Here is a 140,900-nt window from a genome sequence, read left to right on the forward strand (position 1 = left end):
TTGCAAGGCTTTTTAGAATATCTTCCAGTTCAGGGATGGTCTACGAGAGGAATGGCCACCTCCTGGGTTGAATTCCAGTGAGTAACAATCTAGGAAATTCCTAGGGTGGCTACTTGGTCCTCAGAGCATACATTTGTCAAGCATTATTGCTTAATAATGTTTCTGTTTTGCATTTGAGTACCAATGTTTTGAACTCTGCATTACCCTTAGTCCATCTTGTCTTTGTCACAAACATTACATCCTGCCCACCTTCCCATCAGTCCTTTGGCAAGGGCTTGGCACCCAGGTTGGGGGCATGGGGCTAGCATTTAAGGATCCTCCTGTTCTTTATTCCTGTTGGAAGGTGACATCACCTTACTTTGTAATGACTGTCACAAGGACGCAATGGACTAAGGCTAATGAAGATTACCAATAAGTAACCAACGCATCACCACTCTTTCTGAATGTGCGTGGCTCATTCCGCAGGACTTGTTCTTTGTATAATTCCTGGATTTTCAGAAGCCCTTTGATGGCAGCACCCCCACACTGAAAATTGTTTCAGCGCCACTGTATAAGGGTCAGTTGTCATGCTCATCTGCGGCGTAAATTTGCATTGAAGTAGTCTAACTCCCCAGGCCTTGTCTTTTGCTCAATTTGCCTTTGTGAGTTTTCTCTCAATCACTGTCGACTTCCTTTGATCTTTCTTTCTTCTTTCACTTCACCTTCGCCTTCAGTGTATCTTTCGGCCCTCTTAAGAGACACACCCCCTTGTAGCCACTTCTATACTTCTGTCACCTAATTATTTTCCTATCCTTTCCCCTGTAACGTTGCTGATCCTAGCTATAGCATCCCTATCCAGAATCTGTTCACCTGAGTTATGTTCCTCTTATCCCCACGCATCTAATAATCAGCTCTTGGTCTCCCTCCACCTCTCACGAGACATAGTCTGAGGCAGTGTCTCCATCTTGGAGAGACAATCCCTTGCACTTGTGTTGTTCTACTGGCGCTGCCGGCTTGAGTTTTGGTCAGCAGTGGCAAAAGAAGGACTAATGGAAAGTGAACGTATACTGGAGCAACAGAGTGTATGGATTTATAAGAGCTTGATTAAATGAGGAAAAAAGAGTTTAGTTGAGATAAAAAATGCAACCTGGCCCGTACGGGGATCAAACCCGTGACCTTGGCGTTATTAGCACCACGCGCTAACCAACTAAGCTAACCGGCCATGAGTACTACAGATATCCTTTTTCCATGAAATGCAGATAGATAGAAGAGTTGGTCTCACTATCGCAATTCCTTCATACTTTTCTCCTTCCGCCCCCTGTCTGGATTTCAATAACAAGAGCTGTGGAGTGCTGCACGCCAGCCTCAGTGCCTCGTCTTTCACTCAATCTCACTGTGTGCTGTGATATCTTTGTAACATCGCTTGTTGCCGGAAAAAAAGGAAAGGATGGATAGTATTTTTATTCTTTTACAACAAAACCCAAAATGCATCGGCTTGCTTGGTCATTAAGTTTACAAGGCCAGCTGCTTTTGAGATATTATAATTATAGTGGTTATTCGGCGTTGGAGGTAAGAGAGTTTTTTTTAGGTCTGGCCGTTCCTTCTGCTTCAAATTACTTGAGCTCATGTCAACAAAGTAACAACAAAACATAGCCAACGGTTCGTTGCTCAAGCCTTCCCTACTGCGCCTTCCCATGTCTCTCCTGCCGACCACAGTGCAGGAAATCTGAGTTTGCATTTGCGCGAAGAGACGTACAACACAAGAAGGCGCGCTTTTGTGCGCTGGGCACCACCCGGCCTGTGCATTCCTCACTGTCGTGAGATCAGTTTACTCAGCAGAGCATGACGCTGCAATTGGTTAGTAGGGCAGGCCTGACCAGAATAGTATTTTTGGGGTCATGTATTTGATTGCTTTTTTAAAACAGTAACAGAACTTAACTGCAATGTTTAAATAGGTCTAGACATATTTAAACAGTGTCAATTTAATAGAAGAATTGTGGACAATTCAGAGGGGAGGCACCACTGTTTTTTTTTCCCATTGGGTGGATGCGGCATTAATGAGTTTGAAGACCACTGGTCTAAGTGGACACTAATATACCTGGATGCTCCTGAATCCTCGCAACAGATGCCAGCAAACCTGGCTGGAGAGCTACTGTGTTGGACTGATCCTGTCGATTCAAGTGGTCTTTCCTAGATAGTTGGAGGTCATGGAAATAGATGGAGTTGATGGTAATCTTCAGGGCTTTGAAGTTTTCCCATCATCATCTGTCTCAAAAAAATGTGCTAGTAAAGACAGAGAATAAGGTAGATGTCTTTTACATTAACCAACAGTGAAGCATGCATTCAAAATCCCTCAATGCAATAGCAGAACAATTGGGTTATTGGGCAGAGATCAACCTGTTGCACACGTCGGCAGTACACATCAAGGGCACCGACAATGTGATGGCAGACAGCTGGAGGTTTCCAAATTTGCTGGAGTTGACGTTATCCAGGTCGTTGTTTTGAGAGATATGCCGAGAGTTTGTGAAACCCTTTCTGGATCTCTTTTCAAACAAGGACAATGCTCATCTTTGTCAATTCTGATCCAGGCTTCCGGAACAAGGAGCCTAGGTAGTGGACGTATTGGTGATAAAGTGGCTGAGAAGTCTCCTTTATACATTCCCCCACTTTTTATTGATCCAGATGGTTCTCTTCAAGTCTCAGCAGGGGGGAGGGAACTTTATTCTTGTGGGCCCTTATTGGCCAAAGATGTCATGGTTTCCTCTTCTGAACCCCTGGCTCTTCTACCTCCTTGAGTACTGCTCAAGTGTGTCTCTCTCAGAACGTCGTCCCTGACCTTCTTGCTCCAACTCACTCTATCGCTTTGGAGGTTGAGAAGTCTGGACTGCTAGCAAAGGGTCTTTCCTCTTCCGTAGTGGAGTTAATTCAGCACTCCAGCAGGCCTTCTACTTCGAAGTCTTACTCAAGGAACTGGAAGTCTTTTGAGAAGTGATGTTCTGCTCATGATCTTTTGGCACCTACCTGTAGTTTGTCTGCTATTTTGCATTTTCTTCTGAATGGGTTTCACTTGAATCTCTTTCCACTCTGAAAGCTCATTGCTTTGCAATAAAGGTTTTTAGGGACTTTTCTGTACCTTCTTCGATGTTACAATCTTTGGTGTCTAGACTGTTCTGATCTTTTGTCAATTGTAAGACCAGTTGAAAAATCCCTTTTCCCCAACTCAGAATCTTCCTACTCTTTTATAGGCTTTGCAATTTTATCTCTTTGAGGATCTGGATACTGTAGACATAAAGATTGTTTCCTATAAAGTTACTTTCCTATTTCCTATCACCTTGCTGAGAACAATTGGGGAGCTGGGAGCCTTAAAATGCTGTCCTCTCTTCATTTGATACTTTGGAAGATGGGGTAACTTTAAGGCCTAGCCTTACCTTTGCTGCAAAGGTTAAGTCTATTTTTGATAGATCTTAGGAAATAATTCTTCCTTCTTTCATTCCCTCTCCTTCTTCTCCGGAGGAACATTTTCTGAATACACTTGATGTTTAAAGATCTCTTTTAATTTATGTCACCAGGCCTCTGCAGTTCAGGAAAACCGACTCCTTGTTTGTGACTTTTGGACAGCCTGGAAAAGACAAGAAGGTGACTTTTATGACTCTGAGTAGGTGGATTAAGTTGTCAATTTTTCTGGCTTTGCAAGGCTTTTTAGAATATCTTCCAGTTCAGGGATGGTCTACGAGAGGAATGGCCACCTCCTGGGTTGAATTCCAGTGAGTAACAATCTAGGAAATTCCTAGGGTGGCTACTTGGTCCTCAAAGCATACATTTGTCAAGCATTATGGCTTAATAATTTTTCTGTTTTGCATTTGAGTACCAATGTTTTGAACTCTGCATTACCCTTAGTCCATCTTGTCTTTGTCACAAACATTACATCCTGCCCACCTTCCCATCAGTCCTTTGGCAAGGGCTTGGCACCCAGGTTGGGTGCATGGGGCTAGCATTTAAGGATCCTCCTGTTCTTTCTTCCTGTTGGAAGGTGACATCACCTTACTTTGTAATGACTGTCACAAGGACGCAATGGACTAAGGCTAATGAAGATTACCAATAAGTAACCAACGCATCACCATTCTTTCTGAATGTGCGTGGCTCATTCCGCAGGACTTATTCTTTGTATGATTCCTGGATTTTCAGAAGCCCTTTGATGGCAGCACCCCCACACTGAAAATTGTTTCAGCACCACTGTACAAGGGTCAGTTGTCATGCTCATCTGCGGCGTAAATTTGCATTGAATTAGTCTAACTCCCCAGGCCTTGTCTTTTGCTCAATTTGCCTTTGTGAGTTTTCTCTCAATCACTGTCGACTTCCTTTGATCTTTCTTTCTTCTTTTACTTCACCTTCGCCTTCAGTGTATCTTTCGGCCCTCTTAAGAGACACACCCCCTTGTAGCCACTTCTATACTTCTGTCACCTAATTATTTTCCTATCCTTTCCCCTGTAACGTTGCTGATCCTAGCTATAGCATCACTATCGAGAATCTGTTCACCTGAGTTATGTTCCTCTTATCCCCACGCATCTAATAATCAGCTCTTGGTCTCCCTCCACCTCTCACGAGACATAGTCTGAGGCAGTGTCTCCATCTTGGAGAGACAATCCCTTGCACTTGTGTTGTTCTACTGGCACTGCCGGCTTGAGCTTTGGTCAGCAGTGGCAAAAGAAGGACTAATGGAAAGTGAACGTATACTGGAGCAACAGAGTGTATGGATTTATAAGAGCTTGATTAAATGAGAAAAAAGAGTTTAGTTGAGAGAATAAATGCAACCTGGCCCGTACGGGGATTGAACCCGCGACAGTGGCGTTATTAGCACCACGCTCTAACCAACTGAGCTAACCGGCCATGAGTACTAAATCTATCCTTTTTCCATGTAATGCAGATAGATAGAAGAGTTGGTCTCACTATCGCAATTCCTTCATACTTTTCTCCTTCCGCCCCCTGTCTGGATTTCAATAACAAGAGCTGTGGAGTGCTGCACGCCAGCCTCAGTGCCTCTTCTTTCACTCAATCTCACTGTGTGCTGTGATATCTTTGTAACATCGCTTGTTGCCGGAAAAAAAGGAAAGGATGGATAGTATTTTTATTCTTTTACAACAAAACCCAAAATGCATCGGCTTGCTTGCTCATTAAGTTTACAAGGCCAGCTGCTTTTGAGATATTATAATTATAGTGGTTATTCGGCGTTGGAGGTAAGAGAGTTTTTTTTAGGTCTGGCCGTTCCTTCTGCTTCAAATTACTTGAGCTCATGTCAACAAAGTAACAACAAAACATAGCCAACGGTTCGTTGCTCAAGCCTTCCCTACTTCGCCTTCCCATGTCTCTCCTGCCGACCGCAGTGCAGGAAATCTGAGTTTGCATTTGCGCGAAGAGACGTACAACACAAGAAGGCGTGCTTTTGTGCGCCGGGCACCACCCGGCCTGTGCATTCCTCACTGTCGTGAGATAAGTTTACTCAGCAGAGCATGACGCTGCAATTGGTTAGTAGGGCAGGCCTGACCAGAATAGTATATTTGGGGTCATGTATTTGATTGCATTTTTAAAACAGTAACAGAACTTAACTGCAATGTTTAAATAGGTCTAGACATATTTAAACAGTGTCAATTTAATAGAAGAATTGTGGACAATTCAGAGGGGAGGCACCAATGTTTTTTTTCCCCATTGGGTGGATGCGGCGTTAAAGAGTTTGAAGACCACTGGTCTAAGTGGACACTAATATACCTGGATGCTCCTGAATCCTCGCAACAGATGGCAGCAAACCTGGCTGGAGAGCTACTGTGTTGGACTGATCCTGTCGATTCAAGTGGTCTTTCCTAGAGAGTCGGAGGTCATGGAAATAGATGGAGTTGATGGTAATCTTCAGGGCTTTGAAGTTTTCCCATCATCATCTGTCTCAAAAAAATGTGCTAGTAAAGACAGAGAATAAGGTAGCTGTCTTTTACATTAACCAACAGTGAAGCATGCATTCAAAATCCCTCAATGCAATAGCAGAACAATTGGGTTATTGGGCAGAGATCAACCTGTTGCACACGTCGGCAGTACACATCAAGGGCACCGACAATGTGATGGCAGACAGCTGGAGGTTTTCCAATTTTGCTGGAGTTGACGTTATCTAGGTCGTTGTTTTGAGAGATATGCCGAGAGTTTGTGAAACCCTTTCTGGATCTCTTTTCAAACAAGGACAATGCTCATCTTTGTCGATTCTGATCCAGGCTTCCGGAACCAGGAGCCTAGGTAGTGGACGTATTGGTGATAAAGTGGCTGAGAAGTCTCCTTTATACATTCCCCCACTTTTTATTGATCCAGATGGTTCTCTTCAAGTCTCAGCAGGGGGGAGGGAACTTTATTCTTGTGGGCCATTATTGGCCAAAGATGTCATGGTTTCCTCTTCTGAACCCCTGGCTCTTCTACCTCCTTGAGTACTGCTCAAGTGTGTCTCTCTCAGAACGTCGTCCCTGACCTTCTTGCTCCAACTCACTCTATCGCTTTGGAGGTTGAGAAGTCTGGACTGCTAGCAAAGGGTCTTTCCTCTTCCTTAGTGGAGTTAATTCAGCACTCCAGCAGGCCTTCTACTTCGAAGTCTTACTCAAGGAACTGGAAGTCTTTTGAGACGTGATGTTCTGCTCATGATCTTTTGGCACCTACCTGTAGTTTGTCTGCTATTTTGCATTTTCTTCTGAATGGGTTTCACTTGAATCTCTTTCCACTCTGAAAGCTCATTGCTTTGCAATAAAGGTTTTTAGGGACTTTTCTGTACCTTCGTCGATGTTACAATCTTTGGTGTCTAGACTGTTCTGATCTTTTGTCAATTGTAAGACCAGTTGAAAAATCCCTTTTCCCCAACTCAGAATCTTCCTACTCTTTTATAGGCTTTGCAATTTTATCTCTTTGAGGATCTGGATACTGTAGACATAAAGATTGTTTCCTATAAAGTTATTTTCCTATTTCCTATCACCTTGCTGAGAACAATTGGGGAGCTGGCAGCCTTAAAATGCTGTCCTCTCTTCATTTGATACTTTGGAAGATGGGGTAACTATAAGGCCTAGCCTTACCTTTGCTGCAAAGGTTAAGTCTATTTTTGATAGATCTTAGGAAATAATTCTTCCTTCTTTCATTCCCTCTCCTTTTTCTCCGGAGGAACATTTGCTGAATACACTTGATGTTTAAAGAGCTCTTTTCATTCATGTCACCTGGCCTCTGCAGTTCAGGAAAACCGACTCCTTGTTTGTGACTTTTGGACAGCCTGGAAAAGACAAGAAGGTGACTTTTATGTCTCTGAGTAGGTGGATTAAGTTGTCAATTTTTCTGGCTTTGCAAGGCTTTTTAGAATATCTTCCAGTTCAGGGATGGTCTACGAGAGGAATGGCCACCTCCTGGGTTGAATTCCAGTGAGTAACAATCTAGGAAATTCCTAGGGTGGCTACTTGGTCCTCAGAGCATACATTTGTCAAGCATTATGGCTTAATAATTTTTCTGTTTTGCATTTGAGTACCAATGTTTTGAACTCTGCATTACCCTTAGTCCATCTTGTCTTTGTCACAAACATTACATCCTGCCCACCTTCCCATCAGTCCTTTGGCAAGGGCTTGGCACCCAGGTTGGGTGCATGGGGCTAGCATTTAAGGATCCTCCTGTTCTTTCTTCCTGTTGGAAGGTGACATCACCTTACTTTGTAATGACTGTCACAAGGACGCAATGGACTAAGGCTAATGAAGATTACCAATAAGTAACCAACGCATCACCATTCTTTCTGAATGTGCGTGGCTCATTCCGCAGGACTTGTTCTTTGTATGATTCCTGGATTTTCAGAAGCCCTTTGATGGCAGCACCCCCACACTGAAAATTGTTTCAGCACCACTGTACAAGGGTCAGTTGTCATGCTCATCTGCGGCGTAAATTTGCATTGAATTAGTCTAACTCCCCAGGCCTTGTCTTTTGCTCAATTTGCCTTTGTGAGTTTTCTCCCAATCACTGTCGACTTCCTTTAATCTTTCTTTCTTCTTTTACTTCACCTTCGCCTTCAGTGTATCTTTCGGCCCTCTTAAGAGACACACCCCCTTGTAGCCACTTCTATACTTCTGTCACCTAATTATTTTCCTATCCTTTCCCCTGTAACGTTGCTGATCCTAGCTATAGCATCACTATCCAGAATCTGTTCACCTGAGTTATGTTCCTCTTATCCCCACGCATCTAATAATCAGCTCTTGGTCTCCCTCCACCTCTCACGAGACATAGTCTGAGGCAGTGTCTCCATCTTGGAGAGACAATCCCTTGCACTTGTGTTGTTCTACTGGCACTGCCGGCTTGAGCTTTGGTCAGCAGTGGCAAAAGAAGGACTAATGGAAAGTGAACGTATACTGGAGCAACAGAGTGTATGGATTTATAAGAGCTTGATTAAATGAGAAAAAAAGAGTTTAGTTGAGAGAAAAAATGCAACCTGGCCCGTACAGGGATTGAACCCGCGACCTTGGCGTTATTAGCACCACGCTCTAACCAACTGAGCTAACCGGCCATGAGTACTAAAGATATCCTTTTTCCATGTAATGCAGATAGATAGAAGAGTTGGTCTCCCTATTGCAATTCCTTCATACTTTTCTCCTTCCGCCCCCTGTCTGGATTTCAATAACAAGAGCTGTGGAGTGCTGCACGCCAGCCTCAGTGCCTCTTCTTTCACTCAATCTCACTGTGTGCTGTGATATCTTTGTAACATCGATTGTTGCCGGAAAAAAAGGAAAGGATGGATAGTATTTTTATTCTTTTACAACAAAACCCAAAATGCATCGGCTTGCTTGCTCATTAAGTTTACAAGGCCAGCTGCTTTTGAGATATTATAATTATAGTGGTTATTCGGCGTTGGAGGTAAGAGAGTTTTTTTTAGGTCTGGCCGTTCCTTCTGCTTCAAATTACTTGAGCTCATGTCAACAAAGTAACAACAAAACATAGCCAACGGTTCGTTGCTCAAGCCTTCCCTACTGCGCCTTCCCATGTCTCTCCTCCCGACCACAGTGCAGGAAATCTGAGTTTGCATTTGCGCGAAGAGACGTACAACACAAGAAGGCGCGCTTTTGTGCGCCGGGCACCACCCGGCCTGTGCATTCCTCACTGTTGTGAGATCAGTTTACTCAGCAGAGCATGACGCTGCAATTGGTTAGTAGGGCAGGCCTGACCAGAATAGTATATTTGGGGTCATGTATTTGATTGCATTTTTAAAACAGTAACAGAACTTAACTGCAATGTTTAAATAGGTCTATACATATTTAAACAGTGTCAATTTAATAGAAGAATTGTGGACAATTCAGAGGGGAGGCACCAATTTTTTTTTTTCCCATTGGGTGGATGCGGCATTAAAGAGTTTGAAGACCACTGGTCTAAGTGGACACTAATATACCTGGATGCTCCTGAATCCTCGCAACAGATGGCAGCAAACCTGGCTGGAGAGCTACTGTGTTGGACTGATCCTGTCGATTCAAGTGGTCTTTCCTAGAGAGTCGGAGGTCATGGAAATAGATGGAGTTGATGGTAATCTTCAGGGCTTTGAAGTTTTCCCATCATCATCTGTCTCAAAAACATGTGCTAGTAAAGACAGAGAATAAGGTAGCTGTCTTTTACATTAACCAACAGTGAAGCATGCATTCAAAATCCCTCAATGCAATAGCAGAACAATTGGGTTATTGGGCAGAGATCAACCTGTTGCACACGTCGGCAGTACACATCAAGGGCACCGACAATGTGATGGCAGACAGCTGGAGGTTTCCAAATTTGCTGGAGTTGACGTTATCCAGGTCGTTGTTTTGAGAGATATGCCGAGAGTTTGTGAAACCCTTTCTGGATCTCTTTTCAAACAAGGACAATGCTCATCTTTGTCGATTCTGATCCAGGCTTCCGGAACAAGGAGCCTAGGTAGTGGACGTATTGGTGATAAAGTGGCTGAGAAGTCTCCTTTATACATTCCCCCACTTTTTATTGATCCAGATGGTTCTCTTCAAGTCTCAGCAGGGGGAGGGAACTTTATTCTTGTGGGCCCTTATTGGCCAGAGATGTCATGGTTTCCTCTTCTGAACCCCTGGCTCTTCTACCTCCTTGAGTACTGCTCAAGTGTGTCTCTCTCAGAACGTCGTCCCTGACCTTCTTGCTCCAACTCACTCTATCGCTTTGGAGGTTGAGAAGTCTGGACTGCTAGCAAAGGGTCTTTCCTCTTCCTTAGTGGAGTTAATTCAGCACTCCAGCAGGCCTTCTACTTCGAAGTCTTACTCAAAGAACTGGAAGTCTTTTGAGACGTGATGTTCTGCTCATGATCTTTTGGCACCTACCTGTAGTTTGTCTGCTATTTTGCATTTTCTTCTGAATGGGTTTCAGTTGAATCTCTTTCCACTCTGAAAGCTCATTGCTTTGCGATAAAGGTTTTTTGGGACTTTTTTGTACCTTCGTCGATGTTACAATCTTTGGTGTCTAGACTGTTCTGATCTTTTGTCAATTGTAAGACCAGTTGAAAAATCCCTTTTCTCCAACTCAGAATCTTCCTACTCTTTTATAGGCTTTGCAATTTTATCTCTTTGAGGATCTGGACACTGTAGACATAAAGATTGTTTCCTATAAAGTTATTTTCCTATTTCCTATCACCTTCCTGAAAACAATTAGGGAGCTGGGAGCCTTAAAATGCTGTCCTCTCTTCAGTTGATACTTTGGAAGATGGGGTAACTTTAAGGCCTAGCCTTACCTTTGCTGCAAAGGTTAAGTCTATTTTTGATAGAACTTAGGAAATAATTCTTCCTTCTTTCATTCCCTCTCCTTCCTCTCCGGAGGAACATTTGCTGAATACACTTGATGTTTAAAGATCTCTTTTCATTTATGTCACCAGGCCTCTGCAGTTCAGGAAAACCGACTCCTTGTTTGTGACTTTTGGACAGCCTGGAAAAGACAAGAAGGTGACTTTTATGACTCTGAGTAGGTGGATTAAGTTGTCAATTTGTCTGACTTTGCAAGGCTTTTTAGAATATCTTCCAGTTCAGGGATGGTCTACGAGAGGAATGGCCATCTCCTGGGTTGAATTCCAGTGAGTAACAATCTAGAAAATTCCTAGGGTGGCTACTTGGTCCTCAGAGCATACATTTGTCAAGCATTATGGCTTAATAATTTTTCTGTTTTGCATTTGAGTACCAATGTTTTGAACTCTGCATTACCCTTAGTCCATCTTGTCTTTGTCACAAACATTACATCCTGCCCACCTTCCCATCAGTCCTTTGGCAAGGGCTTGGCACCCAGGTTGGGTGCATGGGGCTAGCATTTAAGGAGCCTCCTGTTCTTTCTTCCTGTTGGAAGGTGACATCACCTTACTTTGTAATGACTGTCACAAGGACGCAATGGACTAAGGCTAATGAAGATTACCAATAAGTAACCAACGCATCACCATTCTTTCTGAATGTGCGTGGCTCATTCCGCAGGACTTGTTCTTTGTATGATTCCTGGATTTTCAGAAGCCCTTTGATGGCAGCACCCCCACACTGAAAATTGTTTCAGCACCACTGTACAAGGGTCAGTTGTCATGCTAATCTGCGGCGTAAATTTGCATTGAAGTAGTCTAACTCCCCAGGCCTTGTCTTTTGCTCAATTTGCCTTTGTGAGTTTTCTCTCAATCGCTGTCGACTTCCTTTGATCTTTCTTTCTTCTTTTACTTCACCTTCGCCTTCAGTGTATCTTTCGGCCCTCTTAAGAGACACACCCCCTTGTAGCCACTTCTATACTTCTGTCACCTAATTATTTTCCTATCCTTTCCCCTGTAACGTTGCTGATCCTAGCTATAGCATCACTATCCAGAATCTGTTCACCTGAGTTATGTTCCTCTTATCCCCACGCATCTAATAATCAGCTCTTGGTCTCCCTCCACCTCTCACGAGACATAGTCTGAGGCAGTGTCTCCATCTTGGAGAGACAATCCCTTGCACTTGTGTTGTTCTACTGGCACTGCCGGCTTGAGCTTTGGTCAGCAGTGGCAAAAGAAGGACTAATGGAAAGTGAACGTATACTGGAGCAACAGAGTGTATGGATTTATAAGAGCTTGATTAAATGAGAAAAAAGAGTTTAGTTGAGAGAAAAAATGCAACCTGGCCCGTCCGGGGATTGAACCCGCGACCGTGGCGTTATTAGCACCACGCTCTATCCAACTGAGCTAACCGGCCATGAATGCTAAATCTATCCTTTTTCCATGTAATGCAGATAGATAGAAGAGTTGGTCTCACTATCGCAATTCCTTCATACTTTTCTCCTTCCGCCCCCTGTCTGGATTTCAATAACAAGAGCTGTGGAGTGCTGCACGCCAGCCTCAGTGCCTCTTCTTTCACTCAATCTCACTGTGTGCTGTGATATCTTTGTAACATCGCTTGTTGCCGGAAAAAAAGGAAAGGATGGATAGTATTTTTATTCTTTTACAACAAAACCCAAAATGCATCGGCTTGCTTGCTCATTAAGTTTACAAGGCCAGCTGCTTTTGAGATATTATAATTATAGTGGTTATTCGGCGTTGGAGGTTAGAGAGTTTTTTTTAGGTCTGGCCGTTCCTTCTGCTTCAAATTACTTGAGCTCATGTCAACAAAGTAACAACAAAACATAGCCAACGGTTCGTTGCTCAAGCCTTCCCTACTTCGCCTTCCCATGTCTCTCCTGCCGACCACAGTGCAGGAAATCTGAGTTTGCATTTGCGCGAAGAGACGTACAACACAAGAAGGCGCGCTTTTGTGCGCCGGGCACCACCCGGCCTGTGCATTCCTCACTGTCGTGAGATAAGTTTACTCAGCAGAGCATGACGCTGCAATTGGTTAGTAGGGCAGGCCTGACCAGAATAGTATATTTGGGGTCATGTATTTGATTGCATTTTTAAAACAGTAACAGAACTTAACTGCAATGTTTAAATAGGTCTGGACATATTTAAACAGTGTCAATTTAATAGAAGAATTGTGGACAATTCAGAAGGGAGGCACCAATGTTTTTTTTCCCCATTGGGTGGATGCGGCATTAAAGAGTTTGAAGACCACTGGTCTAAGTGGACACTAATATACCTGGATGCTCCTGAATCCTCGCAACAGATGGCAGCAAACCTGGCTGGAGAGCTACTGTGTTGGACTGATCCTGTCGATTCAAGTGGTCTTTCCTAGAGAGTCGGAGGTCATGGAAATAGATGGAGTTGATGGTAATCTTCAGGGCTTTGAAGTTTTCCCATCATCATCTGTCTCAAAAAAATGTGCTAGTAAAGACAGAGAATAAGGTAGCTGTCTTTTACATTAACCAACAGTGAAGCACGCATTCAAAATCCCTCAATGCAATAGCAGCAATTGGGTTATTGGGCAGAGATCAACCTGTTGCACACGTCGGCAGTACACATCAAGGGCACCGACAATGTGATGGCAGACAGCTGGAGGTTTTCCAATTTTGCTGGAGTTGACGTTATCTAGGTCGTTGTTTTGAGAGATATGCCGAGAGTTTGTGAAACCCTTTCTGGATCTCTTTTCAAACAAGGACAATGCTCATCTTTGTCGATTCTGATCCAGGCTTCCGGAACCAGGAGCCTAGGTAGTGGACGTATTGGTGATAAAGTGGCTGAGAAGTCTCCTTTATACATTCCCCCACTTTTTATTGATCCAGATGGATCTCTTCAAGTCTCAGCAGGGGGGAGGGAACTTTATTCTTGTGGGCCCTTATTGGCCAGAGATGTCATGGTTTCCTCTTCTGAACCCCTGGCTCTTCTACCTCCTTGAGTACTGCTCACGTGTGTCTCTCTCAGAACGTCGTCCCTGACCTTCTTGCTCCAACTCACTCTATCGCTTTGGAGGTTGAGAAGTCTGGACTGCTAGCAAAGGGTCTTTCCTCTTCCTTAGTGGAGTTAATTCAGCACTCCAGCAGGCCTTCTACTTTGAAGTCTTACTCAAAGAACTGGAAGTCTTTTGAGACGTGATGTTCTGCTCATGATTTTTTGGCACCTACCTGTAGTTTGTCTGCTATTTTGCATTTTCTTCTGAATGGGTTTCAGTTGAATCTCTTTCCACTCTGAAAGCTCATTGCTTTGCGATAAAGGTTTTTAGGGACTTTTCTGTACCTTCGTCGATATTACAATCTTTGGTGTCTAGACTGTTCTGATCTTTTGTCAATTGTAAGACCAGTTGAAAAATCCCTTTTCTCCAACTCAGAATCTTCCTACTCTTTTATAGGCTTTGCAATTTTATCTCTTTGAGGATCTGGACACTGTAGACATAAAGATTGTTTCCTATAAAGTTATTTTCCTATATCCTATCACCTTCCTGAGAACAATTGGGGAGCTGGGAGCCTTAAAATGCTGTCCTCTCTTCAGTTGATACTTTGGAAGATGGGGTAACTTTAAGGCCTAGCCTTACCTTTCCTGCAACGGTTAAGTCTATTTTTGATAGATCTTAGGAAATAATTCTTCCTTCTTTCATTTCCTCTCCTTCCTCTCCGGAGGAACATTTGCTGAATACACTTGATGTTTAAAGAGCTCTTTTCATTTATGTCACCAGGCCTCTGCAGTTCAGGAAAACCGACTCCTTGTTTGTGACTTTTGGACAGCCTGGAAAAGACAAGAAGGTGACTTTTATGACTCTGAGTAGGTGGATTAAGTTGTCAATTTTTCTGGCTTTGCAAGGCTTTTTAGAATATCTTCCAGTTCAGGGATGGTCTACGAGAGGAATGGCCACCTCCTGGGTTGAATTCCAGTGAGTAACAATCTAGGGAATTCCTAGGGTGGCTACTTGGTCCTCAGAGCATACATTTGTCAAGCATTATGGCTTAATAATTTTTCTGTTTTGCATTTGAGTACCAATGTTTTGAACTCTGCATTACCCTTATTCCATCTTGTCTTTGTCACAAACATTACATCCTGCCCACCTTCCCATCAGTCCTTTGGCAAGGGCTTGGCACCCAGGTTGGGTGCATGGGGCTAGCATTTAAGGATCCTCCTGTTCTTTCTTCCTGTTGGAAGGTGACATCACCTTACTTTGTAATGACTGTCACAAGGACGCAATGGACTAAGGCTAATGAAGATTACCAATAAGTAACCAACGCATCACCATTCTTTCTGAATGTGCGTGGCTCATTCCGCAGGACTTGTTCTTTGTATGATTCCTGGATTTTCAGAAGCCCTTTGATGGCAGCACCCCCACACTGAAAATTGTTTCAGCACCACTGTACAAGGGTCAGTTGTCATTCTCATCTGCGGCGTAAATTTGCATTGAAGTAGTCTAACTCCCCAGGCTTTGTCTTTTGCTCAATTTGCCTTTGTGAGTTTTCTCTCAAACACTGTCGACTTCCTTTGATCTTTCTTTCTTCTTTTACTTCACCTTCACCTTCAGTGTATCTTTCTGCCCTCTTAAGAGACACACCCCCTTGTAGCCACTTCTATACTTCTGTCACCTAATTATTTTCCTATCCTTTCCCCTGTAACGTTGCTGATCCTAGCTATAGCATCACTATCCAGAATCTGTTCACCTGAGTTATGTTCCACTTATCCCCACGCATCTAATAATCAGCTCTTGGTCTCCCTCCACCTCTCACGAGACATAGTCTGAGGCAGTGTCTCCATCTTGGAGAGACAATCCCTTGCACTTGTGTTGTTCTACTGGCACTGCCGGCTTGAGCTTTGGTCATCAGTGGCAAAAGAAGGACTAATGGAAAGTGAACGTATACTGGAGCAACAGAGTGTATGGATTTATAAGAGCTTGATTAAATGAGAAAAAAAGAGTTTAGTTGAGAGAAAAAATGCAACCTGGCCCGTACAGGGATTGAACCCACGACCTTGGCGTTATTAGCACCATGCTCTAACCAACTGAGCTAACCGGCCATGCGTACTAAATATATCCTTTTTCCATGTAATGCAGATAGATAGAAGAGTTGGTCTCACTATCGCAATTCCTTCATACTTTTCTCCTTCCGCCGCCTGTCTGGATTTCAATAACAAGAGCTGTGGAGTGCTGCACGCCAGCCTCAGTGCCTCGTCTTTCACTCAATCTCACTGTGTGCTGTGATATCTTTGTAACATCGCTTGTTGCCGGAAAAAAAGGAAAGGATGGATAGTATTTTTATTCTTTTACAACAAAACCCAAAATGCATCGGCTTGCTTGCTCATTAAGTTTACAAGGCCAGCTGCTTTTGAGATATTATAATTATAGTGGTTATTTGGCGTTGGAGGTAAGAGAGTTTTTTTTAGGTCTGGTCATTCCTTCTGCTTCAAATTACTTGAGCTCCTGTCAACAAAGTAACAACAAAACATAGCCAACGGTTCGTTGCTCAAGCCTTCCCTACTGCGCCTTCCCATGTCTCTCCTGCCGACCACAGTGCAGGAAATCTGAGTTTGCATTTGCGCGAAGAGACGTACAACACAAGAAGGCGCGCTTTTGTGCGCCGGGCACCACCCGGCCTGTGCATTCCTCACTGTCGTGAGATCAGTTTACTCAGCAGAGCATGACGCTGCAATTGGTTAGTAGGGCAGGCCTGACCAGAATAGTATATTTGGGGTCATGTATTTGATTGCATTTTTAAAACAGTAACAGAACTTAACTGCAATGTTTAAATAGGTCTAGACATATTTAAACAGTGTCAATTTAATAGAAGAATTGTGGACAATTCAGAGGGGAGGCACCAATGTTTTTTTTTCCCATTGGGTGGATGCGGCATTAAAGTGTTTGAAGACCACTGGTCTAAGTGGACACTAATATACCTGGATGCTCCTGAATCCTCGCAACAGATGCCAGCAAACCTGGCTGGAGAGCTACTGTGTTGGACTGATCCTGTCGATTCAAGTGGTCTTTCCTAGAGAGTCGGAGGTCATGGAAATAGATGGAGTTGATGGTAATCTTCAGGGCTTTGAAGTTTTCCCATCATCATCTGTCTCAAAAAAATGTGCTAGTAAAGACAGAGAATAAGGTAGCTGTCTTTTACATTAACCAACAGTGAAGCATGCATTCAAAATCCCTCAATGCAATAGCAGAACAATTGGGTTATTGGGCAGAGATCAACCTGTTGCACACGTCGGCAGTACACATCAAGGACACCGACAATGTGATGGCAGACAGCTGGAGGTTTCCAAATTTGCTGGAGTTGACGTTATCCAGGTCGTTGTTTTGAGAGATATGCCGAGAGTTTGTGAAACCCTTTCTGGATCTCTTTTCAAACAAGGACAATGCTCATCTTTGTCTATTCTGATCCAGGATTCCGGAACATGGAGCCTAGGTAGTGGACGTATTGGTGATAAAGTGGCTGAGAAGTCTCCTTTATACATTCCCCCACTTTTTATTGATCCAGATGGTTCTCTTCAAGTCTCAGCAGGGGGGAGGGAACTTTATTCTTGTGGGCCCTTATTGGCCAAAGATGTCATGGTTTCCTCTTCTGAACCCCTGGCTCTTCTACCTCCTTGAGTACTGCTCAAGTGTGTCTCTCTCAGAACGTCGTCCCTGACCTTCTTGCTCCAACTCACTCTATCGCTTTGGAGGTTGAGAAGTCTGGACTGCTAGCAAAGGGTCTTTCCTCTTCCTTAGTGGAGTTAATTCAGCACTCCAGCAGGCCTTCTACTTCGAAGTCTTACTCAAGGAACTGGAAGTCTTTTGAGACGTGATGTTCTGCTCATGATCTTTTGGCACCTACCTGTAGTTTGTCTGCTATTTTGCATTTTCTTCTGAATGGGTTTCACTTGAATCTCTTTCCACTCTGAAAGCTCATTGCTTTGCAATAAAGGTTTTTAGGGACTTTTCTGTACCTTCGTCGATGTTACAATCTTTGGTGTCTAGACTGTTCTGATCTTTTGTCAATTGTAAGACCAGTTGAAAAATCCCTTTTCCCCAACTCAGAATCTTCCTACTCTTTTATAGGCTTTGCAATTTTATCTCTTTGAGGATCTGGATACTGTAGACATAAAGATTGTTTCCTATAAAGTTATTTTCCTATTTCCTATCACCTTGCTGAGAACAATTGGGGAGCTGGGAGCCTTAAAATGCTGTCCTCTCTTCATTTGATACTTTGGAAGATGGGGTAACTATAAGGCCTAGCCTTACCTTTGCTGCAAAGGTTAAGTCTATTTTTGATAGATCTTAGGAAATAATTCTTCCTTCTTTCATTCCCTCTCCTTCTTCTCCGGAGGAACATTTGCTGAATACACTTGATGTTTAAAGAGCTCTTTTCATTTATGTCACCAGGCCTCTGCAGTTCAGGAAAACCGACTCCTTGTTTGTGACTTTTGGACAGCCTGGAAAAGACAAGAAGGTGACTTTTATGACTCTGAGTAGGTGGATTAAGTTGTCAATTTTTCTGGCTTTGCAAGGCTTTTTAGAATATCTTCCAGTTCAGGGATGGTCTACGAGAGGAATGGCCACCTCCTGGGTTGAATTCCAGTGAGTAACAATCTAGGAAATTCCTAGGGTGGCTACTTGGTCCTCAGAGCATACATTTGTCAAGCATTATGGCTTAATAATTTTTCTGTTTTGCATTTGAGTACCAATGTTTTGAACTCTGCATTACCCTTAGTCCATCTTGTCTTTGTCACAAACATTACATCCTGGCCACCTTCCCATCAGTCCTTTGGCAAGGGCTTGGCACCCAGGTTGGGTGCATGGGGCTAGCATTTAAGGATCCTCCTGTTCTTTCTTCCTGTTGGAAGGTGACATCACCTTACTTTGTAATGACTGTCACAAGGACGCAATGGACTAAGGCTAATGAAGATTACCAATAAGTAACCAACGCATCACCATTCTTTCTGAATGTGCGTGGCTCATTCCGCAGGACTTGTTCTTTGAATGATTCCTGGATTTTCAGAAGCCCTTTGATGGCAGCACCCCCACACTGAAAATTGTTTCAGCACCACTGTACAAGGGTCAGTTGTCATGCTCATCTGCGGCGTAAATTTGCATTGAATTAGTCTAACTCCCCAGGCCTTGTCTTTTGCTCAATTTGCCTTTGTGAGTTTTCTCTCAATCACTGTCGACTTCCTTTAATCTTTCTTTCTTCTTTTACTTCACCTTCGCCTTCAGTGTATCTTTCGGCCCTCTTAAGAGACACACCCCCTTGTAGCCACTTCTATACTTCTGTCACCTAATTATTTTCCTATCCTTTCCCCTGTAACGTTGCTGATCCTAGCTATAGCATCACTATCCAGAATCTGTTCACCTGAGTTATGTTCCTCTTATCCCCACACATCTAATAATCAGCTCTTGGTCTCCCTCCACCTCTCACGAGACATAGTCTGAGGCAGTGTCTCCATCTTGGAGAGACAATCCCTTGCACTTGTGTTGTTCTACTGGCACTGCCGGCTTGAGCTTTGGTCAGCAGTGGCAAAAGAAGGACTAATGGAAAGTGAACGTATACTGGAGCAACAGAGTGTATGGATTTATAAGAGCTTGATTAAATGAGAAAAAAAGAGTTTAGTTGAGAGAAAAAATGCAACCTGGCCCGTACGGGGATTGAACCCGCGACCTTGGCGTTATTAGCACCACGCTCTAACCAACTGAGCTAACCGGCCATGAGTACTAAAGATATCCTTTTTCCATGTTATGCAGATAGATAGAAGAGTTGGTCTCCCTATTGCAATTCCTTCATACTTTTCTCCTTCCGCCCCCTGTCTGGATTTCAATAACAAGAGCTGTGGAGTGCTGCACGCCAGCCTCAGTGCCTCTTCTTTCACTCAATCTCACTGTGTGCTGTGATATCTTTGTAACATCGCTTGTTGCCGGAAAAAAAGGAAAGGATGGATAGTATTTTTATTCTTTTACAACAAAACCCAAAATGCATCGGCTTGCTTGCTCATTAAGTTTACAAGGCCAGCTGCTTTTGAGATATTATAATTATAGTGGTTATTCGGCGTTGGAGGTAAGAGAGTTTTTTTTAGGTCTGGCCGTTCCTTCTGCTTCAAATTACTTGAGCTCATGTCAACAAAGTAACAACAAAACATAGCCAACGGTTCGTTGCTCAAGCCTTCCCTACTGCGCCTTCCCATGTCTCTCCTGCCGACCACAGTGCAGGAAATCTGAGTTTGCATTTGCGCGAAGAGACGTACAACACAAGAAGGCGCGCTTTTGTGCGCCGGGCACCACCCGGCCTGTGCATTCCTCACTGTCGTGAGATCAGTTTACTCAGCAGAGCATGACGCTGCAATTGGTTAGTAGGGCAGGCCTGACCAGAATAGTATATTTGGGGTCATGTATTTGATTGCATTTTTAAAACAGTAACAGAACTTAACTGCAATGTTTAAATAGGTCTAGACATATTTAAACAGTGTCAATTTAATAGAAGAATTGTGGACAATTCAGAGGGGAGGCACCAATGTTTTTTTTTTCCCATTGGGTGGATGCGGCATTAAAGAGTTTGAAGACCACTGGTCTAAGTGGACACTAATATACCTGGATGCTCCTGAATCCTCGCAACAGATGGCAGCAAACCTGGCTCTAGAGCTACTGTGTTGGACTGATCCTGTCGATTCAAGTGGTCTTTCCTAGAGAGTCGGAGGTCATGGAAATAGATGGAGTTGATGGTAATCTTCAGGGCTTTGAAGTTTTCCCATCATCATCTGTCTCAAAAAAATGTGCTAGTAAAGACAGAGAATAAGGGAGCTGTCTTTTACATTAACCAACAGTGAAGCATGCATTCAAAATCCCTCAATGCAATAGCAGAACAATTGGGTTATTGGGCAGAGATCAACCTGTTGCACACGTCGGCAGTACACATCAAGGGCACCGACAATGTGATGGCAGACAGCTGGAGGTTTTCGAATTTTGCTGGATGTACGTTATCTAGGTCGTTGTTTTGAGAGATATGCCGAGAGTTTGTGAAACCCTTTCTGGATCTCTTTTCAAACAAGGACAATGCTCATCTTTGTCGATTCTGATCCAGGCTTCCGGAACAAGGAGCCTAGGTAGTGGACGTATTGGTGATAAAGTGGCTGAGAAGTCTCCTTTATACATTCCCCCACTTTTTATTGATCCAGATGGTTCTCTTCAAGTCTCAGCAGGGGGGAGGGAACTTTATTCTTGTGGGCCCTTATTGGCCAAAGATGTCATGGTTTCCTCTTCTGAACCCCTGGCTCTTCTACCTCCTTGAGTACTGCTCAAGTGTGTCTCTCTCAGAGCGTCGTCCCTGACCTTCTTGCTCCAACTCACTCTATCGCTTTGGAGGTTGAGAAGTCTGGACTGCTAGCAAAGGGTCTTTCCTCTTCCTTAGTGGAGTTAATTCAGCACTCCAGCAGGCCTTCTACTTCGAAGTCTTACTCAAGGAACTGGAAGTCTTTTGAGACGTGATGTTCTGCTCATGATCTTTTGGCACCTACCTGTAGTTTGTCTGCTATTTTGCATTTTCTTCTGAATGGGTTTCACTTGAATCTCTTTCCACTCTGAAAGCTCATTGCTTTGCGATAAAGGTTTTTAGGGACTTTTCTGTACCTTCGTCGATGTTACAATCTTTGGTGTCTAGACTGTTCTGATCTTTTGTCAATTGTAAGACCAGTTGAAAAATCAATTTTCTCCAACTCAGAATCTTCCTACTCTTTTATAGGCTTTGCAATTTTATCTCTTTGAGGATCTGGATACTGTAGACATAAAGATTGTTTTCTATAAAGTTATTTTCCTATTTCCTATCACCTTGCTGAGAACAATTGGGGAGCTGGGAGCCTTAAAATGCTGTCCTCTCTTCATTTGATACTTTGGAAGATGGGGTAACTTTAAGGCCTAGCCTTACCTTTGCTGCAAAGGTTAAGTCTATTTTTGATAGATCTTAGGAAATAATTCTTCCTTCTTTCATTCCCTCTCCTTCTTCTCCGGAGGAACATTTGCTGAATACACTTGATGTTTAAAGAGCTCTTTTCATTTATGTCACCAGGCCTCTGCAGTTCAGGAAAACCGACTCCTTGTTTGTGACTTTTGGACAGCCTGGAAAAGACAAGAAGGTGACTTTTATGACTCTGAGTAGGTGGATTAAGTTGTCAATTTTTCTGGCTTTGCAAGGCTTTTTAGAATATCTTCCAGTTCAGGGATGGTCTACGAGAGGAATGGCCACCTCCTGGGTTTAATTCCAGTGAGTAACAATCTAGGAAATTCCTAGGGTGGCTACTTGGTCCTCAGAGCATACATTTGTCAAGCATTATGGCTTAATAATTTTTCTGTTTTGCATTTGAGTACCAATGTTTTGAACTCTGCATTACCCTTAGTCCATCTTGTCTTTGTCACAAACATTACATCCTGCCCACCTTCCCATCAGTCCTTTGGCAAGGGCTTGGCACCCAGGTTGGGTGCATGGGGCTAGCATTTAAGGATCCTCCTTTTCTTTCTTCCTGTTGGAAGGTGACATCACCTTACTTTGTAATGACTGTCACAAGGACGCAATGGACTAAGGCTAATGAAGATTACCAATAAGTAACCAACGTATCACCATTCTTTCTGAATGTGCGTGGCTCATTCCGCAGGACTTGTTCTTTGTATGATTCCTGGATTTTCAGAAGCCCTTTGATGGCAGCACCCCCACACTGAAAATTGTTTCAGCACCACTGTACAAGGGTCAGTTGTCATGCTCATCTGCGGCGTAAATTTGCATTGAAGTAGTCTAACTCCCCAGGCCTTGTCTTTTGCTCAATTTGCCTTTGTGAGTTTTCTGTCAATCACTGTCGACTTCCTTTGATCTTTCTTTCTTCTTTTACTTCACCTTCGACTTCAGTGTATCTTTCGGCCCTCTTAAGAGACACACCCCCTTGTAGCCACTTCTATACTTCTGTCACCTAATTATTTTCCTATCCTTTCCCCTGTAACGTTGCTGATCCTAGCTATAGCATCACTATCCAGAATCTGTTCACCTGAGTTATGTTCCTCTTATCCCCACGCATCTAATAATCAGCTCTTGGTCTCCCTCCACCTCTCACGAGACATAGTCTGAGGCAGTGTCTCCATCTTGGAGAGACAATCCCTTGCACTTGTGTTGTTCTACTGGCGCTGCCGGCTTGAGCTTTGGTCAGCAGTGGCAAAAGAAGGACTAATGGAAAGTGAACGTATACTGGAGCAACAGAGTGTATGGATTTGTAAGAGCTTGATTAAATGAGAAAAAAAGAGTTTAGTTGAGAGAAAAAATGGAACCTGGCCCGTACGGGGATTGAACCCGCGACCTTGGCGTTATTAGCAACACGCTCTAACCAACTGAGCTAACCAGCCATGAGTACTAAAGATATCCTTTTTCCATGTAATGCAGATAGATAGAAGAGTTGGTCTCCCTATTGCAATTCCTTCATACTTTTCTCCTTCCGCCCCCTGTCTGGATTACAATAACAAGAGCTGTGGAGTGCTGCACGCCAGCCTCAGTGCCTCTTCTTTCACTCAATCTCACTGTGTGCTGTGATATCTTTGTAACATCGCTTGTTGCCGGAAAAAAAGGAAAGGATGGATAGTATTTTTATTCTTTTACAACAAAACCCAAAATGCATCTGCTTGCTTGCTCATTAAGTTTACAAGGCCAGCTGCTTTTGAGATATTATAATTATAGTGGTTATTCGGCGTTGGAGGTAAGAGAGTTTTTTTTAGGTCTGGCCGTTCCTTCTGCTTCAAATTACTTGAGCTCATGTCAACAAAGTAACAACAAAACATAGCCAACGGTTCGTTGCTCAAGCCTTCCCTACTGCGCCTTCCCATGTCTCTCCTGCCGACCACAGTGCAGGAAATCTGAGTTTGCATTTGCGCGAAGAGACGTACAACACAAGAAGGCACGCTTTCGTGCACCGGGCACCACCCGGCTTGTGCATTCCTCACTGTCGTGAGATCAGTTTACTCAGCAGAGCATGACGCTGCAATTGGTTAGTAGGGCAGGCCTGACCAGAATAGTATATTTGAGGTCATGTATTTGATTGCATTTTTAAAACAGTAACAGAACTTAACTGCAATGTTTAAATAGGTCTAGACATATTTAAACAGTGTCAATTTAATAGAAGAATTGTGGACAATTCAGGGGGGAGGCACCAATGTTTTTTTTCCCCTTTGCGTGGATGCAGCATTAAAGAGTTTGAAGACCACTGGTCTAAGTGGAAACTAATACACCTGGATGCTCCTGAATTCCTCGCAACAGATGCCAGCAAACCTGGCTGGAGAGCTACTGTATTGTACTGATCCTGTCGATTCAAGTGTTTTTTCCTAGAGAGTCGGAGGTCATGGAAATAGATGGAGTTGATGGTAATCTTCAGGGCTTTGAAGTTTTCCCATCATCATCTGTCTCAAAAAAATGTGCTAGTAAAGACAGAGAATAAGGTAGCTGTCTTTTACATTAACCAACAGTGAAGCTTGCATTCAAAATCCTTCAATGCAATAGCAGAACAATTGGGTTATTGGTCAGATATCAACCTGTTGCACACGTCGGCAGAACACATCAAGGGCACCGACAATGTGATGGCAGACAGCTGGAGGTTTCCAAATTTGCTGGAGTTGACGTTATCCAGGTCGTTGTTTTGAGAGATATGCCGAGAGTTTGTGAAACCCTTTCTGGATCTCTTTTCAAACAAGGACAATGCTCATCTTTGTCGATTCTGATCCAGGCTTCCGGAACAAGGAGCCTAGGTAGTGGACGTATTGGTGATAAAGTGGCTGAGAAGTCTCCTTTATACATTCCCCCACTTTTTATTGATCCAGATGGTTCTCTTCAAGTCTCAGCAGGGGCGAGGGAACTTTATTCTTGTGGGCCCTTATTGGCCAGAGATGTCATGGTTTCCTCTTCTGAACCCTGGCTCTTCTACCTCATTGGGTACTGCTCAAGTGTGTCTCTCTCAGAACGTCGTCCCTGACCTTCTTGCTCCAACTCACTCTTTCGCTTTGGAGGTTGAGAAGTCTGGACTGCTAGCAAAGGGTCTTTCCTCTTCCTTAGTGTAGTTAATTCAGCACTCCAGCAGGCCTTCTACTTCGAAGTCTTACTCAAAGAACTGGAAGTCTTTTGAGACGTGATGTTCTGCTCATGATCTTTTGGCACCTACCTGTAGTTTGTCTGCTATTTAGCATTTTCTTCTGAATGGGTTTCACTTGAATCTCTTTCCACTCTGAAAGCTCATTGCTTTGCGATAAAGGTTTTTAGGGACTTTTCTGTACCTTCGTCGATGTTACAATCTTTGGTGTCTAGACTGTTCTGATCTTTTGTCAATTGTAAGACCAGTTGAAAAATCCCTTTTCTCCAACTCAGAATCTTCCTACTCTTTTATAGGCTTTGCAATTTTATCTCTTTGATGATCTGGATACTGTAGACATAAAGATTGTTTCCTATAAAGTTATTTTCCTATTTCCTATCACCTTGCTGAGAACAATTGGGGAGCTGGGAGCCTTAAAATGCTGTCCTCTCTTCATTTGATACTTTGGAAGATGGGGTAACTTTAAGGCCTAGCCTTACCTTTGCTGCAAAGGTTAAGTCTATTTTTGATAGATCTTAGGAAATAATTCTTCCTTCTTTCATTCCCTCTCCTTCCTCTCCGGAGGAACATTTGCTGAATACACTTGATGTTTAAAGAGCTCTTTTCATTCATGTCACCAGGCCTCTGCAGTTCAGGAAAACCAACTCCTTGTTTGTGACTTTTGGACAGCCTGGAAAAGACAAGAAGGTGACTTTTATGACTCTGAGTAGGTGGATTAAGTTGTCAATTTTTCTGGCTTTGCAAGGCTTTTTAGAATATCTTCCAGTTCAGGGATGGTCTACGAGGGGAATGGCCACCTCCTGGGTTGAATTCCAGTGAGTAACAATCTAGGAAATTCCTAGGGTGGCTACTTGGTCCTCAGAGCATACATTTGTCAAGCATTATGGCTTAATAATTTTTCTGTTTTACATTTGAATACCAATGTTTTGAACTCTGCATTACCCTTAGTCCATCTTGTCTTTGTCACAAACATTACATCCTGCCCACCTTCCCATCAGTCCTTTGGCAAGGGCTTGGCACCCAGGTTGGGTGCATGGGGCTAGCATTTTAGGATCCTCCTGTTCTTTCTTCCTGTTGGAAGGTGACATCACCTTACTTTGTAATGACTGTCACAAGGACGCAATGGACTAAGGCTAATGAAGATTACCAATAAGTAACCAACGCATCACCATTCTTTCTGAATGTGCGTGGCTCATTCCGCAGGACTTGTTCTTTGTATGATTCCTGGATTTTCAGAAGCCCTTTGATGGCAGCACCCCCACACTGAAAATTGTTTCAGCACCACTGTACAAGGGTCAGTTGTCATGCTCATCTGCGGCGTAAATTTGCATTGAAGTAGTCTAACTCCCCAGGCCTTGTCTTTTGCTGAATTTGCCTTTGTGAGTTTTCTGTCAATCACTGTCGACTTCCTTTGATCTTTCTTTCTTCTTTTACTTCACCTTCGACTTCAGTGTATCTTTCGGCCCTCTTAAGAGACACACCCCCTTGTAGCCACTTCTATACTTCTGTCACCTAATTATTTTCCTATCCTTTCCCCTGTAACGTTGCTGATCCTAGCTATAGCATCACTATCCAGAATCTGTTCACCTGAGTTATGTTCCTCTTATCCCCACGCATCTAATAATCAGCTCTTGGTCTCCCTCCACCTCTCACGAGACATAGTCTGAGGCAGTGTCTCCATCTTGGAGAGACAATCCCTTGCACTTGTGTTGTTCTACTGGCGCTGCCGGCTTGAGTTTTGGTCAGCAGTGGCAAAAGAAGGACTAATGGAAAGTGAACGTATACTGGAGCAACAGAGTGTATGGATTTATAAGAGCTTGATTAAATGAGAAAAAAAGAGTTTAGTTGAGAGAAAAAATGGAACCTGGCCCGTACGGGGATTGAACCCGCGACTTTGGCGTTATTAGCAACACGCTCTAACCAACTGAGCTAACCAGCCATGAGTACTGAAGATATCCTTTTTCCATGTAATGCAGATAGATAGAAGAGTTGGTCTCCCTATTGCAATTCCTTCATACTTTTCTCCTTCCGCCCCCTGTCTGGATTACAATAACAAGAGCTGTGGAGTGCTGCACGCCAGCCTCAGTGCCTCTTCTTTCACTCAATCTCACTGTGTGCTGTGATATCTTTGTAACATCGCTTGTTGCCGGAAAAAAAGGAAAGGATGGATAGTATTTTTATTCTTTTACAACAAAACCCAAAATGCATCTGCTTGCTTGCTCATTAAGTTTACAAGGCCAGCTGCTTTTGAGATATTATAATTATAGTGGTTATTCAGCGTTGGAGGTAAGAGAGGTTTTTTTAGGTCTGGCCGTTCCTTCTGCTTCAAATTACTTGAGCTCATGTCAACAAAGTAACAACAAAACATAGCCAACGGTTCGTTGCTCAAGCCTTCCCTACTGCGCCTTCCCATGTCTCTCCTGCCGACCACAGTGCAGGAAATCTGAGTTTGCATTTGCGCGAAGAGACGTACAACACAAGAAGGCGCGCTTTCGTGCACCGGGCACCACCCGGCTTGTGCATTCCTCACTGTCGTGAGATCAGTTTACTCAGCAGAGCATGATGCTGCAATTGGTTAGTAGGGCAGGCCTGACCAGAATAGTATATTTGAGGTCATGTATTTGATTGCATTTTTAAAACAGTAACAGAACTTAACTGCAATGTTTAAATAGGTCTAGACATATTTAAACAGTGTCAATTTAATAGAAGAATTGTGGACAATTCAGAGGGGAGGCACCAATGTTTTTTTTCCCCATTGGGTGGATGCAGCATTAAAGAGTTTGAAGACCACTGGTCTAAGTGGAAACTAATACACCTGGATGCTCCTGAATTCCTCGCAACAGATGCCAGCAAACCTGGCTGGAGAGCTACTGTGTTGGACTGATCCTGTCGATTCAAGTGGTTTTTCCTAGAGAGTCGGAGGTCATGGAAATAGATGGAGTTGATGGTAATCTTCAGGGCTTTGAAGTTTTCCCATCATCATCTGTCTCAAAAAAATGTGCTAGTAAAGACAGAGAATAAGGTAGCTGTCTTTTACATTAACCAACAGTGAAGCTTGCATTCAAAATCCTTCAATGCAATAGCAGAACAATTGGGTTATTGGTCAGATATCAACCTGTTGCACACGTCGGCAGTACACATCAAGGGCACCGACAATGTGATGGCAGACAGCTGGAGGTTTCCAAATTTGCTGGAGTTGACGTTATCCAGGTCGTTGTTTTGAGAGATATGCCGAGAGTTTGTGAAACCCTTTCTGGATCTCTTTTCAAACAAGGACAATGCTCATCTTTGTCGATTCTGATCCAGGCTTCCGGAACAAGGAGCCTAGGTAGTGGACGTATTGGTGATAAAGTGGCTGAGAAGTCTCCTTTATACATTCCCCCACTTTTTATTGATCCAGATGGTTCTCTTCAAGTCTCAGCAGGGGCGAGGGAACTTTATTCTTGTGGGCCCTTATTGGCCAGAGATGTCATGGTTTCCTCTTCTGAACCCTGGCTCTTCTACCTCATTGGGTACTGCTCAAGTGTGTCTCTCTCAGAACGTCGTCCCTGACCTTCTTGCTCCAACTCACTCTTTCGCTTTGGAGGTTGAGAAGTCTGGACTGCTAGCAAAGGGTCTTTCCTCTTCCTTAGTGTAGTTAATTCAGCACTCCAGCAGGCCTTCTACTTCGAAGTCTTACTCAAAGAACTGGAAGTCTTTTGAGACGTGATGTTCTGCTCATGATCTTTTGGCACCTACCTGTAGTTTGTCTGCTATTTTGCATTTTCTTCTGAATGGGTTTCACTTGAATCTCTTTCCACTCTGAAAGCTCATTGCTTTGCGATAAAGGTTTTTAGGGACTTTTCTGTACCTTCGTCGATGTTACAATCTTTGGTGTCTAGACTGTTCTGATCTTTTGTCAATTGTAAGACCAGTTGAAAAATCCCTTTTCTCCAACTCAGAATCTTCCTACTCTTTTATAGGCTTTGCAATTTTATCTCTTTGAGGATCTGGATACTGTAGACATAAAGATTGTTTCCTATAAAGTTATTTTCCTATTTCCTATCACCTTGCTGAGAACAATTGGGGAGCTGGGAGCCTTAAAATGCTGTCCTCTCTTCATTTGATACTTTGGAAGATGGGGTAACTTTAAGGCCTAGCCTTACCTTTGCTGCAAAGGTTAAGTCTATTTTTGATAGATCTTAGGAAATAATTCTTCCTTCTTTCATTCCCTCTCCTTCCTCTCCGGAGGAACATTTGCTGAATACACTTGATGTTTAAAGAGCTCTTTTCATTCATGTCACCAGGCCTCTGCAGTTCAGGAAAACCGACTCCTTGTTTGTGACTTTTGGACAGCCTGGAAAAGACAAGAAGGTGACTTTTATGACTCTGAGTAGGTGGATTAAGTTGTCAATTTTTCTGGCTTTGCAAGGCTTTTTAGAATATCTTCCAGTTCAGGGATGGTCTACGAGAGGAATGGCCACCTCCTGGGTTGAATTCCAGTGAGTAACAATCTAGGAAATTCCTAGGGTGGCTACTTGGTCCTCAGAGCATACATTTGTCAAGCATTATGGCTTAATAATTTTTCTGTTTTGCATTTGAGTATCAATGTTTTGAACTCTGCATTACCCTTAGTCCATCTTGTCTTTGTCACAAACATTACATCCTGCCCACCTTCCCATCAGTCCTTTGGCAAGGGCTTGGCACCCAGGTTGGGTGCATGGGGCTAGCATTTAAGGATCCTCCTGTTCTTTCTTCCTGTTGGAAGGTGACATCACCTTACTTTGTAATGACTGTCACAAGGACGCAATGGACTAAGGCTAATGAAGATTACCAATAAGTAACCAACGCATCACCATTCTTTCTGAATGTGCGTGGCTCATTCCGCAGGACTTGTTCTTTGTATGATTCCTGGATTTTCAGAAGCCCTTTGATGGCAGCACCCCCACACTGAAAATTGTTTCAGCACCACTGTACAAGGGTCAGTTGTCATGCTCATCTGCGGCGTAAATTTGCATTGAATTAGTCTAACTCCCCAGGCCTTGTCTTTTGCTCAATTTGCCTTTGTGAGTTTTCTCTCAATCACTGTCGACTTCCTTTAATCTTTCTTTCTTCTTTTACTTCACCTTCGCCTTCAGTGTATCTTTCGGCCCTCTTAAGAGACACACCCCCTTGTAGCCACTTCTATACTTCTGTCACCTAATTATTTTCCTATCCTTTCCCCTGTAACGTTGCTGATCCTAGCTATAGCATCACTATCCAGAATCTGTTCACCTGAGTTATGTTCCTCTTATCCCCACGCATCTAATAATCAGCTCTTGGTCTCCCTCCACCTCTCACAAGACATAGTCTGAGGCAGTGTCTCCATCTTGGAGAGACAATCCCTTGCACTTGTGTTGTTCTACTGGCACTGCCGGCTTGAGCTTTGGTCAGCAGTGGCAAAAGAAGGACTAATGGAAAGTGAACGTATACTGGAGCAACAGAGTGTATGGATTTATAAGAGCTTGATTAAATGAGAAAAAAAGAGTTTAGTTGAGAGAAAAAATGCAACCTGGCCCGTACGGGGATTGAACCCACGACCTTGGCGTTATTAGCACCACGCTCTAACCAACTGAGCTAACCAGCCATGAGTACTAAAGATTTCCTTTTTCCATGTAATGCAGATAGATAGAAGAGTTGGTCTCCCTATTGCAATTCCTTCATACTTTTCTCCTTCCGCCCCCTGTCTGGATTTCAATAACAAGAGCTGTGGAGTGCTGCACGCCAGCCTCAGTGCCTCTTCTTTCACTCAATCTCACTGTGTGCTGTGATATCTTTGTAACATCGATTGTTGCCGGAAAAAAAGGAAAGGATGGATAGTATTTTTATACTTTTACAACAAAACCCAAAATGCATCGGCTTGCTTGCTCATTAAGTTTACAATGCCAGCTGCTTTTGAGATATTATAATTATAGTGGTTATTCGGCGTTGGAGGTAAGAGAGTTTTTTTTAGGTCTGGCCGTTCCTTCTGCTTCAAATTACTTGAGCTCATGTCAACAAAGTAACAACAAAACGTAGCCAACGGTTCGTTGCTCAAGCCTTCCCTACTGTGCCTTCCCATGTCTCTCCTGCCGACCACGGTGCAGGAAATCTGAGTTTGCATTTGCGCGAAGAGACGTACAACACAAGAAGGCGCGCTTTTGTGCGCTGGGCACCACCCGGCCTGTGCATTCCTCACTGTCGTGAGATCAGTTTACTCAGCAGAGCATGACGCTGCAATTGGTTAGTAGGGCAGGCCTGACCAGAATAGTATATTTGGGGTCATGTATTTGATTGCATTTTTAAAACAGTAACAGAACTTAACTGCAATGTTTAAATAGGTCTAGACATATTTAAACAGTGTCAATTTAATAGAAGAATTGTGGACAATTCAGAGGGGAGGCACCAATGTTTTTTTTTTCCCATTGGGTGGATGCGGCATTAAAGAGTTTGAAGACCACTGGTCTAAGTGGACACTAATATACCTGGATGCTCCTGAATCCTCGCAACAGATGGCAGCAAACCTGGCTGGAGAGCTACTGTGTTGGACTGATCCTGTCGATTCAAGTGGTCTTTCCTAGAGAGTCGGAGGTCATGGAAATAGATGGAGTTGATGGTAATCTTCAGGGCTTTGAAGTTTTCCCATCATCATCTGTCTCAAAAACATGTGCTAGTAAAGACAGAGAATAAGGTAGCTGTCTTTTACATTAACCAACAGTGAAGCATGCATTCAAAATCCCTCAATGCAATAGCAGAACAATTGGGTTATTGGGCAGAGATCAACCTGTTGCACACGTCGGCAGTACACATCAAGGGCACCGACAATGTGATGGCAGACAGCTGGATGTTTCCAAATTTGCTGGAGTTGACGTTATCCAGGTCGTTGTTTTGAGAGATATGCCGAGAGTTTGTGAAACCCTTTCTGGATCTCTTTTCAAACAAGGACAATGCTCATCTTTGTCGATTCTGATCCAGGCTTCCGGAACAAGGAGCCTAGGTAGTGGACGTATTGGTGATAAAGTGGCTGAGAAGTCTCCTTTATACATTCCCCCACTTTTTATTGATCCAGATGGTTCTCTTCAAGTCTCAGCAGGGGCGAGGGAACTTTATTCTTGTGGGCCCTTATTGGCCAGAGATGTCATGGTTTCCTCTTCTGAACCCTGGCTCTTCTACCTCATTGGGTACTGCTCAAGTGTGTCTCTCTCAGAACGTCGTCCCTGACCTTCTTGCTCCAACTCACTCTTTCGCTTTGGAGGTTGAGAAGTCTGGACTGCTAGCAAAGGGTCTTTCCTCTTCCTTAGTGTAGTTAATTCAGCACTCCAGCAGGCCTTCTACTTCGAAGTCTTACTCAAAGAACTGGAAGTCTTTTGAGACGTGATGTTCTGCTCATGATCTTTTGGCACCTACCTGTAGTTTGTCTGCTATTTTGCATTTTCTTCTGAATGGGTTTCACTTGAATCTCTTTCCACTCTGAAAGCTCATTGCTTTGCGATAAAGGTTTTTAGGGACTTTTCTGTACCTTCGTCGATGTTACAATCTTTGGTGTCTAGACTGTTCTGATCTTTTGTCAATTGTAAGACCAGTTGAAAAATCCCTTTTCTCCAACTCAGAATCTTCCTACTCTTTTATAGGCTTTGCAATTTTATCTCTTTGAGGATCTGGATACTGTAGACATAAAGAATGTTTCCTATAAAGTTATTTTCCTATTTCCTATCACCTTGCTGAGAACAATTGGGGAGCTGGGAGCCTTAAAATGCTGTCCTCTCTTCATTTGATACTTTGGAAGATGGGGTAACTTTAAGGCCTAGCCTTACCTTTGCTGCAAAGGTTAAGTCTATTTTTGATAGATCTTAGGAAATAATTCTTCCTTCTTTCATTCCCTCTCCTTCCTCTCCGGAGGAACATTTGCTGAATACACTTGATGTTTAAAGAGCTCTTTTCATTCATGTCACCAGGCCTCTGCAGTTCAGGAAAACCGACTCCTTGTTTGTGACTTTTGGACAGCCTGGAAAAGACAAGAAGGTGACTTTTATGACTCTGAGTAGGTGGATTAAGTTGTCAATTTTTCTGGCTTTGCAAGGCTTTTTAGAATATCTTCCAGTTCAGGGATGGTCTACGAGAGGAATGGCCACCTCCTGGGTTGAATTCCAGTGAGTAACAATCTAGGAAATTCCTAGGGTGGCTACTTGGTCCTCAGAGCATACATTTGTCAAGCATTATGGCTTAATAATTTTTCTGTTTTGCATTTGAGTATCAATGTTTTGAACTCTGCATTACCCTTAGTCCATCTTGTCTTTGTCACAAACATTACATCCTGCCCACCTTCCCATCAGTCCTTTGGCAAGGGCTTGGCACCCAGGTTGGGTGCATGGGGCTAGCATTTAAGGATCCTCCTGTTCTTTCTTCCTGTTGGAAGGTGACATCACCTTACTTTGTAATGACTGTCACAAGGACGCAATGGACTAAGGCTAATGAAGATTACCAATAAGTAACCAACGCATCACCATTCTTTCTGAATGTGCGTGGCTCATTCCGCAGGACTTGTTCTTTGTATGATTCCTGGATTTTCAGAAACCCTTTGATGGCAGCACCCCCACACTGAAAATTGTTTCAGCACCACTGTACAAGGGTCAGTTGTCATGCTCATCTGCGGCGTAAATTTGCATTGAATTAGTCTAACTCCCCAGGCCTTGTCTTTTGCTCAATTTGCCTTTGTGAGTTTTCTCTCAATCACTGTCGACTTCCTTTAATCTTTCTTTCTTCTTTTACTTCACCTTCGCCTTCAGTGTATCTTTCGGCCCTCTTAAGAGACACACCCCCTTGTAGCCACTTCTATACTTCTGTCACCTAATTATTTTCCTATCCTTTCCCCTGTAACGTTGCTGATCCTAGCTATAGCATCACTATCCAGAATCTGTTCACCTGAGTTATGTTCCTCTTATCCCCACGCATCTAATAATCAGCTCTTGGTCTCCCTCCACCTCTCACAAGACATAGTCTGAGGCAGTGTCTCCATCTTGGAGAGACAATCCCTTGCACTTGTGTTGTTCTACTGGCACTGCCGGCTTGAGCTTTGGTCAGCAGTGGCAAAAGAAGGACTAATGGAAAGTGAACGTATACTGGAGCAACAGAGTGTATGGATTTATAAGAGCTTGATTAAATGAGAAAAAAAGAGTTTAGTTGAGAGAAAAAATGCAACCTGGCCCGTACGGGGATTGAACCCGCGACCTTGGCGTTATTAGCACCACGCTCTAACCAACTGAGCTAACCAGCCATGAGTACTAAAGATTTCCTTTTTCCATGTAATGCAGATAGATAGAAGAGTTGGTCTCCCTATTGCAATTCCTTCATACTTTTCTCCTTCCGCCCCCTGTCTGGATTTCAATAACAAGAGCTGTGGAGTGCTGCACGCCAGCCTCAGTGCCTCTTCTTTCACTCAATCTCACTGTGTGCTGTGATATCTTTGTAACATCGATTGTTGCCGGAAAAAAAGGAAAGGATGGATAGTATTTTTATACTTTTACAACAAAACCCAAAATGCATCGGCTTGCTTGCTCATTAAGTTTACAAGGCCAGCTGCTTTTGAGATATTATAATTATAGTGGTTATTCGGCGTTGGAGGTAAGAGAGTTTTTTTTAGGTCTGGCCGTTCCTTCTGCTTCAAATTACTTGAGCTCATGTCAACAAAGTAACAACAAAACGTAGCCAACGGTTCGTTGCTCAAGCCTTCCCTACTGCGCCTTCCCATGTCTCTCCTGCCGACCACAGTGCAGGAAATCTGAGTTTGCATTTGCGCGAAGAGACGTACAACACAAGAAGGCGCGCTTTTGTGCGCTGGGCACCACCCGGCCTGTGCATTCCTCACTGTCGTGAGATCAGTTTACTCAGCAGAGCATGACGCTGCAATTGGTTAGTAGGGCAGGCCTGACCAGAATAGTATATTTGGGGTCATGTATTTGATTGCATTTTTAAAACAGTAACAGAACTTAACTGCAATGTTTAAATAGGTCTAGACATATTTAAACAGTGTCAATTTAATAGAAGAATTGTGGACAATTCAGAGGGGAGGCACCAATGTTTTTTTTTTCCCATTGGGTGGATGCGGCATTAAAGAGTTTGAAGACCACTGGTCTAAGTGGACACTAATATACCTGGATGCTCCTGAATCCTCGCAACAGATGGCAGCAAACCTGGCTGGAGAGCTACTGTGTTGGACTGATCCTGTCGATTCAAGTGGTCTTTCCTAGAGAGTCGGAGGTCATGGAAATAGATGGAGTTGATGGTAATCTTCAGGGCTTTGAAGTTTTCCCATCATCATCTGTCTCAAAAACATGTGCTAGTAAAGACAGAGAATAAGGTAGCTGTCTTTTACATTAACCAACAGTGAAGCATGCATTCAAAATCCCTCAATGCAATAGCAGAACAATTGGGTTATTGGGCAGAGATCAACCTGTTGCACACGTCGGCAGTACACATCAAGGGCACCGACAATGTGATGGCAGACAGCTGGATGTTTCCAAATTTGCTGGAGTTGACGTTATCCAGGTCGTTGTTTTGAGAGATATGCCGAGAGTTTGTGAAACCCTTTCTGGATCTCTTTTCAAACAAGGACAATGCTCATCTTTGTCGATTCTGATCCAGGCTTCCGGAACAAGGAGCCTAGGTAGTGGACGGATTGGTGATAAAGTGGCTGAGAAGTCTCCTTTATACATTCCCCCACTTTTTATTGATCCAGATGGTTCTCTTCAAGTCTCAGCAGGGGGAGGGAACTTTGTTCTTGTGGGCCCTTATTGGCCAGAGATGTCATGGTTTCCTCTTCTGAACCCCTGGCTCTTCTACCTCCTTGAGTACTGCTCAAGTGTGTCTCTCTCAGAACGTCGTCCCTGACCTTCTTGCTCCAACTCACTCTATCGCTTTGGAGGTTGAGAAGTCTGGACTGCTAGCAAAGGGTCTTTCCTCTTCCTTAGTGGAGTTAATTCAGCACTCCAGCAGGCCTTCTACTTCGAAGTCTTACTCAAAGAACTGGAAGTCTTTTGAGACGTGATGTTCTGCTCATGATCTTTTGGCACCCACCTGTAGTTTGACTGCTATTTTGCATTTTCTTCTGAATGGGTTTCAGTTGAATCTCTTTCCACTCTGAAAGCTCATTGCTTTGCGATAAAGGTTTTTAGGGACTTTTCTGTACCTTCGTCGATGTTACAATCTTTGGTGTCTAGACTGTTCTGATCTTTTGTCAATTGTAAGACCAGTTGAAAAATCCCTTTTCTCCAACTCAGAATCTTCCTACTCTTTTATAGGCTTTGCAATTTTATCTCTTTGAGGATCTGGACACTGTAGACATAAAGATTGTTTCCTATAAAGTTATTTTCCTATTTCCTATCACCTTTCTGAGAACAATTAGGGAGCTGGGAGCCTTAAAATGCTGTCCTCTCTTCAGTTGATACTTTGGAAGATGGGGTAACTTTAAGGCCTAGCCTTACCTTTGCTGCAAAGGTTAAGTCTATTTTTGATAGAACTTAGGAAATAATTCTTCCTTCTTTCATTCCCTCTCCTTCCTCTCCGGAGGAACATTTGCTGAATACACTTGATGTTTAAAGATCTCTTTTCATTTATGTCACCAGGCCTCTGCAGTTCAGGAAAACCGACTCCTTGTTTGTGACTTTTGGACAGCCTGGAAAAGACAAGAAGGTGACTTTTATGACTCTGAGTAGGTGGATTAAGTTGTCAATTTGTCTGACTTTGCAAGGCTTTTTAGAATATCTTCCAGTTCAGGGATGGTCTACGAGAGGAATGGCCATCTCCTGGGTTGAATTCCAGTGAGTAACAATCTAGAAAATTCCTGGGGTGGCTACTTGGTCCTCAGAGCATACATTTGTCAAGCATTATGGCTTAATAATTTTTCTGTTTTGCATTTGAGTACCAATGTTTTGAACTCTGCATTACCCTTAGTCCATCTTGTCTTTGTCACAAACATTACATCCTGCCCACCTTCCCATCAGTCCTTTGGCAAGGGCTTGGCACCCAGGTTGGGTGCATGGGGCTAGCATTTAAGGATCCTCCTGTTCTTTCTTCCTGTTGGAAGGTGACATCACCTTACTTTGTTATGACTGTCACAAGGACGCAATGGACTAAGGCTAATGAAGATTACCAATAAGTAACCAACGCATCACCATTCTTTCTGAATGTGCGTGGCTCATTCCGCAGGACTTGTTCTTTGTATGATTCCTGGATTTTCAGAAGCCCTTTGATGGCAGCACCCCCACACTGAAAATTGTTTCAGCACCACTGTACAAGGGTCAGTTGTCATGCTAATCTGCGGCGTAAATTTGCATTGAAGTAGTCTAACTCCACAGGCCTTGTCTTTTGCTCAATTTGCCTTTGTGAGTTTTCTCTCAATCGCTGTCGACTTCCTTTGATCTTTCTTTCTTCTTTTACTTCACCTTCGCCTTCAGTGTATCTTTCGGCCCTCTTAAGAGACACACCCCCTTGTAGCCACTTCTATACTTCTGTCACCTAATTATTTTCCTATCCTTTCCCCTGTAACGTTGCTGATCCTAGCTATAGCATCACTATCCAGAATCTGTTCACCTGAGTTATGTTCCTCTTATCCCCATGCATCTAATAATCAGCTCTTGGTCTCCCTCCACCTCTCACGAGACATAGTCTGAGCAAGTGTCTCCATCTTGGAGAGACAATCCCTTGCACTTGTGTTGTTCTACTGGCACTGCCGGCTTGAGCTTTGGTCAGCAGTGGCAAAAGAAGGACTAATGGAAAGTGAACGTATACTGGAGCAACAGAGTGTATGGATTTATAAGAGCTTGATTAAATGAGAAAAAAGAGTTTAGTTGAGAGAAAAAATGCAACCTGGCCCGTACGGGGATTGAACCCGCGACCGCGGCGTTATTAGCACCACGCTCCAACCAACTGAGCTAACCCGCCATGAGTACTAAATATATCCTTTTTCCATGTAATGCAGATAGATAGAAGAGTTGGTATCACTATCGCAATTCCTTCATACTTTTCTCCTTCCGCCCCCTGTCTGGATTTCAATAACAAGAGCTGTGGAGTGCTGCACGCCAGCCTCAGTGCCTCTTCTTTCACTCAATCTCACTGTGTGCTGTGATATCTTTGTAACATCGCTTGTTGCCGGAAAAAAAGGAAAGGATGGATAGTATTTTTATTCTTTTACAACAAAACCCAAAATGCATCGGCTTGCTTGCTCATTCAGTTTACAAGGCCAGCTGCTTTTGAGATATTATAATTATAGTGGTTATTCGGCGTTGGCGGTAAGAGAGTTTTTTTTAGGTCTGGCCGTTCCTTCTGCTTCAAATTACTTGAGCTCATGTCAACAAAGTAACAACAAAACATAGCCAATGGTTCGTTGCTCAAGCCTTCCCTACTGCGCCTTCCCATGTCTCTCCTGCCGACCACAGTGCAGGAAATCTGAGTTTGCATTTGCGCGAAGAGACTTACAACACAAGAAGGCACGCTTTTGTGCGCCGGGGACCACACGGCCTATGCATTCCTCAATGTCGTGAGATCAGTTTACTCAGCAGAGCATGAGGCTGCAATTGGTTAGTAGGGCAGGCCTGACCAGAATAGTATATTTGGGGTCTTGTATTTGATTGCATTTTTAAAACAGTAACAGAACTTAACTGCAATGTTTAAATAGGTCTAGACATATTTAAACAGTGTCAATTTAATAGAAGAATTGTGGACAATTCAGAGGGGAGGCACCAATGTTTTTTTTCCCCATTGGGTGGATGCGGCATTAAAGAGTTTGAAGACCACTGGTCTAAGTGGACACTAATATACCTGGATGCTCCTGAATCCTCGCAACAGATGGCAGCAAACCTGGCTGGAGAGCTACTGTGTTGGACTGATCCTGTCGATTCAAGTGGTCTTTCCTAGAGAGTCGGAGGTAATGGAAATAGATGGAGTTGATGGTAATCTTCAGGGCTTTGAAGTTTTCCCATCATCATCTGTCTCAAAAAAATGTGCTAGTAAAGACAGAGAATAAGGTAGCTGTCTTTCACATTAACCATCAGTGAAGCATGCATTCAAAATCCCTCAATGCAATAGCAGAACAATTGGGTTATTGGGCAGAGATCAACCTGTTGCACACGTCGGCAGTACACATCAAGGGCACCGACAATGTGATGGCAGACAGCTGGATGTTTCCAAATTTGCTGGAGTTGACGTTATCCAGGTCGTTGTTTTGAGAGATATGCCGAGAGTTTGTGAAACCCTTTCTGGATCTCTTTTCAAACAAGGACAATGCTCATCTTTGTCGATTCTGATCCAGGCTTCCGGAACAAGGAGCCTAGGTAGTGGACGTATTGGTGATAAAGTGGCTGAGAAGTCTCCTTTATACATTCCCCCACTTTTTATTGATCCAGATGGTTCTCTTCAAGTCTCAGCAGGGGGAGGGAACTTTATTCTTGTTGGCCCTTATTGGCCAGAGATGTCATGGTTTCCTCTTCTGAACCCCTGGCTCTTCTACCTCCTTGAGTACTGCTCAAGTGTGTCTCTCTCAGAACGTCGTCCCTGACCTTCTTGCTCCAACTCACTCTATCGCTTTGGAGGTTGAGAAGTCTGGACTGCTAGCAAAGGGTCTTTCCTCTTCCTTAGTGGAGTTAATTCAGCACTCCAGCAGGCCTTCTACTTCGAAGTCTTACTCAAAGAACTGGAAGTCTTTTGAGACGTGATGTTCTGCTCATGATCTTTTGGCACCTACCTGTAGTTTGACTGCTATTTTGCATTTTCTTCTGAATGGGTTTCAGTTGAATCTCTTTCCACTCTGAAAGCTCATTGCTTTGCGATAAAGGTTTTTAGGGACTTTTCTGTACCTTCGTCGATGTTACAATCTTTGGTGTCTAGACTGTTCTGATCTTTTGTCAATTGTAAGACCAGTTGAAAAATCCCTTTTCTCCAACTCAGAATCTTCCTACTCTTTTATAGGCTTTGCAATTTTATCTCTTTGAGGATCTGGACACTGTAGACATAAAGATTGTTTCCTATAAAGTTATTTTCCTATTTCCTATCACCTTCCTGAGAACAATTAGGGAGCTGGGAGCCTTAAAATGCTGTCCTCTCTTCAGTTGATACTTTGGAAGATGGGGTAACTTTAAGGCCTAGCCTTACCTTTGCTGCAAAGGTTAAGTCTATTTTTGATAGAACTTAGGAAATAATTCTTCCTTCTTTCATTCCCTCTCCTTCCTCTCCGGAGGAACATTTGCTGAATACACTTGATGTTTAAAGATCTCTTTTCATTTATGTCACCAGGCCTCTGCAGTTCAGGAAAACCGACTCCTTGTTTGTGACTTTTGGACAGCCTGGAAAAGACAAGAAGGTGACTTTTATGACTCTGAGTAGGTGGATTAAGTTGTCAATTTGTCTGACTTTGCAAGGCTTTTTAGAATATCTTCCAGTTCAGGGATGGTCTTCGAGAGGAATGGCCATCTCCTGGGTTGAATTCCAGTGAGTAACAATCTAGAAAATTCCTACGGTGGCTACTTGGTCCTCAGAGCATACATTTGTCAAGCATTATGGCTTAATAATTTTTCTGTTTTGCATTTGAGTACCAATGTTTTGAACTCTGCATTACCCTTAGTCCATCTTGTCTTTGTCACAAACATTACATCCTGCCCACCTTCCCATCAGTCCTTTGGCAAGGGCTTGGCACCCAGGTTGGGTGCATGGGGCTAGCATTTAAGGATCCTCCTGTTCTTTCTTCCTGTTGGAAGGTGACATCACCTTACTTTGTAATGACTGTCACAAGGACGCAATGGACTAAGGCTAATGAAGATTACCAATAAGTAACCAACGCATCACCATTCTTTCTGAATGTGTGTGGCTCATTCCGCAGGACTTGTTCTTTGTATGATTCCTGGATTTTCAGAAGCCCTTTGATGGCAGCACCCCCACACTGAAAATTGTTTCAGCACCACTGTACAAGGGTCAGTTGTCATGCTAATCTGCGGCGTAAATTTGCATTGAAGTAGTCTAACTCCACAGGCCTTGTCTTTTGCTCAATTTGCCTTTGTGAGTTTTCTCTCAATCGCTGTTGACTTCCTTTGATCTTTCTTTCTTCTTTTACTTCACCTTCGCCTTCAGTGTATCTTTCGGCCCTCTTAAGAGACACACCCCCTTGTAGCCACTTCTATACTTCTGTCACCTAATTATTTTCCTATCCTTTCCCCTGTAACGTTGCTGATCCTAGCTATAGCATCACTATCCAGAATCTGTTCACCTGAGTTATGTTCCTCTTATCCCCACGCATCTAATAATCAGCTCTTGGTCTCCCTCCACCTCTCACGAGACATAGTCTGAGGCAGTGTCTCCATCTTGGAGAGACAATCCCTTGCACTTGTGTTGTTCTACTGGCACTGCCGGCTTGAGCTTTGGTCAGCAGTGGCAAAAGAAGGACTAATGGAAAGTGAACGTATACTGGAGCAACAGAGTGTATGGATTTATAAGAGCTTGATTAAATGAGAAAAAAGAGTTTAGTTGAGAGAAAAAATGCAACCTGGCCCGTACGGGGATTGAACCCGCGACCGCGGCGTTATTAGCACCACGCTCTAACCAACTGAGCTAACCGGCCATGAGTACTAAATATATCCTTTTTCCATGTAATGCAGATAGATAGAAGAGTTGGTCTCACTATCGCAATTCCTTCATACTTTTCTCCTTCCGCCCCCTGTCTGGATTTCAATAACAAGAGCTGTGGAGTGCTGCACGCCAGCCTCAGTGCCTCTTCTTTCACTCAATCTCACTGTGTGCTGTGATATCTTTGTAACATGGCTTGTTGCCGGAAAAAAAGGAAAGGATGGATAGTATTTTTATTCTTTTACAACAAAACCCAAAATGCATCGGCTTGCTTGCTCATTAAGTTTACAAGGCCAGCTGCTTTTGAGATATTATAATTATAGTGGTTATTCGGCGTTGGAGGTAAGAGAGATTTTTTTAGGTCTGGCCGTTCCTTCTGCTTCAAATTACTTGAGCTCATGTCAACAAAGTAACAACAAAACATAGCCAACGGTTCGTTGCTCAAGCCTTCCCTACTGCGCCTTCCCATGTCTCTCCTGCCGACCACAGTGCAGGAAATCTGAGTTTGCATTTGCGCGAAGAGACGTACAACACAAGAAGGCGCGCTTTTGTGCGCCGGGGACCACCCGGCCTATGCATTCCTCAATGTCGTGAGATCAGTTTACTCAGCAGAGCATGAGGCTGCAATTGGTTAGTAGGGCAGGCCTGACCAGAATAGTATATTTGGGGTCTTGTATTTGATTGCATTTTTAAAACAGTAACAGAACTTAACTGCAATATTTAAATAGGTCTAGACATATTTAATCAGTGTCAATTTAATAGAAGAATTGTGGACAATTCAGAGGGGAGGCACCAATGTTTTTTTTTCCCATTGGGTGGATGCGGCATTAAAGAGTTTGAAGACCACTGGTCTAAGTGGACACTAATATACCTGGATGCTCCTGAATCCTCGCAACAGATGGCAGCAAACCTGGCTGGAGAGCTACTGTGTTGGACTGATCCTGTCGATTCAAGTGGTCTTTCCTAGAGAGTCGGAGGTCATGGAAATAGATGGAGTTGATGGTAATCTTCAGGGCTTTGAAGTTTTCCCATCATCATCTGTCTCAAAAAAATGTGCTAGTAAAGACAGAGGATAAGGTAGCTGTCTTTTACATTAACCAACAGTGAAGCATGCATTCAAAATCCCTCAATGCAAAGCAGAACAATTGGGTTATTGGGCAGAGATCAACCTGTTGCACACGTCGGCAGTACACATCAAGGGCACCGACAATGTGATGGCAGACAGCTGGAGGTTTTCCAATTTTGCTGGAGTTGACGTTATCTAGGTCGTTGTTTTGAGAGATATGCCGACAGTTTGTGAAACCCTTTCTGGATCTCTTTTCAAACAAGGACAATGCTCATCTTTGTCGATTCTGATCCAGGCTTCCGGAACAAGGAGCCTAGGTAGTGGACGTATTGGTGATAAAGTGGCTGAGAAGTCTCCTTTATACATTCCCCCACTTTTTATTGATCCAGATGGTTCTCTTCAAGTCTCAGCAGGGGGGAGGGAACTTTATTCTTGTGGGCCCTTATTGGCCAAAGATGTCATGGTTTCCTCTTCTGAACCCCTGGCTCTTCTACCTCCTTGAGTACTGCTCAAGTGTGTCTCTCTCAGAGCGTCGTCCCTGACCTTCTTGCTCCAACTCACTCTATCGCTTTGGAGGTTGAGAAGTCTGGACTGCTAGCAAAGGGTCTTTCCTCTTCCTTAGTGGAGTTAATTCAGCACTCCAGCAGGCCTTCTACTTCGAAGTCTTACTCAAGGAACTGGAAGTCTTTTGAGACGTGATGTTCTGCTCATGATCTTTTGGCACCTACCTGTAGTTTGTCTGCTATTTTGCATTTTCTTCTGAATGGGTTTCACTTGAATCTCTTTCCACTCTGAAAGCTCATTGCTTTGCGATAAAGGTTTTTAGGGACTTTTCTGTACCTTCGTCGATGTTACAATCTTTGGTGTCTAGACTGTTCTGATCTTTTGTTAATTGTAAGACCAGTTGAAAAATCCCTTTTCTCCAACTCAGAATCTTCCTACTCTTTTATAGGCTTTGCAATTTTATCTCTTTGAGGATCTGGATACTGTAGACATAAAGATTGTTTCCTATAAAGTTATTTTCCTATTTCCTATCACCTTGCTGAGAACAATTGGGGAGCTGGGAGCCTTAAAATGCTGTCCTCTCTTCATTTGATACTTTGGAAGATGGGGTAACTTTAAGGCCTAGCCTTACCTTTGCTGCAAAGGTTAAGTCTATTTTTGATAGATCTTAGGAAATAATTCTTCCTTCTTTCATTCCCTCTCCTTCTTCTCCGGAGGAACATTTGCTGAATACACTTGATGTTTAAAGAGCTCTTTTCATTTATGTCACCAGGCCTCTGCAGTTCAGGAAAACCGACTCCTTGTTTGTGACTTTTGGACAGCCTGGAAAAGACAAGAAGGTGACTTTTATGACTCTGAGTAGGTGGATTAAGTTGTCAATTTTTCTGGCTTTGCAAGGCTTTTTAGAATATCTTCCAGTTCAGGGATGGTCTACGGGAGGAATGGCCACCTCCTGGGTTGAATTCCAGTGAGTAACAATCTAGGAAATTCCTAGGGTGGCTACTTGGTCCTCAGAGCATACATTTGTCAAGCATTATGGCTTAATAATTTTTCTGTTTTGCATTTGAGTACCAATGTTTTGAACTCTGCATTACCCTTAGTCCATCTTGTCTTTGTCACAAACATTACATCCTGCCCACCTTCCCATCAGTCCTTTGGCAAGGGCTTGGCACCCAGGTTGGGTGCATGGGGCTAGCATTTAAGGATCCTCCTTTTCTTTCTTCCTGTTGGAAGGTGACATCACCTTACTTTGTAATGACTGTCACAAGGACGCAATGGACTAAGGCTAATGAAGATTACCAATAAGTAACCAACGCATCACCATTCTTTCTGAATGTGCGTGGCTCATTCCGCAGGACTTGTTCTTTGTATGATTCCTGGATTTTCAGAAGCCCTTTGATGGCAGCACCCCCACACTGAAAATTGTTTCAGCACCACTGTACAAGGGTCAGTTGTCATGCTCATCTGCGGCGTAAATTTGCATTGAAGTAGTCTAACTCCCCAGGCTTTGTCTTTTGCTCAATTTGCCTTTGTGAGTTTTCTCTCAATCACTGTCGACTTCCTTTGATCTTTCTTTCTTCTTTTACATCACCTTCGCCTTCAGTGTATCTTTCGGCCCTCTTAAGAGACACACCCCCTTGTAGCCACTTCTATACTTCTGTCACCTAATTATTTTCCTATCCTTTCCCCTGTAACGTTGCTGATCCTAGCTATAGCATCACTATCCAGAATCTGTTCACCTGAGTTATGTTCCACTTATCCCCACGCATCTAATAATCAGCTCTTGGTCTCCCTCCACCTCTCACGAGACATAGTCTGAGGCAGTGTCTCCATCTTGGAGAGACAATCCCTTGCACTTGTGTTGTTCTACTGGCACTGCCGGCTTGAGCTTTGGTCAGCAGTGGCAAAAGAAGGACTAATGGAAAGTGAACGTATACTGGAGCAACAGAGTGTATGGATTTATAAGAGCTTGATTAAATGAGAAAAAAAGAGTTTAGTTGAGGGAAAAAATGCAACCTGGCCCGTACAGGGATTGAACCCGCGACCTTGGCGTTATTAGCACCACGCTCTAACCAACTGAGCTAACCGGCCATGAGTACTAAAGATATCCTTTTTCCATGTAATGCAGATAGATAGAAGAGTTGGTCTCCCTATTGCAATTCCTTCATACTTTTCTCCTTCCGCCCCCTGTCTGGATTTCAATACCAAGAGCTGTGGAGTGCTGCACGCCAGCCTCAGTGCCTCTTCTTTCACTCAATCTCACTGTGTGCTGTGATATCTTTGTAACATCGCTTGTTGCCGGAAAAAAAGGAAAGGATGGATAGTATTTTTATTCTTTTACAACAAAACCCAAAATGCATCGGCTTGCTTGCTCATTAAGTTTACAAGGCCAGCTGCTTTTGAGATATTATAATTATAGTGGTTATTCGGCGTTGGAGGTAAGAGAGTTTTTTTTAGGTCTGGCCGTTCCTTCTGCTTCAAATTACTTGAGCTCATGTCAACAAAGTAACAACAAAACATAGCCAACGGTTCGTTGCTCAAGCCTTCCCTACTGCGCCTTCCCATGTCTCTCCTGCCGACCACAGTGCAGGAAATCTGAGTTTGCATTTGCGCGAAGAGACGTACAACACAAGAAGGCGCGCTTTTGTGCGCCGGGGACCACCCGGCCTATGCATTCCTCACTGTCGTGAGATCAGTTTACTCAGCAGAGCATGAGGCTGCAATTGGTTAGTAGGGCAGGCCTGACCAGAATAGTATATTTGGGGTCTTGTATTTGATTGCATTTTTAAAACAGTAACAGAACTTAACTGCAATGTTTAATTAGGTCTAGACATATTTAAACAGTGTCAATTTAATAGAAGAATTGTGGACAATTCAGAGGGGAGGCACCAATGTTTTTTTTCCCCATTGGGTGGATGCGGCATTAAAGAGTTTGAAGACCACTGGTCTAAGTGGACACTAATATACCTGGATGCTCCTGAATCCTCGCAACAGATGGCAGCAAACCTGGCTGGAGAGCTACTGTGTTGGACTGATCCTGTCGATTCAAGTGGTCTTTCCTAGAGAGTCGGAGGTCATGGAAATAGATGGAGTTGATGGTAATCTTCAGGGCTTAGAAGTTTTCCCATCATCATCTGTCTCAAAAAAATGTGCTAGTAAAGACAGAGAATAAGGTAGCTGTCTTTTACATTAACCAACAGTGAAGCATGCATTCAAAATCCCTCAATGCAATAGCAGAAAAATTGGGTTATTGGGCAGAGATCAACCTGTTGCACACGTCGGCAGTAGACATCAAGGGCACCGACAATGTGATGGCAGACAGCTGGAGGTTTTCCAATTTTGCTGGAGTTGACGTTATCTAGGTCGTTGTTTTGAGAGATATGCCGAGAGTTTGTGAAACCCTTTCTGGATCTCTTTTCAAACAAGGACAATGCTCATCTTTGTCGATTCTGATCCAGGCTTCCGGAACAAGGAGCCTAGGTAGTGGACGTATTGGTGATAAAGTGGCTGAGAAGTCTCCTTTATACATTCCCCCACTTTTTATTGATCCAGATGGTTCTCTTCAAGTCTCAGCAGGGGGGAGGGAACTTTATTCTTGTGGGCCCTTATTGGCCAAAGATGTCATGGTTTCCTCTTCTGAACCCCTGGCTCTTCTACCTCCTTGAGTACTGCTCAAGTGTGTCTCTCTCAGAGCGTCGTCCCTGACCTTCTTGCTCCAACTCACTCTATCGCTTTGGAGGTTGAGAAGTCTGGACTGCTAGCAAAGGGTCTTTCCTCTTCCTTAGTGGAGTTAATTCAGCACTCCAGCAGGCCTTCTACTTCGAAGTCTTACTCAAGGAACTGGAAGTCTTTTGAGACGTGATGTTCTGCTCATGATCTTTTGGCACCTACCTGTAGTTTGTCTGCTATTTTGCATTTTCTTCTGAATGGGTTTCACTTGAATCTCTTTCCACTCTGAAAGCTCATTGCTTTGCGATAAAGGTTTTTAGGGACTTTTCTGTACCTTCGTCGATGTTACAATCTTTGATGTCTAGACTGTTCTGATCTTTTGTCAATTGTAAGACCAGTTGAAAAATCCCTTTTCTCCAACTCAGAATCTTCCTACTCTTTTATAGGCTTTGCAATTTTATCTCTTTGAGGATCTGGATACTGTAGACATAAAGATTGTTTCCTATAAAGTTATTTTCCTATTTCCTATCACCTTGCTGAGAACAATTGGGGAGCTGGGAGCCTTAAAATGCTGTCCTCTCTTCATTTGATACTTTGGAAGATGGGGTAACTTTAAGGCCTAGCCTTACCTTTGCTGCAAAGGTTAAGTGTATTTTTGATAGATCTTAGGAAATAATTCTTCCTTCTTTCATTCCCTCTCCTTCTTCTCCGGAGGAACATTTGCTGAATACACTTGATGTTTAAAGAGCTCTTTTCATTTATGTCACCAGGCCTCTGCAGTTCAGGAAAACCGACTCCTTGTTTGTGACTTTTGGACAGCCTGGAAAAGACAAGAAGGTGACTTTTATGACTCTGAGTAGGTGGATTAAGTTGTCAATTTTTCTGGCTTTGCAAGGCTTTTTAGAATATCTTCCAGTTCAGGGATTGTCTACGAGAGGAATGGCCACCTCCTGGGTTGAATTCCAGTGAGTAACAATCTAGGAAATTCCTAGGGTGGATACTTGGTCCTCAGAGCATACATTTGTCAAGCATTATGGCTTAATAATTTTTCTGTTTTGCATTTGAGTACCAATGTTTTGAACTCTGCATTACCCTTAGTCCATCTTGTCTTTGTCACAAACATTACATCCTGCCCACCTTCCCATCAGTCCTTTGGCAAGGGCTTGGCACCCAGGTTGGGTGCATGGGGCTAGCATTTAAGGATCCTCCTGTTCTTTCTTCCTGTTGGAAGGTGACATCACCTTACTTTGTAATGACTGTCACAAGGACGCAATGGACTAAGGCTAATGAAGATTACCAATAAGTAACCAACGCATCACCATTCTTTCTGAATGTGCGTGGCTCATTCCGCAGGACTTGTTCTTTGTATGACTCCTGGATTTTCAGAAGCCCTTTGATGGCAGCACCCCCACACTGAAAATTGTTTCAGCACCACTGTACAAGGGTCAGTTGTCATGCTCATCTGCGGCGTAAATTTGCATTGAAGTAGTCTAACTCCCCAGGCTTTGTCTTTTGCTCAATTTGCCTTTGTGAGTTTTCTCTCAATCACTGTCGACTTCCTTTGATCTTTCTTTCTTCTTTTACATCACCTTCGCCTTCAGTGTATCTTTCGGCCCTCTTAAGAGACACACCCCCTTGTAGCCACTTCTATACTTCTGTCACCTAATTATTTTCCTATCCTTTCCCCTGTAACGTTGCTGATCCTAGCTATAGCATCACTATCCAGAATCTGTTCACCTGAGTTATGTTCCACTTATCCCCACGCATCTAATAATCAGCTCTTGGTCTCCCTCCACCTCTCACGAGACATAGTCTGAGGCAGTGTCTCCATCTTGGAGAGACAATCCCTTGCACTTGTGTTGTTCTACTGGCACTGCCGGCTTGAGCTTTGGTCATCAGTGGCAAAAGAAGGACTAATGGAAAGTGAACGTATACTGGAGCAACAGAGTGTATGGATTTATAAGAGCTTGATTAAATGAGAAAAAAAGAGTTTAGTTGAGAGAAAAAATGCAACCTGGCCCGTACGGGGATTGAACCCGCGACCTTGGCGTTATTAGCACCACGCTCTAACCAACTGAGCTAACCGGCCATGAGTACTAAAGATATCCTTTTTCCATGTAATGCAGATAGATAGAAGAGTTGGTCTCCCTATTGCAATTCCTTCATACTTTTCTCCTTCCGCCCCCTGTCTGGATTTCAATAACAAGAGCTGTGGAGTGCTGCACGCCAGCCTCAGTGCCTCTTCTTTCACTCAATCTCACTGTGTGCTTTGATATCTTTGTAACATCGATTGTTGCCGGAAAAAAAGGAAAGGATGGATAGTATTTTTATTCTTTTACAACAAAACCCAAAATGCATCGGCTTGCTTGCTCATTAAGTTTACAAGGCCAGCTGCTTTTGAGATATTATAATTATAGTGGTTATTCGGCGTTGGAGGTAAGAGAGTTTTTTTTAGGTCTGGCCGTTCCTTCTGCTTCAAATTACTTGAGCTCATGTCAACAAAGTAACAACAAAACATAGCCAACGGTTCGTTGCTCAAGCCTTCCCTACTGCGCCTTCCCATGTCTCTCCTGCCGACCACAGTGCAGGAAATCTGAGTTTGCATTTGCGCGAAGAGACGTACAACACAAGAAGGCGCGCTTTTGTGCGCCGGGCACCACCCGGCCTGTGCATTCCTCACTGTCGTGAGATCAGTTTACTCAGCAGAGCATGACGCTGCAATTGGTTAGTAGGGTTGCCTGACCAGAATAGTATATTTGGGGTCATGTATTTGATTGCATTTTTAAAACAGTAACAGAACTTAACTGCAATGTTTAAATAGGTCTAGACATATTTAAACAGTGTCAATTTAATAGAAGAATTGTGGACAATTCAGAGGGGAGGCACCAATGTTTTTTTTTTCCCATTGGGTGGATGCGGCATTAAAGAGTTTGAAGACCACTGGTCTAAGTGGACACTAATATACCTGGATGCTCCTGAATCCTCGCAACAGATGGCAGCAAACCTGGCTGGAGAGCTACTGTGTTGGACTGATCCTGTCGATTCAAGTGGTCTTTCCTAGAGAGTCGGAGGTCATGGAAATAGATGGAGTTGATGGTAATCTTCAGGGCTTTGAAGTTTTCCCATCATCATCTGTCTCAAAAACATGTGCTAGTAAAGACAGAGAATAAGGTAGCTGTCTTTTACATTAACCAACAGTGAAGCATGCATTCAAAATCCCTCAATGCAATAGCAGAACAATTGGGTTATTGGGCAGATATCAACCTGTTGCACACGTCGGCAGTACACATCAAGGGCACCGACAATGTGATGGCAGACAGCTGGATGTTTCCAAATTTGCTGGAGCTGACGTTATCCAGGTCGTTGTTTTGAGAGATATGCCGAGAGTTTGTGAAACCCTTTCTGGATCTCTTTTCAAACAAGGACAATGCTCATCTTTGTCGATTCTGATCCAGGCTTCCGGAACAAGGAGCCTAGGTAGTGGACGTATTGGTGATAAAGTGGCTGAGAAGTCTCCTTTATACATTCCCCCACTTTTTATTGATCCAGATGGTTCTCTTCAAGTCTCAGCAGGGGGAGGGAACCTTATTCTTGTGGGCCCTTATTGGCCAGAGATGTCATGGTTTCCTCTTCTGAACCCCTGGCTCTTCTACCTCCTTGAGTACTGCTCAAGTGTGTCTCTCTCAGAACGTAGTCCCTGACCTTCTTGCTCCAACTCACTCTATCGCTTTGGAGGTTGAGAAGTCTGGACTGCTAGCAAAGGGTCTTTCCTCTTCCTTAGTGGAGTTAATTCAGCACTCCAGCAGGCCTTCTACTTCGAAGTCTTACTCAAAGAACTGGAAGTCTTTTGAGACGTGATGTTCTGCTCATGATCTTTTGGCACCTACCTGTAGTTTGTCTGCTATTTTGCATTTTCTTCTGAATGGGTTTCAGTTGAATCTCTTTCCACTCTGAAAGCTCATTGCTTTGCGATAAAGGTTTTTAGGGACTTTTCTGTACCTTCGTCGATGTTACAATCTTTGGTGTCTAGACTGTTCTGATCTTTTGTCAATTGTAAGACCAGTTGAAAAATCCCTTTTCTCCAACTCAGAATCTTCCTACTCTTTTATAGGCTTTGCAATTTTATCTCTTTGAGGATCTGGACACTGTAGACATAAAGATTGTTTCCTATAAAGTTATTTTCCTATTTCCTATCACCTTCCTGAGAACAATTAGGGAGCTGGGAGCCTTAAAATGCTGTCCTCTCTTCAGTTGATACTTTGGAAGATGGGGTAACTTTAAGGCCTAGCCTTACCTTTGCTGCAAAGGTTAAGTCTATTTTTGATAGAACTTAGGAAATAATTCTTCCTTCTTTCATTCCCTCTCCTTCCTCTCCGGAGGAACATTTGCTGAATACACTTGATGTTTAAAGATCTCTTTTCATTTATGTCACCAGGCCTCTGCAGTTCAGGAAAACCGACTCCTTGTTTGTGACTTTTGGACAGCCTGGAAAAGACAAGAAGGTGACTTTTATGACTCTGAGTAGGTGGATTAAGTTGTCAATTTGTCTGACTTTGCAAGGCTTTTTAGAATATCTTCCAGTTCAGGGATGGTCTACGAGAGGAATGGCCATCTCCTGGGTTGAATTCCAGTGAGTAACAATCTAGAAAATTCCTAGGGTGGCTACTTGGTCCTCAGAGCAGACATTTGTCAAGCATTATGGCTTAATAATTTTTCTGTTTTGCATTTGAGTACCAATGTTTTGAACTCTGCATTACCCTTAGTCCAACTTGTCTTTGTCACAAACATTACATCCTGCCCACCTTCCCATCAGTCCTTTGGCAAGGGCTTGGCACCCAGGTTGGGTGCATGGGGCTAGCATTTAAGGATCCTCCTGTTCTTTCTTCCTGTTGGAAGGTGACATCACCTTACTTTGTAATGACTGTCACAAGGACGCAATGGACTAAGGCTAATGAAGATTACCAATAAGTAACCAACGCATCACCATTCTTTCTGAATGTGCGTGGCTCATTCCGCAGGACTTGTTCTTTGTATGATTCCTGGATTTTCAGAAGCCCTTTGATGGCAGCACCCCCACACTGAAAATTGTTTCAGCAACACTGTACAAGGGTCAGTTGTCATGCTAATCTGCGGCGTAAATTTGCATTGAAGTAGTCTAACTCCCCAGGCCTTGTCTTTTGCTCAATTTGCCTTTGTGAGTTTTCTCTCAATCGCTGTCGACTTCCTTTGATCTTTCTTTCTTCTTTTACTTCACCTTCGCCTTCAGTGTATCTTTCGGCCCTCTTAAGAGACACACCCCCTTGTAGCCACTTCTATACTTCTGTCACCTAATTATTTTCCTATCCTTTCCCCTGTAACGTTGCTGATCCTAGCTATAGCATCACTATCCAGAATCTGTTCACCTGAGTTATGTTCCTCTTATCCCCACGCATCTAATAATCAGCTCTTGGTCTCCCTCCACCTCTCACGAGACATAGTCTGAGGCAGTGTCTCCATCTTGGAGAGACAATCCCTTGCACTTGTGTTGTTCTACTGGCGCTGCCGGCTTGAGCTTTGGTCAGCAGTGGCAAAAGAAGGACTAATGGAAAGTGAACGTATACTGGAGCAACAGAGTGTATGGATTTATAAGAGCTTGATTAAATGAGAAAAAAAGAGTTTAGTTGAGAGAAAAAATGCAACCTGGCCCATACGGGGATTGAACCCGCGACCTTGGCGTTATTAGCACCACACGCTAACCAACTGAGCTAACCGGCCATGAGTACTAAATATATCCTTTTTCCATGTAATGCAGATAGATAGAAGAGTTGGTCTCACTATCGCAATTCCTTCATACTTTTCTCCTTCCGCCCCCTGTCTGGATTTCAATAACAAGAGCTGTGGAGTGCTGCACGCCAGCCTCAGTGCCTCGTCTTTCACTCAATCTCACTGTGTGCTGTGATATCTTTGTAACATCGCTTGTTGCCGGAAAAAAAGGAAAGGATGGATAGTATTTTTATTCTTTTACAACAAAACCCAAAATGCATCGGCTTGCTTGCTCATTAAGTTTACAAGGACACCTTCTTTTGAGATATTATAATTATAGTGGTTATTTGGCGTTGGAGGTAAGAGAGTTTTTTTTAGGTCTGGTCGTTCCTTCTGCTTCAAATTACTTGAGCTCCTGTCAACAAAGTAACAACAAAACATAGCCAACGGTTTGTTGCTCAAGCCTTCCCTACTGCGCCTTCCCATGTCTCTCCTGCCGACCACAGTGCAGGAAATCTGAGTTTGCATTTGCGCGAAGAGACGTACAACACAAGAAGGCGCGCTTTTGTGCGCCGGGCACCACCCGGCCTGTGCATTCCTCACTGTCGTGAGATCAGTTTACTCAGCAGAGCATGACGCTGCAATTGGTTAGTAGGGCAGGCCTGACCAGAATAGTATATTTGGGGTCATGTATTTGATTGCATTTTTAAAACAGTAACAGAACTTAACTGCAATGTTTAAATAGGTCTAGACATATTTAAACAGTGTCAATTTAATAGAAGAATTGTGGACAATTCAGAGGGGAGGCACCAATGTTTTTTTTTCCCATTGGGTGGATGCGGCATTAAAGAGTTTGAAGACCACTGGTCTAAGTGGACACTAATATACCTGGATGCTCCTGAATCCTCGCAACAGATGCCAGCAAACCTGGCTGGAGACCTACTGTGTTGGACTGATCCTGTCGATTCAAGTGGTCTTTCCTAGAGAGTCGGAGGTCATGGAAATAGATGGAGTTGATGGTAATCTTCAGGGCTTTGAAGTTTTCCCATCATCATCTGTCTCAAAAAAATGTGCTAGTAAAGACAGAGAATAAGGTAGCTGTCTTTTACATTAACCAACAGTGAAGCATGCATTCAAAGTCCCTCAATGCAATAGCAGAACAATTGGGTTATTGGGCAGAGATCAACCTGTTGCACACGTCGGCAGTACACATCAAGGGCACCGACAATGTGATGGCAGACAGCTGGAGGTTTCCAAATTTGCTGGAGTTGACGTTATCCAGGTCGTTGTTTTGAGAGATATGCCGAGAGTTTGTGAAACCCTTTCTGGATCTCTTTTCAAACAAGGACAATGCTCATCTTTGTCGATTCTGATCCAGGCTTCCGGAACAAGGAGCCTAGGTAGTGGACGTATTAGTGATAAAGTGGCTGAGAAGTCTCCTTTATACATTCCCCCACTTTTTATTGATCCAGATGGTTCTCTTCAAGTCTCAGCAGGGGGGAGGGAACTTTATTCTTGTGGGCCCTTATTGGCCAAAGATGTCATGGTTTCCTCTTCTGAACCCCTGGCTCTTCTACCTCCTTGAGTACTGCTCAAGTGTGTCTCTCTTAGAACGTCGTCCCTGACCTTCTTGCTCCAACTCACTCTATCGCTTTGGAGGTTGAGAAGTCTGGACTGCTAGCAAAGGGTCTTTCCTCTTCCTTAGTGGAGTTAATTCAGCACTCCAGCAGCCCTTCTACTTCGAAGTCTTACTCAAGGAACTGGAAGTCTTTTGAGACGTGATGTTCTGCTCATGATCTTTTGGCACCTACCTGTAGTTTGTCTGCTATTTTGCATTTTCTTCTGAATGGGTTTCACTTGAATCTCTTTCCACTCTGAAAGCTCATTGCTTTGCAATAAAGGTTTTTAGGGACTTTTCTGTACCTTCGTCGATGTTACAATCTTTGGTGTCTAGACTGTTCTGATCTTTTGTCAATTGTAAGACCAGTTGAAAAATCCCTTTTCCCCAACTCAGAATCTTCCTACTCTTTTATAGGCTTTGCAATTTTATCTCTTTGAGGATCTGGATACTGTAGACATAAAGATTGTTTCCTATAAAGTTATTTTCCTGTTTCCTATCACCTTGCTGAGAACAATTGGGGAGCTGGGAGCCTTAAAATGCTGTCCTCTCTTCATTTGATACTTTGGAAGATGGGGTAACTTTAAGGCCTAGCCTTACCTTTGCTGCAAAGGTTAAGTCTATTTTTGATAGATCTTAGGAAATAATTCTTCCTTCTTTCATTCCCTCTCCTTCTTCTCCGGAGGAACATTTGCTGAATACACTTGATGTTTAAAGAGCTCTTTTCATTTATGTCACCAGGCCTCTGCAGTTCAGGAAAACCAACTCCTTGTTTGTGACTTTTGGACAGCCTGGAAAAGACAAGAAGGTGACTTTTATGACTCTGAGTAGGTGGATTAAGTTGTCAATTTTTCTGGCTTTGCAAGGCTTTTTAGAATATCTTCCAGTTCAGGGATGGTCTACGAGAGGAATGGCCACCTCCTGGGTTGAATTCCAGTGAGTAACAATCTAGGAAATTCCTAGGGTGGCTACTTGGTCCTCAGAGCATACATTTGTCAAGCATTATGGCTTAATAATTTTTCTGTTTTGCATTTGAGTACCAATGTTTTGAACTCTGCATTACCCTTAGTCCATCTTGTCTTTGTCACAAACATTACATCCTGCCCACCTTCCCATCAGTCCTTTGGCAAGGGCTTGGCACCCAGGTTGGGTGCATGGGGCTAGCATTTAAGGATCCTCCTGTTCTTTCTTCCTGTTGGAAGGTGACATCACCTTACTTTGTAATGACTGTCACAAGGACGCAATGGACTAAGGCTAATGAAGATTACCAATAAGTAACCAACGCATCACCATTCTTTCTGAATGCGCGTGGCTCATTCCGCAGGACTTGTTCTTTGTATGATTCCTGGATTTTCAGAAGCCCTTTGATGGCAGCACCCCCACACTGAAAATTGTTTCAGCACCACTGTACAAGGGTCAGTTGTCATGCTCATCTGCGGCGTAAATTTGCATTGAAGTAGTCTAACTCCCCAGGCTTTGTCTTTTGCTCAATTTGCCTTTGTGAGTTTTCTCTCAATCACTGTCGACTTCCTTTGATCTTTCTTTCTTCTTTTACTTCACCTTCGCCTTCAGTGTATCTTTCGGCCCTCTTAAGGGACACACCCCCTTGTAGCCACTTCTATACTTCTGTCACCTAATTATTTTCCTATCCTTTCCCCTGTAACGTTGCTGATCCTAGCTATAGCATCACTATCCAGAATCTGTTCACCTGAGTTATGTTCCACTTATCCCCACGCATCTAATAATCAGCTCTTGGTCTCCCTCCACCTCTCACGAGACATAGTCTGAGGCAGTGTCTCCATCTTGGAGAGACAATCCCTTGCACTTGTGTTGTTCTACTGGCACTGCCGGCTTGAGCTTTGGTCATCAGTGGCAAAAGAAGGACTAATGGAAAGTGAACGTATACTGGAGCAACAGAGTGTATGGATTTATAAGAGCTTGATTAAATGAGAAAAAAAGAGTTTAGTTGAGAGAAAAAATGCAACCTGGCCCGTACGTGGATTGAACCCGCGACCTTGGCGTTATTAGCACCACGCTCTAACCAACTGAGCTAACCAGCCATGAGTACTAAATATATCCTTTTTCCATGTAATGCAGATAGATAGAAGAGTTGGTCTCACTATCGCAATTCCTTCATACTTTTCTCCTTCCGCCCCCTGTCTGGATTTCAATAACAAGAGCTGTGGAGTGCTGCACGCCAGCCTCAGTGCCTCGTCTTTCACTCAATCTCACTGTGTGCTGTGATATCTTTGTAACATCGCTTGTTGCCGGAAAAAAAGGAAAGGATGGATAGTATTTTTATTCTTTTACAACAAAACCCAAAATGCATCGGCTTGCTTGCTCATTAAGTTTACAAGGCCAGCTGCTTTTGAGATATTATAACTATAGTGGTTATTTGGCGTTGGAGGTAAGAGAGTTTTTTTTAGGTCTGGTCGTTCCTTCTGCTTCAAATTACTTGAGCTCCTGTCAACAAAGTAACAACAAAACGTAGCCAACGGTTCGTTGCTCAAGCCTTCCCTACTGCGCCTTCCCATGTCTCTCCTGCCGACCACAGTGCAGGAAATCTGAGTTTGCATTTGCGCGAAGAGACGTACAACACAAGAAGGCGCGCTTTTGTGCGCCGGGCACCACCCGGCCTGTGCATTCCTCACTGTCGTGAGATCAGTTTACTCAGCAGAGCATGACGCTGCAATTGGTTAGTAGTGCAGGCCTGACCAGAATAGTATATTTGGGGTCATGTATTTGATTGCATTTTTAAAACAGTAACAGAACTTAACTGCAATGTTTAAATAGGTCTAGACATATTTAAACAGTGTCAATTTAATAGAAGAATTGTGGACAATTCAGAGGGGAGGCACCAATGTTTTTTTTTCCCATTGGGTGGATGCGGCATTAAAGAGTTTGAAGACCACTGGTCTAAGTGGACACTAATATACCTGGATGCTCCTGAATCCTCGCAACAGATGCCAGCAAACCTGGCTGGAGACCTACTGTGTTGGACTGATCCTGTCGATTCAAGTGGCCTTTCCTAGAGAGTCGGAGGTCATGGAAATAGATGGAGTTGATGGTAATCTTCAGGGCTTTGAAGTTTTCCCATCATCATCTGTCTCAAAAAAATGTGCTAGTAAAGACAGAGAATAAGGTAGCTGTCTTTTACATTAACCAACAGTGAAGCATGCATTCAAAATCCCTCAATGCAATAGCAGAACAATTGGGTTATTGGGCAGAGATCAACCTGTTGCACACGTCGGCAGTACACATCAAGGGCACCGACAATGTGATGGCAGACAGCTGGAGGTTTCCAAATTTGCTGGAGTTGACGTTATCCAGGTCGTTGTTTTGAGAGATATGCCGAGAGTTTGTGAAACCCTTTCTGGATCTCTTTTCAAACAAGGACAATGCTCATCTTTGTCGATTCTGATCCAGGCTTCCGGAACAAGGAGCCTAGGTAGTGGACGTATTAGTGATAAAGTGGCTGAGAAGTCTCCTTTATACATTCCCCCACTTTTTATTGATCCAGATGGTTCTCTTCAAGTCTCAGCAGGGGGGAGGGAACTTTATTCTTGTGGGCCCTTATTGGCCAAAGATGTCATGGTTTCCTCTTCTGAACCCCTGGCTCTTCTACCTCCTTGAGTACTGCTCAAGTGTGTCTCTCTTAGAACGTCGTCCCTGACCTTCTTGCTCCAACTCACTCTATCGCTTTGGAGGTTGAGAAGTCTGGACTGCTAGCAAAGGGTCTTTCCTCTTCCTTAGTGGAGTTAATTCAGCACTCCAGCAGCCCTTCTACTTCGAAGTCTTACTCAAGGAACTGGAAGTCTTTTGAGACGTGATGTTCTGCTCATGATCTTTTGGCACCTACCTGTAGTTTGTCTGCTATTTTGCATTTTCTTCTGAATGGGTTTCACTTGAATCTCTTTCCACTCTGAAAGCTCATTGCTTTGCAATAAAGGTTTTTAGGGACTTTTCTGTACCTTCGTCGATGTTACAATCTTTGGTGTCTAGACTGTTCTGATCTTTTGTCAATTGTAAGACCAGTTGAAAAATCCCTTTTCCCCAACTCAGAATCTTCCTACTCTTTTATAGGCTTTGCAATTTTATCTCTTTGAGGATCTGGATACTGTAGACGTAAAGATTGTTTCCTATAAAGTTATTTTCCTATTTCCTATCACCTTGCTGAGAACAATTGGGGAGCTGGGAGCCTTAAAATGCTGTCCTCTCTTCATTTGATACTTTGGAAGATGGGGTAACTTTAAGGCCTAGCCTTACCTTTGCTGCAAAGGTTAAGTCTATTTTTGATAGATCTTAGGAAATAATTCTTCCTTCTTTCATTCCCTCTCCTTCTTCTCCGGAGGAACATTTGCTGAATACACTTGATGTTTAAAGAGCTCTTTTCATTTATGTCACCAGGCCTCTGCAGTTCAGGAAAACCGACTCCTTGTTTGTGACTTTTGGACAGCCTGGAAAAGACAAGAAGGTGACTTTTATGACTCTGAGTAGGTGGATTAAGTTGTCAATTTTTCTGGCTTTGCAAGGCTTTTTAGAATATCTTCCAGTTCAGGGATGGTCTACGAGAGGAATGGCCACCTCCTGGGTTGAATTCCAGTGAGTAACAATCTAGGAAATTCCTAGGGTGGCTACTTGGTCCTCAGAGCATACATTTGTCAAGCATTATGGCTTAATAATTTTTCTGTTTTGCATTTGAGTACCAATGTTTTGAACTCTGCATTACCCTTAGTCCATCTTGTCTTTGTCACAAACATTACATCCTGCCCACCTTCCCATCAGTCCTTTGGCAAGGGCTTGGCACCCAGGTTGGGTGCATGGGGCTAGCATTTAAGGATCCTCCTGTTCTTTCTTCCTGTTGGAAGGTGACATCACCTTACTTTGTAATGACTGTCACAAGGACGCAATGGACTAAGGCTAATGAAGATTACCAATAAGTAACCAACGCATCACCATTCTTTCTGAATGTGCGTGGCTCATTCCGCAGGACTTGTTCTTTGTATGATTCCTGGATTTTCAGAAGCCCTTTGATGGCAGCACCCCACACTGAAAATTGTTTCAGCACCACTGTACAAGGGTCAGTTGTCATGCTCATCTGCGGCGTAAATTTGCATTGAAGTAGTCTAACTCCCCAGGCTTTGTCTTTTGCTCAATTTGCCTTTGTGAGTTTTCTCTCAATCACTGTCGACTTCCTTTGATCTTTCTTTCTTCTTTTACTTCACCTTCGCCTTCAGTGTATCTTTCGGCCCTCTTAAGAGACACACCCCCTTGTAGCCACTTCTATACTTCTGTCACCTAATTATTTTCCTATCCTTTCCCCTGTAACGTTGCTGATCCTAGCTATAGCATCACTATCCAGAATCTGTTCACCTGAGTTATGTTCCACTTATCCCCACGCATCTAATAATCAGCTCTTGGTCTCCCTCCACCTCTCACGAGACATAGTCTGAGGCAGTGTCTCCATCTTGGAGAGACAATCCCTTGCACTTGTGTTGTTCTACTGGCACTGCCGGCTTGAGCTTTGGTCATCAGTGGCAAAAGAAGGACTAATGGAAAGTGAACGTATACTGGAGCAACAGAGTGTATGGATTTATAAGAGCTTGATTAAATGAGAAAAAAAGAGTTTAGTTGAGAGAAAAAATGCAACCTGGCCCGTACAGGGATTGAACCCGCGACCTTGGCGTTATTAGCACCACGCTCTAACCAACTGAGCTAACCGGCCATGAGTACTAAATATATCCTTTTTCCATGTAATGCAGATAGATAGAAGAGTTGGTCTCACTATCGCAATTCCTTCATACTTTTCTCCTTCCGCCCCCTGTCTGGATTTCAATAACAAGAGCTGTGGAGTGCTGCACGCCAGCCTCAGTGCCTCGTCTTTCACTCAATCTCACTGTGTGCTGTGATATCTTTGTAACATCGCTTGTTGCCGGAAAAAAAGGAAAGGATGGATAGTATTTTTATTCTTTTACAACAAAACCCAAAATGCATCGGCTTGCTTGCTCATTAAGTTTACAAGGCCAGCTGCTTTTGAGATATTATAATTATAGTGGTTATTTGGCGTTGGAGGTAAGAGAGTTTTTTTTAGGTCTGGTCGTTCCTTCTGCTTCAAATTACTTGAGCTCCTGTCAACAAAGTAACAACAAAACATAGCCAACGGTTCGTTGCTCAAGCCTTCCCTACTGCGCCTTCCCATGTCTCTCCTGCCGACCACAGTGCAGGAAATCTGAGTTTGCATTTGCGCGAAGAGACGTACAACACAAGAAGGCGCGCTTTTGTGCGCCGGGCACCACCCGGCCTGTGCATTCCTCACTGTCGTGAGATCAGTTTACTCAGCAGAGCATGACGCTGCAATTGGTTAGTAGGGCAGGCCTGACCAGAATAGTATATTTGGGGTCATGTATTTGATTGCATTTTTAAAACAGTAACAGAACTTAACTGCAATGTTTAAATAGGTCTAGACATATTTAAACAGTGTCAATTTAATAGAAGAATTGTGGACAATTCAGAGGGGAGGCACCAATGTTTTTTTTTCCCATTGGGTGGATGCGGCATTAAAGAGTTTGAAGACCACTGGTCTAAGTGGACACTAATATACCTGGATGCTCCTGAATCCTCGCAACAGATGCCAGCAAACCTGGCTGGAGACCTACTGTGTTGGACTGATCCTGTCGATTCAAGTGGTCTTTCCTAGAGAGTCGGAGGTCATGGAAATAGATGGAGTTGATGGTAATCTTCAGGGCTTTGAAGTTTTCCCATCATCATCTGTCTCAAAAAAATGTGCTAGTAAAGACAGAGAATAAGGTAGCTGTCTTTTACATTAACCAACAGTGAAGCATGCATTCAAAGTCCCTCAATGCAATAGCAGAACAATTGGGTTATTGGGCAGAGATCAACCTGTTGCACACGTCGGCAGTACACATCAAGGGCACCGACAATGTGATGGCAGACAGCTGGAGGTTTCCAAATTTGCTGGAGTTGACGTTATCCAGGTCGTTGTTTTGAGAGATATGCCGAGAGTTTGTGAAACCCTTTCTGGATCTCTTTTCAAACAAGGACAATGCTCATCTTTGTCGATTCTGATCCAGGCTTCCGGAACAAGGAGCCTAGGTAGTGGACGTATTAGTGATAAAGTGGCTGAGAAGTCTCCTTTATACATTCCCCCACTTTTTATTGATCCAGATGGTTCTCTTCAAGTCTCAGCAGGGGGGAGGGAACTTTATTCTTGTGGGCCCTTATTGGCCAAAGATGTCATGGTTTCCTCTTCTGAACCCCTGGCTCTTCTACCTCCTTGAGTACTGCTCAAGTGTGTCTCTCTTAGAACGTCGTCCCTGACCTTCTTGCTCCAACTCACTCTATCGCTTTGGAGGTTGAGAAGTCTGGACTGCTAGCAAAGGGTCTTTCCTCTTCCTTAGTGGAGTTAATTCAGCACTCCAGCAGCCCTTCTACTTCGAAGTCTTACTCAAGGAACTGGAAGTCTTTTGAGACGTGATGTTCTGCTCATGATCTTTTGGCACCTACCTGTAGTTTGTCTGCTATTTTGCATTTTCTTCTGAATGGGTTTCACTTGAATCTCTTTCCACTCTGAAAGCTCATTGCTTTGCAATAAAGGTTTTTAGGGACTTTTCTGTACCTTCGTCGATGTTACAATCTTTGGTGTCTAGACTGTTCTGATCTTTTGTCAATTGTAAGACCAGTTGAAAAATCCCTTTTCCCCAACTCAGAATCTTCCTACTCTTTTATAGGCTTTGCAATTTTATCTCTTTGAGGATCTGGATACTGTAGACATAAAGATTGTTTCCTATAAAGTTATTTTCCTGTTTCCTATCACCTTGCTGAGAACAATTGGGGAGCTGGGAGCCTTAAAATGCTGTCCTCTCTTCATTTGATACTTTGGAAGATGGGGTAACTTTAAGGCCTAGCCTTACCTTTGCTGCAAAGGTTAAGTCTATTTTTGATAGATCTTAGGAAATAATTCTTCCTTCTTTCATTCCCTCTCCTTCTTCTCCGGAGGAACATTTGCTGAATACACTTGATGTTTAAAGAGCTCTTTTCATTTATGTCACCAGGCCTCTGCAGTTCAGGAAAACCGACTCCTTGTTTGTGACTTTTGGACAGCCTGGAAAAGACAACAAGGTGACTTTTATGACTCTGAGTAGGTGGATTAAGTTGTCAATTTTTCTGGCTTTGCAAGGCTTTTTAGAATATCTTCCAGTTCAGGGATGGTCTACGAGAGGAATGGCCACCTCCTGGGTTGAATTCCAGTGAGTAACAATCTAGGAAATTCCTAGGGTGGCTACTTGGTCCTCAGAGCATACATTTGTCAAGCATTATGGCTTAATAATTTTTCTGTTTTGCATTTGAGTACCAATGTTTTGAACTCTGCATTACCCTTAGTCCATCTTGTCTTTGTCACAAACATTACATCCTGCCCACCTTCCCATCAGTCCTTTGGCAAGGGCTTGGCACCCAGGTTGGGTGCATGGGGCTAGCATTTAAGGATCCTCCTGTTCTTTCTTCCTGTTGGAAGGTGACATCACCTTACTTTGTAATGACTGTCACAAGGACGCAATGGACTAAGGCTAATGAAGATTACCAATAAGTAACCAACGCATCACCATTCTTTCTGAATGTGCGTGGCTCATTCCGCAGGACTTGTTCTTTGTATGATTCCTGGATTTTCAGAAGCCCTTTGATGGCAGCACCCCCACACTGAAAATTGTTTCAGCACCACTGTACAAGGGTCAGTTGTCATGCTCATCTGCGGCGTAAATTTGCATTGAAGTAGTCTAACTCCCCAGGCTTTGTCTTTTGCTCAATTTGCCTTTGTGAGTTTTCTCTCAATCACTGTCGACTTCCTTTGATCTTTCTTTCTTCTTTTACTTCACCTTCGCCTTCAGTGTATCTTTCGGCCCTCTTAAGAGACACACCCCCTTGTAGCCACTTCTATACTTCTGTCACCTAATTATTTTCCTATCCTTTCCCCTGTAACGTTGCTGATCCTAGCTATAGCATCACTATCCAGAATCTGTTCACCTGAGTTATGTTCCACTTATCCCCACGCATCTAATAATCAGCTCTTGGTCTCCCTCCACCTCTCACGAGACATAGTCTGAGGCAGTGTCTCCATCTTGGAGAGACAATCCCTTGCACTTGTGTTGTTCTACTGGCACTGCCGGCTTGAGCTTTGGTCATCAGTGGCAAAAGAAGGACTAATGGAAAGTGAACGTATACTGGAGCAACAGAGTGTATGGATTTATAAGAGCTTGATTAAATGAGAAAAAAAGAGTTTAGTTGAGAGAAAAAATGCAACCTGGCTCGTACAGGGATTGAACCCGCGACCTTGGCGTTATTAGCACCACGCTCTAACCAACTGAGCTAACCGGCCATGAGTACTAAATTTATCCTTTTTCCATGTAATGCAGATAGATAGAAGAGTTGGTCTCACTATCGCAATTCCTTCATACTTTTCTCCTTCCGCCCCCTGTCTGGATTTCAATAACAAGAGCTGTGGAGTGCTGCACGCCAGCCTCAGTGCCTCGTCTTTCACTCAATCTCACTGTGTGCTGTGATATCTTTGTAACATCGCTTGTTGCCGGAAAAAAAGGAAAGGATGGATAGTATTTTTATTCTTTTACAACAAAACCCAAAATGCATCGGCTTGCTTGCTCATTAAGTTTACAAGGCCAGCTGCTTTTGAGATATTATAACTATAGTGGTTATTTGGCGTTGGAGGTAAGAGAGTTTTTTTTAGGTCTGGTCGTTCCTTCTGCTTCAAATTACTTGAGCTCCTGTCAACAAAGTAACAACAAAACGTAGCCAACGGTTCGTTGCTCAAGCCTTCCCTACTGCGCCTTCCCATGTCTCTCCTGCCGACCACAGTGCAGGAAATCTGAGTTTGCATTTGCGCGAAGAGACGTACAACACAAGAAGGCGCGCTTTTGTGCGCCGGGCACCACCCGGCCTGTGCATTCCTCACTGTCGTGAGATCAGTTTACTCAGCAGAGCATGACGCTGCAATTGGTTAGTAGTGCAGGCCTGACCAGAATAGTATATTTGGGGTCATGTATTTGATTGCATTTTTAAAACAGTAACAGAACTTAACTGCAATGTTTAAATAGGTCTAGACATATTTAAACAGTGTCAATTTAATAGAAGAATTGTGGACAATTCAGAGGGGAGGCACCAATGTTTTTTTTTCCCATTGGGTGGATGCGGCATTAAAGAGTTTGAAGACCACTGGTCTAAGTGGACACTAATATACCTGGATGCTCCTGAATCCTCGCAACAGATGCCAGCAAACCTGGCTGGAGACCTACTGTGTTGGACTGATCCTGTCGATTCAAGTGGCCTTTCCTAGAGAGTCGGAGGTCATGGAAATAGATGGAGTTGATGGTAATCTTCAGGGCTTTGAAGTTTTCCCATCATCATCTGTCTCAAAAAAATGTGCTAGTAAAGACAGAGAATAAGGTAGCTGTCTTTTACATTAACCAACAGTGAAGCATGCATTCAAAATCCCTCAATGCAATAGCAGAACAATTGGGTTATTGGGCAGAGATCAACCTGTTGCACACGTCGGCAGTACACATCAAGGGCACCGACAATGTGATGGCAGACAGCTGGAGGTTTCCAAATTTGCTGGAGTTGACGTTATCCAGGTCGTTGTTTTGAGAGATATGCCGAGAGTTTGTGAAACCCTTTCTGGATCTCTTTTCAAACAAGGACAATGCTCATCTTTGTCGATTCTGATCCAGGCTTCCGGAACAAGGAGCCTAGGTAGTGGACGTATTAGTGATAAAGTGGCTGAGAAGTCTCCTTTATACATTCCCCCACTTTTTATTGATCCAGATGGTTCTCTTCAAGTCTCAGCAGGGGGGAGGGAACTTTATTCTTGTGGGCCCTTATTGGCCAAAGATGTCATGGTTTCCTCTTCTGAACCCCTGGCTCTTCTACCTCCTTGAGTACTGCTCAAGTGTGTCTCTCTTAGAACGTCGTCCCTGACCTTCTTGCTCCAACTCACTCTATCGCTTTGGAGGTTGAGAAGTCTGGACTGCTAGCAAAGGGTCTTTCCTCTTCCTTAGTGGAGTTAATTCAGCACTCCAGCAGCCCTTCTACTTCGAAGTCTTACTCAAGGAACTGGAAGTCTTTTGAGACGTGATGTTCTGCTCATGATCTTTTGGCACCTACCTGTAGTTTGTCTGCTATTTTGCATTTTCTTCTGAATGGGTTTCACTTGAATCTCTTTCCACTCTGAAAGCTCATTGCTTTGCAATAAAGGTTTTTAGGGACTTTTCTGTACCTTCGTCGATGTTACAATCTTTGGTGTCTAGACTGTTCTGATCTTTTGTCAATTGTAAGACCAGTTGAAAAATCCCTTTTCCCCAACTCAGAATCTTCCTACTCTTTTATAGGCTTTGCAATTTTATCTCTTTGAGGATCTGGATACTGTAGACGTAAAGATTGTTTCCTATAAAGTTATTTTCCTATTTCCTATCACCTTGCTGAGAACAATTGGGGAGCTGGGAGCCTTAAAATGCTGTCCTCTCTTCATTTGATACTTTGGAAGATGGGGTAACTTTAAGGCCTAGCCTTACCTTTGCTGCAAAGGTTAAGTCTATTTTTGATAGATCTTAGGAAATAATTCTTCCTTCTTTCATTCCCTCTCCTTCTTCTCCGGAGGAACATTTGCTGAATACACTTGATGTTTAAAGAGCTCTTTTCATTTATGTCACCAGGCCTCTGCAGTTCAGGAAAACCGACTCCTTGTTTGTGACTTTTGGACAGCCTGGAAAAGACAAGAAGGTGACTTTTATGACTCTGAGTAGGTGGATTAAGTTGTCAATTTTTCTGGCTTTGCAAGGCTTTTTAGAATATCTTCCAGTTCAGGGATGGTCTACGAGAGGAATGGCCACCTCCTGGGTTGAATTCCAGTGAGTAACAATCTAGGAAATTCCTAGGGTGGCTACTTGGTCCTCAGAGCATACATTTGTCAAGCATTATGGCTTAATAATTTTTCTGTTTTGCATTTGAGTACCAATGTTTTGAACTCTGCATTACCCTTAGTCCATCTTGTCTTTGTCACAAACATTACATCCTGCCCACCTTCCCATCAGTCCTTTGGCAAGGGCTTGGCACCCAGGTTGGGTGCATGGGGCTAGCATTTAAGGATCCTCCTGTTCTTTCTTCCTGTTGGAAGGTGACATCACCTTACTTTGTAATGACTGTCACAAGGACGCAATGGACTAAGGCTAATGAAGATTACCAATAAGTAACCAACGCATCACCATTCTTTCTGAATGTGCGTGGCTCATTCCGCAGGACTTGTTCTTTGTATGATTCCTGGATTTTCAGAAGCCCTTTGATGGCAGCACCCCACACTGAAAATTGTTTCAGCACCACTGTACAAGGGTCAGTTGTCATGCTCATCTGCGGCGTAAATTTGCATTGAAGTAGTCTAACTCCCCAGGCTTTGTCTTTTGCTCAATTTGCCTTTGTGAGTTTTCTCTCAATCACTGTCGACTTCCTTTGATCTTTCTTTCTTCTTTTACTTCACCTTCGCCTTCAGTGTATCTTTCGGCCCTCTTAAGAGACACACCCCCTTGTAGCCACTTCTATACTTCTGTCACCTAATTATTTTCCTATCCTTTCCCCTGTAACGTTGCTGATCCTAGCTATAGCATCACTATCCAGAATCTGTTCACCTGAGTTATGTTCCACTTATCCCCACGCATCTAATAATCAGCTCTTGGTCTCCCTCCACCTCTCACGAGACATAGTCTGAGGCAGTGTCTCCATCTTGGAGAGACAATCCCTTGCACTTGTGTTGTTCTACTGGCACTGCCGGCTTGAGCTTTGGTCATCAGTGGCAAAAGAAGGACTAATGGAAAGTGAACGTATACTGGAGCAACAGAGTGTATGGATTTATAAGAGCTTGATTAAATGAGAAAAAAAGAGTTTAGTTGAGAGAAAAAATGCAACCTGGCCCGTACAGGGATTGAACCCGTGACCTTGGCGTTATTAGCACCACGCTCTAACCAACTGAGCTAACCGGCCATGAGTACTAAATATATCCTTTTTCCATGTAATGCAGATAGATAGAAGAGTTGGTCTCACTATCGCAATTCCTTCATACTTTTCTCCTTCCGCCCCCTGTCTGGATTTCAATAACAAGAGCTGTGGAGTGCTGCACGCCAGCCTCAGTGCCTCGTCTTTCACTCAATCTCACTGTGTGCTGTGATATCTTTGTAACATCGCTTGTTGCCGGAAAAAAAGGAAAGGATGGATAGTATTTTTATTCTTTTACAACAAAACCCAAAATGCATCGGCTTGCTTGCTCATTAAGTTTACAAGGCCAGCTGCTTTTGAGATATTATAATTATAGTGGTTATTTGGCGTTGGAGGTAAGAGAGTTTTTTTTAGGTCTGGTCGTTCCTTCTGCTTCAAATTACTTGAGCTCCTGTCAACAAAGTAACAACAAAACATAGCCAACGGTTCGTTGCTCAAGCCTTCCCTACTGCGCCTTCCCATGTCTCTCCTGCCGACCACAGTGCAGGAAATCTGAGTTTGCATTTGCGCGAAGAGACGTACAACACAAGAAGGCGCGCTTTTGTGCGCCGGGCACCACCCGGCCTGTGCATTCCTCACTGTCGTGAGATCAGTTTACTCAGCAGAGCATGACGCTGCAATTGGTTAGTAGGGCAGGCCTGACCAGAATAGTATATTTGGGGTCATGTATTTGATTGCATTTTCAAAACAGTAACAGAACTTAACTGCAATGTTTAAATAGGTCTAGACATATTTAAACAGTGTCAATTTAATAGAAGAATTGTGGACAATTCAGAGGGGAGGCACCAATGTTTTTTTTTCCCATTGGGTGGATGCGGCATTAAAGAGTTTGAAGACCACTGGTCTAAGTGGACACTAATATACCTGGATGCTCCTGAATCCTCGCAACAGATGCCAGCAAACCTGGCTGGAGACCTACTGTGTTGGACTGATCCTGTCGATTCAAGTGGTCTTTCCTAGAGAGTCGGAGGTCATGGAAATAGATGGAGTTGATGGTAATCTTCAGGGCTTTGAAGTTTTCCCATCATCATCTGTCTCAAAAAAATGTGCTAGTAAAGACAGAGAATAAGGTAGCTGTCTTTTACATTAACCAACAGTGAAGCATGCATTCAAAGTCCCTCAATGCAATAGCAGAACAATTGGGTTATTGGGCAGAGATCAACCTGTTGCACACGTCGGCAGTACACATCAAGGGCACCGACAATGTGATGGCAGACAGCTGGAGGTTTCCAAATTTGCTGGAGTTGACGTTATCCAGGTCGTTGTTTTGAGAGATATGCCGAGAGTTTGTGAAACCCTTTCTGGATCTCTTTTCAAACAAGGACAATGCTCATCTTTGTCGATTCTGATCCAGGCTTCCGGAACAAGGAGCCTAGGTAGTGGACGTATTAGTGATAAAGTGGCTGAGAAGTCTCCTTTATACATTCCCCCACTTTTTATTGATCCAGATGGTTCTCTTCAAGTCTTAGCAGGGGGGAGGGAACTTTATTCTTGTGGGCCCTTATTGGCCAAAGATGTCATGGTTTCCTCTTCTGAACCCCTGGCTCTTCTACCTCCTTGAGTACTGCTCAAGTGTGTCTCTCTTAGAACGTCGTCCCTGACCTTCTTGCTCCAACTCACTCTATCGCTTTGGAGGTTGAGAAGTCTGGACTGCTAGCAAAGGGTCTTTCCTCTTCCTTAGTGGAGTTAATTCAGCACTCCAGCAGCCCTTCTACTTCGAAGTCTTACTCAAGGAACTGGAAGTCTTTTGAGACGTGATGTTCTGCTCATGATCTTTTGGCACCTACCTGTAGTTTGTCTGCTATTTTGCATTTTCTTCTGAATGGGTTTCACTTGAATCTCTTTCCACTCTGAAAGCTCATTGCTTTGCAATAAAGGTTTTTAGGGACTTTTCTGTACCTTCGTCGATGTTACAATCTTTGGTGTCTAGACTGTTCTGATCTTTTGTCAATTGTAAGACCAGTTGAAAAATCCCTTTTCCCCAACTCAGAATCTTCCTACTCTTTTATAGGCTTTGCAATTTTATCTCTTTGAGGATCTGGATACTGTAGACATAAAGATTGTTTCCTATAAAGTTATTTTCCTGTTTCCTATCACCTTGCTGAGAACAATTGGGGAGCTGGGAGCCTTAAAATGCTGTCCTCTCTTCATTTGATACTTTGGAAGATGGGGTAACTTTAAGGCCTAGCCTTACCTTTGCTGCAAAGGTTAAGTCTATTTTTGATAGATCTTAGGAAATAATTCTTCCTTCTTTCATTCCCTCTCCTTCTTCTCCGGAGGAACATTTGCTGAATACACTTGATGTTTAAAGAGCTCTTTATATTTATGTCACCAGGCCTCTGCAGTTCAGGAAAACCGACTCCTTGTTTGTGACTTTTGGACAGCCTGGAAAAGACAACAAGGTGACTTTTATGACTCTGAGTAGGTGGATTAAGTTGTCAATTTTTCTGGCTTTGCAAGGCTTTTTAGAATATCTTCCAGTTCAGGGATGGTCTACGAGAGGAATGGCCACCTCCTGGGTTGAATTCCAGTGAGTAACAATCTAGGAAATTCCTAGGGTGGCTACTTGGTCCTCAGAGCATACATTTGTCAAGCATTATGGCTTAATAATTTTTCTGTTTTGCATTTGAGTACCAATGTTTTGAACTCTGCATTACCCTTAGTCCATCTTGTCTTTGTCACAAACATTACATCCTGCCCACCTTCCCATCAGTCCTTTGGCAAGGGCTTGGCACCCAGGTTGGGTGCATGGGGCTAGCATTTAAGGATCCTCCTGTTCTTTCTTCCTGTTGGAAGGTGACATCACCTTACTTTGTAATGACTGTCACAAGGATGCAATGGACTAAGGCTAATGAAGATTACCAATAAGTAACCAACGCATCACCATTCTTTCTGAATGTGCGTGGCTCATTCCGCAGGACTTGTTCTTTGTATGATTCCTGGATTTTCAGAAGCCCTTTGATGGCAGCACCCCCACACTGAAAATTGTTTCAGCACCACTGTACAAGGGTCAGTTGTCATGCTCATCTGCGGCGTAAATTTGCATTGAAGTAGTCTAACTCCCCAGGCTTTGTCTTTTGCTCAATTTGCCTTTGTGAGTTTTCTCTCAATCACTGTCGACTTCCTTTGATCTTTCTTTCTTCTTTTACTTCACCTTCGCCTTCAGTGTATCTTTCGGCCCTCTTAAGAGACACACCCCCTTGTAGCCACTTCTATACTTCTGTCACCTAATTATTTTCCTATCCTTTCCCCTGTAACGTTGCTGATCCTAGCTATAGCATCACTATCCAGAATCTGTTCACCTGAGTTACGTTCCACTTATCCCCACGCATCTAATAATCAGCTCTTGCTCTCACTCCACCTCTCACGAGACATAGTCTGAGGCAGTGTCTCCATCTTGGAGAGACAATCCCTTGCACTTGTGTTGTTCTACTGGCACTGCCGGCTTGAGCTTTGGTCATCAGTGGCAAAAGAAGGACTAATGGAAAGTGAACGTATACTGGAGCAACAGAGTGTATGGATTTATAAGAGCTTGATTAAATGAGAAAAAAAGAGTTTAGTTGAGAGAAAAAATGCAACCTGGCTCGTACAGGGATTGAACCCGCGACCTTGGCGTTATTAGCACCACGCTCTAACCAACCGAGCTAACCGGCCATGAGTACTAAATTTATCCTTTTTCCATGTAATGCAGATAGATAGAAGAGTTGGTCTCACTATCGCAATTCCTTCATACTTTTCTCCTTCCGCCCCCTGTCTGGATTTCAATAACAAGAGCTGTGGAGTGCTGCACGCCAGCCTCAGTGCCTCGTCTTTCACTCAATCTCACTGTGTGCTGTGATATCTTTGTAACATCGCTTGTTGCCGGAAAAAAAGGAAAGGATGGATAGTATTTTTATTCTTTTACAACAAAACCCAAAATGCATCGGCTTGCTTGCTCATTAAGTTTACAAGGCCAGCTGCTTTTGAGATATTATAACTATAGTGGTTATTTGGCGTTGGAGGTAAGAGAGTTTTTTTTAGGTCTGGTCGTTCCTTCTGCTTCAAATTACTTGAGCTCCTGTCAACAAAGTAACAACAAAACGTAGCCAACGGTTCGTTGCTCAAGCCTTCCCTACTGCGCCTTCCCATGTCTCTCCTGCCGACCACAGTGCAGGAAATCTGAGTTTGCATTTGCGCGAAGAGACGTACAACACAAGAAGGCGCGCTTTTGTGCGCCGGGCACCACCCGGCCTGTGCATTCCTCACTGTCGTGAGATCAGTTTACTCAGCAGAGCATGACGCTGCAATTGGTTAGTAGTGCAGGCCTGACCAGAATAGTATATTTGGGGTCATGTATTTGATTGCATTTTTAAAACAGTAACAGAACTTAACTGCAATGTTTAAATAGGTCTAGACATATTTAAACAGTGTCAATTTAATAGAAGAATTGTGGACAATTCAGAGGGGAGGCACCAATGTTTTTTTTTCCCATTGGGTGGATGCGGCATTAAAGAGTTTGAAGACCACTGGTCTAAGTGGACACTAATATACCTGGATGCTCCTGAATCCTCGCAACAGATGCCAGCAAACCTGGCTGGAGACCTACTGTGTTGGACTGATCCTGTCGATTCAAGTGGCCTTTCCTAGAGAGTCGGAGGTCATGGAAATAGATGGAGTTGATGGTAATCTTCAGGGCTTTGAAGTTTTCCCATCATCATCTGTCTCAAAAAAATGTGCTAGTAAAGACAGAGAATAAGGTAGCTGTCTTTTACATTAACCAACAGTGAAGCATGCATTCAAAATCCCTCAATGCAATAGCAGAACAATTGGGTTATTGGGCAGAGATCAACCTGTTGCACACGTCGGCAGTACACATCAAGGGCACCGACAATGTGATGGCAGACAGCTGGAGGTTTCCAAATTTGCTGGAGTTGACGTTATCCAGGTCGTTGTTTTGAGAGATATGCCGAGAGTTTGTGAAACCCTTTCTGGATCTCTTTTCAAACAAAGACAATGCTCATCTTTGTCGATTCTGATCCAGGCTTCCGGAACAAGGAGCCTAGGTAGTGGACGTATTAGTGATAAAGTGGCTGAGAAGTCTCCTTTATACATTCCCCCACTTTTTATTGATCCAGATGGTTCTCTTCAAGTCTCAGCAGGGGGGAGGGAACTTTATTCTTGTGGGCCCTTATTGGCCAAAGATGTCATGGTTTCCTCTTCTGAACCCCTGGCTCTTCTACCTCCTTGAGTACTGCTCAAGTGTGTCTCTCTTAGAACGTCGTCCCTGACCTTCTTGCTCCAACTCACTCTATCGCTTTGGAGGTTGAGAAGTCTGGACTGCTAGCAAAGGGTCTTTCCTCTTCCTTAGTGGAGTTAATTCAGCACTCCAGCAGCCCTTCTACTTCGAAGTCTTACTCAAGGAACTGGAAGTCTTTTGAGACGTGATGTTCTGCTCATGATCTTTTGGCACCTACCTGTAGTTTGTCTGCTATTTTGCATTTTCTTCTGAATGGGTTTCACTTGAATCTCTTTCCACTCTGAAAGCTCATTGCTTTGCAATAAAGGTTTTTAGGGACTTTTCTGTACCTTCGTCGATGTTACAATCTTTGGTGTCTAGACTGTTCTGATCTTTTGTCAATTGTAAGACCAGTTGAAAAATCCCTTTTCCCCAACTCAGAATCTTCCTACTCTTTTATAGGCTTTGCAATTTTATCTCTTTGAGGATCTGGATACTGTAGACATAAAGATTGTTTCCTATAAAGTTATTTTCCTGTTTCCTATCACCTTGCTGAGAACAATTGGGGAGCTGGGAGCCTTAAAATGCTGTCCTCTCTTCATTTGATACTTTGGAAGATGGGGTAACTTTAAGGCCTAGCCTTACCTTTGCTGCAAAGGTTAAGTCTATTTTTGATAGATCTTAGGAAATAATTCTTCCTTCTTTCATTCCCTCTCCTTCTTCTCCGGAGGAACATTTGCTGAATACACTTGATGTTTAAAGAGCTCTTTTCATTTATGTCACCAGGCCTCTGCAGTTCAGGAAAACCGACTCCTTGTTTGTGACTTTTGGACAGCCTGGAAAAGACAAGAAGGTGACTTTTATGACTCTGAGTAGGTGGATTAAGTTGTCAATTTTTCTGGCTTTGCAAGGCTTTTTAGAATATCTTCCAGTTCAGGGATGGTCTACGAGAGGAATGGCCACCTCCTGGGTTGAATTCCAGTGAGTAACAATCTAGGAAATTCCTAGGGTGGCTACTTGGTCCTCAGAGCATACATTTGTCAAGCATTATGGCTTAATAATTTTTCTGTTTTGCATTTGAGTACCAATGTTTTGAACTCTGCATTACCCTTAGTCCATCTTGTCTTTGTCACAAACATTACATCCTGCCCACCTTCCCATCAGTCCTTTGGCAAGGGCTTGGCACCCAGGTTGGGTGCATGGGGCTAGCATTTAAGGATCCTCCTGTTCTTTCTTCCTGTTGGAAGGTGACATCACCTTACTTTGTAATGACTGTCACAAGGACGCAATGGACTAAGGCTAATGAAGATTACCAATAAGTAACCAACGCATCACCATTCTTTCTGAATGTGCGTGGCTCATTCCGCAGGACTTGTTCTTTGTATGATTCCCGGATTTTCAGAAGCCCTTTGATGGCAGCACCCCACACTGAAAATTGTTTCAGCACCACTGTACAAGGGTCAGTTGTCATGCTCATCTGCGGCGTAAATTTGCATTGAAGTAGTCTAACTCCCCAGGCTTTGTCTTTTGCTCAATTTGCCTTTGTGAGTTTTCTCTCAATCACTGTCGACTTCCTTTGATCTTTCTTTCTTCTTTTACTTCACCTTCGCCTTCAGTGTATCTTTCGGCCCTCTTAAGAGACACACCCCCTTGTAGCCACTTCTATACTTCTGTCACCTAATTATTTTCCTATCCTTTCCCCTGTAACGTTGCTGATCCTAGCTATAGCATCACTATCCAGAATCTGTTCACCTGAGTTATGTTCCACTTATCCCCACGCATCTAATAATCAGCTCTTGGTCTCCCTCCACCTCTCACGAGACATAGTCTGAGGCAGTGTCTCCATCTTGGAGAGACAATCCCTTGCACTTGTGTTGTTCTACTGGCACTGCCGGCTTGAGCTTTGGTCATCAGTGGCAAAAGAAGGACTAATGGAAAGTGAACGTATACTGGAGCAACAGAGTGTATGGATTTATAAGAGCTTGATTAAATGAGAAAAAAAGAGTTTAGTTGAGAGAAAAAATGCAACCTGGCCCGTACAGGGATTGAACCCGCGACCTTGGCGTTATTAGCACCACGCTCTAACCAACTGAGCTAACCGGCCATGTGTACTAAATATATCCTTTTTCCATGTAATGCAGATAGATAGAAGAGTTGGTCTCACTATCGCAATTCCTTCATACTTTTCTCCTTCCGCCCCCTGTCTGGATTTCAATAACAAGAGCTGTGGAGTGCTGCACGCCAGCCTCAGTGCCTCGTCTTTCACTCAATCTCACTGTGTGCTGTGATATCTTTGTAACATCGCTTGTTGCCGGAAAAAAAGGAAAGGATGGATAGTATTTTTATTCTTTTACAACAAAACCCAAAATGCATCGGCTTGCTTGCTCATTAAGTTTACAAGGCCAGCTGCTTTTGAGATATTATAATTATAGTGGTTATTTGGCGTTGGAGGTAAGAGAGTTTTTTTTAGGTCTGGTCGTTCCTTCTGCTTCAAATTACTTGAGCTCCTGTCAACAAAGTAACAACAAAACATAGCCAACGGTTCGTTGCTCAAGCCTTCCCTACTGCGCCTTCCCATGTCTCTCCTGCCGACCACAGTGCAGGAAATCTGAGTTTGCATTTGCGCGAAGAGACGTACAACACAAGAAGGCGCGCTTTTGTGCGCCGGGCACCACCCGGCCTGTGTATTCCTCACTGTCGTGAGATCAGTTTACTCAGCAGAGCATGACGCTGCAATTGGTTAGTAGGGCAGGCCTGACCAGAATAGTATATTTGGGGTCATGTATTTGATTGCATTTTTAAAACAGTAACAGAACTTAACTGCAATGTTTAAATAGGTCTAGACATATTTAAACAGTGTCAATTTAATAGAAGAATTGTGGACAATTCAGAGGGGAGGCACCAATGTTTTTTTTTCCCATTGGGTGGATGCGGCATTAAAGAGTTTGAAGACCACTGGTCTAAGTGGACACTAATATACCTGGATGCTCCTGAATCCTCGCAACAGATGCCAGCAAACCTGGCTGGAGACCTACTGTGTTGGACTGATCCTGTCGATTCAAGTGGCCTTTCCTAGAGAGTCGGAGGTCATGGAAATAGATGGAGTTGATGGTAATCTTCAGGGCTTTGAAGTTTTCCCATCATCATCTGTCTCAAAAAAATGTGCTAATAAAGACAGAGAATAAGGTAGCTGTCTTTTACATTAACCAACAGTGAAGCATGCATTCAAAATCCCTCAATGCAATAGCAGAACAATTGGGTTATTGGGCAGAGATCAACCTGTTGCACACGTCGGCAGTACACATCAAGGGCACCGACAATGTGATGGCAGACAGATGGAGGTTTCCAAATTTGCTGGAGTTGACGTTATCCAGGTCGTTGTTTTGAGAGATATGCCGAGAGTTTGTGAAACCCTTTCTGGATCTCTTTTCAAACAAGGACAATGCTCATCTTTGTCGATTCTGATCCAGGCTTCCGGAACAAGGAGCCTAGGTAGTGGACGTATTAGTGATAAAGTGGCTGAGAAGTCTCCTTTATACATTCCCCCACTTTTTATTGATCCAGATGGTTCTCTTCAAGTCTCAGCAGGGGGGAGGGAACTTTATTCTTGTGGGCCCTTATTGGCCAAAGATGTCATGGTTTCCTCTTCTGAACCCCTGGCTCTTCTACCTCCTTGAGTACTGCTCAAGTGTGTCTCTCTTAGAACGTCGTCCCTGACCTTCTTGCTCCAACTCACTCTATCGCTTTGGAGGTTGAGAAGTCTGGACTGCTAGCAAAGGGTCTTTCCTCTTCCTTAGTGGAGTTAATTCAGAACTCCAGCAGCCCTTCTACTTCGAAGTCTTACTCAAGGAACTGGAAGTCTTTTGAGACGTGATGTTCTGCTCATGATCTTTTGGCACCTACCTGTAGTTTGTCTGCTATTTTGCATTTTTTTCTGAATGGGTTTCACTTGAATCTCTTTCCACTCTGAAAGCTCATTGCTTTGCAATAAAGGTTTTTAGGGACTTTTCTGTACCTTCGTCGATGTTACAATCTTTGGTGTCTAGACTGTTCTGATCTTTTGTCAATTGTAAGACCAGTTGAAAAATCCCTTTTCCCCAACTCAGAATCTTCCTACTCTTTTATAGGCTTTGCAATTTTATCTCTTTGAGGATCTGGATACTGTAGACATAAAGATTGTTTCCTATAAAGTTATTTTCCTATTTCCTATCACCTTGCTGAGAACAATTGGGGAGCTGGGAGCCTTAAAATGCTGTCCTCTCTTCATTTGATACTTTGGAAGATGGGGTAACTTTAAGGCCTAGCCTTACCTTTGCTGCAAAGGTTAAGTCTATTTTTGATAGATCTTAGGAAATAATTCTTCCTTCTTTCATTCCCTCTCCTTCTTCTCCGGAGGAACATTTGCTGAATACACTTGATGTTTAAAGAGCTCTTTTCATTTATGTCACCAGGCCTCTGCAGTTCAGGAAAACCGACTCCTTGTTTGTGACTTTTGGACAGCCTGGAAAAGACAAGAAGGTGACTTTTATGACTCTGAGTAGGTGGATTAAGTTGTCAATTTTTCTGGCTTTCCAAGGCTTTTTAGAATATCTTCCAGTTCAGGGATGGTCTACGAGAGGGATGGCCACCTCCTGGGTTGAATTCCAGTGAGTAACAATCTAGGAAATTCCTAGGGTGGCTACTTGGTCCTCAGAGCATACATTTGTCAAGCATTATGGCTTAATAATTTTTCTGTTTTGCATTTGAGTACCAATGTTTTGAACTCTGCATTACCCTTAGTCCATCTTGTCTTTGTCACAAACATTACATCCTGCCCACCTTCCCATCAGTCCTTTGGCAAGGGCTTGGCACCCAGGTTGGGTGCATGGGGCTAGCATTTAAGGATCCTCCTGTTCTTTCTTCCTGTTGGAAGGTGACATCACCTTACTTTGTAATGACTGTCACAAGGACGCAATGGACTAAGGCTAATGAAGATTACCAATAAGTAACCAACGCATCACCATTCTTTCTGAATGTGCGTGGCTCATTCCGCAGGACTTGTTCTTTGTATGATTCCTGGATTTTCAGAAGCCCTTTGATGGCAGCACCCCCACACTGAAAATTGTTTCAGCACCACTGTACAAGGGTCAGTTGTCATGCTCATCTGCGGCGTAAATTTGCATTGAAGTAGTCTAACTCCCCAGGCTTTGTCTTTTGCTCAATTTGCCTTTGTGAGTTTTCTCTCAATCACTGTCGACTTCCTTTGATCTTTCTTTCTTCTTTTACTTCACCTTCGCCTTCAGTGTATCTTTCGGCCCTCTTAAGAGACACACCCCCTTGTAGCCACTTCTATACTTCTGTCACCTAATTATTTTCCTATCCTTTCCCCTGTAACGTTGCTGATCCTAGCTATAGCATCACTATCCAGAATCTGTTCACCTGAGTTATGTTCCACTTATCCCCACGCATCTAATAATCAGCTCTTGGTCTCCCTCCACCTCTCACGAGACATAGTCTGAGGCAGTGTCTCCATCTTGGAGAGACAATCCCTTGCACTTGTGTTGTTCTACTGGCACTGCCGGCTTGAGCTTTGGTCATCAGTGGCAAAACAAGGACTAATGGAAAGTGAACGTATACTGGAGCAACAGAGTGTATGGATTTATAAGAGCTTGATTAAATGAGAAAAAAAGAGTTTAGTTGAGAGAAAAAATGCAACCTGGCCCGTACAGGGATTGAACCCGCGACCTTGGCGTTATTAGCACCACGCTCTAAACAACTGAGCTAACCGGCCATGAGTACTAAATATATCCTTTTTCCATGTAATGCAGATAGATAGAAGAGTTGGTCTCACTATCGCAATTCCTTCATACTTTTCTCCTTCCGCCCCCTGTCTGGATTTCAATAACAAGAGCTGTGGAGTGCTGCACGCCAGCCTCAGTGCCTCGTCTTTCACTCAATCTCACTGTGTGCTGTGATATCTTTGTATCATCGCTTGTTGCCGGAAAAAAAGGAAAGGATGGATAGTATTTTTATTCTTTTACAACAAAACCCAAAATGCATCGGCTTGCTTGCTCATTAAGTTTACAAGGCCAGCTGCTTTTGAGATATTATATTTATAGTGGTTATTTGGCGTTGGAGGTAAGAGAGTTTTTTTTAGGTCTGGTCGTTCCTTCTGCTTCAAATTACTTGAGCTCCTGTCAACAAAGTAACAACAAAACATAGCCAACGGTTCGTTGCTCAAGCCTTCCCTACTGCGCCTTCCCATGTCTCTCCTGCCGACCACAGTGCAGGAAATCTGAGTTTGCATTTGCGCGAAGAGACGTACAACACAAGAAGGCGCGCTTTTGTGCGCCGGGCACCACCCGGCCTGTGCATTCCTCACTGTCGTGAGATCAGTTTACTCAGCAGAGCATGACGCTGCAATTGGTTAGTAGGGCAGGCCTGACCAGAATAGTATATTTGGGGTCATGTATTTGATTGCATTTTTAAAACAGTAACAGAACTTAACTGCAATGTTTAAATAGGTCTAGACATATTTAAACAGTGTCAATTTAATAGAAGAATTGTGGACAATTCAAAGGGGAGGCACCAATGTTTTTTTTTCCCATTGGGTGGATGCGGCATTAAAGAGTTTGAAGACCACTGGTCTAAGTGGACACTAATATACCTGGATGCTCCTGAATCCTCGCAACAGATGCCAGCAAACCTGGCTGGAGAGCTACTGTGTTGGACTGATCCTGTCGATTCAAGTGGTCTTTCCTAGAGAGTCGGAGGTCATGGAAATAGATGGAGTTGATGGTAATCTTCAGGGCTTTGAAGTTTTCCCATCATCATCTGTCTCAAAAAAATGTGCTAGTAAAGACAGAGAATAAGGTAGCTGTCTTTTACATTAACCAACAGTGAAGCATGCATTCAAAATCCCTCAATGCAATAGCAGAACAATTGGGTTATTGGGCAGAGATCAACCTGTTGCACACGTCGGCAGTACACATCAAGGGCACCGACAATGTGATGGCAGACAGCTGGAGGTTTCCAAATTTGCTGGAGTTGACGTTATCCAGGTCGTTGTTTTGAGAGATATGCCGAGAGTTTGGGAAACCCTTTCTGGATCTCTTTTCAAACAAGGACAATGCTCATCTTTGTCGATTCTGATCCAGGCTTCCGGAACAAGGAGCCTAGGTAGTGGACGTATTGGTGATAAACTGGCTGAGAAGTCTCCTTTTTACATTCCCCCACTTTTTATTGATTCAGATGGTTCTCTTCAAGTCTCAGCAGGGGGGAGGGAACTTTATTCTTGTGGGCCCTTATTGGCCAAAGATGTCATGGTTTCCTCTCCTGAACCCCTGGCTCCTCTACCTCCTTGAGTACTGCTCAAGTGTGTCTCTCTCAGAACGTCGTCCCTGACCTTCTTGCTCCAACTCACTCTATCGCTTTGGAGGTTGAGAAGTCTGGACTGCTAGCAAAGGGTCTTTCCTCTTCCTTAGTGGAGTTAATTCAGCACTCCAGCAGGCCTTCTACTTCGAAGTCTTACTCAAGGAACTGGAAGTCTTTTGAGACGTGATGTTCTGCTCATGATCTTTTGGCACCTACCTGTAGTTTGTCTGCTATTTTGCATTTTCTTCTGAATGGGTTTCAATTGAATCTCTTTCCACTCTGAAAGCTCATTGCTTTGCAATAAAGGTTTTTAGGGACTTTTCTGTACCTTCGTCGATGTTACAATCTTTGGTGTCTAGACTGTTCTGATCTTTTGTCATTTGTAAGACCAGTTGAAAAATCCCTTTTCCCCAACTCAGAATCTTCCTACTCTTTTATAGGCTTTGCAATTTTATCTCTTTGAGGATCTGGATACTGTAGACATAAAGATTGTTTCCTATAAAGTTATTTTCCTATTTCCTATCACCTTGCTGAGAACAATTGGGGAGCTGGGAGCCTTAAAATGCTGTCCTCTCTTCATTTGATACTTTGGAAGATGGGGTAACTTTAAGGCCTAGCCTTACCTTTGCTGCAAAGGTTAAGTCTATTTTTGATAGATCTTAGGAAATAATTCTTCCTTCTTTCATTCCCTCTCCTTCTTCTCCGGAGGAACATTTGCTGAATACACTTGATGTTTAAAGAGCTCTTTTCATTTATGTCACCAGGCCTCTGCAGTTCAGGAAAACCGACTCCTTGTTTGTGACTTTTGGACAGCCTGGAAAAGACAAGAAGGTGACTTTTATGACTCTGAGTAGGTGGATTAAGTTGTCAATTTTTCTGGCTTTGCAAGGCTTTTTAGAATATCTTCCAGTTCAGGGATGGTCTACGAGAGGAATGGCCACCTCCTGGGTTGAATTCCAGTGAGTAACAATCTAGGAAATTCCTAGGGTGGCTACTTGGTCCTCAGAGCATACATTTGTCAAGCATTATGGCTTAATAATTTTTCTGTTTTGCATTTGAGTACCAATGTTTTGAACTCTGCATTACCCTTAGTCCATCTTGTCTTTGTCACAAACATTACATCCTGCCCACCTTCCCATCAGTCCTTTGGCAAGGGCTTGGCACCCAGGTTGGGTGCATGGGGCTAGCATTTAAGGATCCTCCTGTTCTTTCTTCCTGTTGGAAGGTGACATCACCTTACTTTGTAATGACTGTCACAAGGACGCAATGGACTTAGGCTAATGAAGATTACCAATAAGTAACCAACGCATCACCATTCTTTCTGAATGTGCGTGGCTCATTCCGCAGGACTTGTTCTTTGTATGATTCCTGGATTTTCAGAAGCCCTTTGATGGCAGCACCCCCACACTGAAAATTGTTTCAGCACCACTGTACAAGGGTCAGTTGTCATGCTCATCTGCGGCGTAAATTTGCATTGAAGTAGTCTAACTCCCCAGGCTTTGTCTTTTGCTCAATTTGCCTTTGTGAGTTTTCTCTCAATCACTGTCGACTTCCTTTGATCTTTCTTTCTTCTTTTACTTCACCTTCGCCTTCAGTGTATCTTTCGGCCCTCTTAAGAGACACACCCCCTTGTAGCCACTTCTATACTTCTGTCACCTAATTCTTTTCCTATCCTTTCCACTGTAACGTTGCTGATCCTAGCTATAGCATCACTATCCAGAATCTGTTCACCTGAGTTATGTTCCTCTTATCCCCACGCATCTAATAATCAGCTCTTGGTCTCCCTCCACCTCTCACGAGACATAGTCTGAGGCAGTGTCTCCATCTTGGAGAGACAATCCCTTGCACTTGTGTTGTTCTACTGGCACTGCCGGCTTGAGCTGTGGTCAGCAGTGGCAAAAGAAGGACTAATGGAAAGTGAACGTATACTGGAGCAACAGAGTGTATGGATTTATAAGAGCTTGATTAAATGAGAAAAAAAGAGTTTAGTTGAGCGACAAAATGCAACCTGGCCCGTACGGGAATCGAACCCGCGACCTTGGTGTTATTAGCACCACGCTCTAACCAACTGAGCTAACCGGCCATGAGTCCTACAGATATCCTTTTTCCATGTAATGCAGATAGATAGAAGAGTTGGTCTCCCTATTGCAATTCCTTCATACTTTTCTCCTTCCGCCCCCTGTCTGGATTTCAATAACAAGAGCTGTGGAGTGCTGCACGCCAGCCTCAGTACCTCTTCTTTCACTCAATCTCACTGTGTGCTGTGATATCTTTGTAACATCGCTTGTTGCCGGAAAAAAAGGAAAGGATGGATAGTATTTTTATTCTTTTACAACAAAACCCAAAATGCATCGGCTTGCTTGCTCATTAAGTTTACAAGGCCAGCTGCTTTTGAGATATTATAATTATAGTGGTTATTCGGCGTTGGAGGTAAGAGAGTTTTTTTTAGGTCTGGCCATTCCTTCTGCTTCAAATTACTTGAGCTCATGTCAACAAAGTAACAACAAAACATAGCCAACGGTTCGTTGCTCAAGCCTTCCCTACTGCGCCTTCCCATGTCTCTCCTGCCGACCACAGTGCAGGAAATCTGAGTTTGCATTTGCGCGAAGAGACGTACAACACAAGAAGGCGCGCTTTTGTGCGCCGGGCACCACCCGGCCTGTGCATTCCTCACTGTCGTGAGATCAGTTTACTCAGCAGAGCATGACGCTGCAATTGGTTAGTAGGGCAGGCCTGACCAGAATAGTATATTTGGGGTCATGTATTTGATTGCATTTTTAAAGCAGTAACAGAACTTAACTGCAATGTTTAAATAGGTCTAGACATATTTAAACAGTGTCAATTTAATAGAAGAATTGTGGACAATTCAGAGAGGGAGGCACCAATGTTTTTTTTTTCCCATTGGGTGGATGCGGCATTAAAGAGTTTGAAGACCACTGGTCTAAGTGGACACTAATATACCTGGATGCTCCTGAATCCTCGCAACAGATGGCAGCAAACCTGGCTGGAGAGCTACTGTGTTGGACTGATCCTGTCGATTCAAGTGGTCTTTCCTAGAGAGTCGGAGGTCATGGAAATAGATGGAGTTGATGGTAATCTTCAGGGCTTTGAAGTTTTCCCATCATCATCTGTCTCAAAAAAATGTGCTAGTAAAGACAGAGAATAAGGTAGCTGTCTTTTACATTAACCAACAGTGAAGCATGCATTCAAAATCCCTCAATGCAATAGCAGAACAATTGGGTTATTGGGCAGAGATCAACCTGTTGCACACGTCGGCAGTACACATCAAGGGCACCGACAATGTGATGGCAGACAGCTGGAGGTTTCCAAATTTGCTGGAGTTGACGTTATCCAGGTCGTTGTTTTGAGAGATATGCCGAGAGTTTGTGAAACCCTTTCTGGATCTCTTTTCAAACAAGGACAATGCTCATCTTTGTCGATTCTGATCCAGGCTTCCGGAACAAGGAGCCTAGGTAGTGAACGTATTGGTGATAAAGTGGCTGAGAAGTCTCCTTTATACATTCCCCCACTTTATATTGATCTAGATGGTTCTCTTCAAGTCTCAGCAGGGGGGAGGGAACTTTATTCTTGTGGGCCCTTATTGGCCAGAGATGTCATGGTTTCCTCTTCTGAACCCCTGGCTCTTCTACCTCCTTGAGTACTGCTCAAGTGTGTCTCTCTCAGAACGTCGTCCCTGACCTTCTTGCTCCAACTCACTCTATCGCTTTGGAGGTTGAGAAGTCTGGACTGCTAGCAAAGGGTCTTTCCTCTTCCTTAGTGGAGTTAATTCAGCACTCCAGCAGGCATTCTACTTCGAAGTCTTACTCAAAGAACTGGAAGTCTTTTGAGACGTGATGTTCTGCTCATGATCTTTTGGCACCCACCTGTAGTTTGTCTGCTATTTTGCATTTTCTTCTGAATGGGTTTCAGTTGAATCTCTTTCCACTCTGAAAGCTCATTGCTTTGCGATAAAGGTTTTTAGGGACTTTTCTGTACCTTCGTCGATGTTACAATCTTTGGTGTCTAGACTGTTCTGATCTTTTGTCAATTGTAAGACCAGTTGAAAAATCCCTTTTCTCCAACTCAGAATCTTCCTACTCTTTTATAGGCTTTGCAATTTTATCTCTTTGAGGATCTGGACACTGTAGACATAAAGATTGTTTCCTATAAAGTTATTTTCCTATTTCCTATCACCTTCCTGAGAACAATTGGGGAGCTGGGAGCCTTAAAATGCTGTCCTCTCTTCAGTTGATACTTTGGAAGATGGGGTAACTTTAAGTCCTAGCCTTACCTTTGCTGCAATGATTAAGTTTATTTTTGATAGATCTTAGGAAATAATTCTTCCTTCTTTCATTCCCTCTCCTTCCGCTCCGGAGGAACATTTGCTGAATACACTTGATGTTTAAAGATCTCTTTTCATTTATGTCACCAGGCCTCTGCAGTTCAGGAAAACCGACTCCTTGTTTGTGACTTTTGGACAGCCTGGAAAAGACAAGAAGGTGACTTTTATGACTCTGAGTAGGTGGATTAAGTTGTCAATTTTTCTGACTTTGCAAGGCTTTTTAGAATATCTTCCAGTTCAGGGATGGTCTACGAGAGGAATGGCCATCTCCTGGGTTGAATTCCAGTGAGTAACAATCTAGAAAATTCCTAGGGTGGCTACTTGGTCCTCAGAGCATACATTTGTCAAGCATTATGGCTTAATAATTTTTCTGTTTTGCATTTGAGTACCAATGTTTTGAACTCTGCATTACCCTTAGTCCATCTTGTCTTTGTCACAAACATTACATCCTGCCCACCTTCCCATCAGTCCTTTGGCAAGGGCTTGGCACCCAGGTTGGGTGCATGGGGCTAGCATTTAAGGATCCACCTGTTCTTTCTTCCTGTTGGAAGGTGACATCACCTTACTTTGTAATGACTGTCACAAGGACGCAATGGACTAAGGCTAATGAAGATTACCAATAAGTAAACAACGCATCACCATTCTTTCTGAATGTGCGTGGCTCATTCCGCAGGACTTGTTCTTTGTATGATTCCTGGATTTTCAGAAGCCCTTTTATGGCAGCACCCCCACACTGAAAATTGTTTCAGCACCACTGTACAAGGGTCAGTTGTCATGCTAATCTGCGGCGTAAATTTGCATTGAAGTAGTCTAACTCCCCAGGCTTTGTCTTTTGCTCAATTTGCCTTTGTGAGTTTTCTCTCAATCACTGTCGACTTCCTTTGATCTTTCTTTCTTCTTTTACTTCACCTTCGCCTTCAGTGTATCTTTCGGCCCTCTTAAGAGACACACCCCCTTGTAGCCACTTCTATACTTCTGTCACCTAAATATTTTCCTATCCTTTCCCCTGTAACGTTGCTGATCCTAGCTATAGCATCACTATCCGGAATCTGTTCACCTGAGTTATGTTCCTCTTATCCCCACGCATCTAATAATCAGCTCTTGGTCTCCCGCCACCTCTCACGAGACATAGTCTGAGCAAGTGTCTCCATCGTGGAGAGACAATCCCTTGCACTTGTGTTGTTCTACTGGCACTGCCGGCTTGAGCTTTGGTCAGCAGTGGCAAAAGAAGGACTAATGGAAAGTGAACGTATACTGGAGCAACAGAGTGTATGGATTTATAAGAGCTTGATTAAATGAGAAAAAAAGAGTTTAGTTGAGAGAAAAAATGCAACCTGGCCCGTACGGGGATTGAACCCGCTACGTTGGCATTATTAGCACCACGCTCTAACCAACTGAGCTAACCAGCCATGAGTACTAAATATGTCCTTTTTCCATGTAATGCAGATAGATAGAAGAGTAGGTCACACTATCGCAATTCCTTCATACTTTTCTCCTTCCGCCCCCTGTCTGGATTTCAATAACAAGAGCTGTGGAGTGCTGCACGCCAGCCTCAGTGCCTCGTCTTTCACTCAATCTCACTGTGTGCTGTGATATCTTTGTATCATCGCTTGTTGCCGGAAAAAAAGGAAAGGATGGATAGTATTTTTATTCTTTTACAACAAAACCCAAAATGCATCGGCTTGCTTGCTCATTAAGTTTACAAGGCCAGCTGCTTTTGAGATATTATATTTATAGTGGTTATTTGGCGTTGGAGGTAAGAGAGTTTTTTTTAGGTCTGGTCGTTCCTTCTGCTTCAAATTACTTGAGCTCCTGTCAACAAAGTAACAACAAAACATAGCCAACGGTTCGTTGCTCAAGCCTTCCCTACTGCGCCTTCCCATGTCTCTCCTGCCGACCACAGTGCAGGAAATCTGAGTTTGCATTTGCGCGAAGAGACGTACAACACAAGAAGGCGCGCTTTTGTGCGCCGGGCACCACCCGGCCTGTGCATTCCTCACTGTCGTGAGATCAGTTTACTCAGCAGAGCATGATGCTGCAATTGGTTAGTAGGGCAGGCCTGACCAGAATAGTATATTTGGGGTCATGTATTTGATTGCATTTTTAAAACAGTAACAGAACTTAACTGCAATGTTTAAATAGGTCTAGACATATTTAAACAGTGTCAATTTAATAGAAGAATTGTGGACAATTCAAAGGGGAGGCACCAATGTTTTTTTTTCCCATTGGGTGGATGCGGCATTAAAGAGTTTGAAGACCACTGGTCTAAGTGGACACTAATATACCTGGATGCTCCTGAATCCTCGCAACAGATGCCAGCAAACCTGGCTGGAGAGCTACTGTGTTGGACTGATCCTGTCGATTCAAGTGGTCTTTCCTAGAGAGTCGGAGGTCATGGAAATAGATGGAGTTGATGGTAATCTTCAGGGCTTTGAAGTTTTCCCATCATCATCTGTCTCAAAAAAATGTGCTAGTAAAGACAGAGAATAAGGTAGCTGTCTTTTACATTAACCAACAGTGAAGCATGCATTCAAAATCCCTCAATGCAATAGCAGAACAATTGGGTTATTGGGCAGAGATCAACCTGTTGCACACGTCGGCAGTACACATCAAGGGCACCGACAATGTGATGGCAGACAGCTGGAGGTTTCCAAATTTGCTGGAGTTGACGTTATCCAGGTCGTTGTTTTGAGAGATATGCCGAGAGTTTGTGAAACCCTTTCTGGATCTCTTTTCAAACAAGGACAATGCTCATCTTTGTCGATTCTGATCCAGGCTTCCGGAACAAGGAGCCTAGGTAGTGGACGTATTGGTGATAAACTGGCTGAGAAGTCTCCTTTATACATTCCCCCACTTTTTATTGATACAGATGGTTCTCTTCAAGTCTCAGCAGGGGGGAGGGAACTTTATTCTTGTGGGCCCTTATTGGCCAAAGATGTCATGGTTTCCTCTCCTGAACCCCTGGCTCCTCTACCTCCTTGAGTACTGCTCAAGTGTGTCTCTCTCAGAACGTCGTCCCTGACCTTCTTGCTCCAACTCACTCTATCGCTTTGGAGGTTGAGAAGTCTGGACTGCTAGCAAAGGGTCTTTCCTCTTCCTTAGTGGAGTTAATTCAGCACTCCAGCAGGCCTTCTACTTCGAAGTCTTACTCAAGGAACTGGAAGTCTTTTGAGACGTGATGTTCTGCTCATGATCTTTTGGCACCTACCTGTAGTTTGTCTGCTATTTTGCATTTTCTTCTGAATGGGTTTCAATTGAATCTCTTTCCACTCTGAAAGCTCATTGCTTTGCAATAAAGGTTTTTAGGGACTTTTCTGTACCTTCGTCGATGTTACAATCTTTGGTGTCTAGACTGTTCTGATCTTTTGTCATTTGTAAGACCAGTTGAAAAATCCCTTTTCCCCAACTCAGAATCTTCCTACTCTTTTATAGGCTTTGCAATTTTATCTCTTTGAGGATCTGGATACTGTAGACATAAAGATTGTTTCCTATAAAGTTATTTTCCTATTTCCTATCACCTTGCTGAGAATAATTGGGGAGCTGGGAGCCTTAAAATGCTGTCCTCTCTTCATTTGATACTTTGGAAGATGGGGTAACTTTAAGGCCTAGCCTTACCTTTGCTGCAAAGGTTAAGTCTATTTTTGATAGATCTTAGGAAATAATTCTTCCTTCTTTCATTCCCTCTCCTTCTTCTCCGGAGGAACATTTGCTGAATACACTTGATGTTTAAAGAGCTCTTTTCATTTATGTCACCAGGCCTCTGCAGTTCAGGAAAACTGACTCCTTGTTTGTGACTTTTGGACAGCCTGGAAAAGACAAGAAGGTGACTTTTATGACTCTGAGTAGGTGGATTAAGTTGTCAATTTTTCTGGCTTTGCAAGGCTTTTTAGAATATCTTCCAGTTCAGGGATGGTCTACGAGAGGAATGGCCACCTCCTGGGTTGAATTCCAGTGAGTAACAATCTAGGAAATTCCTAGGGTGGCTACTTGGTCCTCAGAGCATACATTTGTCAAGCATTATGGCTTAATAATTTTTCTGTTCTGCATTTGAGTACCAATGTTTTGAACTCTGCATTACCCTTAGTCCATCTTGTCTTTGTCACAAACATTACATCCTGCCCACCTTCCCATCAGTCCTTTGGCAAGGGCTTGGCACCCAGGTTGGGTGCATGGGGCTAGCATTTAAGGATCCTCCTGTTCTTTCTTCCTGTTGGAAGGTGACATCACCTTACTTTGTAATGACTGTCACAAGGACGCAATGGACTTAGGCTAATGAAGATTACCAATAAGTAACCAACGCATCACCATTCTTTCTGAATGTGCGTGGCTCATTCCGCAGGACTTGTTCTTTGTATGATTCCTGGATTTTCAGAAGCCCTTTGATGGCAGCACCCCCACACTGAAAATTGTTTCAGCACCACTGTACAAGGGTCAGTTGTCATGCTCATCTGCGGCGTAAATTTGCATTGAAGTAGTCTAACTCCCCAGGCTTTGTCTTTTGCTCAATTTGCCTTTGTGAGTTTTCTCTCAATCACTGTCGACTTCCTTTGATCTTTCTTTCTTCTTTTACTTCACCTTCGCCTTCAGTGTATCTTTCGGCCCTCTTAAGAGACACACCCCCTTGTAGCCACTTCTATACTTCTGTCACCTAATTATTTTCCTATCCTTTCCACTGTAACGTTGCTGATCCTAGCTATAGCATCACTATCCAGAATCTGTTCACCTGAGTTATGTTCCTCTTATCCCCACGCATCTAATAATCAGCTCTTGGTCTCCCTCCACCTCTCACGAGACATAGTCTGAGGCAGTGTCTCCATCTTGGAGAGACAATCCCTTGCACTTGTGTTGTTCTACTGGCACTGCCGGCTTGAGCTGTGGTCAGCAGTGGCAAAAGAAGGACTAATGGAAAGTGAACGTATACTGGAGCAACAGAGTGTATGGATTTATAAGAGCTTGATTAAATGAGAAAAAAAGAGTTTAGTTGAGCGACAAAATGCAACCTGGCCCGTACGGGAATCGAACCCGCGACCTTGGTGTTATTAGCACCACGCTCTAACCAACTGAGCTAACCGGCCATGAGTCCTAAAGATATCCTTTTTCCATGTAATGCAGATAGATAGAAGAGTTGGTCTCCCTATTGCAATTCCTTCATACTTTTCTCCTTCCGCCCCCTGTCTGGATTTCAATAACAAGAGCTGTGGAGTGCTGCACGCCAGCCTCAGTGCCTCTTCTTTCACTCAATCTCACTGTGTGCTGTGATATCTTTGTAACATCGCTTGTTGCCGGAAAAAAAGGAAAGGATGGATAGTATTTTTATTCTTTTACAACAAAACCCAAAATGCATCGGCTTGCTTGCTCATTAAGTTTACAAGGCCAGCTGCTTTTGAGATATTATAATTATAGTGGTTATTCGGCGTTGGAGGTAAGAGAGTTTTTTTTAGGTCTGGCCATTCCTTCTGCTTCAAATTACTTGAGCTCATGTCAACAAAGTAACAACAAAACATAGCCAACGGTTCGTTGCTCAAGCCTTCCCTACTGCGCCTTCCCATGTCTCTCCTGCCGACCACAGTGCAGGAAATCTGAGTTTGCATTTGCGCGAAGAGACGTACAACACAAGAAGGCGCGCTTTTGTGCGCCGGGCACCACCCGGCCTGTGCATTCCTCACTGTCGTGAGATCAGTTTACTCAGCAGAGCATGACGCTGCAATTGGTTAGTAGGGCAGGCCTGACCAGAATAGTATATTTGGGGTCATGTATTTGATTGCATTTTTAAAACAGTAACAGAACTTAACTGCAATGTTTAAATAGGTCTAGACATATTTAAACAGTGTCAATTTAATAGAAGAATTGTGGACAATTCAGAGAGGGAGGCACCAATGTTTTTTTTTTCCCATTGGGTGGATGCGGCATTAAAGAGTTTGAAGACCACTGGTCTAAGTGGACACTAATATACCTGGATGCTCCTGAATCCTCGCAACAGATGGCAGCAAACCTGGCTGGAGAGCTACTGTGTTGGACTGATCCTGTCGATTCAAGTGGTCTTTCCTAGAGAGTCGGAGGTCATGGAAATAGATGGAGTTGATGGTAATCTTCAGGGCTTTGAAGTTTTCCCATCATCATCTGTCTCAAAAAAATGTGCTAGTAAAGACAGAGAATAAGGTAGCTGTCTTTTACATTAACCAACAGTGAAGCATGCATTCAAAATCCCTCAATGCAATAGCAGAACAATTGGGTTATTGGGCAGAGATCAACCTGTTGCACACGTCGGCAGTACACATCAAGGGCACCGACAATGTGATGGCAGACAGCTGGAGGTTTCCAAATTTGCTGGAGTTGACGTTATCCAGGTCGTTGTTTTGAGAGATATGCCGAGAGTTTGTGAAACCCTTTCTGGATCTCTTTTCAAACAAGGACAATGCTCATCTTTGTCGATTCTGATCCAGGCTTCCGGAACAAGGAGCCTAGGTAGTGAACGTATTGGTGATAAAGTGGCTGAGAAGTCTCCTTTATACATTCCCCCACTTTATATTGATCTAGATGGTTCTCTTCAAGTCTCAGCAGGGGGGAGGGAACTTTATTCTTGTGGGCCCTTATTGGCCAGAGATGTCATGGTTTCCTCTTCTGAACCCCTGGCTCTTCTACCTCCTTGAGTACTGCTCAAGTGTGTCTCTCTCAGAACGTCGTCCCTGACCTTCTTGCTCCAACTCACTCTATCGCTTTGGAGGTTGAGAAGTCTGGACTGCTAGCAAAGGGTCTTTCCTCTTCCTTAGTGGAGTTAATTCGGCACTCCAGCAGGCATTCTACTTCGAAGTCTTACTCAAAGAACTGGAAGTCTTTTGAGACGTGATGTTCTGCTCATGATCTTTTGGCACCTACCTGTAGTTTGTCTGCTATTTTGCATTTTCTTCTGAATGGGTTTCAGTTGAATCTCTTTCCACTCTGAAAGCTCATTGCTTTGCGATAAAGGTTTTTAGGGACTTTTCTGTACCTTCGTCGATGTTACAATCTTTGGTGTCTAGACTGTTCGGATCTTTTGTCAATTGTAAGACCAGTTGAAAAATCCCTTTTCTCCAACTCAGAATCTTCCTACTCTTTTATAGGCTTTGCAATTTTATCTCTTTGAGGATCTGGACACTGTAGACATAAAGATTGTTTCCTATAAAGTTATTTTCCTATTTCCTATCACCTTCCTGAGAACAATTGGGGAGCTGGGAGCCTTAAAATGCTGTCCTCTCTTCAGTTGATACTTTGGAAGATGGGGTAACTTTAAGTCCTAGCCTTACCTTTGCTGCAATGATTAAGTCTATTTTTGATAGATCTTAGGAAATAATTCTTCCTTCTTTCATTCCCTCTCCTTCCGCTCCGGAGGAACATTTGCTGAATACACTTGATGTTTAAAGATCTCTTTTCATTTATGTCACCAGGCCTCTGCAGTTCAGGAAAACCGACTCCTTGTTTGTGACTTTTGGACAGCCTGGAAAAGACAAGAAGGTGACTTTTATGACTCTGAGTAGGTGGATTAAGTTGTCAATTTTTCTGACTTTGCAAGGCTTTTTAGAATATCTTCCAGTTCAGGGATGGTCTACGAGAGGAATGGCCATCTCCTGGGTTGAATTCCAGTGAGTAACAATCTAGAAAATTCCTAGGGTGGCTACTTGGTCCTCAGAGCATACATTTGTCAAGCATTATGGCTTAATAATTTTTCTGTTTTGCATTTGAGTACCAATGTTTTGAACTCTGCATTACCCTTAGTCCATCTTGTCTTTGTCACAAACATTACATCCTGCCCACCTTCCCATCAGTCCTTTGGCAAGGGCTTGGCACCCAGGTTGGGTGCATGGGGCTAGCATTTAAGGATCCACCTGTTCTTTCTTCCTGTTGGAAGGTGACATCACCTTACTTTGTAATGACTGTCACAAGGACGCAATGGACTAAGGCTAATGAAGATTACCAATAAGTAACCAACGCATCACCATTCTTTCTGAATGTGCGTGGCTCATTCCGCAGGACTTGTTCTTTGTATGATTCCCGGATTTTCAGAAGCCCTTTGATGGCAGCACCCCACACTGAAAATTGTTTCAGCACCACTGTACAAGGGTCAGTTGTCATGCTCATCTGCGGCGTAAATTTGCATTGAAGTAGTCTAACTCCCCAGGCTTTGTCTTTTGCTCAATTTGCCTTTGTGAGTTTTCTCTCAATCACTGTCGACTTCCTTTGATCTTTCTTTCTTCTTTTACTTCACCTTCGCCTTCAGTGTATCTTTCGGCCCTCTTAAGAGACACACCCCCTTGTAGCCACTTCTATACTTCTGTCACCTAAATATTTTCCTATCCTTTCCCCTGTAACGTTGCTGATCCTAGCTATAGCATCACTATCCGGAATCTGTTCACCTGAGTTATGTTCCTCTTATCCCCACGCATCTAATAATCAGCTCTTGGTCTCCCTCCACCTCTCACGAGACATAGTCTGAGCAAGTGTCTCCATCGTGGAGAGACAATCCCTTGCACTTGTGTTGTTCTACTGGCACTGCCGGCTTGAGCTTTGGTCAGCAGTGGCAAAAGAAGGACTAATGGAAAGTGAACGTATACTGGAGCAACAGAGTGTATGGATTTATAAGAGCTTGATTAAATGAGAAAAAAAGAGTTTAGTTGAGAGAAAAAATGCAACCTGGCCCGTACGGGGATTGAACCCGCGACGTTGGCATTATTAGCACCACGCTCTAACCAACTGAGCTAACCAGCCATGAGTACTAAATATGTCCTTTTTCCATGTAATGCAGATAGATAGAAGAGTAGGTCACACTATCGCAATTCCTTCATACTTTTCTCCTTCCGCCCCCTGTCTGGATTTCAATAACAAGAGCTGTGGAGTGCTGCACGCCAGCCTCAGTGCCTCGTCTTTCACTCAATCTCACTGTGTGCTGTGATATCTTTGTAACATCGCTTGTTGCCGGAAAAAAAGGAAAGGATGGATAGTATTTTTATTCTTTTACAACAAAACCCAAAATGCATCGGCTTGCTGGCTCATTAAGTTTACAAGGCCAGCTGCTTTTGAGATATTATAATTATAGTGGTTATTCGGCGTTGGAGGTAAGAGAGGTTTTTTTAGGTCTAGTCGTTCCTTCTGCTTCAAATTACTTGAGCTCATGTCAACAAAGTAACAACAAAACATAGCCAACGGTTCGTTGCTCAAGCCTTCCCTACTGCGCCTTCCCATGTCTCTCCTGCCGACCACAGTGCAGGAAATCTGAGTTTGCATTTGCGCGAAGAGACGTACAACACAAGAAGGCGCGCTTTTGGGCGCCGGGCACCACCCGGCCTGTGCATTCCTCACTGTCGTGAGATCAGTTTACTCAGCAGAGCATGACGCTGCAATTGGTTAGTAGGGCAGGCCTGACCAGAATAGTATATTTGGGGTCATGTATTTGATTGCATTTTTAAAACAGTAACATAACTTAACTGCAATGTTTAAATAGGTCTAGACATATTTAAACAGTGTCAATTTAATAGAAGAATTGTGGACAATTCAGAGGGGAGGCACCAATGTTTTCTTTTCCCATTGGGTGGATGCGGCATTAAAGAGTTTGAAGACCACTGGTCTAAGTGGACACTAATATACCTGGATGCTCCTGAATCCTCGCAACAGATGCCAGCAAACCTGGCTGGAGAGCTACTGTGTTGGACTGATCCTGTCGATTCAAGTGGTCTTTCCTAGAGAGTCGGAGGTCATGGAAATAGATGGAGTTGATGGTAATCTTCAGGGCTTTGAAGTTTTCCCATCATCATCTGTCTCAAACAAATGTGCTAGTAAAGACAGAGATCAAGGTAGCTGTCTTTTACATTAACCAACAGTGAAGCATGCATTCAAAATCCCTCAATGCAATAGCAGAACAATTTGGTTATTGGGCAGAGATCAACCTGATGCACATGTCGGCAGTACACATCAAGGGCACCGACAATGTGATGGCAGACAGCTGGAGGTTTCCAAATTTGCTGGAGTTGACGTTATCCAGGTCGTTGTTTTGAGAGATATGCCGAGAGTTTGTGAAACCCTTTCTGGATCTCTTTTCAAACAAGGACAATGCTCATCTTTGTCGATTCTGATCCAGGCTTCCGGAACAAGGAGCCTAGGTAGTGGACGTATTGGTGATAAAGTGGCTGAGAAGTCTACTTTATACGTTCCCCCACTTTTTATTGATCCAGATGGTTCTCTTCAAGTCTCAGCAGGGGGGAGGGAACTTTATTCTTGTGGGCCCTTATTGGCCAAAGATGTCATGGTTTCCTCTTCTGAGCCCCTGGCTCTTCTACCTCCTTGAGTACTGCTCAAGTGTGTCTCTCTCAGAACGTCGTCCCTGACCTTCTTGCTCCAACTCACTCTATCGCTTTGGAGGTTGAGAAGTCTGGACTGCTAGCAAAGGGTCTTTCCTCTTCCTTAGTGGAGTTAATTCAGCACTCCAGCAGGCCTTCTACTTCGAAGTCTTACTCAAGGAACTGGAAGTCTTTTGAGACGTGATGTTCTGCTCATGATCTTTTGGCACCTACCTGTACTTTGTCTGCTATTTTGCATTTTCTTCTGAATGGGTTTCACTTGAATCTCTTTCCACTCTGAAAGCTCATTGCTTTGCGATAAAGGATTTCAGGGACTTTTCTGTACCTTCGTCGATGTTACAATCTTTGGTGTCTAGACTGTTCTGATCTTTTGTCAATTGTAAGACCAGTTGAAAAATACCTTTTCTCCAACTCAGAATCTTCCTACTCTTTCATAGGCTTTGCAATTTTATCTCTTTGAGGATCTGGATACTGTAGACATAAAGATTGTTTCCTATAAAGTTATTTTCCTATTTCCTATCACCTTGCTGAGAACAATTGGGGAGCTGGGAGCCTTAAAATGCTGTCCTCTCTTCATTTGATACTTTGGAAGATGGGGTAACTTTAAGACCTAGCCTTTTCTTTGCTGCAAAGGTTAAGTCTATTTTTGTTAGATCTTAGGAAATAATTCTTCCTTCTTTCATTCCCTCTCCTTCTTCTCCGGAGGAACATTTGCTGAATACACTTGATGTTTAAAGAGCTCTTTTCATTTATGTCACCAGGCCTCTGCAGTTCAGGAAAACCGACTCCTTGTTTGTGACTTTTGGACAGCCTGGAAAAGACAAGAAGGTGACTTTTATGACTCTGAGTAGGTGGATTAAGTCTTCAATTTTTCTGGCTTTGCAGGGCTTTTTAGAATATCTTCCAGTTCAGGGATGGTCTATGAGAGGAATGGCCACCTCCTGGGTTGAATTCCAGTGAGTAACAATCTAGGAAATTCCTAGGGTGGCTACTTGGTCCTCAGAGCATACATTTGTCAAGCATTATGGCTTAATAATTTTTCTGTTTTGCATTTGAGTACCAATGTTTTGAACTCTGCATTACCCTTAGTCCATCTTGTCTTTGTCACAAACATTACATCCTGCCCACCTTCCTATCAGTCCTTTGGCAAGGGCTTGGCACCCAGGTTGGGTGCATGGGTTAGAATTTAAGGATCCTCCTGTTGTTTCTTCCTGTTGGAAGGTGACATCACCTTACTTTGTAATGACTGTCACGAGGACGCAATGGACTAAGGCTAATGAAGATTACCAATAAGTAACCAACGCATCACCATTCTTTCTGAATGTGCGTGGCTCATTCCGCAGGACTTGTTCTTTGTATGATTCCTGGATTTTCAGAAGCCCTTTGATGGCAGCACCCCCACACTGAAAATTGTTTCAGCACCACTGTACAAGGGTCAGTTGTCATGCTCATCTGCGGCGTAAATTTGCATTGAAGTAGTCTAACTCCCCAGGCTTTGTCTTTTGCTCAATTTGCCTTTGTGAGTTTTCTCTCAATCACTGTCGACTTCCTTTGATCGTTCTTTTTTCTTTTACTTCACCTTCGCCTTCAGTGTATCTTTCGGCCCTCTTAAGAGACACACCCCCTTGTAGCCACTTCTATACTTCTGTCACCTAATTATTTTCCTATCCTTTCCCCTGTAACGTTGCTGATCCTAGCTATAGCATCACTATCCAGAATCTGTTCACCTGAGTTATGTTCCTCTTATCCCCACGCATCTAATAATCAGCTCTTGGTCTCCCTCCACCTCTCACGAGACATAGTCTGAGGCAGTGTCTCCATCTTGGAGAGACAATCCCTTGCACTTGTGTTGTTCTACTGGCACTGCCGGCTTGAGCTTTGGTCAGCAGTGGCAAAAGAAGGACTAATGGAAAGTGAACGTATACTGGAGCAACAGAGTGTATGGATTTATAAGAGCTTGATTAAATGAGAAAAAAAGAGTTTAGTTGAGAGAAAAAATGCAACCTGGCCCATACGGGGATTGAACCCGCGACCTTGGCGTTATTAGCACCACGCTCTAACCAACTGAGCTAACCGGCCATGAGTACTAAATATATCCTTTTTCCATGTAATGCAGATAGATAGAAGAGTTAGTCTCACTATCGCAATTCCTTCATACTTTTCTCCTTCCGCCCCCTGTCTGCATTTCAATAACAAGAGCTGTGGAGTGCTGCACGCCAGCCTCAGTGCCTCGTCTTTCACTCAATCTCACTGTGTGCTGTGATATCTTTGTAACATCGCTTGTTGCCGGAAAAAAAGGAAAGGATGGATAGTATTTTTATTCTTTTACAACAAAACCCAAAATGCATCGGCTTGCTTGCTCATTAAGTTTACAAGGCCAGCTGCTTTTGAGATATTATAATTATAGTGGTTATTCGGCGTTGGAGGTAAGAGAGTTTTTTTTAGGTCTGGTCGTTCCTTCTGCTTCAAATTACTTGAGCTCATGTCAACAAAGTAACAACAAAACATAGCCAACGGTTCGTTGCTCAAGCCTTCCCTACTGCGCCTTCCAATGTCTCTCCTGCCGACCACAGTGCAGGAAATCTGAGTTTGCATTTGCGCGAAGAGACGTACAACAGAAGAAGGCACGCTTTTGTGCGCCGGGCACCACCCGGCCTGTGCATTCCTCACTGTCGTGAGATCAGTTTACTCAGCAGAGCATGACGCTGCAATTGGTTAGTAGGGCAGGCCTGACCAGAATAGTATATTTCGGGTCATGTTTTTGATTGCATTTTTAAAACAGTAACAGAACTTAACTGCAATGTTTAAATAGGTCTAGACATATTTAAACAGTGTCAATTTAATAGAAGAATTGTGGACAATTCAGAGGGCAGGCACCAATGCTTTTTTTCCCCATTGGGTGGATGCGGCATTAAAGAGTTTGAAGACCACTGGTCTAAGTGGACACTAATATACCTGGATGCTCCTGAATCCTCGCAACAGATGGCAGCAAACCTGGCTGGAGAGCTACTGTGATGGACTGATCCTGTCGATTCAAGTGGTCTTTCCTAGAGAGTCGGAGGTCATGGAAATAGATGGAGTTGATGGTAATCTTCAGGGCTTTGAAGTTTTCCCATCATCATCTGTCTCAAAAAAATGTGCTAGTAAAGACAGAGAATAAGGTAGCTGTCTTTTACATTAACCAACAGTGAAGCATGCATTCAAAATCCCTCAATGCAATAGCAGAACAATTGGGTTATTGGGCAGAGATCAACCTGTTGCACACGTCGGCAGTACACATCAAGGGCACCGACAATGTGATGGCAGACAGCTGGAGGTTTTCCAATTTTGCTGGAGTTGACGTTATCTAGGTCGTTGTTTTGAGAGATATGCCGAGAGTTTGTGAAACCCTTTCTGGATCTCTTTTCAACCAAGGACAATGCTCATCTTTGTCGATTCTGATCCAGGCTTCCGGAACAAGGAGCCTAGGTAGTGGACGTATTGGTGATAAAGTGGCTGAGAAGTCTCCTTTATACATTCCCCCACTTTTTATTGATCCAGATGGATCTCTTCAAGTCTCAGCAGGGGGAGGGAACTTTATTCTTGTGGGCCCTTATTGGCCAGAGATGTCATGGTTTCCTCTTCTGAACCCCTGGCTCTTCTACCTCCTTGAGTACTGCTCACGTGTGTCTCTCTCAGAACGTCGTCCCTGACCTTCTTGCTCCAACTCACTCTATCGCTTTGGAGGTTGAGAAGTCTGGACTGCTAGCAAAGGGTCTTTCCTCTTCCTTAGTGGAATTAATTCAGCACTCCAGCAGGCCTTCTACTTAGAAGTCTTACTCAAAGAACTGGAAGTCTTTTGAGACGTGATGTTCTGCTCATGATTTTTTGGCACCTACCTGTAGTTTGTCTGCTATTTTGCATTTTCTTCTGAATGGGTTTCAGTCGAATCTCTTTCCACTCTGAAAGCTCATTGCTTTGCGATAAAGGTTTTTAGGGACTTTTCTGTACCTTCGTCGATGTTACAATCTTTGGTGTCTAGACTGTTCTGATCTTTTGTCAATTGTAAGACCAGTTGAAAAATCCCTTTTCTCCAACTCAGAATCTTCCTACTCTTTTATAGGCTTTGCAATTTTATCTCTTTGAGGATCTGGACACTGCATACATAAAGATTGTTTCCTATAAAGTTATTTTCCTATTTCCTATCACCTTCCTGAGAACAATTGGGGAGCTGGGAGCCTTAAAATGCTGTCCTCTCTTCAGTTGATACTTTGGAAGATGGGGTAACTTTAAGGCCTAGCCTTTCCTTTGCTGCAAAGGTTAAGTCTATTTTTGATAGATCTTAGGAAATAATTCTTCCTTCTTTCATTCCCTCTCCTTCCTCTCCGGAGGAACATTTGCTGAATACACTTGATGTTTAAAGAGCTCTTTTCATTTATGTCACCAGGCCTCTGCAGTTCAGGAAAACCGACTCCTTGTTTGTGACTTTTGGACAGCCTGGAAAAGACAAGAAGGTGACTTTTATGACTCTAAGTAGGTGGATTAAGTTGTCAATTTTTCTGGCTTTGCAAGGCTTTTTAGAATATCTTCCAGTTCAGGGATGGTCTACGAGAGGAATGGCCACCTCCTGGGTTGAATTCCAGTGAGTAACAATCTAGGAAATTCCTAGGGTGGCTACTTGGTCCTCAGAGCATACATTTGTCAAGCATTATGGCTTAATAATTTTTCTGTTTTGCATTTGAGTACCAATGTTTTGAACTCTGCATTACCCTTAGTCCATCTTGTCTTTGTCACAAACATTACATCCTGCCCACCTTCCTATCAGTCCTTTGGCAAGGGCTTGGCACCCAGGTTGGGTGCATGGGTCTAGCATTTAAGGATCCTCCTGTTCTTTCTTCCTGTTGGAAGGTGACATCACCTTACTTTGTAATGACTGTCACAAGGACGCAATGGACTAAGGCTAATGAAGATTACCAATAAGTAACCAACGCATCACCATTCTTTCTGAATGTGCGTGGCTCATTCCGCAGGACTTGTTCTTTGTATGATTCCTGGATTTTCAGAAGCCCTTTGATGGCAGCACCCCCACACTGAAAATTGTTTCAGCACCACTGTACAAGGGTCAGTTGTCATGCTCATCTGCGGCGTAAATTTGCATTGAAGTAGTCTAACTCCCCAGGCTTTGTCTTTTGCTCAATTTGCCTTTGTGAGTTTTCTCTCAATCACTGTCGACTTCCTTTGATCTTTCTTTCTTCTTTTACTTCACCTTCGCCTTCAGTGTATCTTTCGGCCCTCTTAAGAGACACACCCCCTTGTAGCCACTTCTATACTTCTGTCACCTAATTATTTTCCTATCCTTTCCCCTGTAACGTTGCTGATCCTAGCTATAGCATCACTATCCAGAATCTGTTCACCTGAGTTATGTTCCTCTTATCCCCACGCATCTAATAATCAGCTCTTGGTCTCCCTCCACCTCTCACGAGACATAGTCTGAGGCAGTGTCTCCATCTTGGAGAGACAATCCCTTGCACTTGTGTTGTTCTACTGGCACTGCCGGCTTGAGCTTTGGTCAGCAGTGGCAAAAGAAGGACTAATGGAAAGTGAACGTATACTGGAGCAACAGAGTGTATGGATTTATAAGAGCTTGATTAAATGATAAAAAAAGAGTTTAGTTGAGAGAAAAAATGCAACCTGGCCCATATGGGGATTGAACCCGCGACCTTGGCGTTATTAGCACCACGCTCTAACCAACTGAGCTAACCGGCCATGAGTACTAAATATATCCTTTTTCCATGGAATGCAGATAGATAGAAGAGTTGGTCTCACTATCGCAATTCCTTCCTACTTTTCTCCTTCCGCCCCCTGTCTGCATTTCAATAACAAGAGCTGTGGAGTGCTGCACGCCAGCCTCAGTGCCTCGTCTTTCACTCAATCTCACTGTGTGCTGTGATATCTTTGTAACATCGCTTGTTGCCGGAAAAAAAGGAAAGGATGGATAGTATTTTTATTCTTTTACAACAAAACCCAAAATGCATCGGCTTGCTTGCTCATTAAGTTTACAAGGCCAGCTGCTTTTGAGATATTATAATTATAGTGGTTATTCGGCGTTGTAGGTAAGAGAGTTTTTTTTAGGTCTGGTCGTTCCTTCTGCTTCAAATTACTTGAGCTCATGTCAACAAAGTAACAACAAAACATAGCCAACGGTTCGTTGCTCAAGCCTTCCCTACTGCGCCTTCCCATGTCTCTCCTGCCGACCACAGTGCAGGAAATCTGATTTTGCATTTGCGCGAAGAGACGTACAACACAAGAAGGCGTGCTTTTGTGCGCCGGGCACCACCCGGCCTGTGCATTCCTCACTGTTGTGAGATCACTTTACTCAGCAGAGCATGATGCTGCAATTGGTTAGTAGGGCAGGCCGGACCAGAATAGTATATTTGGGGTCATGTATTTGATTGCATTTTTAAAACAGTAACAGAACTTAACTGCAATGTTTAAATAGGTCTAGACATATTTAAACAGTGTCAATTTAATAGAAGAATTGTGGACAATTCAGAGGGGAGGCACCAATGTTTTTTTTCCCATTGGGTGGATGCGGCATTAAAGAGTTTGAAGACCACTGGTCTAAGTGGACACTAATATACCTGGATGCTCCTGAATCCTCGCAACAGATGCCAGCAAACCTGGCTGGAGAGCTACTGTGTTGGACAGATCCTGTCGATTCAAGTGGTCTTTCCTAGAGAGTCGGAGGTCATGGAAATAGATGGAGTTGATGGTAATCGTCAGGGCTTTGAAGTTTTCCCATCATCATCTGTCTCAAAAACATGTGCTAGTAAAGACAGAGAATAAGGTAGCTGTCTTTTACATTAACCAACAGTGAAGCATGCATTCAAAATCCCTCAATGCAATAGCAGAACAATTGGGTTATTGGGCAGAGATCAACCTGCTGCACACGTCGGCAGTACACATCAAGGGCACCGACAATGTGATGGCAGACAGCTGGAGGTTTCCAAATTTGCTGGAGTTGACGTTATCCAGGTCGTTGTTTTGAGAGATATGCCGAGAGTTTGTGAAACCCTTTCTGGATCTCTTTTCAAACAAGGACAATGCTCATCTTTGTCGATTCTGATCCAGGCTTCCGGAACAAGGAGCCTAGGTAGTGGACGTATTGGTGATAAAGTGGCTGAGAAGTCTCCTTTATACATTCCCCCACTTTTTATTGATCCAGATGGTTCTCTTCAAGTCTCAGCAGGGGGGAGGGAACTTTATTCTTGTGGGCCCTTATTGGCCAAAGATGTCATGGTTTCCTCTTCTGAACCCCTGGCTCTTCTACCTCCTTGAGTACTGCTCAAGTGTGTCTCTCTCAGAACGTCGTCCCTGACCTTCTTGCTCCAACTCACTCTATCGCTTTGGAGGTTGAGAAGTCTGGACTGCTAGCAAAGGGTCTTTCCTCTTCCTTAGTGGAGTTAATTCAGCACTCCAGCAGGCCTTCTACTTCGAAGTCTTACTCAAGGAACTGGAAGTCTTTTGAGACGTGATGTTCTGCTCATGATCTTTTGGCACCTACCTGTAGTTTGTCTGCTATTTTGCATTTTCTTCTGAATGGGTTTCACTTGAATCTCTTTCCACTCTGAAAGCTCATTGCTTTGCGATAAAGGTTTTTAGGGACTTTTCTGTACCTTCGTCGATGTTACAATCTTTGGTGTCTAGACTGTTCTGATCTTTTATCAATTGTAAGACCAGTTGAAAAATCCCTTTTCTCCAACTCAGAATCTTCCTACTCTTTTATAGGCTTTGCAATTTTATCTCTTTGAGGATCTGGATAGTGTAGACATAAAGATTGTTTCCTATAAAGTTATTTTCCTATTTCCTATCACCTTGCTGAGAACAATTGGGGTGCTGGGAGCCTTAAAATGCTGTCCTCTCTTCATTTGATACTTTGGAAGATGGGGTAACTTTAAGGCCTAGCCTTACCTTTGCTGCAAAGGTTAAGTCTATTTTTGATAGATCTTAGGAAATAATTCTTCCTTCTTTCATTCCCTCTCCTTCCTCTCCGGAGGAACATTTGCTGAATACACTTGATGTTTAAAGAGCTCTTTTCATTCATGTCACCAGGCCTCTGCAGTTCAGGAAAACCGACTCCTTGTTTGTGACTTTTGGACAGCCTGGAAAAGACAAGAAGGTGACTTTTATGACTCTGAGTAGGTGGATTAAGTTGTCAATTTTTCTGGCTTTGCAAGGCTTTTTAGAATATCTTCCAGTTCAGGGATGGTCTACGAGAGGAATGGCCACCTCCTGGGTTGAATTCCAGTGAGTAACAATCTAGGAAATTCCTAGGGTGGCTACTTGGTCCTCAGAGCATACATTTGTCAAGCATTATGGCTTAATAATTTTTCGGTTTTGCATTTGAGTACCAATGTTTTGAACTCTGCATTACCCTTAGTCCATCTTGTCTTTGTCACAAACATTACATCCTGCCCACCTTCCCATCAGTCCTTTGGCAAGGGCTTGGCACCCAGGTTGGGTGCATGGGGCTAGCATTTAAGGATCCTCCTGTTCTTTCTTCCTGTTGGAAGGTGACATCACCTTACTTTGTAATGACTGTCACAAGGACGCAATGGACTAAGGCTAATGAAGATTACCAATAAGTAACCAACGCATCACCACTCTTTCTGAATGTGCGTGGCTCATTCCGCAGGACTAGTTCTTTGTATGATTCCTGGATTTTCAGAAGCCCTTTGATGGCAGCACCCCCACACTGAAAATTGTTTCAGCACCACTGTACAAGGGTCAGTTGTCATGCTCATCTGCGGCGTAAATTTGCATGGAAGTAGTCTAACTCCCCAGGCTTTGTCTTTTGCTCAATTTGCCTTTGTGAGTTTTCTCTCAATCACTGTCGACTTCCTTTGATCTTTCTTTCTTCTTTTACTTCACCTTCGCCTTCAGTGTATCTTTCGGCCCTCTTAAGAGACACACCCCCTTGTAGCCACTTCTATACTTCTGTCACCTAATTATTTTCCTATCCTTTCCCCTGTAACGTTGCTGATCCTAGCTATAGCATCACTATCCAGAATCTGTTCACCTGAGTTATGTTCCTCTTATCCCCACGCATCTAATAATCAGCTCTTGGTCTCCCTCCACCTCTCACAAGACATAGTCTGAGGCAGTGTCTCCATCTTGGAGAGACAATCCCTTGCACTTGTGTTGTTCTACTGGCACTGCCGGCTTGAGCTTTGGTCAGCAGTGGCAAAAGGACTAATGGAAAGTGAACGTATACTGGAGCAACAGAGTGTATGGATTTATAAGAGCTTGATTAAATGATAAAAAAAGAGTTTAGTTGAGAGAAAAAATGCAACCTGGCCCATACGGGGATTGAACCCGCGACCTTGGCGTTATTAGCACCACGCTCTAACCAACTGAGCTAACCGGCCATGAGTACTAAATATATCCTTTTTCCATGTAATGCAGATAGATAGAAGAGTTGGTCTCACTATCGCAATTCCTTCATACTTTTCTCCTTCCGCCCCCTGTCTGCATTTCAATAACAAGAGCTGTGGAGTGCTGCACGCCAGCCTCAGTGCCTCGTCTTTCACTCAATCTCACTGTGTGCTGTGATATCTTTGTAACATCGCTTGTTGCCGGAAAAAAAGGAAAGGATGGATAGTATTTTTATTCTTTTACAACAAAACCCAAAATGCATCGGCTTGCTTGCTCATTAAGTTTACAAGGCCAGCTGCTTTTGAGATATTATAATTATAGTGGTTATTCGGCGTTGGAGGTAAGAGAGTTTTTTTTAGGTCTGGTCGTTCCTTCTGCTTCAAATTACTTGAGCTCATGTCAACAAAGTAACAACAAAACATAGCCAACGGTTCGTTGCTCAAGCCTTCCCTACTGCGCCTTCCAATGTCTCTCCTGCCGACCACAGTGCAGGAAATCTGAGTTTGCCTTTGCGCGAAGAGACGTACAACACAAGAAGGCGCGCTTTTGTGCGCCGGGCACCACCCGGCCTGTGCATTCCTCACTGTCGTGAGATCAGTTTACTCAGCAGAGCATGACGCTGCAATTGGTTAGTAGGGCAGGCCTGACCAGAATAGTATATTTCGGGTCATGTTTTTGATTGCATTTTTAAAACAGTAACAGAACTTAACTGCAATGTTTAAATAGGTCTAGACATATTTAAACAGTGTCAATTTAATAGAAGAATTGTGGACAATTCAGAGGGGAGGCACCAATGCTTTTTTTCCCCATTGGGTGGATGCGGCATTAAAGAGTTTGAAGACCACTGGTCTAAGTGGACACTAATATACCTGGATGCTCCTGAATCCTCGCAACAGATGGCAGCAAACCTGGCTGGAGAGCTACTGTGTTGGACTGATCCTGTCGATTCAAGTGGTCTTTCCTAGAGAGTCGGAGGTCATGGAAATAGATGGAGTTGATGGTAATCTTCAGGGCTTTGAAGTTTTCCCATCATCATCTGTCTCAAAAAAATGTGCTAGTAAAGACAGAGAATAAGGTAGCTGTCTTTTACATTAACCAACAGTGAAGTATGCATTCAAAATCCCTCAATGCAATAGCAGAACAATTGGGTTATTGGGCAGAGATCAACCTGTTGCACACGTCGGCAGTACACATCAAGGGCACCGACAATGTGATGGCAGACAGCTGGAGGTTTTCCAATTTTGCTGGAGTTGACGTTATCTAGGTCGTTGTTTTGAGAGATATGCCGAGAGTTTGTGAAACCCTTTCTGGATCTCTTTTCAACCAAGGACAATGCTCATCTTTGTCGATTCTGATCCAGGCTTCCGGAACAAGGAGCCTAGGTAGTGGACGTATTGGTGATAAAGTGGCTGAGAAGTCTCCTTTATACATTCCCCCACTTTTTATTGATCCAGATGGATCTCTTCAAGTCTCAGCAGGGGGAGGGAACTTTATTCTTGTGGGCCCTTATTGGCCAGAGATGTCATGGTTTCCTCTTCTGAACCCCTGGCTCTTCTACCTCCTTGAGTACTGCTCACGTGTGTCTCTCTCAGAACGTCGTCCCTGACCTTCTTGCTCCAACTCACTCTATCGCTTTGGAGGTTGAGAAGTCTGGACTGCTAGCAAAGGGTCTTTCCTCTTCCTTAGTGGAATTAATTCAGCACTCCAGCAGGCCTTCTACTTAGAAGTCTTACTCAAAGAACTGGAAGTCTTTTGAGACGTGATGTTCTGCTCATGATTTGTGGCACCTACCTGTAGTTTGTCTGCTATTTTGCATTTTCTTCTGAATGGGTTTCAGTCGAATCTCTTTCCACTCTGAAAGCTCATTGCTTTGCGATAAAGGTTTTTAGGGACTTTTCTGTACCTTCGTCGATGTTACAATCTTTGGTGTCTAGACTGTTCTGATCTTTTGTCAATTGTAAGACCAGTTGAAAAATCCCTTTTCTCCAACTCAGAATCTTCCTACTCTTTTATAGGCTTTGCAATTTTATCTCTTTGAGGATCTGGACACTGTATACATAAAGATTGTTTCCTATAAAGTTATTTTCCTATTTCCTATCACCTTCCTGAGAACAATTGGGGAGCTGGGAGCCTTAAAATGCTGTCCTCTCTTCAGTTGATACTTTGGAAGATGGGGTAACTTTAAGGCCTAGCCTTACCTTTGCTGCAAAGGTTAAGTCTATTTTTGATAGATCTTAGGAAATAATTCTTCCTTCTTTCATTCCCTCTCCTTCCTCTCCGGAGGAACATTTGCTGAATACACTTGATGTTTAAAGAGCTCTTTTCATTTATGTCACCAGGCCTCTGCAGTTCAGGAAAACCGAGTCCTTGTTTGTGACTTTTGGACAGCCTGGAAAAGACAAGAAGGTGACTTTTATGACTCTAAGTAGGTGGATTAAGTTGTCAATTTTTCTGGCTTTGCAAGGCTTTTTAGAATATCTTCCAGTTCAGGGATGGTCTACGAGAGGAATGGCCACCTCCTGGGTTGAATTCCAGTGAGTAACAATCTAGGAAATTCCTAGGGTGGCTACTTGGTCCTCAGAGCATACATTTGTCAAGCATTATGGTTTAATAATTTTTCTGTTTTGCATTTGAGTACCAATGTTTTGAACTCTGCATTACCCTTAGTCCATCTTGTCTTTGTCACAAACATTACATCCTGCCCACCTTCCTATCAGTCCTTTGGCAAGGGCTTGGCACCCAGGTTGGGTGCATGGGGCTAGCATTTAAGGATCCTCCTGTTCTTTTTTCCTGTTGGAAGGTGACATCACCTTACTTTGTAATGACTGTCACAAGGACGCAATGGACTAAGGCTAATGAAGATTACCAATAAGTAACCAACGCATCACCATTCTTTCTGAATGTGCGTGGCTCATTCCGCAGGACTTGTTCTTTGTATGATTCCTGGATTTTCAGAAGCCCTTTGATGGCAGCACCCCCACACTGAAAATTGTTTCAGCACCACTGTACAAGGGTCAGTTGTCATGCTCATCTGCGGCGTAAATTTGCATTGAAGTAGTCTAACTCCCCAGGCTTTGTCTTTTGCTCAATTTGCCTTTGTGAGTTTTCTCTCAATCACTGTCGACTTCCTTTGATCTTTCTTTCTTCTTTTACTTCACCTTCGCCTTCAGTGTATCTTTCGGCCCTCTTAAGAGACACACCCCCTTGTAGCCACTTCTATACTTCTGTCACCTAATTATTTTCCTATCCTTTCCCCTGTAACGTTGCTGATCCTAGCTATAGCATCACTATCCAGAATCTGTTCACCTGAGTTATGTTCCTCTTATCCCCACGCATCTAATAATCAGCTCTTGGTCTCCCTCCACCTCTCACGAGACATAGTCTGAGGCAGTGTCTCCATCTTGGAGAGACAATCCCTTGCACTTGTGTTGTTCTACAGGCACTGCCGGCTTGAGCTTTGGTCAGCAGTGGCAAAAGAAGGACTAATGGAAAGTGAATGTATACTGGAGCAACAGAGTGTATGGATTTATAAGAGCTTGATTAAATGAGAAAAAAAGAGTTTAGTTGAGAGAAAAAATGCAACCTGGCCCATACGGGGATTGAACCCGCGATCTTGGCGTTATTAGCACCACGCTCTAACCAACTGAGCTAACCGGCCATGAGTACTAAATATATCCTTTTTCCATGTAATGCAGATAGATAGAAGAGGTGGTCTCACTATCGCAATTCCTTCCTACTTTTCTCCTTCCGCCCCCTGTCTGCATTTCAATAACAAGAGCTGTGGAGTGCTGCACGCCAGCCTCAGTGCCTCGTCTTTCACTCAATCTCACTGTGTGCTGTGATATCTTTGTAACATCGCTTGTTGCCGGAAAAAAAGGAAAGGATGGATAGTATTTTTATTCTTTTACAACAAAACCCAAAATGCATCGGCTTGCTTGCTCATTAAGTTTACAAGGCCAGCTGCTTTTGAGATATTATAATTATAGTGGTTATTCGGCGTTGGAGGTAAGAGAGTTTTTTTTAGGTCTGGTCGTTCCTTCTGCTTCAAATTACTTGAGCTCATGTCAACAAAGTAACAACAAAACATAGCCAACGGTTCGTTGCTCAAGCCTTCCCTACTGCGCCTTCCAATGTCTCTCCTGCCGACCACAGTGCAGGAAATCTGAGTTTGCATTTGCGCGAAGAGACGTACAACACAAGAAGGCGCGCTTTTGTGCGCCGGGCACCACCCGGCCTGTGCATTCCTCACTGTCGTGAGATCAGTTTACTCAGCAGAGCATGACGCTGCAATTGGTTAGTAGGGCAGGCCTGACCAGAATAGTATATTTCGGGTCATGTTTTTGATTGCATTTTTAAAACAGTAACAGAACTTAACTGCAATGTTTAAATAGGTCTAGACATATTTAAACAGTGTCAATTTAATAGAAGAATTGTGGACAATTCAGAGGGGAGGCACCAATGCTTTTTTTCCCCATTGGGTGGATGCGGCATTAAAGAGTTTGAAGACCACTGGTCTAAGTGGACACTAATATACCTGGATGCTCCTGAATCCTCGCAACAGATGGCAGCAAACCTGGCTGGAGAGCTACTGTGTTGGACTGATCCTGTCGATTCAAGTGGTCTTTCCTAGAGAGTCGGAGGTCATGGAAATAGATGGAGTTGATGGTAATCTTCAGGGCTTTGAAGTTTTCCCATCATCATCTGTCTCAAAAAAATGTGCTAGTAAAGACAGAGAATAAGGTAGCTGTCTTTTACATTAACCAACAGTGAAGTATGCATTCAAAATCCCTCAATGCAATAGCAGAACAATTGGGTTATTGGGCAGAGATCAACCTGTTGCACACGTCCGCAGTACACATCAAGGGCACCGACAAAGTGATGGCAGACAGCTGGAGGTTTTCCAATTTTGCTGGAGTTGACGTTATCTAGGTCGTTGTTTTGAGAGATATGCCGAGAGTTTGTGAAACCCTTTCTGGATCTCTTTTCAACCAAGGACAATGCTCATCTTTGTCGATTCTGATCCAGGCTTCCGGAACAAGGAGCCTAGGTAGTGGACGTATTGGTGATAAAGTGGCTGAGAAGTCTCCTTTATACATTCCCCCACTTTTTATTGATCCAGATGGATCTCTTCAAGTCTCAGCAGGGGGAGGGAACTTTATTCTTGTGGGCCCTTATTGGCCAGAGATGTCATGATTTCCTCTTCTGAACCCCTGGCTCTTCTACCTCCTTGAGTACTGCTCACGTGTGTCTCTCTCAGAACGTCGTCCCTGACCTTCTTGCTCCAACTCACTCTATCGCTTTGGAGGTTGAGAAGTCTGGACTGCTAGCAAAGGGTCTTTCCTCTTCCTTAGTGGAATTAATTCAGCACTCCAGCAGGCCTTCTACTTAGAAGTCTTACTCAAAGAACTGGAAGTCTTTTGAGACGTGATGTTCTGCTCATGATTTTTTGGCACCTACATGTAGTTTGTCTGCTATTTTGCATTTTCTTCTGAATGGGTTTCAGTCGAATCTCTTTCCACTCTGAAAGCTCATTGCTTTGCGATAAAGGTTTTTAGGGACTTTTCTGTACCTTCGTCGATGTTACAATCTTTGGTGTCTAGACTGTTCTGATCTTTTGTCAATTGTAAGACCAGTTGAAAAATCCCTTTTCTCCAACTCAGAATCTTCCTACTCTTTTATAGGCTTTGCAATTTTATCTCTTTGAGGATCTGGATAGTGTAGACATAAAGATTGTTTCCTATAAAGTTATTTTCCTATTTCCTATCACCTTCCTGAGAACAATTGGGGAGCTGGGAGCCTTAAAATGCTGTCCTCTCTTCAGTTGATACTTTGGAAGATGGGGTAACTTTAAGGCCTAGCCTTACCTTTGCTGCAAAGGTTAAGTCTATTTTTGATAGATCTTAGGAAATAATTCTTCCTTCTTTCATTCCCTCTCCTTCCTCTCTGGAGGAACATTTGCTGAATACACTTGATGTTTAAAGAGCTCTTTTCATTTATTTCACCAGGCCTCTGCAGTTCAGGAAAACCGACTCCTTGTTTGTGACTTTTGGACAGCCTGGAAAAGACAAGAAGGTGACTTTTATGACTCTAAGTAGGTGGATTAAGTTGTCAATTTTTCTGGCTTTGCAAGGCTTTTTAGAATATCTTCCAGTTCAGGGATGGTCTACGAGAGGAATGGCCACCTCCTGGGTTGAATTCCAGTGAGTAACAATCTAGGAAATTCCTAGGGTGGCTACTTGGTCCTCAGAGCATACATTTGTCAAGCATTATGGCTTAATAATTTTTCTGTTTTGCATTTGAGTACCAATGTTTTGAACTCTGCATTACCCTTAGTCCATCTTGTCTTTGTCACAAACATTACATCCTGCCCACCTTCCTATCAGTCCTTTGGCAAGGGCTTGGCACCCAGGTTGGGTGCATGGGGCTTGCATTTAAGGATCCTCCTGTTCTTTCTTCCTGTTGGAAGGTGACATCACCTTACTTTGTAATGACTGTCACAAGGACGCAATGGACTAAGGCTAATGAAGATTACCAATAAGTAACCAACGCATCACCATTCTTTCTGAATGTGCGTGGCTCATTCCGCAGGACTTGTTCTTTGTATGATTCCTGGATTTTCAGAAGCCCTTTGATGGCAGCACCCCCACACTGAAAATTGTTTCAGCACCACTGTACAAGGGTCAGTTGTCATGCTCATCTGCGGCGTAAATTTGCATTGAAGTAGTCTAACTCCCCAGGCTTTGTCTTTTGCTCAATTTGCCTTTGTGAGTTTTCTCTCAATCACTGTTGACTTCCTTTGATCTTTCTTTCTTCTTTTACTTCACCTTCGCCTTCAGTGTATCTTTCGGCCCTCTTAAGAGACACACACCCCCTTGTAGCCACTTCTATACTTCTGTCACCTAATTATTTTCCTATCGTTTCCCCTGTAACGTTGCTGATCCTAGCTATAGCATCACTATCCAGAATCTGTTCACCTGAGTTATGTTCCTCTTATCCCCACGCATCTAATAATCAGCTCTTGGTCTCCCTCCACCTCTCACGAGACATAGTCTGAGGCAGTGTCTCCATCTTGGAGAGACAATCCCTTGCACTTGTGTTGTTCTACTGGCACTGCCGGCTTGAGCTTTGGTCAGCAGTGGCAAAAGAAGGACTAATGGAAAGTGAACGTATACTGGAGCAACAGAGTGTATGGATTTATAAGAGCTTGATTAAATGAGAAAAAAAGAGTTTAGTTGAGAGAAAAAATGCAACCTGGCCCATACGGGGATTGAACCCGCGACCTTGGCGTTATTAGCACCACGCTCTAACCAACTGAGCTAACCGGCCATGAGTACTAAATATATCCTTTTTCCATGTAATGCAGATAGATAGAAGAGTTGGTCTCACTATCGCAATTCCTTCCTACTTTTCTCCTTCCGCCCCCTGTCTGCATTTCAATAACAAGAGCTGTGGAGTGCTGCACGCCAGCCTCAGTGCCTCTTCTTTCACTCAATCTCAATGTGTGCTGTGATATCTTTGTAACATCGCTTGTTGCCGGAAAAAAAGGAAAGGATGGATAGTATTTTTATTCTTTTACAACAAAACCCAAAATGCATCGGCTTGCTTGCTCATTAAGTTTACAAGGCCAGCTGCTTTTGAGATATTATAATTATAGTGGTTATTCGGCGTTGGAGGTAAGAGATTTTTTTTTAGGTCTGGCCGTTCCTTCTGCTTCAAATTACTTGAGCTCATGTCAACAAAGTAACAACAAAACATAGCCAACGGTTCGTTGCTCAAGCCTTCCCTACTGCGCCTTCCCATGTCTCTCCTGCCGACCACAGTGCAGGAAATCTGAGTTTGCATTTGCGCGAAGAGACGTACAACACAAGAAGGCGCGCTTTTGTGCGCCGGGCACCACCCGGCCTGTGCATTCCTCACTGTCGTGAGATCAGTTTACTCAGCAGAGCATGACGCTGCAATTGGTTAGTAGGGCAGGCCTGACCAGAATAGTATATTTGGGGTCATGTATTTGATTGCATTTTTAAAACAGTAACATAACTTAACTGCAATGTTTAAATAGGTCTAGACATATTTAAACAGTGTCAATTTAATAGAAGAATTGTGGACAATTCAGAGGGGAGGCACCAATGTTTTTTTTCCCCATTGGGTGGATGCTGCATTAAAGAGTTTGAAGACCACTGGTCTAAGTGGACACTAATATACCTGGATGCTCCTGAATCCTCGCAACAGATGCCAGCAAACCTGGCTGGAGAGCTACTGTGTTGGACTGATCCTGTCGATTCAAGTGGTCTTTCCTAGAGAGTCGGAGGTCATGGAAATAGATGGAGTTGATGGTAATCTTCAGGGCTTTGAAGTTTTCCCATCATCATCTGTCTCAAAAAAATGTGCTAGTAAAGACAGAGAATAAGGTAGCTGTCTTTTACATTAACCAACAGTGAAGCATGCATTCAAAATCCCTCAATGCAATAGCAGAACAATTGGGTTATTGGGCAGAGATCAACCTGTTGCACACGTCGGCAGTACACATCAAGGGCACCGACAATGTGATGGCAGACATCTGGAGGTTTCCAAATTTGCTGGAGTTGACGTTATCCAGGTCGTTGTTTTGAGAGATATGCCGAGAGATTGTGAAACCCTTTCTGGATCTCTTTTCAAACAAGGACAATGCTCATCTTTGTCGATTCTGATCCAGGCTTCCGGAACAAGGAGCCTAGGTAGTGGACGTATTGGTGATAAAGTGGCTGAGAAGTCTCCTTTATACATTCCCCCACTTTTTATTGATCCAGATGGTTCTCTTCAAGTCTCAGCAGGGGGGAGGGAACTTTATTCTTGTGGGCCCTTATTGGCCAGAGATGTCATGGTTTCCTCTTCTGAACCCCTGGCTCTTCTACCTCCTTGAGTACTGCTCAAGTGTGTCTCTCTCAGAACGTCGTCCCTGACCTTCTTGCTCCAACTCACTCTATCGCTTTGGAGGTTGAGAAGTCTGGACTGCTAGCAAAGGGTCTTTCCTCTTCCTTAGTGGAGTTAATTCAGCACTCCAGCAGGCCTTCTACTTCGAAGTCTTACTCAAAGAACTGGAAGTCTTTTGAGACGTGATGTTCTGCTCATGATTTTTTGGCACCTACCTGTAGTTTGTCTGCTATTTTGCATTTTCTTCTGAATGGGTTTCACTTGAATCTCTTTCCACTCTGAAAGCTCATTGCTTTGCGATAAAGGTTTTTAGGGACTTTTCTGAACCTTCGTCGATGTTACAATCTTTGGTGTCTAGACTGTTCTGATCTTTTGTCAATTGTAAGACCAGTTGAAAAATCCCTTTTCTACAACTCAGAATCTTCCTACTCTTTTATAGGCTTTGCAATTTTATCTCTTTGAGGATCTGGATAGTGTAGACATAAAGATTGTTTCCTATAAAGTTATTTTCCTATTTCCTATCACCTTCCTGAGAACAATTGGGGAGCTGGGAGCCTTAAAATGCTGTCCTCTCTTCAGTTGATACTTTGGAAGATGGGGTAACTTTAAGGCCTAGCCTTACCTTTGCTTCAAAGGTTAAGTCTATTTTTGATAGATCTTAGGAAATAATTCTTCCTTCTTTCATTCCCTCTCCTTCCTCTCCGGAGGAACATTTGCTGAATACACTTGATGTTTAAAGAGCTCTTTTCATTCATGTCACCAGGCCTCTGCAGTTCAGGAAAACCGACTCCTTGTTTGTGACTTTTGGACAGCCTGGAAAAGACAAGAAGGTGACTTTTATGACTCTGAGTAGGTGGATTAAGTTGTCAATTTTTCTGGCTTTGCAAGGCTTTTTAGAATATCTTCCAGTTCAGGGATGGTCTACGAGAGGAATGGCCACCTCCTGGGTTGAATTCCAGTGAGTAACAATCTAGGAAATTCCTAGGGTGGCTACTTGGTCCTCAGAGCATACATTTGTCAAGCATTATGGCTTAATAATTTTTCGGTTTTGCATTTGAGTACCAATGTTTTGAACTCTGCATTACCCTTAGTCCATCTTGTCTTTGTCACAAACATTACATCCTGCCCACCTTCCCATCAGTCCTTTGGCAAGGGCTTGGCACCCAGGTTGGGTGCATGGGGCTAGCATTTAAGGATCCTCCTGTTCTTTCTTCCTGTTGGAAGGTGACATCACCTTACTTTGTAATGACTGTCACAAGGACGCAATGGACTAAGGCTAATGAAGATTACCAATAAGTAACCAACGCATCACCATTCTTTCTGAATGTGCGTGGCTCATTCCGCAGGACTTGTTCTTTGTATGATTCCTGGATTTTCAGAAGCCCTTTGATGGCAGCACACCCACACTGAAAATTGTTTCAGCACCACTGTACAAGGGTCAGTTGTCATGCTCATCTGCGGCGTAAATTTGCATTGAAGTAGTCTAACTCCCCAGGCTTTGTCTTTTGCTCAATTTGCCTTTGTGAGTTTTCTCTCAATCACTGTCGACTTCCTTTGATCTTTCTTTCTTCTTTTACTTCACCTTCGCCTTCAGTGTATCTTTCGGCCCTCTTAAGAGACACACCCCCTTGTAGCCACTTCTATACTTCTGTCACCTAATTATTTTCCTATCCTTTCCCCTGTAACGTTGCTGATCCTAGCTATAGCATCACTATCCAGAATCTGTTCACCTGAGTTATGTTCCTCTTATCCCCACGCATCTAATAATCAGCTCTTGGTCTCCCTCCACCTCTCACGAGACATAGTCTGAGGCAGTGTCTCCATCTTGGAGAGACAATCCCTTGCACTTGTGTTGTTCTACTGGCACTGCCGGCTTGAGCTTTGGTCAGCAGTGGCAAAAGAAGGACTAATGGAAAGTGAACGTATACTGGAGCAACAGAGTGTATGGATTTATAAGAGCTTGATTAAATGAGAAAAAAAGAGTTTAGTTGAGAGAAAAAATGCAACCTGGCCCATACGGGGATTGAACCCGCGACCTTGGCGTTATTAGCACCACGCTCTAACCAACTGAGCTAACCGGCCATGAGTACTAAATATATCCTTTTTCCATGTAATGCAGATAGATAGAAGAGTTGGTCTCACTATCGCAATTCCTTCATACTTTTCTCATTCCGCCCCCTGTCTGCATTTCAATAACAAGAGCTGTGGAGTGCTGCACGCCAGCCTCAGTGCCTCGTCTTTCACTCAATCTCACTGTGTGCTGTGATATCTTTGTAACATCGCTTGTTGCCGGAAAAAAAGGAAAGGATGGATAGTATTTTTATTCTTTTACAACAAAACCCAAAATGCATCGGCTTGCTTGCTCATTAAGTTTACAAGGCCAGCTGCTTTTGAGATATTATAATTATAGTGGTTATTCGGCGTTGGAGGTAAGAGAGTTTTTTTTAGGTCTGGTCGTTCCTTCTGCTTCAAATTACTTGAGCTCATGTCAACAAAGTAACAACAAAACATAGCCAACGGTTCGTTGCTCAAGCCTTCCCTACTGCGCCTTCCAATGTCTCTCCTGCCGACCACAGTGCAGGAAATCTGAGTTTGCATTTGCGCGAAGAGACGTACAACACAAGAAGGCGCGCTTTTGTGCGCCGGGCACCACCCGGCCTGTGCATTCCTCACTGTCGTGAGATCAGTTTACTCAGCAGAGCATGACGCTGCAATTGGTTAGTAGGGCAGGCCTGACCAGAATAGTATATTTGGGGTCATGTTTTTGATTGCATTTTTAAATCAGTAACAGAACTTAACTGCAATGTTTAAATAGGTCTACACATATTTAAACAGTGTCAATTTAATAGAAGAATTGTGGACAATTCAGAGGGGAGGCACCAATGCTTTTTTTCCCCATTGGGTGGATGCGGCATTAAAGAGTTTGAAGACCACTGGTCTAAGTGGACACTAATATACCTGGATGCTCCTGAATCCTCGCAACAGATGGCAGCAAACCTGGCTGGAGAGCTACTGTGTTGGACTGATCCTGTCGATTCAAGTGGTCTTTCCTAGAGAGTCGGAGGTCATGGAAATAGATGGAGTTGATGGTAATCTTCAGGGCTTTGAAGTTTTCCCATCATCATCTGTCTCAAAAAAATGTGCTAGTAAAGACAGAGAATAAGGTAGCTGTCTTTTACATTAACCAACAGTGAAGTATGCATTCAAAATCCCTCAATGCAATAGCAGAACAATTGGGTTATTGGGCAGAGATCAACCTGTTGCACACGTCGGCAGTACACATCAAGGGCACCGACAATGTGATGGCAGACAGCTGGAGGTTTTCCAATTTTGCTGGAGTTGACGTTATCTAGGTCGTTGTTTTGAGAGATATGCCGAGAGTTTGTGAAACCCTTTCTGGATCTCTTTTCAACCAAGGACAATGCTCATCTTTGTCGATTCTGATCCAGGCTTCCGGAACAAGGAGCCTAGGTAGTGGACGTATTGGTGATAAAGTGGCTGAGAAGTCTCCTTTATACATTCCCCCACTTTTTATTGATCCAGATGGATCTCTTCAAGTCTCAGCAGGGGGAGGGAACTTTATTCTTGTGGGCCCTTATTGGCCAGAGATGTCATGGTTTCCTCTTCTGAACCCCTGGCTCTTCTACCTCCTTGAGTACTGCTCACGTGTGTCTCTCTCAGAACGTCGTCCCTGACCTTCTTGCTCCAACTCACTCTATCGCTTTGGAGGTTGAGAAGTCTGGACTGCTAGCAAAGGGTCTTTCCTCTTCCTTAGTGGAATTAATTCAGCACTCCAGCAGGCCTTCTACTTAGAAGTCTTACTCAAAGAACTGGAAGTCTTTTGAGACGTGATGTTCTGCTCATGATTTTTTGGCACCTACCTGTAGTTTGTCTGCTATTTTGCATTTTCTTCTGAATGGGTTTCAGTCGAATCTCTTTCCACTCTGAAAGCTCATTGCTTTGCGATAAAGGTTTTTAGGGACTTTTCTGTACCTTCGTCGATGTTACAATCTTTGGTGTCTAGACTGTTCTGATCTTTTGTCAATTGTAAGACCAGTTGAAAAATCCCTTTTCTACAACTCAGAATCTTCCTACTCTTTTATAGGCTTTGCAATTTTATCTCTTTGAGGATCTGGACACTGCATACATAAAGATTGTTTCCTATAAAGTTATTTTCCTATTTCCTATCACCTTCCTGAGAACAATTGGGGAGCTGGGAGCCTTAAAATGCTGTCCTCTCTTCAGTTGATACTTTGGAAGATGGGGTAACTTTAAGGCCTAGCCTTACCTTTGCTGCAAAGGTTAAGTCTATTTTTGATAGATCTTAGGAAATAATTCTTCCTTCTTTCATTCCCTCTCCTTCCTCTCCGGAGGAACATTTGCTGAATACACTTGATGTTTAAAGAGCTCTTTTCATTTATGTCACCAGGCCTCTGCAGTTCAGGAAAACCGACTCCTTGTTTGTGACTTTTGGACAGCCTGGAAAAGACAAGAAGGTGACTTTTATGACTCTAAGTAGGTGGATTAAGTTGTCAATTTTTCTGGCTTTGCAAGGCTTTTTAGAATATCTTCCAGTTCAGGGATGGTCTACGAGAGGAATGGCCACCTCCTGGGTTGAATTCCAGTGAGTAACAATCTAGGAAATTCCTAGGGTGGCTACTTGGTCCTCAGAGCATACATTTGTCAAGCATTATGGCTTAATAATTTTTCTGTTTTGCATTTGAGTACCAATGTTTTGAACTCTGCATTACCCTTAGTCCATCTTGTCTTTGTCACAAACATTACATCCTGCCCACCTTCCTATCAGTCCTTTGGCAAGGGCTTGGCACCCAGGTTGGGTGCATGGGGCTTGCATTTAAGGATCCTCCTGTTCTTTCTTCCTGTTGGAAGGTGACATCACCTTACTTTGTAATGACTGTCACAAGGACGCAATGGACTAAGGCTAATGAAGATTACCAATAAGTAACCAACGCATCACCATTCTTTCTGAATGTGCGTGGCTCATTCCGCAGGACTTGTTCTTTGTATGATTCCTGGATTTTCAGAAGCCCTTTGATGGCAGCACCCCCACACTGAAAATTGTTTCAGCACCACTGTACAAGGGTCAGTTGTCATGCTCATCTGCGGCGTAAATTTGCATTGAAGTAGTCTAACTCCCCAGGCTTTGTCTTTTGCTCAATTTGCCTTTGTGAGTTTTCTCTCAATCACTGTCGACTTCCTTTGATCTTTCTTTCTTCTTTTACTTCACCTTCGCCTTCAGTGTATCTTTCGGCCCTCTTAAGAGACACACCCCCTTGTAGCCACTTCTATACTTCTGTCACCTAATTATTTTCCTATCCTTTCCCCTGTAACGTTGCTGATCCTAGCTATAGCATCACTATCCAGAATCTGTTCACCTGAGTTATGTTCCTCTTATCCCCACGCATCTAATAATCAGCTCTTGGTCTCCCTCCACCTCTCACGAGACATAGTCTGAGGCAGTGTCTCCATCTTGGAGAGACAATCCCTTGCACTTGTGTTGTTCTACTGGCACTGCCGGCTTGAGCTTTGGTCAGCAGTGGCAAAAGAAGGACTAATGGAAAGTGAACGTATACTGGAGCAACAGAGTGTATGGATTTATAAGAGCTTGATTAAATGATAAAAAAAGAGTTTAGTTGAGAGAAAAAATGCAACCTGGCCCATATGGGGATTGAACCCGCGACCTTGGCGTTATTAGCACCACGCTCTAACCAACTGAGCTAACCGGCCATGAGTACTAAATATATCCTTTTTCCATGGAATGCAGATAGATAGAAGAGTTGGTCTCACTATCGCAATTCCTTCCTACTTTTCTCCTTCCGCCCCCTGTCTGCATTTCAATAACAAGAGCTGTGGAGTGCTGCACGCCAGCCTCAGTGCCTCGTCTTTCACTCAATCTCACTGTGTGCTGTGATATCTTTGTAACATCGCTTGTTGCCGGAAAAAAAGGAAAGGATGGATAGTATTTTTATTCTTTTACAACAAAACCCAAAATGCATCGGCTTGCTTGCTCATTAAGTTTACAAGGCCAGCTGCTTTTGAGATATTATAATTATAGTGGTTATTCGGCGTTGTAGGTAAGAGAGTTTTTTTTAGGTCTGGTCGTTCCTTCTGCTTCAAATTACTTGAGCTCATGTCAACAAAGTAACAACAAAACATAGCCAACGGTTCGTTGCTCAAGCCTTCCCTACTGCGCCTTCCCATGTCTCTCCTGCCGACCACAGTGCAGGAAATCTGATTTTGCATTTGCGCGAAGAGACGTACAACACAAGAAGGCGTGCTTTTGTGCGCCGGGCACCACCCGGCCTGTGCATTCCTCACTGTTGTGAGATCACTTTACTCAGCAGAGCATGATGCTGCAATTGGTTAGTAGGGCAGGCCGGACCAGAATAGTATATTTGGGGTCATGTATTTGATTGCATTTTTAAAACAGTAACAGAACTTAACTGCAATGTTTAAATAGGTCTAGACATATTTAAACAGTGTCAATTTAATAGAAGAATTGTGGACAATTCAGAGGGGAGGCACCAATGTTTTTTTTCCCATTGGGTGGATGCGGCATTAAAGAGTTTGAAGACCACTGGTCTAAGTGGACACTAATATACCTGGATGCTCCTGAATCCTCGCAACAGATGCCAGCAAACCTGGCTGGAGAGCTACTGTGTTGGACAGATCCTGTCGATTCAAGTGGTCTTTCCTAGAGAGTCGGAGGTCATGGAAATAGATGGAGTTGATGGTAATCGTCAGGGCTTTGAAGTTTTCCCATCATCATCTGTCTCAAAAACATGTGCTAGTAAAGACAGAGAATAAGGTAGCTGTCTTTTACATTAACCAACAGTGAAGCATGCATTCAAAATCCCTCAATGCAATAGCAGAACAATTGGGTTATTGGGCAGAGATCAACCTGCTGCACACGTCGGCAGTACACATCAAGGGCACCGACAATGTGATGGCAGACAGCTGGAGGTTTCCAAATTTGCTGGAGTTGACGTTATCCAGGTCGTTGTTTTGAGAGATATGCCGAGAGTTTGTGAAACCCTTTCTGGATCTCTTTTCAAACAAGGACAATGCTCATCTTTGTCGATTCTGATCCAGGCTTCCGGAACAAGGAGCCTAGGTAGTGGACGTATTGGTGATAAAGTGGCTGAGAAGTCTCCTTTATACATTCCCCCACTTTTTATTGATCCAGATGGTTCTCTTCAAGTCTCAGCAGGGGGGAGGGAACTTTATTCTTGTGGGCCCTTATTGGCCAAAGATGTCATGGTTTCCTCTTCTGAACCCCTGGCTCTTCTACCTCCTTGAGTACTGCTCAAGTGTGTCTCTCTCAGAACGTCGTCCCTGACCTTCTTGCTCCAACTCACTCTATCGCTTTGGAGGTTGAGAAGTCTGGACTGCTAGCAAAGGGTCTTTCCTCTTCCTTAGTGGAGTTAATTCAGCACTCCAGCAGGCCTTCTACTTCGAAGTCTTACTCAAGGAACTGGAAGTCTTTTGAGACGTGATGTTCTGCTCATGATCTTTTGGCACCTACCTGTAGTTTGTCTGCTATTTTGCATTTTCTTCTGAATGGGTTTCACTTGAATCTCTTTCCACTCTGAAAGCTCATTGCTTTGCGATAAAGGTTTTTAGGGACTTTTCTGTACCTTCGTCGATGTTACAATCTTTGGTGTCTAGACTGTTCTGATCTTTTATCAATTGTAAGACCAGTTGAAAAATCCCTTTTCTCCAACTCAGAATCTTCCTACTCTTTTATAGGCTTTGCAATTTTATCTCTTTGAGGATCTGGATAGTGTAGACATAAAGATTGTTTCCTATAAAGTTATTTTCCTATTTCCTATCACCTTGCTGAGAACAATTGGGGTGCTGGGAGCCTTAAAATGCTGTCCTCTCTTCATTTGATACTTTGGAAGATGGGGTAACTTTAAGGCCTAGCCTTACCTTTGCTGCAAAGGTTAAGTCTATTTTTGATAGATCTTAGGAAATAATTCTTCCTTCTTTCATTCCCTCTCCTTCCTCTCCGGAGGAACATTTGCTGAATACACTTGATGTTTAAAGAGCTCTTTTCATTCATGTCACCAGGCCTCTGCAGTTCAGGAAAACCGACTCCTTGTTTGTGACTTTTGGACAGCCTGGAAAAGACAAGAAGGTGACTTTTATGACTCTGAGTAGGTGGATTAAGTTGTCAATTTTTCTGGCTTTGCAAGGCTTTTTAGAATATCTTCCAGTTCAGGGATGGTCTACGAGAGGAATGGCCACCTCCTGGGTTGAATTCCAGTGAGTAACAATCTAGGAAATTCCTAGGGTGGCTACTTGGTCCTCAGAGCATACATTTGTCAAGCATTATGGCTTAATAATTTTTCGGTTTTGCATTTGAGTACCAATGTTTTGAACTCTGCATTACCCTTAGTCCATCTTGTCTTTGTCACAAACATTACATCCTGCCCACCTTCCCATCAGTCCTTTGGCAAGGGCTTGGCACCCAGGTTGGGTGCATGGGGCTAGCATTTAAGGATCCTCCTGTTCTTTCTTCCTGTTGGAAGGTGACATCACCTTACTTTGTAATGACTGTCACAAGGACGCAATGGACTAAGGCTAATGAAGATTACCAATAAGTAACCAACGCATCACCACTCTTTCTGAATGTGCGTGGCTCATTCCGCAGGACTAGTTCTTTGTATGATTCCTGGATTTTCAGAAGCCCTTTGATGGCAGCACCCCCACACTGAAAATTGTTTCAGCACCACTGTACAAGGGTCAGTTGTCATGCTCATCTGCGGCGTAAATTTGCATGGAAGTAGTCTAACTCCCCAGGCTTTGTCTTTTGCTCAATTTGCCTTTGTGAGTTTTCTCTCAATCACTGTCGACTTCCTTTGATCTTTCTTTCTTCTTTTACTTCACCTTCGCCTTCAGTGTATCTTTCGGCCCTCTTAAGAGACACACCCCCTTGTAGCCACTTCTATACTTCTGTCACCTAATTATTTTCCTATCCTTTCCCCTGTAACGTTGCTGATCCTAGCTATAGCATCACTATCCAGAATCTGTTCACCTGAGTTATGTTCCTCTTATCCCCACGCATCTAATAATCAGCTCTTGGTCTCCCTCCACCTCTCACAAGACATAGTCTGAGGCAGTGTCTCCATCTTGGAGAGACAATCCCTTGCACTTGTGTTGTTCTACTGGCACTGCCGGCTTGAGCTTTGGTCAGCAGTGGCAAAAGGACTAATGGAAAGTGAACGTATACTGGAGCAACAGAGTGTATGGATTTATAAGAGCTTGATTAAATGATAAAAAAAGAGTTTAGTTGAGAGAAAAAATGCAACCTGGCCCATACGGGGATTGAACCCGCGACCTTGGCGTTATTAGCACCACGCTCTAACCAACTGAGCTAACCGGCCATGAGTACTAAATATATCCTTTTTCCATGTAATGCAGATAGATATAAGAGTTGGTCTCACTATCGCAATTCCTTCATACTTTTCTCCTTCCGCCCCCTGTCTGCATTTCAATAACAAGAGCTGTGGAGTGCTGCACGCCAGCCTCAGTGCCTCGTCTTTCACTCAATCTCACTGTGTGCTGTGATATCTTTGTAACATCGCTTGTTGCCGGAAAAAAAGGAAAGGATGGATAGTATTTTTATTCTTTTACAACAAAACCCAAAATGCATCGGCTTGCTTGCTCATTAAGTTTACAAGGCCAGCTGCTTTTGAGATATTATAATTATAGTGGTTATTCGGCGTTGGAGGTAAGAGAGTTTTTTTTAGGTCTGGTCGTTCCTTCTGCTTCAAATTACTTGAGCTCATGTCAACAAAGTAACAACAAAACATAGCCAACGGTTCGTTGCTCAAGCCTTCCCTACTGCGCCTTCCAATGTCTCTCCTGCCGACCACAGTGCAGGAAATCTGAGTTTGCCTTTGCGCGAAGAGACGTACAACACAAGAAGGCGCGCTTTTGTGCGCCGGGCACCACCCGGCCTGTGCATTCCTCACTGTCGTGAGATCAGTTTACTCAGCAGAGCATGACGCTGCAATTGGTTAGTAGGGCAGGCCTGACCAGAATAGTATATTTCGGGTCATGTTTTTGATTGCATTTTTAAAACAGTAACAGAACTTAACTGCAATGTTTAAATAGGTCTAGACATATTTAAACAGTGTCAATTTAATAGAAGAATTGTGGACAATTCAGAGGGGAGGCACCAATGCTTTTTTTCCCCATTGGGTGGATGCGGCATTAAAGAGTTTGAAGACCACTGGTCTAAGTGGACACTAATATACCTGGATGCTCCTGAATCCTCGCAACAGATGGCAGCAAACCTGGCTGGAGAGCTACTGTGTTGGACTGATCCTGTCGATTCAAGTGGTCTTTCCTAGAGAGTCGGAGGTCATGGAAATAGATGGAGTTGATGGTAATCTTCAGGGCTTTGAAGTTTTCCCATCATCATCTGTCTCAAAAAAATGTGCTAGTAAAGACAGAGAATAAGGTAGCTGTCTTTTACATTAACCAACAGTGAAGTATGCATTCAAAATCCCTCAATGCAATAGCAGAACAATTGGGTTATTGGGCAGAGATCAACCTGTTGCACACGTCGGCAGTACACATCAAGGGCACCGACAATGTGATGGCAGACAGCTGGAGGTTTTCCAATTTTGCTGGAGTTGACGTTATCTAGGTCGTTGTTTTGAGAGATATGCCGAGAGTTTGTGAAACCCTTTCTGGATCTCTTTTCAACCAAGGACAATGCTCATCTTTGTCGATTCTGATCCAGGCTTCCGGAACAAGGAGCCTAGGTAGTGGACGTATTGGTGATAAAGTGGCTGAGAAGTCTCCTTTATACATTCCCCCACTTTTTATTGATCCAGATGGATCTCTTCAAGTCTCAGCAGGGGGAGGGAACTTTATTCTTGTGGGCCCTTATTGGCCAGAGATGTCATGGTTTCCTCTTCTGAACCCCTGGCTCTTCTACCTCCTTGAGTACTGCTCACGTGTGTCTCTCTCAGAACGTCGTCCCTGACCTTCTTGCTCCAACTCACTCTATCGCTTTGGAGGTTGAGAAGTCTGGACTGCTAGCAAAGGGTCTTTCCTCTTCCTTAGTGGAATTAATTCAGCACTCCAGCAGGCCTTCTACTTAGAAGTCTTACTCAAAGAACTGGAAGTCTTTTGAGACGTGATGTTCTGCTCATGATTTGTGGCACCTACCTGTAGTTTGTCTGCTATTTTGCATTTTCTTCTGAATGGGTTTCAGTCGAATCTCTTTCCACTCTGAAAGCTCATTGCTTTGCGATAAAGGTTTTTAGGGACTTTTCTGTACCTTCGTCGATGTTACAATCTTTGGTGTCTAGACTGTTCTGATCTTTTGTCAATTGTAAGACCAGTTGAAAAATCCCTTTTCTCCAACTCAGAATCTTCCTACTCTTTTATAGGCTTTGCAATTTTATCTCTTTGAGGATCTGGACACTGTATACATAAAGATTGTTTCCTATAAAGTTATTTTCCTATTTCCTATCACCTTCCTGAGAACAATTGGGGAGCTGGGAGCCTTAAAATGCTGTCCTCTCTTCAGTTGATACTTTGGAAGATGGGGTAACTTTAAGGCCTAGCCTTACCTTTGCTGCAAAGGTTAAGTCTATTTTTGATAGATCTTAGGAAATAATTCTTCCTTCTTTCATTCCCTCTCCTTCCTCTCCGGAGGAACATTTGCTGAATACACTTGATGTTTAAAGAGCTCTTTTCATTTATGTCACCAGGCCTCTGCAGTTCAGGAAAACCGACTCCTTGTTTGTGACTTTTGGACAGCCTGGAAAAGACAAGAAGGTGACTTTTATGACTCTAAGTAGGTGGATTAAGTTGTCAATTTTTCTGGCTTTGCAAGGCTTTTTAGAATATCTTCCAGTTCAGGGATGGTCTACGAGAGGAATGGCCACCTCCTGGGTTGAATTCCAGTGAGTAACAATCTAGGAAATTCCTAGGGTGGCTACTTGGTCCTCAGAGCATACATTTGTCAAGCATTATGGTTTAATAATTTTTCTGTTTTGCATTTGAGTACCAATGTTTTGAACTCTGCATTACCCTTAGTCCATCTTGTCTTTGTCACAAACATTACATCCTGCCCACCTTCCTATCAGTCCTTTGGCAAGGGCTTGGCACCCAGGTTGGGTGCATGGGGCTAGCATTTAAGGATCCTCCTGTTCTTTTTTCCTGTTGGAAGGTGACATCACCTTACTTTGTAATGACTGTCACAAGGACGCAATGGACTAAGGCTAATGAAGATTACCAATAAGTAACCAACGCATCACCATTCTTTCTGAATGTGCGTGGCTCATTCCGCAGGACTTGTTCTTTGTATGATTCCTGGATTTTCAGAAGCCCTTTGATGGCAGCACCCCCACACTGAAAATTGTTTCAGCACCACTGTACAAGGGTCAGTTGTCATGCTCATCTGCGGCGTAAATTTGCATTGAAGTAGTCTAACTCCCCAGGCTTTGTCTTTTGCTCAATTTGCCTTTGTGAGTTTTCTCTCAATCACTGTCGACTTCCTTTGATCTTTCTTTCTTCTTTTACTTCACCTTCGCCTTCAGTGTATCTTTCGGCCCTCTTAAGAGACACACCCCCTTGTAGCCACTTCTATACTTCTGTCACCTAATTATTTTCCTATCCTTTCCCCTGTAATGTTGCTGATCCTAGCTATAGCATCACTATCCAGAATCTGTTCACCTGAGTTATGTTCCTCTTATCCCCACGCATCTAATAATCAGCTCTTGGTCTCCCTCCACCTCTCACGAGACATAGTCTGAGGCAGTGTCTCCATCTTGGAGAGACAATCCCTTGCACTTGTGTTGTTCTACAGGCACTGCCGGCTTGAGCTTTGGTCAGCAGTGGCAAAAGAAGGACTAATGGAAAGTGAATGTATACTGGAGCAACAGAGTGTATGGATTTATAAGAGCTTGATTAAATGAGAAAAAAAGAGTTTAGTTGAGAGAAAAAATGCAACCTGGCCCATACGGGGATTGAACCCGCGATCTTGGCGTTATTAGCACCACGCTCTAACCAACTGAGCTAACCGGCCATGAGTACTAAATATATCCTTTTTCCATGTAATGCAGATAGATAGAAGAGGTGGTCTCACTATCGCAATTCCTTCCTACTTTTCTCCTTCCGCCCCCTGTCTGCATTTCAATAACAAGAGCTGTGGAGTGCTGCACGCCAGCCTCAGTGCCTCGTCTTTCACTCAATCTCACTGTGTGCTGTGATATCTTTGTAACATCGCTTGTTGCCGGAAAAAAAGGAAAGGATGGATAGTATTTTTATTCTTTTACAACAAAACCCAAAATGCATCGGCTTGCTTGCTCATTAAGTTTACAAGGCCAGCTGCTTTTGAGATATTATAATTATATTGGTTATTCGGCGTTGGAGGTAAGAGAGTTTTTTTTAGGTCTGGTCGTTCCTTCTGCTTCAAATTACTTGAGCTCATGTCAACAAAGTAACAACAAAACATAGCCAACGGTTCGTTGCTCAAGCCTTCCCTACTGCGCCTTCCCATGTCTCTCCTGCCGACCACAGTGCAGGAAATCTGATTTTGCATTTGCGCGAAGAGACGTACAACACAAGAAGGCGCGCTTTTGTGCGCCGGGCACCACCCGGCCTGTGCATTCCTCACTGTCGTGAGATCACTTTACTCAGCAGAGCATGACGCTGCAATTGGTTAGTAGGGCAGGCCTGACCAGAATAGTATATTTGGGGTCATGTATTTGATTGCATTTTTAAAACAGTAACAGAACTTAACTGCAATGTTTAAATAGGTCTAGACATATTTAAACAGTGTCAATTTAATAGAAGAATTGTGGACAATTCAGAGGGGAGGCACCAATGTTTTTTTTCGCATTGGGTGGATGCGGCATTAAAGAGTTTGAAGACCACTGGTCTAAGTGGACACTAATATACCTGGATGCTCCTGAATCCTCGCAACAGATGCCAGCAAACCTGGCTGGAGAGCTACTGTGTTGGACAGATCCTGTCGATTCAAGTGGTCTTTCCTAGAGAGTCGGAGGTCATGGAAATAGATGGAGTTGATGGTAATCGTCAGGGCTTTGAAGTTTTCCCATCATCATCTGTCTCAAAAAAATGTGCTAGTAAAGACAGAGAATAAGGTAGCTGTCTTTTACATTAACCAACAGTGAAGCATGCATTCAAAATCCCTCAATGCAATAGCAGAACAATTGGGTTATTGGGCAGAGATCAACCTGCTGCACACGTCGGCAGTACACATCAAGGGCACCGACAATGTGATGGCAGACAGCTGGAGGTTTCCAAATTTGCTGGAGTTGACGTTATCCAGGTCGTTGTTTTGAGAGATATGCCGAGAGGTTGTGAAACCCTTTCTGGATCTCTTTTCAAACAAGGACAATGCTCATCTTTGTCGATTCTGATCCAGGCTTCCGGAACAAGGAGCCTAGGTAGTGGACGTATTGGTGATAAAGTGGCTGAGAAGTCTCCTTTATACATTCCCCCACTTTTTATTGATCCAGATGGTTCTCTTCAAGTCTCAGCAGGGGGGAGGGAACTTTATTCTTGTGGGCCCTTATTGGCCAAAGATGTCATGGTTTCCTCTTCTGAACCCCTGGCTCTTCTACCTCCTTGAGTACTGCTCAAGTGTGTCTCTCTCAGAACGTCGTCCCTGACCTTCTTGCTCCAACTCACTCTATCGCTTTGGAGGTTGAGAAGTCTGGACTGCTAGCAAAGGGTCTTTCCTCTTCCTTAGTGGAGTTAATTCAGCACTCCAGCAGGCCTTTTACTTCGAAGTCTTACTCAAGGAACTGGAAGTCTTTTGAGACGTGATGTTCTGCTCATGATCTTTTGGCACCTACCTGTAGTTTGTCTGCTATTTTGCATTTTCTTCTGAATGGGTTTCACTTGAATCTCTTTCCACTCTGAAAGCTCATTGCTTTGCGATAAAGGTTTTTAGGGACTTTTCTGTACCTTCGTCGATTTTACAATCTTTGGTGTCTAGACTGTTCTGATCTTTTGTCAATTGTAAGACCAGTTGAAAAATCCCTTTTCTCCAACTCAGAATCTTCCTACTCTTTTATAAGCTTTGCAATTTTATCTCTTTGAGGATCTGGATACTGTAGACATAAAGATTGTTTCCTATAAAGTTATTTTCCTATTTCCTATCACCTTGCTGAGAACAATTGGGGAGCTGGGAGCCTTAAAATGCTGTCCTCTCTTCATTTGATACTTTGGAAGATGGGGTAACTTTAAGGCCTAGCCTTACCTTTGCTGCAAAGGTTAAGTCTATTTTTGATAGATCTTAGGAAATAATTCTTCCTTCTTTCATTCCCTCTCCTTCCTCTCCGGAGGAACATTTGCTGAATACACTTGATGTTTAAAGAGCTCTTTTCATTCATGTCACCCGGCCTCTGCAGTTCAGGAAAACCGACTCCTTGTTTGTGACTTTTGGACAGCCTGGAAAAGACAAGAAGGTGACTTTTATGACTCTGAGTAGGTGGATTAAGTTGTCAATTTTTCTGGCTTTGCAAGGCTTTTTAAAATATCTTCCAGTTCAGGGATGGTCTACGAGAGGAATGGCCACCTCCTGGGTTGAATTCCAGTGAGTAACAATCTAGGAAATTCCTTGGGTGGCTACTTGGTCCTCAGAGCATACATTTGTCAAGCATTATGGCTTAATAATTTTTCGGTTTTGCATTTGAGTACCAATGTTTTGAACTCTGCATTACCCTTAGTCCATCTTGTCTTTGTCACAAACATTACATCCTGCCCACCTTCCCATCAGTCCTTTGGCAAGGGCTTGGCACCCAGGTTGGGTGCATGGGGCTAGCATTTAAGGATCCTCCTGTTCTTTCTTCCTGTTGGAAGGTGACATCACCTTACTTTGTAATGACTGTCACAAGGACGCAATGGACTAAGGCTAATGAAGATTACCAATAAGTAACCAACGCATCACCACTCTTTCTGAATGTGCGTGGCTCATTCCGCAGGACTAGTTCTTTGTATGATTCCTGGATTTTCAGAAGCCCTTTGATGGCAGCACCCCCACACTGAAAATTGTTTCAGCACCACTGTACAAGGGTCAGTTGTCATGCTCATCTGCGGCGTAAATTTGCATTGAAGTAGTCTAACTCCCCAGGCTTTGTCTTTTGCTCAATTTGCCTTTGTGAGTTTTCTCTCAATCACTGTCGACTTCCTTTGATCTTTCTTTCTTCTTTTACTTCACCTTCGCCTTCAGTGTATCTTTCGGCCCTCTTAAGAGACACACCCCCTTGTAGACACTTCTATACTTCTGTCACCTAATTATTTTCCTATTCTTTCCCCTGTAACGTTGCTGATCCTAGCTATAGCATCACTATCCAGAATCTGTTCACCTGAGTTATGTTCCTCTTACCCCCACGCATCTAATAATCAGCTCTTGGTCTCCCTCCACCTCTCACGAGACATAGTCTGAGGCAGTGTCTCCATCTTGGAGAGACAATCCCTTGCACTTGTGTTGTTCTACTGGCACTGCCGGCTTGAGCTTTGGTCAGCAGTGGCAAAAGAAGGACTAATGGAAAGTGAAAGTATACTGGAGCAACAGAGTGTATGGATTTATAAGAGCTTGATTAAATGAGAAAAAAAGAGTTTAGTTGAGAGAAAAAATGCAACCTGTCACATACGGGGATTGAACCCGCGACCTTGGCGTTATTAGCACCACGCTCTAACCAACTGAGCTAACCAGCCATGAGTACTAAATATATCCTTTTTCCATGTAATGCAGATAGATAGAAGAGTTGGTCTCACTATCGCAATTCCTTCCTACTTTTCTCCTTCCGCCCCCTGTCTGCATTTCAATAACAAGAGCTGTGGAGTGCTGCACGCCAGCCTCAGTGCCTCGTCTTTCACTCAATCTCACTGTGTGCTGTGATATCTTTGTAACATCGCTTGTTGCCGGAAAAAAAGGAAAGGATGGATAGTATTTTTATTCTTTTACAACAAAACCCAAAATGCATCGGCTTGCTTGCTCATTAAGTTTACAAGGCCAGCTGCTTTTGAGATATTATAATTATAGTGGTTATTCGGCGTTGGAGGTAAGAGAGTTTTTTTTAGGTCTGGTCGTTCCTTCTGCTTCAAATTACTTGAGCTCATGTCAACAAAGTAACAACAAAACATAGCCAACGGTTCGTTGCTCAAGCCTTCCCTACTGCGCCTTCCAATGTCTCTCCTGCCGACCACAGTGCAGGAAATCTGAGTTTGCATTTGCGCGAAGAGACGTACAACACAAGAAGGCGCGCTTTTGTGCGCCGGGCACCACCCGGCCTGTGCATTCCTCACTGTCGTGAGATCAGTTTACTCAGCAGAGCATGACGCTGCAATTGGTTAGTAGGGCAGGCCTGACCAGAATAGTATATTTCGGGTCATGTTTTTGATTGCATTTTTAAAACAGTAACAGAACTTAACTGCAATGTTTAAATAGGTCTAGACATATTTAAACAGTGTCAATTTAATAGAAGAATTGTGGACAATTCAGAGGGGAGGCACCAATGCTTTTTTTCCCCATTGGGTGGATGCGGCATTAAAGAGTTTGAAGACCACTGGTCTAAGTGGACACTAATATACCTGGATGCTCCTGAATCCTCGCAACAGATGGCAGCAAACCTGGCTGGAGAGCTACTGTGTTGGACTGATCCTGTCGATTCAAGTGGTCTTTCCTAGAGAGTCGGAGGTCATGGAAATAGATGGAGTTGATGGTAATCTTCAGGGCTTTGAAGTTTTCCCATCATCATCTGTCTCAAAAAAATGTGCTAGTAAAGACAGAGAATAAGGTAGCTGTCTTTTACATTAACCAACAGTGAAGTATGCATTCAAAATCCCTCAATGCAATAGCAGAACAATTGGGTTATTGGGCAGAGATCAACCTGTTGCACACGTCCGCAGTACACATCAAGGGCACCGACAAAGTGATGGCAGACAGCTGGAGGTTTTCCAATTTTGCTGGAGTTGACGTTATCTAGGTCGTTGTTTTGAGAGATATGCCGAGAGTTTGTGAAACCCTTTCTGGATCTCTTTTCAACCAAGGACAATGCTCATCTTTGTCGATTCTGATCCAGGCTTCCGGAACAAGGAGCCTAGGTAGTGGACGTATTGGTGATAAAGTGGCTGAGAAGTCTCCTTTATACATTCCCCCACTTTTTATTGATCCAGATGGATCTCTTCAAGTCTCAGCAGGGGGAGGGAACTTTATTCTTGTGGGCCCTTATTGGCCAGAGATGTCATGATTTCCTCTTCTGAACCCCTGGCTCTTCTACCTCCTTGAGTACTGCTCACGTGTGTCTCTCTCAGAACGTCGTCCCTGACCTTCTTGCTCCAACTCACTCTATCGCTTTGGAGGTTGAGAAGTCTGGACTGCTAGCAAAGGGTCTTTCCTCTTCCTTAGTGGAATTAATTCAGCACTCCAGCAGGCCTTCTACTTAGAAGTCTTACTCAAAGAACTGGAAGTCTTTTGAGACGTGATGTTCTGCTCATGATTTTTTGGCACCTACATGTAGTTTGTCTGCTATTTTGCATTTTCTTCTGAATGGGTTTCAGTCGAATCTCTTTCCACTCTGAAAGCTCATTGCTTTGCGATAAAGGTTTTTAGGGACTTTTCTGTACCTTCGTCGATGTTACAATCTTTGGTGTCTAGACTGTTCTGATCTTTTGTCAATTGTAAGACCAGTTGAAAAATCCCTTTTCTCCAACTCAGAATCTTCCTACTCTTTTATAGGCTTTGCAATTTTATCTCTTTGAGGATCTGGATAGTGTAGACATAAAGATTGTTTCCTATAAAGTTATTTTCCTATTTCCTATCACCTTCCTGAGAACAATTGGGGAGCTGGGAGCCTTAAAATGCTGTCCTCTCTTCAGTTGATACTTTGGAAGATGGGGTAACTTTAAGGCCTAGCCTTACCTTTGCTGCAAAGGTTAAGTCTATTTTTGATAGATCTTAGGAAATAATTCTTCCTTCTTTCATTCCCTCTCCTTCCTCTCTGGAGGAACATTTGCTGAATACACTTGATGTTTAAAGAGCTCTTTTCATTTATTTCACCAGGCCTCTGCAGTTCAGGAAAACCGACTCCTTGTTTGTGACTTTTGGACAGCCTGGAAAAGACAAGAAGGTGACTTTTATGACTCTAAGTAGGTGGATTAAGTTGTCAATTTTTCTGGCTTTGCAAGGCTTTTTAGAATATCTTCCAGTTCAGGGATGGTCTACGAGAGGAATGGCCACCTCCTGGGTTGAATTCCAGTGAGTAACAATCTAGGAAATTCCTAGGGTGGCTACTTGGTCCTCAGAGCATACATTTGTCAAGCATTATGGCTTAATAATTTTTCTGTTTTGCATTTGAGTACCAATGTTTTGAACTCTGCATTACCCTTAGTCCATCTTGTCTTTGTCACAAACATTACATCCTGCCCACCTTCCTATCAGTCCTTTGGCAAGGGCTTGGCACCCAGGTTGGGTGCATGGGGCTTGCATTTAAGGATCCTCCTGTTCTTTCTTCCTGTTGGAAGGTGACATCACCTTACTTTGTAATGACTGTCACAAGGACGCAATGGACTAAGGCTAATGAAGATTACCAATAAGTAACCAACGCATCACCATTCTTTCTGAATGTGCGTGGCTCATTCCGCAGGACTTGTTCTTTGTATGATTCCTGGATTTTCAGAAGCCCTTTGATGGCAGCACCCCCACACTGAAAATTGTTTCAGCACCACTGTACAAGGGTCAGTTGTCATGCTCATCTGCGGCGTAAATTTGCATTGAAGTAGTCTAACTCCCCAGGCTTTGTCTTTTGCTCAATTTGCCTTTGTGAGTTTTCTCTCAATCACTGTTGACTTCCTTTGATCTTTCTTTCTTCTTTTACTTCACCTTCGCCTTCAGTGTATCTTTCGGCCCTCTTAAGAGACACACACCCCCTTGTAGCCACTTCTATACTTCTGTCACCTAATTATTTTCCTATCGTTTCCCCTGTAACGTTGCTGATCCTAGCTATAGCATCACTATCCAGAATCTGTTCACCTGAGTTATGTTCCTCTTATCCCCACGCATCTAATAATCAGCTCTTGGTCTCCCTCCACCTCTCACGAGACATAGTCTGAGGCAGTGTCTCCATCTTGGAGAGACAATCCCTTGCACTTGTGTTGTTCTACTGGCACTGCCGGCTTGAGCTTTGGTCAGCAGTGGCAAAAGAAGGACTAATGGAAAGTGAACGTATACTGGAGCAACAGAGTGTATGGATTTATAAGAGCTTGATTAAATGAGAAAAAAAGAGTTTAGTTGAGAGAAAAAATGCAACCTGGCCCATACGGGGATTGAACCCGCGACCTTGGCGTTATTAGCACCACGCTCTAACCAACTGAGCTAACCGGCCATGAGTACTAAATATATCCTTTTTCCATGTAATGCAGATAGATAGAAGAGTTGGTCTCACTATCGCAATTCCTTCCTACTTTTCTCCTTCCGCCCCCTGTCTGCATTTCAATAACAAGAGCTGTGGAGTGCTGCACGCCAGCCTCAGTGCCTCTTCTTTCACTCAATCTCAATGTGTGCTGTGATATCTTTGTAACATCGCTTGTTGCCGGAAAAAAAGGAAAGGATGGATAGTATTTTTATTCTTTTACAACAAAACCCAAAATGCATCGGCTTGCTTGCTCATTAAGTTTACAAGGCCAGCTGCTTTTGAGATATTATAATTATAGTGGTTATTCGGCGTTGGAGGTAAGAGATTTTTTTTTAGGTCTGGCCGTTCCTTCTGCTTCAAATTACTTGAGCTCATGTCAACAAAGTAACAACAAAACATAGCCAACGGTTCGTTGCTCAAGCCTTCCCTACTGCGCCTTCCCATGTCTCTCCTGCCGACCACAGTGCAGGAAATCTGAGTTTGCATTTGCGCGAAGAGACGTACAACACAAGAAGGCGCGCTTTTGTGCGCCGGGCACCACCCGGCCTGTGCATTCCTCACTGTCGTGAGATCAGTTTACTCAGCAGAGCATGACGCTGCAATTGGTTAGTAGGGCAGGCCTGACCAGAATAGTATATTTGGGGTCATGTATTTGATTGCATTTTTAAAACAGTAACATAACTTAACTGCAATGTTTAAATAGGTCTAGACATATTTAAACAGTGTCAATTTAATAGAAGAATTGTGGACAATTCAGAGGGGAGGCACCAATGTTTTTTTTCCCCATTGGGTGGATGCTGCATTAAAGAGTTTGAAGACCACTGGTCTAAGTGGACACTAATATACCTGGATGCTCCTGAATCCTCGCAACAGATGCCAGCAAACCTGGCTGGAGAGCTACTGTGTTGGACTGATCCTGTCGATTCAAGTGGTCTTTCCTAGAGAGTCGGAGGTCATGGAAATAGATGGAGTTGATGGTAATCTTCAGGGCTTTGAAGTTTTCCCATCATCATCTGTCTCAAAAAAATGTGCTAGTAAAGACAGAGAATAAGGTAGCTGTCTTTTACATTAACCAACAGTGAAGCATGCATTCAAAATCCCTCAATGCAATAGCAGAACAATTGGGTTATTGGGCAGAGATCAACCTGTTGCACACGTCGGCAGTACACATCAAGGGCACCGACAATGTGATGGCAGACATCTGGAGGTTTCCAAATTTGCTGGAGTTGACGTTATCCAGGTCGTTGTTTTGAGAGATATGCCGAGAGATTGTGAAACCCTTTCTGGATCTCTTTTCAAACAAGGACAATGCTCATCTTTGTCGATTCTGATCCAGGCTTCCGGAACAAGGAGCCTAGGTAGTGGACGTATTGGTGATAAAGTGGCTGAGAAGTCTCCTTTATACATTCCCCCACTTTTTATTGATCCAGATGGTTCTCTTCAAGTCTCAGCAGGGGGGAGGGAACTTTATTCTTGTGGGCCCTTATTGGCCAGAGATGTCATGGTTTCCTCTTCTGAACCCCTGGCTCTTCTACCTCCTTGAGTACTGCTCAAGTGTGTCTCTCTCAGAACGTCGTCCCTGACCTTCTTGCTCCAACTCACTCTATCGCTTTGGAGGTTGAGAAGTCTGGACTGCTAGCAAAGGGTCTTTCCTCTTCCTTAGTGGAGTTAATTCAGCACTCCAGCAGGCCTTCTACTTCGAAGTCTTACTCAAAGAACTGGAAGTCTTTTGAGACGTGATGTTCTGCTCATGATTTTTTGGCACCTACCTGTAGTTTGTCTGCTATTTTGCATTTTCTTCTGAATGGGTTTCACTTGAATCTCTTTCCACTCTGAAAGCTCATTGCTTTGCGATAAAGGTTTTTAGGGACTTTTCTGAACCTTCGTCGATGTTACAATCTTTGGTGTCTAGACTGTTCTGATCTTTTGTCAATTGTAAGACCAGTTGAAAAATCCCTTTTCTACAACTCAGAATCTTCCTACTCTTTTATAGGCTTTGCAATTTTATCTCTTTGAGGATCTGGATAGTGTAGACATAAAGATTGTTTCCTATAAAGTTATTTTCCTATTTCCTATCACCTTCCTGAGAACAATTGGGGAGCTGGGAGCCTTAAAATGCTGTCCTCTCTTCAGTTGATACTTTGGAAGATGGGGTAACTTTAAGGCCTAGCCTTACCTTTGCTTCAAAGGTTAAGTCTATTTTTGATAGATCTTAGGAAATAATTCTTCCTTCTTTCATTCCCTCTCCTTCCTCTCCGGAGGAACATTTGCTGAATACACTTGATGTTTAAAGAGCTCTTTTCATTCATGTCACCAGGCATCTGCAGTTCAGGAAAACCGACTCCTTGTTTGTGACTTTTGGACAGCCTGGAAAAGACAAGAAGGTGACTTTTATGACTCTGAGTAGGTGGATTAAGTTGTCAATTTTTCTGGCTTTGCAAGGCTTTTTAGAATATCTTCCAGTTCAGGGATGGTCTACGAGAGGAATGGCCACCTCCTGGGTTGAATTCCAGTGAGTAACAATCTAGGAAATTCCTAGGGTGGCTACTTGGTCCTCAGAGCATACATTTGTCAAGCATTATGGCTTAATAATTTTTCGGTTTTGCATTTGAGTACCAATGTTTTGAACTCTGCATTACCCTTAGTCCATCTTGTCTTTGTCACAAACATTACATCCTGCCCACCTTCCCATCAGTCCTTTGGCAAGGGCTTGGCACCCAGGTTGGGTGCATGGGGCTAGCATTTAAGGATCCTCCTGTTCTTTCTTCCTGTTGGAAGGTGACATCACCTTACTTTGTAATGACTGTCACAAGGACGCAATGGACTAAGGCTAATGAAGATTACCAATAAGTAACCAACGCATCACCATTCTTTCTGAATGTGCGTGGCTCATTCCGCAGGACTTGTTCTTTGTATGATTCCTGGATTTTCAGAAGCCCTTTGATGGCAGCACACCCACACTGAAAATTGTTTCAGCACCACTGTACAAGGGTCAGTTGTCATGCTCATCTGCGGCGTAAATTTGCATTGAAGTAGTCTAACTCCCCAGGCTTTGTCTTTTGCTCAATTTGCCTTTGTGAGTTTTCTCTCAATCACTGTCGACTTCCTTTGATCTTTCTTTCTTCTTTTACTTCACCTTCGCCTTCAGTGTATCTTTCGGCCCTCTTAAGAGACACACCCCCTTGTAGCCACTTCTATACTTCTGTCACCTAATTATTTTCCTATCCTTTCCCCTGTAACGTTGCTGATCCTAGCTATAGCATCACTATCCAGAATCTGTTCACCTGAGTTATGTTCCTCTTATCCCCACGCATCTAATAATCAGCTCTTGGTCTCCCTCCACCTCTCACGAGACATAGTCTGAGGCAGTGTCTCCATCTTGGAGAGACAATCCCTTGCACTTGTGTTGTTCTACTGGCACTGCCGGCTTGAGCTTTGGTCAGCAGTGGCAAAAGAAGGACTAATGGAAAGTGAACGTATACTGGAGCAACAGAGTGTATGGATTTATAAGAGCTTGATTAAATGAGAAAAAAAGAGTTTAGTTGAGAGAAAAAATGCAACCTGGCCCATACGGGGATTGAACCCGCGACCTTGGCGTTATTAGCACCACGCTCTAACCAACTGAGCTAACCGGCCATGAGTACTAAATGTATCCTTTTTCCATGTAATGCAGATAGATAGAAGAGTTGGTCTCACTATCGCAATTCCTTCATACTTTTCTCATTCCGCCCCCTGTCTGCATTTCAATAACAAGAGCTGTGGAGTGCTGCACGCCAGCCTCAGTGCCTCGTCTTTCACTCAATCTCACTGTGTGCTGTGATATCTTTGTAACATCGCTTGTTGCCGGAAAAAAAGGAAAGGATGGATAGTATTTTTATTCTTTTACAACAAAACCCAAAATGCATCGGCTTGCTTGCTCATTAAGTTTACAAGGCCAGCTGCTTTTGAGATATTATAATTATAGTGGTTATTCGGCGTTGGAGGTAAGAGAGTTTTTTTTAGGTCTGGTCGTTCCTTCTGCTTCAAATTACTTGAGCTCATGTCAACAAAGTAACAACAAAACATAGCCAACGGTTCGTTGCTCAAGCCTTCCCTACTGCGCCTTCCAATGTCTCTCCTGCCGACCACAGTGCAGGAAATCTGAGTTTGCATTTGCGCGAAGAGACGTACAACACAAGAAGGCGCGCTTTTGTGCGCCGGGCACCACCCGGCCTGTGCATTCCTCACTGTCGTGAGATCAGTTTACTCAGCAGAGCATGACGCTGCAATTGGTTAGTAGGGCAGGCCTGACCAGAATAGTATATTTGGGGTCATGTTTTTGATTGCATTTTTAAATCAGTAACAGAACTTAACTGCAATGTTTAAATAGGTCTACACATATTTAAACAGTGTCAATTTAATAGAAGAATTGTGGACAATTCAGAGGGGAGGCACCAATGCTTTTTTTCCCCATTGGGTGGATGCGGCATTAAAGAGTTTGAAGACCACTGGTCTAAGTGGACACTAATATACCTGGATGCTCCTGAATCCTCGCAACAGATGGCAGCAAACCTGGCTGGAGAGCTACTGTGTTGGACTGATCCTGTCGATTCAAGTGGTCTTTCCTAGAGAGTCGGAGGTCATGGAAATAGATGGAGTTGATGGTAATCTTCAGGGCTTTGAAGTTTTCCCATCATCATCTGTCTCAAAAAAATGTGCTAGTAAAGACAGAGAATAAGGTAGCTGTCTTTTACATTAACCAACAGTGAAGTATGCATTCAAAATCCCTCAATGCAATAGCAGAACAATTGGGTTATTGGGCAGAGATCAACCTGTTGCACACGTCGGCAGTACACATCAAGGGCACCGACAATGTGATGGCAGACAGCTGGAGGTTTTCCAATTTTGCTGGAGTTGACGTTATCTAGGTCGTTGTTTTGAGAGATATGCCGAGAGTTTGTGAAACCCTTTCTGGATCTCTTTTCAACCAAGGACAATGCTCATCTTTGTCGATTCTGATCCAGGCTTCCGGAACAAGGAGCCTAGGTAGTGGACGTATTGGTGATAAAGTGGCTGAGAAGTCTCCTTTATACATTCCCCCACTTTTTATTGATCCAGATGGATCTCTTCAAGTCTCAGCAGGGGGAGGGAACTTTATTCTTGTGGGCCCTTATTGGCCAGAGATGTCATGGTTTCCTCTTCTGAACCCCTGGCTCTTCTACCTCCTTGAGTACTGCTCACGTGTGTCTCTCTCAGAACGTCGTCCCTGACCTTCTTGCTCCAACTCACTCTATCGCTTTGGAGGTTGAGAAGTCTGGACTGCTAGCAAAGGGTCTTTCCTCTTCCTTAGTGGAATTAATTCAGCACTCCAGCAGGCCTTCTACTTAGAAGTCTTACTCAAAGAACTGGAAGTCTTTTGAGACGTGATGTTCTGCTCATGATTTTTTGGCACCTACCTGTAGTTTGTCTGCTATTTTGCATTTTCTTCTGAATGGGTTTCAGTCGAATCTCTTTCCACTCTGAAAGCTCATTGCTTTGCGATAAAGGTTTTTAGGGACTTTTCTGTACCTTCGTCGATGTTACAATCTTTGGTGTCTAGACTGTTCTGATCTTTTGTCAATTGTAAGACCAGTTGAAAAATCCCTTTTCTCCAACTCAGAATCTTCCTACTCTTTTATAGGCTTTGCAATTTTATCTCTTTGAGGATCTGGACACTGCATACATAAAGATTGTTTCCTATAAAGTTATTTTCCTATTTCCTATCACCTTCCTGAGAACAATTGGGGAGCTGGGAGCCTTAAAATGCTGTCCTCTCTTCAGTTGATACTTTGGAAGATGGGGTAACTTTAAGGCCTAGCCTTACCTTTGCTGCAAAGGTTAAGTCTATTTTTGATAGATCTTAGGAAATAATTCTTCCTTCTTTCATTCCCTCTCCTTCCTCTCCGGAGGAACATTTGCTGAATACACTTGATGTTTAAAGAGCTCTTTTCATTTATGTCACCAGGCCTCTGCAGTTCAGGAAAACCGACTCCTTGTTTGTGACTTTTGGACAGCCTGGAAAAGACAAGAAGGTGACTTTTATGACTCTAAGTAGGTGGATTAAGTTGTCAATTTTTCTGGCTTTGCAAGGCTTTTTAGAATATCTTCCAGTTCAGGGATGGTCTACGAGAGGAATGGCCACCTCCTGGGTTGAATTCCAGTGAGTAACAATCTAGGAAATTCCTAGGGTGGCTACTTGGTCCTCAGAGCATACATTTGTCAAGCATTATGGCTTAATAATTTTTCTGTTTTGCATTTGAGTACCAATGTTTTGAACTCTGCATTACCCTTAGTCCATCTTGTCTTTGTCACAAACATTACATCCTGCCCACCTTCCTATCAGTCCTTTGGCAAGGGCTTGGCACCCAGGTTGGGTGCATGGGGCTTGCATTTAAGGATCCTCCTGTTCTTTCTTCCTGTTGGAAGGTGACATCACCTTACTTTGTAATGACTGTCACAAGGACGCAATGGACTAAGGCTAATGAAGATTACCAATAAGTAACCAACGCATCACCATTCTTTCTGAATGTGCGTGGCTCATTCCGCAGGACTTGTTCTTTGTATGATTCCTGGATTTTCAGAAGCCCTTTGATGGCAGCACCCCCACACTGAAAATTGTTTCAGCACCACTGTACAAGGGTCAGTTGTCATGCTCATCTGCGGCGTAAATTTGCATTGAAGTAGTCTAACTCCCCAGGCCTTGTCTTTTGCTCAATTTGCCTTTGTGAGTTTTCTCTCAATCACTGTCGACTTCCTTTGATCTTTCTTTCTTCTTTTACTTCACCTTCGCCTTCAGTGTATCTTTCGGCCCTCTTAAGAGACACACCCCCTTGTAGCCACTTCTATACTTCTGTCACCTAATTATTTTCCTATCCTTTCCCCTGTAACGTTGCTGTTCCTAGCTATAGCATCACTATCCAGAATCTGTTCACCTGAGTTATGTTCCTCTTATCCCCACGCATCTAATAATCAGCTCTTGGCCTCCCTCCACCTCTCACGAGACATAGTCTGAGGCAGTGTCTCCATCTTGGAGAGACAATCCCTTGCACTTGTGTTGTTCTACTGGCGCTGCCGGCTTGAGCTTTGGTCAGCAGTGGCAAAAGAAGGACTAATGGAAAGTGAACGTATACTGGAGCAACAGAGTGTATGGATTTATAAGAGCTTGATTAAATGAGAAAAAAAGAGTTTAGTTGAGAGAAAAAATGCAACCTGGCCCATACGGGGATTGAACCCGCGACCTTGGCGTTATTAGCACCATGCTCTAACCAACTGAGCTAACCGGCCATGAGTACTAAATATATCCTTTTTCCATGTAATGCAGATAGATAGAAGAGTTGGTCTCACTATCGCAATTCCTTCCTACTTTTCTCCTTCCGCCCCCTGTCTGCATTTCAATAACAAGAGCTGTGGAGTGCTGCACGCCAGCCTCAGTGCCTCTTCTTTCACTCAATCTCAATGTGTGCTGTGATATCTTTGTAACATCGCTTGTTGCCGGAAAAAAAGGAAAGGATGGATAGTATTTTTATTCTTTTACAACAAAACCCAAAATGCATCGGCTTGCTTGCTCATTAAGTTTACAAGGCCAGCTGCTTTTGAGATATTATAATTATAGTGGTTATTCGGCGTTGGAGGTAAGAGAGTTTTTTTTAGGTCTGGCCGTTCCTTCTGCTTCAAATTACTTGAGCTCA

At 43.4% G+C, this 140,900-nt stretch overlaps 31 non-coding genes across 31 annotated transcripts; all 31 read right to left on the reverse strand.

Annotated features, from left to right (window-relative positions):
* Positions 1–4,792: 4,792 nt before the first annotated feature.
* On the reverse strand, positions 4,793–4,866 carry TRNAI-AAU (transfer RNA isoleucine (anticodon AAU)). Its single transcript has one exon. It is a non-coding gene; the product is annotated as a tRNA-Ile (tRNA).
* Positions 4,867–8,459: 3,593 nt separating this feature from the next.
* Positions 8,460–8,533, reverse strand: TRNAI-AAU (transfer RNA isoleucine (anticodon AAU)). Its single transcript has one exon. It is a non-coding gene; the product is annotated as a tRNA-Ile (tRNA).
* A 3,590-nt stretch (positions 8,534–12,123) lies between these two features.
* Positions 12,124–12,197, reverse strand: TRNAI-AAU (transfer RNA isoleucine (anticodon AAU)). Its single transcript has one exon. It is a non-coding gene; the product is annotated as a tRNA-Ile (tRNA).
* A 3,591-nt stretch (positions 12,198–15,788) lies between these two features.
* Positions 15,789–15,862, reverse strand: TRNAI-AAU (transfer RNA isoleucine (anticodon AAU)). Its single transcript has one exon. It is a non-coding gene; the product is annotated as a tRNA-Ile (tRNA).
* Positions 15,863–19,454: 3,592 nt separating this feature from the next.
* Positions 19,455–19,528, reverse strand: TRNAI-AAU (transfer RNA isoleucine (anticodon AAU)). Its single transcript has one exon. It is a non-coding gene; the product is annotated as a tRNA-Ile (tRNA).
* A 3,593-nt stretch (positions 19,529–23,121) lies between these two features.
* On the reverse strand, positions 23,122–23,195 carry TRNAI-AAU (transfer RNA isoleucine (anticodon AAU)). The gene has a single exon. It is a non-coding gene; the product is annotated as a tRNA-Ile (tRNA).
* Positions 23,196–30,453: 7,258 nt separating this feature from the next.
* TRNAI-AAU (transfer RNA isoleucine (anticodon AAU)) lies at positions 30,454–30,527 on the reverse strand. The gene has a single exon. It is a non-coding gene; the product is annotated as a tRNA-Ile (tRNA).
* A 3,592-nt stretch (positions 30,528–34,119) lies between these two features.
* On the reverse strand, positions 34,120–34,193 carry TRNAI-AAU (transfer RNA isoleucine (anticodon AAU)). The gene has a single exon. It is a non-coding gene; the product is annotated as a tRNA-Ile (tRNA).
* A 7,255-nt stretch (positions 34,194–41,448) lies between these two features.
* On the reverse strand, positions 41,449–41,522 carry TRNAI-AAU (transfer RNA isoleucine (anticodon AAU)). Its single transcript has one exon. It is a non-coding gene; the product is annotated as a tRNA-Ile (tRNA).
* Positions 41,523–45,114: 3,592 nt separating this feature from the next.
* On the reverse strand, positions 45,115–45,188 carry TRNAI-AAU (transfer RNA isoleucine (anticodon AAU)). The gene has a single exon. It is a non-coding gene; the product is annotated as a tRNA-Ile (tRNA).
* Positions 45,189–48,781: 3,593 nt separating this feature from the next.
* Positions 48,782–48,855, reverse strand: TRNAI-AAU (transfer RNA isoleucine (anticodon AAU)). The gene has a single exon. It is a non-coding gene; the product is annotated as a tRNA-Ile (tRNA).
* Positions 48,856–56,112: 7,257 nt separating this feature from the next.
* On the reverse strand, positions 56,113–56,186 carry TRNAI-AAU (transfer RNA isoleucine (anticodon AAU)). Its single transcript has one exon. It is a non-coding gene; the product is annotated as a tRNA-Ile (tRNA).
* Positions 56,187–59,777: 3,591 nt separating this feature from the next.
* On the reverse strand, positions 59,778–59,851 carry TRNAI-AAU (transfer RNA isoleucine (anticodon AAU)). The gene has a single exon. It is a non-coding gene; the product is annotated as a tRNA-Ile (tRNA).
* Positions 59,852–63,443: 3,592 nt separating this feature from the next.
* Positions 63,444–63,517, reverse strand: TRNAI-AAU (transfer RNA isoleucine (anticodon AAU)). The gene has a single exon. It is a non-coding gene; the product is annotated as a tRNA-Ile (tRNA).
* Positions 63,518–67,108: 3,591 nt separating this feature from the next.
* TRNAI-AAU (transfer RNA isoleucine (anticodon AAU)) lies at positions 67,109–67,182 on the reverse strand. Its single transcript has one exon. It is a non-coding gene; the product is annotated as a tRNA-Ile (tRNA).
* A 7,257-nt stretch (positions 67,183–74,439) lies between these two features.
* Positions 74,440–74,513, reverse strand: TRNAI-AAU (transfer RNA isoleucine (anticodon AAU)). The gene has a single exon. It is a non-coding gene; the product is annotated as a tRNA-Ile (tRNA).
* Positions 74,514–81,771: 7,258 nt separating this feature from the next.
* Positions 81,772–81,845, reverse strand: TRNAI-AAU (transfer RNA isoleucine (anticodon AAU)). The gene has a single exon. It is a non-coding gene; the product is annotated as a tRNA-Ile (tRNA).
* Positions 81,846–89,105: 7,260 nt separating this feature from the next.
* Positions 89,106–89,179, reverse strand: TRNAI-AAU (transfer RNA isoleucine (anticodon AAU)). The gene has a single exon. It is a non-coding gene; the product is annotated as a tRNA-Ile (tRNA).
* Positions 89,180–92,772: 3,593 nt separating this feature from the next.
* On the reverse strand, positions 92,773–92,846 carry TRNAI-AAU (transfer RNA isoleucine (anticodon AAU)). Its single transcript has one exon. It is a non-coding gene; the product is annotated as a tRNA-Ile (tRNA).
* A 3,591-nt stretch (positions 92,847–96,437) lies between these two features.
* Positions 96,438–96,511, reverse strand: TRNAI-AAU (transfer RNA isoleucine (anticodon AAU)). Its single transcript has one exon. It is a non-coding gene; the product is annotated as a tRNA-Ile (tRNA).
* A 3,592-nt stretch (positions 96,512–100,103) lies between these two features.
* Positions 100,104–100,177, reverse strand: TRNAI-AAU (transfer RNA isoleucine (anticodon AAU)). The gene has a single exon. It is a non-coding gene; the product is annotated as a tRNA-Ile (tRNA).
* Positions 100,178–103,765: 3,588 nt separating this feature from the next.
* Positions 103,766–103,839, reverse strand: TRNAI-AAU (transfer RNA isoleucine (anticodon AAU)). Its single transcript has one exon. It is a non-coding gene; the product is annotated as a tRNA-Ile (tRNA).
* Positions 103,840–107,430: 3,591 nt separating this feature from the next.
* Positions 107,431–107,504, reverse strand: TRNAI-AAU (transfer RNA isoleucine (anticodon AAU)). The gene has a single exon. It is a non-coding gene; the product is annotated as a tRNA-Ile (tRNA).
* A 3,594-nt stretch (positions 107,505–111,098) lies between these two features.
* On the reverse strand, positions 111,099–111,172 carry TRNAI-AAU (transfer RNA isoleucine (anticodon AAU)). Its single transcript has one exon. It is a non-coding gene; the product is annotated as a tRNA-Ile (tRNA).
* Positions 111,173–114,764: 3,592 nt separating this feature from the next.
* Positions 114,765–114,838, reverse strand: TRNAI-AAU (transfer RNA isoleucine (anticodon AAU)). Its single transcript has one exon. It is a non-coding gene; the product is annotated as a tRNA-Ile (tRNA).
* A 3,592-nt stretch (positions 114,839–118,430) lies between these two features.
* Positions 118,431–118,504, reverse strand: TRNAI-AAU (transfer RNA isoleucine (anticodon AAU)). Its single transcript has one exon. It is a non-coding gene; the product is annotated as a tRNA-Ile (tRNA).
* Positions 118,505–122,092: 3,588 nt separating this feature from the next.
* TRNAI-AAU (transfer RNA isoleucine (anticodon AAU)) lies at positions 122,093–122,166 on the reverse strand. The gene has a single exon. It is a non-coding gene; the product is annotated as a tRNA-Ile (tRNA).
* A 3,591-nt stretch (positions 122,167–125,757) lies between these two features.
* On the reverse strand, positions 125,758–125,831 carry TRNAI-AAU (transfer RNA isoleucine (anticodon AAU)). The gene has a single exon. It is a non-coding gene; the product is annotated as a tRNA-Ile (tRNA).
* A 7,259-nt stretch (positions 125,832–133,090) lies between these two features.
* On the reverse strand, positions 133,091–133,164 carry TRNAI-AAU (transfer RNA isoleucine (anticodon AAU)). The gene has a single exon. It is a non-coding gene; the product is annotated as a tRNA-Ile (tRNA).
* A 3,592-nt stretch (positions 133,165–136,756) lies between these two features.
* On the reverse strand, positions 136,757–136,830 carry TRNAI-AAU (transfer RNA isoleucine (anticodon AAU)). Its single transcript has one exon. It is a non-coding gene; the product is annotated as a tRNA-Ile (tRNA).
* A 3,592-nt stretch (positions 136,831–140,422) lies between these two features.
* On the reverse strand, positions 140,423–140,496 carry TRNAI-AAU (transfer RNA isoleucine (anticodon AAU)). Its single transcript has one exon. It is a non-coding gene; the product is annotated as a tRNA-Ile (tRNA).
* Between the last annotated feature and the right edge of the window lie 404 nt (positions 140,497–140,900).

This window comes from Pleurodeles waltl, chromosome 12, assembly GCF_031143425.1.
Source record: "Pleurodeles waltl isolate 20211129_DDA chromosome 12, aPleWal1.hap1.20221129, whole genome shotgun sequence".
Taxonomy (NCBI): domain Eukaryota; kingdom Metazoa; phylum Chordata; class Amphibia; order Caudata; family Salamandridae; genus Pleurodeles; species Pleurodeles waltl.